At 42.6% G+C, this 144179-nt stretch overlaps 5 pseudogenes; 2 read left to right on the top strand and 3 right to left on the bottom strand.

Moving 5' to 3' along the window:
• The first annotated feature begins 1099 nt into the window (after positions 1-1099).
• On the top strand, positions 1100-8741 carry LOC124961217 (cancer-related nucleoside-triphosphatase homolog; annotated as a pseudogene).
• A 30835-nt stretch (positions 8742-39576) lies between these two features.
• Positions 39577-74239, bottom strand: LOC124961218 (LIM homeobox transcription factor 1-alpha-like; annotated as a pseudogene).
• A 52052-nt stretch (positions 74240-126291) lies between these two features.
• Positions 126292-127724, bottom strand: LOC124962087 (casein kinase I-like; annotated as a pseudogene).
• A 9153-nt stretch (positions 127725-136877) lies between these two features.
• Positions 136878-138004, bottom strand: LOC124961993 (casein kinase I-like; annotated as a pseudogene).
• A 2174-nt stretch (positions 138005-140178) lies between these two features.
• On the top strand, positions 140179-141536 carry LOC124961219 (succinate dehydrogenase [ubiquinone] cytochrome b small subunit, mitochondrial-like; annotated as a pseudogene).
• The last annotated feature ends 2643 nt before the right edge of the window (positions 141537-144179 follow it).

Raw genomic sequence — 144179 nt, forward strand, 5'->3', positions numbered from 1 at the left:
TTCCTTTCCCTTTCTTTTTTTCTTCCTTTAGGAAGATCCTTCTATGGGCTTACTTTGCTACGACCTCTGTTCATTGACTTCCAATTTTCTTGCAGATGCAAGATGTAGAAGGCTCTACATTACATTACCCTTGGAATAATAAGTAATATATTGTTATAATAATATACTGTTATAAATGTTGCAAAATGGTGGTGACAGTTCTATCTTATATTCTGACTCATTTTAATTTTTGTTTTAAGCAAGAAACTGAGGTCACATGACTGTCAATATTGCCAGCTAACTGGAGTCTGGGAGGTCTGATGTGTGGGTGCAAACCAATTAAGCTGAGCACTCACTGAAATTGCTTTCTCAGCCAGGATGGAGAATGATTGCTCACAAGTCAAACCACATGTGAGACTGAAAGACTTTACAGGTAAATCTGGTCCAAGGCCACTTCACTTGAGGGGTTGAAACTTGAAATGGTTAAGTGAGAAAGGGAGCTACTTAATTCTCTGCCTGAAATTCTCCAGGTGGAGTATGGGGAAGCCTGACTTCCCAGAGTGGCCACAGGTATGGGATGTCCACCAGAACCAGTGGCTCTCACTCAGTGGATTTTGGGAACTTCCTGAAAAAAGGGCAAGATGCAGAGGACTGAAGAACAATTACTCCTGTTAGACTCTGTTCAGGAGAGGCAATTATTTACTGAGCTCCTGAGCTAGGCCCCTGCATACCAGAACAAACCAGAATGGAGTCACTTGTATAACTGCCTGGTTATCAAACTGAACTTCCAATGAGGCCAGTCTTCCTAAAGCAATAACAGGCTCCAGCTGGCCTGAATCAGCAAGCTAGGAAGTTCCTTCTGTTTTAGCCACATAAGGGAGTAGCCCTTTGTTTAGCCTCTTCTGCATGTAAAGCCAACCTCCTCTGCCCTGCTCTTGGCCAACTCGGATTCCATTTTCACACACAATAAAAGCCAGTGAGATCTTTGGATCTGCTGGATCTCCAAAGATCTTTGGATCTTTGTCTTCACACTCTGCATCCTGAAGCTGGAAGCCAAGTTTCCATAAAGCTGCCCGGGCACTCTGGGCTGCAGCGATGGTGGGTAATTAGGCCACCCGGGATGGTGAGCCAAGTGTTCCTGACTGGGCCACCAGGTGAGCGCGGGGTTGTGGTAGCCTCTGCGCCAGGGAGGAGGCCCACAACACTACCACAGGGCCTCCTCACTGGTGCCTCTCACTTAGCTCCAAGAAGCAAAGGTTACATCCATGCAGAAACCTCTCTTGCACCAAGGTTAAGGAAAAGAGATGGTTCTCCTGAGCCAGATGAGTGACCCAGGCCCGGACACGGATTCAGGTTACCCTGGATGACTGGCTCCAGTGTGAGGAGGTTGCAGGAACTCAAAGTCACAGTTCAGAAAAAAACTTGTAAATCAGTGCACGTACCAGTACACCTGTGGGAGCCGCAGGTTGGGCTGCTGCAGAGCAGAGAATCTTCCACAGGCTGCAGAGGGAGTATTCTTAGCTTCAGGGTGGTGGAAGCTGGAGCCAACTTAGCTCGTGACGCAGGAGTTTATGCTAGGTCAGATGCCAAGGTTGGTAGTCAATGGCTAGGGACTAAAAGTACCCAAGATAAGCCTGGATCTTACCTGCAGCATTCCATCTCCCCCTCAGCCTATTCCTGTCAACCAGGCCAAGCACTGCAGGGCCTTCCACCTGGATATGGCCTCTTCAGAGGTTCAATGTGGTTTCATTGAATCGTGCAGACTCTGGAATTTTATTTTACCAAGCAGTGTGTGTGAGAGGGGATTTAGGAGATTTGGGATTTAAGAGATGCATTTTCAATAGACAGTGTGGAATGAAGTGATTCTCCCCCCCCCCCTAGTAAGCATAGTCCTGCTCTCCAGTGTCCATCCTCTGACCAAGTATGACCCCTGTTGTTCCCAGGTGGGAAAGTGAGGAGGGTGAACCTGGGAGGAAAAGCAGCTCAGTTCTGGATGTAAACATGGCCTGATATCATCTGGAATGTGCATTGCATGCTGGGGGTGTGTCTGTAACAAAGCTGGGGATGTTTCGGAACTTGAGAATGGACTTCAGGATGTCATTCATTGTTTTCCTTGTTTGTTTCTACTAGAATTGAAACTTTTTCACACCTGGAGCAATCAAGATCAGAGTGAAATTAATATTCACAAATCTGCGTGTGGTTGCTCCTCTGCCTCCCTTGGCTGCTCTCCTGCAGGTGGCACGTGCTGTGTGCTCTACGGAGAGTGCTTCCTGATGAGTCTCCTTCTCTTTTTCAGGGGTTGGAAAAACAACCTTGATCCAGAAAGTCAGTGAGGTTTTAAAGTCCTCTGGGGTGCCTGTGGATGGATTTTATACAGACAAAGTCAGGCAGGGAGGAAGAAGGACAGGATTTGATGTCGTCACTTTGTCCAGAGCTCGGGGGCCTCTGTCCAGAGTCGGTACTGATGCTTCATTACTGTACGTTTTATCCCTAAGCGATCCTTCTCTCCAAGTTCAGAGCTTTTATAGTCTGATCCCACCAGCATTAAATTTTCCAAAAGTTCCCTGTGGGGTCCTTGGATGCCACTCTGCCTCCCTCTCCCAAGGGTTCAGAATCTGTGTCTCCCTGGGTTTGGGGCTGAGCCCAATGACCTCCTCTATTTTGATGTATCTAGGGCTTGAGAGATGTCCTAGAGAAAGAAACAGACCACCATATGAACAGCAAGCATGAAGTCATGTTTCATTTGGAATGTGGGCCCCAGAGTCCTGTGCTTTTCTCCCTTGTTAAATCTTGGCCTTGTGTCTGACCCCACTTTCCAGACAGCTTGGGCACTGGAGCTGCGGTCACACTGCAAGGCCTGGTGGTGTGCAGACACACAGTGAGCACCATTCCCAGTGGAGAACAGTGGGGCCAGTGCTCACAGAGCATCTTCACTGGGTGGTTGCTGAGGATGGGGGAATGGGCAGAAGGCCAGCTGTGCGGGGGGACTGCAGGAGCCCTCCTCAAAACAGTGTCTTTTCTCACAGGTCAGAGCCAATGCCAGGGAAGTGTGAGTGCCAGGTGGGGCAGTATGTGGTTGATGACTTCTTTCAAGCAGTTGGTACTTTCCATCGTGAGGAACGTGAGTGTTCCTGTCTCCTGAGCCTGCCTGTGCTTTGCATCACAGGAGTTGAGATGGGAACAGAATGGCATTTGCTCTTCCAGGGAGGTCAGATTTGCATTTTGTGGTTTAAACTCTTCAAGCAGTTGAGCTGAGGAAATGCAGCGTGATACCCTGGGCTGCACACTTGCCTCTTGGTCGGCACGTGTTGATACTCCACATTAGGGAGAGCAGGAAGGCTCCCAACTCCAGCTGCCTGTACCCCAAAGACAGTACTGCCCTACCTTCCCTGGGTCTGGAGCCCTTTATCTGTGGCTGTGTTCATTGCTGGCACCAAGGGTTTCTGCATCTGTGTTCTGAGAAATGTGCTCTCACTTTATTTCCTGGGAAGGTTTGTCTGGCTTTGGTCTTAGGGTAATACTTGTCTCCCTTCTCTAAGTTTTGGAAGAGTTTGGAAATGGTTGATATTCATTTTTTTTTTAATGTATGGAAGTCATACAGGTGTAAAAAGCTTTTTATTAGAAACTTTTTAATTACTAGTTTAGTCTCTTTATTTGTTATATATCTGCTGGTTTTTGATTTCTTACTGGATCAGTTGTGGTATTTGTACCTTTTGGCATTTTGTCTATTTCATCTAAGTTATGTACTAATTTTATTTTGTAAGCTTGATTGTGTTGACAGAAGTTTCTTTCATTTATTCTTTATTTAGCTCTTTTCCCATTTTTTTTTCCTTAATCAGTCTACTGAAAACTTTTTCAATTTAGAGGATCTTTTCAAAGAACTAGCTTTTGGCTTTATTGATTATCTATTGCCTCTTTGCATCTGTTTATCACATATCATCAAGTCCTGGATCAAGTTCAGGATCATGAATAAAACATACATAAGCTCATCTCCGGAGACTCTCAGTCTAGTGTGAACACAGATGGGAAATGAGGACAGGGACCTCTCCAGCAGTGCCGTGAGAGCAGTGTGGGGATGGCCAAGCCCAGGGGGCCAGGAAGGGGCTCTGAGGAGCTGAGGTCCACACTGAAAGGAGAAGAGAAGAGAGTGTGGGGATGACTGGGGAGGGGTGGTCCAGGGAGAATCTTCTAGATGGCAGGAGTGAAGAGGAGAGGAAGGTGCTGGGGACACAGGTGTAGGGCTCTGGGGCCCTGTTGAGGATCTTACAGAGTGACTTAGGGAAATGGAGTGGTGTGAACTCATCTCAAGGGTTTTCCACTGCTCCAGGACTGAGGTCCAGTGTGCTTCCAGTGGACTGGAAGGCCCTGTGCCAGCTGACCCTGCTGCCTTTGAGGTCATCCGGCTGTGCTCCAGCCCACAGGTGCCAGGGTCATCCCATCCCAGGCTCTCAGGACCTTCCATTTTGGTTGTTGGCACACCATCTTCCCAAGTCGTGCCTCTGCCCCTGAGCACCAGAGTGCAGTTGGACAGCACAGGGGATTGGTGGTTGCCAAGACCACTGGAGTTCAGAGTCAGCTGTTTGAGGATGCCTCAAGTTGGTGGGGTCTTCTCCCCTGTTGGTGGGGCTGCAGCTCCCCAGCCCACGAGTTAGTTCTCTGCCTCTGCTGCACCCACCACCCCTCTCCTCACTCTCTTTCCCCTGGAAACCTCCCCCTGCTGAGTTTCATGGGAACAGAGAATGTGGTGTTTTTCCACCAGATATCTCCATCTCAATGTCCAAACAGCAAGTGAGATGCTTTAATGAAATTCCAAGGGAAGAGTCTGACTTCCAGCATGGATCAATACACAGAATTGATTTTTATTTCCTGTCAGCAGAGTTCTGGGAGAAGAGGGCACATGCCTGATGTCTAGCTGCAGGGTTACATAAGCACTCCTGTACTGACCATATCAAGGGCTTGCATCTGTCTTCTTCATTAAGGAACAAAGACAGTTCTGATCAGCATTGAAGACCTTCAGGTTCCAGGCAGGCATGCCCCCCCCCCCCAGGGCATTCCTACCCAGTTAGGGCTTGGATTTCTTTTCTAGAACAAAAATGTCTCTCCCATCCCCCATATATTATTGTGATGAAGAAAGGAGAAGGAATTAGAGTTTAACTTTTATAAAAACACAAAAATTAGGTGACAAAAATAGGGGTGTGTGAAGAGACAGGTTTTGCTGTTGGCAGGTAGTGACAGGGTGGGTTGGAAGCTCTAGAACCTCCAGGGGAACAGGTGAGACCTTCCATCCAGGGCCAGTGTTGAACTTGCAGGACCTGGGAAAGCTGATCTGACAAAGTTAAGAAATGTCTGTCATGTGTAAAAGCCTCAATGTGGGTAGAGGGTTGTTTGAGTTCTTTTAAAAATACTCTGAAAAATGTATGGAAAATAATTCTCAGGTTAGACCAGTGTGGCCTGCCCATTGGTCCCCAGGGAAGCAGGACTGACCAGGAGCTGGCAGCACCTTGGGGTGGAGGAGGCCCAGGAGGCTCAGGTTCACAGGCTCACCTCAGCATGGGTATCTGCCACACTTTGCAGACCAGAGCAGAGATGGAGCAGAGCAGGGACATGGAAGGGGAAGGAGGGAGGCCAGTGCCCATGGGAAAGGTCTTGGGCTTCTAGGAAGCCCCCTGTAGGCCCAGTTGGGTTGATTGCTCATCCAGGGCTGACCCCACCTTACTTGAGAGCTATCACATTGTTTTCCTAAATATTGAAATTTTCTCTCTCCATGGTAAAAAACAAAACAAAACAAAAAAAGTTGTAAAAAAAGGAAGGACAATGTGAGTTACTCAGGTCTTATCCTTGCTGGCATGCTTTGCCTGCCTGGCTGCCTAGTCTGTTTCTTCAGTCATCCAGAACTGAAGAAACAGCCCCTCCCAGTTTATGGGTCTGGTTTGTTTTTCCTGCAGGCTGACTGAGTGATCTGACATGGTCTCATATCTTAATAATCTTCAGAACTGAGGTTCATGATCGGCTCTCTGAGTGGGCATTTCATCTTTGATCTACTGTGGTTCCCTCCGTGTCAGACACCTTGTTCCCAGTGGGAAGTGACCTTGCCACCAAGCAGGAGTTCTGCCTCCAGTGGAGGCTGGCCTCCCACAGGGCCTGAAGGGCAGTATGGTGTGAGGAACCTGTTCCCAGGGCCATTCTGGTCCTCTATGGTGTGAGGACAGACTGTCAGGCACGTTGCAGGTACCTGATTCACAGTTCCAAGACACTTCCTGGCCTTGATTTGCAGTTTTAAGGTTCTAATGATGTTAAAGGGTTTCCATTGTTTGGTTTCTTTAGTGTAAATTATTGTGGGATTCTTCTTCCCATTCCCCCTTTGTAAGGCAGATGACCTTTTTATATTTATTGATTCTGTTTTTCTGCTTGTCACTTAGTTCAGTCCTATTTAAATTTAACATAACATTTTACTTTATTTTTCTTCTCCCCTGTGCTTTTAAAAAAGCACTTATGCTGTCAGTCCACCTGAATTTATTTCAAATGTAACATGGGAGACAGTTGGTTTCCTTCCAGATACTTAGCTAGTTTGCTAAAACCGTTTATGAGACAACTCACATCCAATCAGTGTATTTTGCTTCATAAGTCATGCTTAAATGTGTGTGCGAAATGCTCAAGGGCCGTCCCTCATTGATGCTGGCCCTTCATTTTTGCATCAATACTGCACTGTTTAATTACCATTGCAACATTGCCCTCCACACGTTGGTCCTCCTGCATTGTCCTGTGCTGGTGGTAGCAGCATGGTGGCATTGACAGTTACCGAGTGCAGTCTGTCTGGCTGGAGGCTCCATCCTCAGAACACTGCCTCTGCATTCCTGTTTTACTGAGGTCTTCCTGGTGGCACAGTTTTACACAGCTCTTCAGGCAGAGCTGTTCTGAGCTGTGGAATTGAGGCCACGTTGGAGGTCATGTGGGGTGACAGGGACTGTGCAGAGTGAGGGTCCTGTTGATGTGGAGGACATGGTCATTTTCCAGTTAGCCTCCTTCCTGTGGCCTCAGTGGTGTTCCTCTCTCTCCCTTCTTTAGCATCTTTCCTGGGGAGGCTGTTTGCAGGACTCTGAGCAGCATGGTATCCTCTGCAGGCAAGCAGATTTAACTCCTCCTTGAAATGCGCATTGCACCAAGGTGTGGCACCTTGGGTAGCCGAACCCCCAGATGGGATTGTAGCTGAACTTCTCTTATCCCCAGTCACTTGCCCATTGTCACCACCTCCCTGTAGTGGGCAGTCTGTTCTCCCCACTCCAGGTGGTTTCTAATAAAGAGAAGGACAGTCGGTGGCAGAGATAAGAGCTTTTCTCCAAAGTTCAAATAGTGGTAAAATTTTTACTAGCATATGAAACTTTTTGAAAACAGTTTTAATGCTGCTGGTGCAAGGACAGAGATCCCTGCACCTGTGGTCAGGTCTGCTGCCCAGCAGGTCACTGGCTGAGCCTACTCCATAAGGTGGTGCTCACACCTGTGCCTTGGCTGCGGGGCACATATGTTCTGCCCCTGGAGAGCAGTTTCTTCGTGGTGAGAGGGGTTTCTTGTACACAGTTCCTGGTTCCTGGGAAGGTGTGCAGGTGTGTGTCACATGGAAGTGGCTGGGGCCTCGGAGTGGGGCTCCTCTTGTTGGACTCCAGGACTCCTCATGGTGCTCTCAGTGTGGGCAGGCACCTGGAGAAAGTGTGCACACCTGCCTTGCAGCAGCTGGGCAGCCTGAAGGCACTCTGCTCTGCGGGGCTTCCTTGGAGGGGTGGTTCTGGTCATCCTGGAGCATTTGGACGACAGCAGCGGTGCCTGGCAGGGCCCCTCCACAGCTGGGTCTGTATTTGCCAGGGAGAGGAGCCAGAGTGGCTGTTGATCTGTCCCAGGGTCTCACAGCCCAAGCCTCCTGGCTGGTTCTCAGGGCCTGTTTCACAGGAGGGGTTCTTTATGGTGCCCCTCTGCCTGTCAGCTGGTAGGATCTTCTCAGTCCCAGGACATCTCTCCCAGCAGAGAACCTGTGTGTTGTGTGTTTGGCAATGGTGTGCATGGGACCTTGAGGGGCATGTAGGACATCAAGGAGGGGCCTCGGCCTGGTTACAGGCCCTGACAGGGACACTGGGGAGCCATGGAGCACCCTCTGCTGCTGGGCCTGGATGAGAGCACCCAGTGCTATTCTAGACCTCTTGGAGCAAGACTCAGAATTGGAGTCAAGAGGCCAACATTGCCATGGCACTCAGCCTTGCTCTCTCCTTTCTTTAAACCTGAGGTATTGGGGTGCCTTTTATTTTCTTTGTACATGTAAGCATAAGGTGGGGTCACTGTTGGAACCATTGTGAGGAATAAAATATTGCAAGAAGCCAGGGCTTGGGAACCGAGTGCTTGGTGCTACAGGCTCCTAGGCTCACCCTTCTTGTGAGTCTGCACATGAGGACAGCCTGTGGCATGTGGGGCCCTGCAAATAGTGTGGCCCAGTGTACAGTGAGTGTCTCCATCCCCAGGTGGGTTCCTGCGGAGGCCTCGGACCCGGAGTGTGTGTCATCAATGAGATCGGGAAGATGGAGCTCTTCAGCCAGCCCTTTATCCAGACTGTGTGCCAGACTCTGTCCTCACCAGCAACCATCATCCTGGGCACCATCCCAACACCAAAGGGAAAGTCTCTGGCCCTGGTGGGGGAGATCCAGGGCAGGCCTGATGTGAAGGTGTTCAGCATGAGTGTACCCTGTCTGCAGGTGCCCTGCCCTCATCTGCTCCTCTGACCCCACGTGCCCCTGTGCTGCAACATCACCAAGTTGAATCTTAGGGGTTTAGAATGACACCATCCTCCATGCACTGATGAACCTTGGGAGCCCCCAAGTATCCCAGCCTGCTGCCCTCCTCGGTCCCTCTCATGCCTCTTTGTCCTCTCTGCTGCCCTCCTGTGTGCCTGCAAGTGCCCTTGGTGAGCTCCACTCATGCCACCCCCACCACAGGTTAAAAGCTTCCCAGAGGCAGGTGGTGAGTGGAGGGCATGAGGCCTCAGCAGGTTAGAGGAGAGCAAGCGCCTGCCTCACTGGTTGCAAGGTCTCCTGGCCCGCTGGTCCTGCTGGGATGTTGCCACCAGTGCATCCTGTGTGTGGCAGTGAAGGACCACGTTGGGGTTGAACCAGTCAGATCTGGGAGGTGTGTGCACCTCCTTCCCTTGGCCGGTGCAGACTGAGGACCTACTGTGTGCAGGGCACTGTTCACATCTTGGTGGGTCTCTTCCCCAGGAGCATGGGACCGAGTGCAGGAGCTGAGTGTCACATGTGCAGGCAGATGCAGGAGGTGGTTCCAGCTGCTGCTGAGGGCTGGGAAGAGCAGCACGGCCAGGTGGCCTGGTGGTGGGCAGTGCTCAAGGGAGGTCTGTCCCAGGAGGTGATGTCTGAGTGAGGCTGGAAAGGTGCGAAGGCCGAGTCCTTATGTCAGTGGCCTCAGAGACAAGTGACACCACCTTCCCCTCTGCACACCACCTCCGAGGTAGAGGTTTGTGGTGACAGTGTCTGTGGACATGGAGACAGTGGTGCTGGAGGAGCAGGAGATGGCACTTCCATGCTGGAAGAGTGGGCTTGGTCCCTTGTTAGCACCAGGAACCCGAAAGTCAAGGGAGGGTCAGGGGAGCTGAGGGCCACATCCAGAAGTGCGTGCTGTGTCTTAAGAGGAGGCCACATCCCCTCTCCAGAGGGGAGGCTGTCCTCCAGCAGGGCAGTCATTGTTCCTATTGTGGCACAGAAGGCATCATCTCTGAGAGAGCTTGGGGAGGGGGCTGCATGCCCCACTCTTCTCCAGCCGCCCTGGCGCCGTGGGTGTGACCCTTGTGGTTCTGGCTTAAAAATGAGGACCCTCATGTCATTACCAGCAGACTGAGCGGTTGGCTGATGTGTGTTTTGGGTCCTTTCTGATTCCCAGAGGCAGTGGATGTCTGGATCTGTCTGAGAGTGGCCTCTGCCCACAGTGTCCTGGAGCAGGCACCTGTGAGGAGACCTGACTGAGAGGCAGGCAGGGCCAGGGAGAGGGTGTCTGAGCAGAGGGGTGGGGAGGATCCACAACTCCTGAAGAAACAAGAGAAGGCAGCCAGTTCCAGGCCCCAGGTGGAGCTGTGCTGCCCTGCCTGACTGAGTGATCACCAGGGTGGGGGGCATGCCACCCAGCCAGTGCCATCCGCTCTTCAGGTTGTGCCAGGCATGCAGCTAATGGATAACAGACTAGGCCATAGGTCACTTGTCCTGAGAGCTGGGTGTGCTGTAGCTGGAATGAAGGGGTGGCCAGGAGATTTGGGCTTCCAGCCATGGTGCTAGAGTCAGGGTGGGACTGGGCCCAGCATCCTGTGTTGCCTCAGTGACCATCACAGGCCCTGGAAACAAATGAAGAACTGAAAGTCTCAGAGTGAAAGTTTCAGCAAAAATAGAGACAATAGAAGAATCACAGGAAGATTTTACAACTGTTAAGTATAGTAACCAAATTAAAACATTAATCTGTGGACCCACCTTCTGAGGATGACAGAAGAAAGAACTAGCAGACTCAAAGACAGAACAGCAGGCAGAAAAAAAATTTCAAGGATGAGCCTTAGGGACAGATGGGAAACAGTAGCCCAGATCTCCCCGTGTTTGCTAAAGACATAAACCTACAGATTCCAAAAGCCTGCTGTGAACCACAGCTGGGTAAACCAAAGAAATCCGTGCCAAGAATCTCAGGACCAGACCTGTGGGCACTGACTCGAGTCCCGAGAGCAGCGTGGGAGAAGTGGCACCTGACTCTTGACACACCCATATGCAGCCAGAGATGCCCATCAGTTCAGGGCCCCAGGGTTGGAGCAGCAGCCCGGCATCCAGAGGACTCCATCCAGGTAAAGATCCCTCAGGAGCACAGGGGAGAGAGCACCGTGTGGAGGTCTAGCTGTGCGCTAGTGGCAGCGTCTCAAGCTCCTGAGGTAGTGTTTGACTGGTGAGGCAGGAATGGCGACACTCAGACGTGTAGGTAGACAAAGAAAGACAGTCTCCAGAAGGAAGGTATCCTCAAGCCTCTGCTGCCCAGCAGGTGGGGTGGGGGAGCTGCTGTGGACTGGCCTCTCCCCCCCTTAGCCTGGCGCTGCTCCCTGCCCCATGAGGCGGGCGCCCCTGCAGCATGGAGGGGACCCACCAACCAAGCATTTGTGGGATGTGTCCAGCCATGGCTGGGTAGAAGGGAAGGTCAGGCAGGGTGGACAGGCCTCTGGAGTGGGTACAAGGCCTCTCAGCATGCCACTTGAGCACAGGCCTGAGGCAGGAGGAGGAGCAGGCTAGTGGATCTGGGATGAGAGTTTGTCACCTGTGGCTTGCTGTCGAGTTTGGAGGGGACTTTGCCATCGCATGCTGTTGGTTTCTGAGAGAGAAGTCACCTATTTGGTCTTCTGCCTTCTAGTCCACGTCACAGCATTGGTGAGGTTCTGAGCCACATCACATCCTCTGCAGTGGGAGCTCATGGTGGGATGAGCCTGGCACCCCCTGGTGCCTTGCGTCCCTGGCTGCAGCGGGGGTGCTGTCTGGCATCCAAGCTGCAATGCTGCCTACCTGCCCCAGAATGCTCCTGCCTCTGCCCCCTGCTGTCTCCCTTTGGCTCCAGCAGAAGCTGAACTGCCGATGTCAGCTGTCATCCTACCTTGGTCTGCCCAGGTGCTTCCCAGACCTGCTGGGCACTCCTGCAGCTCCTGGTCCTGCTCGTTCTGACTGAGGACCTTCCAGACCACAGGAGGGTCTTGGAGGTGTGGGAACTGCCATGGCTTGGGTACTGACCATGGTCTTCCCGAGGTCATATTGCTCTTTCAGAACATTGACCAAATTTTTTATGGCTTCTAAAGCCTATTGCTCTCTAAATATAACACCAAGAACTGTTTTTGTTTTGAACTTATTGCATTGTTTGGCTCACGGAAGCTAACTGTGAAAACAGGTAACGGCCATGTTAATGCCTTGGAGGCAAAAGGAGAAAGCTTTTGTGGGTCAATATTGGGGGGTATGTGTACTTTTCCCAGTTTTCTAATTAACTGGGTGGAGCAGACCAGCAGGCTGGGAGCATGTGTGGGGTGCTAGGTGTGCAGACTCTCCCCTCCACAGCGTGTGTGGTGGGGGCAGGATCCACCCATGCCTGCAGCCAGGGACACTGGCTTGTCAGTGGGGTGCAGACTCTTCTGTGACTTGAGTCTGAGATGTTATTTTATTTTTCTCTTTTATAAAAATATTAATATAACCAAAAGCTACTATAATATTAAGAATTCAGAGCCCTTTAAACTTGCTTTTTCCACAAAGCCATTTTTATTCTTTCAGTTCTCACTTTTGGGTTGTAGGATTGTAAGTGTACTAGATGCTATGTCCCAGCTTCTTTCTATTTGGAAACTTTTAGACCTCCTGCTCTTCTTGCTATGTGTATTTTAGACAAACAGGACATAAACTGTTTTCTTCTTAGTGGGAATTCGATACTGTCCCCAGTTCCCCACACCTCTGTTCTGTGGATGCAAAGCCAGGGTCAGGGCTCTTTCGCCAACTGCTGGATACTACAAGATCAGAAGTCAATGGTGGTGGGTTCTTTTTGCAGAAATTGAGAAGCAAATCCTGAAATTTACATAAAAATACAAGGGGCCCAGACAGAATAATCTGGAACATGAACAGTGTTGAAGTACTCATACTTTCTGATTTTAAAATTTACTCCACAGTAGTTGAGACTGTAGTACTGGCATCAGGGTGCACATGTAAACCATTATTGGAAGAGAGTGGAAATTCAAAAATAGACTCTTGTTTCTATGATCACTTGATTTTCCATGAGGGAGCCTGGGCAGCGTAATGGGAAAAGAGCAGTATTTTCCACAATTGCAGCTGGAAAACTGGATATCCACATGCAAAAGAATGAAGTTGGACTCTTACTTCACACTGTGAACAAAATTAACTCAGAATGGTTTATAGATTTAAATATAAGAGGTAAATCTATAGAACTCTTGGAAGAAAATATAGGAGTAAGTCTTTGTGAACAGCAAGTGGACAAAGCCTGCTATGAAAGAACATCCAGACCTCAGACAACAAAGGAAAAACTAGATAAGTCAGACCACACCAAAACCCTAAACCTTTATGCTTCAAAGGACCCAGCAAGAGTAGGAAGGAGCACACAGAGGGGAGAAGATGCTAGCAAATAATGTATCAGATGAACCTGAATCCTAGAACACAAAGATGACTTTAAGAACTCAACGATAAAGTAAAAATAAGCCCATAAAAATAGACATAGACTCTGAATGGGTATTTCTCCACAGAAGCTATACAGGTAACCAGTAAGCCCATGAAAAGCTGTGCAGTGTCAGGGATGGCTGGGAAGGCACACCCCTTGGGGTGCCTGCAATAAAACTGAAAGAAAGAAATGGAAGATGGCAGGTGTTGGTGCCCTCACACCTTCTGGTGAGACCTCAGTGGTGCCAAAACTGGAAAACAGGTGTAGTCCCTCAAAAATTAAATTTGAATCACTCTGAAAACCAGCAATTCCACTCTACGATATTTACCCAGAAGAATGGAAAGCATGTTCACAAAAACCTTTAATGAACAATCACAGCAACATTACAGCCAGAACTTGGGAATCACCCCAATTCTGTGAAGGGATAAAAGAAACATTATACCTTCATACAGTGGGTGTTATTGGCAACACAAAGGACTGAAGTACCAATGGTTTCACTGTACAACATGTGTAAACTAGTGTCACCTCATGCCGTGTGAAAGAAGCCAGGCACAGATCACATACCTGTGATTCCACTTGCAGAGAATGTCCAGGAGAGGCAACATTTCTGAGAGAGCAGATAGAAGTGGTTGCCAGAGGCTGGGGTGGGTAGAAGGAGGTAACCGGAAGAGGCTTCTGTTTTTGATAAAAATGTTCTGATATTAGATACGCAGTGCTGGGGATTGAACCCAGGGTCCTGTGCTTGTGACGCAAGCACCCTACCAACTGAGCTATATTCCCAGCCCTAGAATTCTACTCTTAAGGTGAATTCTAAGATATATGAATTATGTCTCCATAAAACCACCCCCCCTCAGGTAGAAGAGCCAAGTGGAGAAGAAGTGGCACCACTCCCCTCTCTAGAAGACCTGGTCACCATTTAGACATTGACCCACATCCCTCTCCAACATGGCAGAGAGTCCCACATGGAGAGAAACTTGGTGCCAGCTGGGGTGGCTTCCCCTTCTCACAAAGCCACTCATCTAATCCTGGTTGCCTCCTGAAGACTACACCCCCACATGCCATGCACTGAGGGATCAGGCTTCCAACACATGAACCTCTGGGGGACACAGTCAACCCAGAGCAGGCTTGCTTGGGGCCAGATGCTCCTCCACTCAGGCTGCTGGTGCTGACCTCTTCAGGTCTCCAGTGTACCCTCCCTCATACCAGGAGGCTTTGCTCATGTCCACCTCTGTCCAGGTGCCCTTCCCCATTGACCATCTGTCAGGGTTGCATCCAGGTGCACCCATCTGTGGAAGCCTTTCTGAGCCCTGTTTCCTCCCACCCAGGCACTGCCAACTCTCTGGACCCTTCCTGGGGAGTCTTGGACCTCCCCCATCCTTGTTCGTGCTATGTTTCCCCTATTCTGCCACCTCCATGAGGTCAGCGTCCTTTCTGTGGTGTCCCACCCTCGGCCCTGTGCCCATGAGCATGGGGATCAGGGGTGGCATAGTGACAGGAAGCATTAACCCTGCCCTCTTCCTGGTTCCTCTGCCCCTTTTGTTCTACCAGACTGGTGGTGAGGGAAGAACTGATCACAGGGGCAGGGACGCCGGGTTTGCTTCCTGTGCTTGCTTGTTGGACGTCCTTGTGTTGTAAGGGTACTGCCTATGGAGAACATGCTGGGGTCAGGAGGCTGAGTTATGGTCTGAACTTTGTCACCCTTGCTTCTCTGGCTCAGCCCCCTCCTCCTCCAGGTGAGCCAAGGCCCCTTGAAGCACTTGGGTCCTCCAAGCCACTGGCAAACCAAGTAGATGTACTAACCTTGGGAGCATGCTCGGATTCTGGGTGTCCCTGGATCTCAGTCATTTGCTGCTCTGGAGGCTTCTTCTGCTCCAGGGTGACTGTACATCTGCCCTACCCCCTCCCTGCCTTCCTTACAGCTCTTGGTTCACACTCTTCCCAAGTCAGGATCCATCAGCACTCAAAGCTGCTGTCCCTTCTTATTTATTTATTTATTTTGTTTGTTTGTTTGTTTGTTTAGGCACCAGGGATTGAACCAGGGTTGCTTAACCACTGAGCCACATCCCCAGCCCTTCTTATTTTTTATTTTGAGACAAGATCTTACTAAGTTACTGAGGCAGGCTTTTAACTTGGATCCTCCTGCCTCAGCCTCCCGAGCTGGTGGGATTGCAGGTGTGTGCCACCTCACCTGGCTTGCTGTCCCTTGGGCTGTCTCTGTGGAGCTGATGATGGGACTGGAGACACCTGTCCTGTCTCAGAGATCCTGCTGGCCTCCCAGTCTTCCCGGCTCTCAGGGTGAAGGAAAGGAGGGAATTCTGAGGCCTGCTTCCTACTTCCTCCCACAGGTCACCAAGGAGAAGAGAAGAGCCTTCTACTGGATATCATGGCCTGGGTGCAGAGCTGTGGGAAGTAAGGCTGGCTGGTGCCTGCGTTGCTGCCCTGCAGAGGTGCCCAGTGGAGCACAGCCTCCAGCCCTGCCTCTAGCTGCGTGCCTCCATGCATCTGGACCCTGTGACCCGGGAGGCTGACAACTGTTTCCATAAATATTTGGCACGTCCAGGCAGCCTTGGGCTGACCAGCAGTCCCTCATGGCCTGCTCATGCTCAGGGCTTTCTGTTCATTTCCTCTTCAGTCATGTGCATGGCCAGGGTAAAGCAGGAACTGAGCAGAGGCACTCAGTCCCTGGAACTTGTCCCCTTTGAAGTTTGTCCTTGTGTTGCCATTGTTCAGCGAGTTCACTGCCCATCGATTTTGTATGTCATGGAAATTAAACCCCTCTCTGGGCTTCTGCACTCCAGCACTGAATTGTTATTCTTCAGAAAGCCTTTGGGGTTCTCTCCCCACCTCTTGTGTATTCTTTGTTAGTTGCTTAATAAAATTAAAGCAAACGTGGTGTTTCAAACACACAAGTGCTTGTGTGGGTGGCCTTTGGAGTGTCCTGCCATTTGCCACTCAGACTGAAGGGTGACAAGGCCTGGGCCCAGGTTCCATCAGAGATTTGCTTGGATGGTGGGTTTGGGAGCATTTTTAACTTTTTGAGCCTTGTTTCCCTTCCAGGAAAAGGCAATGGCTGTCCTCAAAGCAGGTGGTGAGACTGCAAAGAAAACTGAACTCTGCTTTTGTCTTAAATTAGGAAACTGATGAAACCTACTTCAAAACAGATGGAATGGCTAGTTTGGGGTTCATGCTTGTGGGGGCAGGGGTGTTGCTCTGCCTGAGTGTGGAGCTGGCTCCATGGCCTGGCCATGGGCACTGGGACCAGATGTGAGGGGATCTGGGCCTGAGTGGCTCTGGAGCATGTGCCCTTTCCAGTACGCCCTGCATGCCTCTTTCAGGCCTTCTGCAGGTTTAGTGTGCACATGCCCCAAACCTCACAGGCGACATGTAGCTGTGATGCTGTGGCAAGTCCTGCCATGATTCCTGTATTACCATGTCAGAGAATCCTCAGGGTCACATGGCAGATGTTGTACAATCCCTGTCACCAGGCAGGGGCCTGAGGAGGGGCACCAGCAGTCCAGCAGCTGGACTGGGTCTTAAGGAGAAATGCCCTCAGGGGCATACAGAGCAGATGCAGTGCTGCTCCTGCAAAGAATTTTGGCTGGATGAGAGGCCAGTGGGATGCAGAGCAGGTTGGGGAAGGCTTGCTGCCCTGTGCCCTCCTCTCCTGGCAGCCCTGGCCAGCCACTCCATGCCAGGCTTACAGATGGACTCTTCTTAGCTCTGAATGGGTGGCTTGGAGAGGAGAGGATGAACCTTTAAAACTGGCCAACATGGAGATGCTCCCTGTAAGGTCACAAGTTCAGTAGTTCACCCCAACCCCACACCAAGTCCCAGGGAGCTGGCAATGGCAGGATGCCTTGCCCCTCCTTCCCTGCTGCCTTGGCAGGGGCCACATCCAGGAGGACTGGCCCTGTGTGCTGATGAGTGGACAGGAAGGGAGTTGGGGACCAAGGCACAAGCAGGTCTGTGGGCAGTGAGGCACTGGTGTCAGGGGTCCGAGAAGCGTTCACCAGAGAGAAGCCTCAATAAAGTGCAGAAGGGAGCCATCCTTAGCGTGAGGGACATGTTTTAGAAATGGCAGCAGACTTAGCAAAACTCAAGCACCAGACCAGGCAATAACTGTAAGTACTTTAATTCCCAAAACAAAGGCTGTGTGAGTGTGCTTGTGGTGGGGTGGGTGGCCCAGCATGAGTGTGGAAGACAAGTACGAAGGCTGGGGAAGCACGTGGGAGTGCGGGCAGGTGGAGGAGCCCCCTGGACCCTGACCTCCAGACCTGGTCCACTTACCAATGGAAAGGCATTTGAATTGTTCCAAATGTTGGTGAAGATGTGTGAAAACACTATAACTTTCACATATGTGTTTTTGTCTGAACATACTCATTTGACTTGAGCACTCTATCCGATACCCATGTATAATTTTTCACTCCAGTTGGTATGAGAATTATATTTCTGGCCCATGGTGATATTTTGTAACATCTGCTCCTTTCATATGTATTTTCCCCTCAGCCTCAGGTAGTTTTCTCTCATTCAAGCGCTGGTCAATATTCAGGTGCTGATTTGGGGAGATATCAGTGGATCTCTGGAGCTCCCTCTGTTTGCAGCTTGGAAAGGAGAGAACTCCAGAACCTGAATAGGGGAACTGCACTCTGTTAGTAACTCCAGCTCCTAGGGTCTCCCCACTGCACCAACACCATCTTTTCATCTCAGAGAGACCACACACTTCTCCTGTGTCTGTCTCCCTTCATAGCAGCCTGGACGCTCCCTCTAGGCAGGGAGCTGGAAAGACTACAACCATATGCCTTGGCATGTTTGCGTCTCCCTGCTGTGAGATCACTGTTCCATGATTTCTATTATCCTACATTTGAAATTCATTATTTTATGTTTCTGAATTTTTTTTCTAATTGAAATCAGAAGTTCAAATCTGGTCCATGATAGTCTTCTCTGGAAGTAGAAGCAACCTAATTCATGTTGTTTACTTAATTTCTTTAACCTGGATGTGCATAATGACTGTAGCCATTCTCCAATCCAGTGACAAATACCATGACAGTGGTGCAAAATTTGTTCTCATACCCATTGCCTTACTTAGAATGATTTGAATTTTATGCTGTAGGTAGCTAGGAATGAGACTTGTGTATTTTTAAAGCAAGATGTATGTATCCTTTGAATAAATATTAATAGATTTTTCTATCAGTAAGAAATATTGTAATTCTCTTAAAACTTTTCCAGTTTATGCTTATGAAATAATTTCTCCTATGTAACCATTATTTATATTTGATAAAGAATCTTAAGGTTTCTATTTTTTTCAATTACTTGAGATCTTTAGTAATTTTATAACTTTTAGTGTAGAAGTTTTGAAAATCTTTTCCTAGGTTCTTCTAGGTTTATACAGCCATTATAAATGTCCCTTTTTAAAAAAATGTGTTTGTTTGTTGTTGGCATATAGAAAATTCAATTATTTAAAAAAATACTGATCTGGTATCCAATGGTCTTGACAATTTTATTTGTTACAGCTAAGAGTGTATTTTTTTATTTTCTAGGTTCACTATTATTTTATCTACTAATAAAGACAATTTGCTTTCTACATCTTAAACCATGTATGTGTGTGTGTTTTATATATCTATTTTTTCTCTTTTCTGTTTTCTGTCATTCTTTGAATAAGGCCTCTGGGAAATTGCTGAATAGAACTGCTGATGGCTGCTAGACTTGTTCCTGTCTCAGGGGAAAATCTGTCAATAGTTCAACCTTAAGTGCCATGTTTGCTGAAAAATTGTTGTTTCTATCAGATAAGAATGTTTCCTTCACTCATTTAAAAAATATAATGATTGTATGTTAAAATTTTCAAGTGCTTTTAAAATTATTTTTATTTTTACAGACTCCATTTTTGATTCACTGTACACAAATTGGGTACATGTTTTCGTTTCTATGGTTGTGCACAATGTAGATTCATACCATTTGTGTAATCATACAGATACATAGGCTAATGATGTCTGTCTCATTCCACCATTTTTTATACACCTGCCCTCTCTTCCCTCTCATTTTCCTCTATTTAATCTAAAGTTCCCCCATTCTTCTCTCATTTACCTTCTCCCATCCCCCATTATATATCATCATTCACTTATCAGAGAAAATAGTTAACATTTACTATTTGGAATTGGATTATTTCACTTAGCATGATATTCTACAATTCCATCCTTTTATCTGCAAATGTCATAATATTATTATTCTTTATGGCTGAATAATATTCCATTGTGTACATATACCACAGTTTCTGCATCCATTCATCTGTTGAAGGGCATCTAGGTTGGTTCCACAATCTAGCTATTGTGAATTGAGCTGCTATAAATGTTGTTGTGGCTGTGTTTCTGTAGTATGTTAATTGTAAGTCCTTGGGGTATAAATTGAGGGGTGGAATAACTGGGTCAAAATGTGGATCCATTCCAAGTTTTTTGAGGAACCTCCACACTGCTTTCCAGAGTGGCTGTACCAATTTGCAACTCCACCAGCAAAATAAAAGTGTGCCCTTTTCCCCACATCCATCCCAACATCTATTATTGTTTGTGTTCTTGATAATAGCCATTCTAATTGGAGTAAGATCAAATCTTAGAATTGTTTTAATTTGCATTTCTCCAATTACTAGAGATGTTGAACACTTTTTCATATGTTTATTAATCACCTGTATATCTTCTTCTGTAAAGTGTCTGTCCAGTTCCTTGGCCCATTTATTGATTGGTTTCTTTGTATTTTTGGTGTAAATTTTGGTAAGTTCTTTATAAATATGGGAGATTAGTGCTCTATCTGAAGTGCTTGTGGAAAATGTTTTCTCCCACTCTGTAGGCACTCTTTTCACATTATTGATTATATCCTTTGCAGAGAAAAAACATTTCAGTTTGAATCCATCCCATTTATTGATTCTTGATTGATTTCTTTTGCTTTGGGAGTTTTATTTAAGGAAGTCTGATACTAAGGCAACATGATGAAGATTCAGGCCCATTTGTCTTCTATTTGGTGCAGGGTCTCTGGTTTAATTCTTAAGTCCTTGATCCATATTGAGTTGAGTTTTGTGCAGGGTAAGAGATAGAAGTTTAATTTCATTTTACTGCATATGCATTTCCAGTTTTCCCAGCACCATTTGTTGAAGAGGCTATCTTTTCTCCATTGTCTACTATGAGGCAACTGTATTTTTGTGGGTTTGTCTCTATGTCTTCTATTCTGTACTACTGTTGTACCTGTCTATTTTGGTGCCAGTACCATGCTGTTTTTCTTACTATTGCTCTGTAAGTTCTGGTATTGTGATACCGCCTGCTTCACTTTCACTTTTTCTGCTCAGGAATGTTATGTCTGTTCCAGGTCTCTTATTCTTCCAGATAAAATTAATAATTGATTTCTCTATTTCTATGAGGAAGCTCATTGGGATTTGAATTAGAATTGCTTTGAATCTCTATAGCATCTTTGGTAGAATGGTCATTTAACAATATTGATTTTCCTATCCAAGAACATGGAAGATCTTTCCATCTTCTAAGGTTTTCTTCAATTTCTTTCTTTAGTGCTCTGTAGTTTTCATTGTAGAGGTCTTTCACCTCTTTTGTTAGATTCATTCCTACATATTTTTTTGAGGCTATTGTGAATTGAGTGGTTTTCCTAATTTCTCTTGCAGAGGATTCATCACTTATGAATAGAAATGCATTAGATTTATGCATAGTGATTTTATATTCTGCTACTTTACCGAATTCATTTATTTTAGAAGTTTTCTGGTGGAGTGATTTGGATCCTCTAAATATAGAATCATGTCATTGGCAAATAGTGACACTTGAGTTCTTCTTTTCCTATTTGAATCTCATTAATTTCTTTTGGTTTGCCTAATTGCTCTGACTAGTGTTTTAAGGATGATGTTGAATAGAAGTGGTGAAAGAGTGTGTCCCTCTCTTGTTCCAGTATTTAGAGGGAATGCTTTCAGTTTTTCTCCATTTAGAATGATGTTGGCCATGGGCCTAGCATAGATTGTAAAGTGCTTTTTAACCTCTATTGTGAAGATCACATGATCATCAGATGGAGATTTTTGCAATGTAAATTGATTTTCTCAATGAAATGCAATAATTTTTATCAAACTCCAGGTTTCAAGGGAGGCAAGGGACTTATCTCCACCAATTCCAGCACTGGAAGTGGTGCTGGACAAGCAGATAAAAATGCACTCCACAGATAACCATCTCCAGCTCAGCCATCCAATGTTCAAAGGTAGAGCACCAGAGGAGAGAAAGAACTTTGGTGAGGAATGATCATGTTAGCATGGAATTGTGCACCATGAGGACAGCCCCACAGAGTGCCAGGTGGCAGGCAGAGGTAAAGACACAAGTCAAATTATCCCATGAGAACATGAAGCAAGAGGGAATGGGCTTCATCAGAAATTGGAAAGTCTGAGGATAAGTGACTGGATCATAGCTACCTGTAACCCCTAGCAATAACAGCCTCAACTAGATTGTAGATTGAAGTGTGAAAGGAAAACCTCTCCTAACCATCCTCTCCATGCCAGTCAGCAAGGGGGCAAGTCTCCAACCACTGTGGGTGCTGTTCTGCAGGTGCCCCAGGAGACATGCACAACTTTTGCCCCAACATGGACCAAAGAATTAACTGCAAAACGTCCATCAATATGAGGAGTTAAAACAACAGGCTCTATTTTTCTAGGGCAACATTCAGCAGTAGAGTAAACCACAGCTACATGTGACTCTAGTGACTAATCTCAGGAATATCAGTGTTGCATGAAAAAGCCTTAGCAGAAAGCATGCAGATGCAGTGTGAAATCACACACCCAGGAGGTACTTTAGACTAAATTGAGAATGTCCTAATGTGGTATGTACCTAATTTAGTGCCTATTGACCTCAGCTCATTGAGGTTTCTGAAGGTGACCAAAGGGAGACAACTCTACAGTCACAGAGTGACTGCAGTGTGAGTGAGCTCCTCAAAGAAACTCTCCAGTGGTTCCTCCAAGGAGAGGAACTCCACAGGGCAACCTTTCCCCTGGGTGTGTCCTCAGCACCCCAAGGCACAAACATGTTTCTCAACAGCAGTGGGGATGTGTCCCAATAAATCTACCATAAGTCAAAAATACATCAAGTCCATCTAATCCACCGTACCTCTCAGCTGAATCACACAGGGCCCTGAGGAGGTCCCCATCTCAGAGCAGAAGGTGACTGGGAGTGGCACCCCACCTCTGCCTGCACATTGCACATCTCCAACATGGAAAATGAGCAGAATTCAAAGTATTTTCTACTGAAAGTGCCTCAGTTTTGCACCATTGTAAAGTTAAAAAATTATAAGCCAAAGCACTATAGGCTGGGGACTTCCTGAAGACACCGAGCCTGGGGAGGAGGAACAGACAGAGAGCCCAGAGAGCATCCCTGGCTCATGTAGCTGGTCCCTTGCTTCCTTTTCTGGAGTCTGGATAGGGAGTTTTGCTGAGCCAGGGGGCCCTGAGCTGTGGTACCTTAGGCAAGTCTGCTGTGTGGGGACATCTCCTTTGACTGAGAGAGGAACAGAACCTAGAGAATTATGTGGGTGTGGGAAGACTCTGAGCAGTCATGCTTGAAGAGTGGCAGTTGTCTCTCAAACTTTGTGCAAATGTCAGTTTTCCAGGGAATCTTTGGCCCATGTCTTAGACCTCCCTATAAACAAGTTTCTGGGTCATTGGCCCCCAGCACTATAAGCCCCTTCCTCTCCTGGTCCCTAAAACCCCTTGATCCATGAAGTCTTTCTCCTGTGATCAGAGACAAAGATACAGAAAGGGTGTTGACAATAAGCTCCACCTGCCTGGTGGGAGCAGACAGCTGTGCTGCTGAAAGACTGAATAAAGACTGAAGGGGCAAGAATTACCTGCTCCCTTGGGGCATAGCCAGGTCAGCAATGCTCAAGTAAAGAACCTAAGAGGGCCCTGGGGACTGGACAGTCACTGGAATGCAAACCACTTTTCACAGGAGGAGTAAATCTCTACTTGTGCCACTCACTGGCTCATGTCTCCTCCATGGTCTCCCCAAGCCCAAAAAGCCTGAGTTCCAGAGTGTCATGCAGCCTCAGCTAAATTGCAGTCCCAGGGAGAGGGGCCCCTAGGACAGTGGCAGAAGAGTCCCTCTGTGGCTAACCTGAGAGACCCAGGAAGCCTGCAAAGCCTCCTCCCATGACTGACTGCCACAGACACATGCCTGCCCAGGCAAGATGGACCAAGTGTCTCTGCAAGATATCCTGGCCAAGAACCCTCCATCTGCCCTGCACTGACACATGTGCCCCTTATCAGAGGTGTGCACCGGGCATACGGGCAGGTCCAACCTGGCCAAGAGCAAGCCCAGGTGGCAGCAGAGTGACTCCCAGTGGTTGCTGCTTAGTAACCTTCTGGTGACCACCTCCACAATGGGCTGCCTATTCCTGACCTGTCCACCCCCACTGCTGTTAGAGGGATCTGGTGTAAAACACACCTATCTTGTCCCTGTTCTGTTTAACTGTCTCCAGAGCAATAGTTGGGAGGCTCTGGAGCCCTGAGCATGACCAAAGCAGCAGCAGCAAACCCCCAGGTCCCAGGCTCAGCATTCCACATGCTTCCCTGCAAAAGGGCTGCTTGCACATGGCAACAGAATGGATGGCAGAATGCCTGCTCATGTTAGGCCTCAACCCTGAATGCACATCTCTTAATATTCAGACACAAAGCCAGAAATGGAATGGCTGTCTTCAACCCACATGTGTAACTGGTCACTGTGAGCTCACCTAGGTGCTGTTTGGGCATCACCCTTGTTACCTGAAGGATGGTTGGCTCGCTATGCAGCTGCAGGCCTACAGCTCTGGTAGACATTGTTACAGAAAGGAGTAGAGAGAGCTTGCCTCTCTGATGGCAGCAACCCACAGTTTTTGCTGCCAGTGAGAAAAGTCAACTGTTCAAAAAAAAATTAGAACTTTGGAAAACTTTCACAAACTTTGTATTTGTTTGTGTGCTTGCTGCTCTTCACTATTCAAAGACTGTTCTAATGAGACCAATGGTGGTAATAGCTGATACAGTTTTAATGTGCTGAAATGTAATGTGTTAACTTTGGTTATATCAGCCCAAGGAAACAATACTTTCCAGAAGACCAATGATGATTTCACCAAGTCAAACATGACTAAAAAACCTCCTCAAAATACAAGGTTGACCAGCGGACTTTTTAACAAAAACTTTAGTTTTTTTCATTTGTTCACAGTACTGGGGATTGGATCCAGTACCTCAGGCATGCTAGGCAAGCAGTAAAATAAACCTTTTTTTTTTGTTCTAATTATTATACATGACGGTAAATTACATTTTTACACATCATACTTAAATGGAGCATAATTTCTCATTCTTCTGGTTGTACGTGATGTAGAACCACACCATCACAGATGTACATAGGGCAATAATGTCAAATTCAGTTTTATATTAAGAGAAAAAAATCAGAAGATAGTAAGGATAAGTCCCATGTAGCCCACAAAAGTCTCCCCTATTATTAACATATTGGCATGGCAACCTGGTTACTGTTAATGAACCAGTTCTGATATATTGTTATTAACTGCCTTAGGCTGCCAGTGTTGACCCCAGTTGTTGCTGCCTGCAGCAATGAGACCACAGGAAGGAATCAGAGGTGGACTGGGAATGAACAACTTCTTTATTTTTCTCTGAAAGTGCTTTCTTGCTTCTTAGAGGAAGGTTCTTCTTCTCAGAGGTACTTCTTATCAGAAGTGCTTTCTATCAGAGGTGCATTCTATCAGAGGTGCTTTCTGTCAGAGGTGCTTGCTTCTGGAGGTGCTTTTTTTTTTCTCAGAGGTGCTTCCTTTCCCAGAGGAAGAGAATGTCTTATATACACTAAGGCAGTCAATCAGTTTAGGATTAAGTAGCATGATAGGAGCACACGCCACAGTATCAAGTAAGAAAGAATGAGGAACATGTGTTGACCACGAGCGCAGAAGAGACATCAACCAATCAGGCAAAAGTCGAGAGATCATGCCATGTTAACACTAATTATGCGCCACCTCTTGGCCCAACACCAGCCGCCATCTTAGAGCTACTTCCGCAAACAGCTGTATACTTGTCTCTACACCCAGTCACCTGTGGGGTGTCATTTGTTACATCTCTGCCAGGTTACCTTTTCCTCAGTTCTCTAGCCAAACTCTGTAGAAGGAAACCCAGATGCACAGCTCACCTGCCAGGAGGGGGCATAATCCCCACCTGCTTGAGGGCAGGGTGTGCATGTTCACCTGGATTCATCTCTTTTTCCGAGTTTACTTATCAGTCATTAGTGCACAATAATACAGATGCACAGATCTTTATTTCCTACTCCAGGTTATGACCTGATACTTTGTTTACTATGGTACTCCAATTGCTCCACCTTTGACCATGTCGCCGTTTGATGGTTCCCATCATTGTGTGTGTGTGTGTGGGTGGTGTGGTGTGCCAGTGTGATGTGCTCCAGGCTCATCTTGCTTACAGAGACTACAGTGACTCAAGTTATGATTTTTTGATAATAATGTTGCAGAAGAGATCCACATCCTGTAGAACCAATAATGTTGTTCCAGGAGACCACTCTGCTTTTCACTTTCCCAAGACTTCAATCCATTATGTGAGGTTCTCCAACGCCTCAGAGCACAGCATGCTTGCATTAGATGCTGTTGCCTGCTGTGGGCAGATAGTAGAGTGCTATGCCATTCAAGATGAGCCAGGCTGTGCTAGAATGCCACATGTTAAGTGTATTAAACCCATTTTGACCCCTGATATTTTCACCTTGCTGTGGGTTTAATTGAGATCTGACCCTTCATAAGCAGAGAGGCAGCTATGCCTCCTGCCCAGCCATGCAATAATGAGCCAGTTCTCCCAGGAGCTCACTCCTTTCATTAGGGAATGATCATAGGAACCAAGACCCAGGTGCTAGAATTTTATTATAACAGAGAACATGGTTTCAAACTGAAATGAGTTTTAAAAAGAGACAACATGTTGGTGTTTTGTGTGATGTGGATGAATACCCATGTGATGCATGAAATGTTGTTAAAGTTCTTCTCCCTCCACACCTATGGGTGAAAGTATGCAAAGCCAGATCTCACACTCAGCAAGTCTTATGTTCAGAGAGGAGACTGTCTTCTCTCAAGTTGAACATTAAACAGATGTGCAAAAATGGGGAACAATATAATACTAAGTGATTTCTGCTTTATGTCTTTAAAAAGACATAAATATTTATGTCTTTAAAAAGACATAAATATTATGTCTTTAAAAAGTGTTATTAATGCTCACGTGAGTTTATGGCTTCTATTTTAAATAAATATTTCTAAAAATTTCAGTTGAAATTTTTTCATACGGTAAATTCCAATAGATAAAACTCACATAGAAAGCTCATTGGGATCCTTAATCCTTTTAAAATTTTAATTCTTAATGAGTTATAGTTAGATAAAATAGTGGGATTCATTTTGACATATTCATAAATGCACACAATGTAATTTTCTCCATATCAATTCCCAATTTTCTCCCCCACTCCTTTCCCTGACCCAGTTCCTCTACTTTATTGGTTTTCTTTCTCCTTTCCCTGACCTGCTTCCTCTACTTTATTGGTCTTCTTTCTACTTATTTACTACATTTACAGTTATATATATAACTGTGCATTAGTCACATATAAAATCATAATTCTTTGTAATACATTCATATATGCTCATGGCATAATAAGGTCAACTTGATCCCCTGTGCAATGACATGGATGTAAGGTGTCCCCCAAAAGCTCATGTGTGAGACAATGCAAGAAGGTTCAGAGGAGAAATTATTGGATTGTGAGAGTTTTGACCTATTTAGTGAATTAATCCCCATGATGGAATTAGCTGAGTGGAAACTGGAGGCAGATGGGGTGTAGCTAGAGGGAGTGGTTCATTAGGGCTGTGACTGTAGGATATATAATTTGTATCTGGAGAGTGGAGTCTCTCTCTCTCTCTCTCTCTCTCTCTCTCTCTCTCTCTCTCTCTCTCTCTCTTTCTCTCTCTCTGCTTCCTGATGATGCCAGCTGCTTCCCTCTGCCATGGTCTTCCACCATGATGTTCAGCCTTATCTCAAGTCCTGAGGAATGGAGCCAGCTCTCTATGAATTGAGACCTTTGAAAACATGAGTCCTCAAACAAACTCTTCTTCCTCTACAGTTGTACTGGTCAGATCCTTTAAGTCACAGCAGTGAAAAAGCTGACTAAAGCACCCAGTTCCTCCCCTTTTCCTCCCCACCTCCCTCAACCTAGGTTCCTGCTTCAACTTTACTGATCTTCCTTCTGTTTTCACAAGATCCCTCCTTTTTAATTCCTTTTTTCTCTCTAGCTTCCACATATGAGAGAAAACTTTTGACCCATATCTTGCTGAGTTTTACTTATTTCACTCAGCATGATGTTCTCTGGTTCCACCTATTTACTAGTAAATAACATAATACCATTCTTCTTTATGACTGAGAAGAACTCCCTTGCATATATAGACCACATTTTCTCTATCTATTTGTCTATTGATGGCACCTGTTCTGTTTCCTAATTTGGTTATTGTGAATTGTGCTGCTACAAATATTGATGTTGCTGCATTCCTAAAACATGCTGATTTTAGATCTTTTGGATAAATACCTAGGGGTGGAACACATGGGTCATATGGTGGTTCCATTCCTAGTCTTTTGAGGAACCTCCATGCTGCTTTCCAAACTGGTTGTGGTGATTTTCAGTCCCACAAAAATGTATGAGTGTACTTTCCCCCACATCTTGGCCAGCAATTATAATTAAAATGAAATTATAATTGTAATAAAATCTCAGTGTAGTTTAATTTGCATCTCACTGATTACTAAGGGTGTTGAATATTTTTTCAGATATTTGTTTGCCAAATATTTGTATTTCTTCTTTTGGGAAATGTCTCTTGAGATCTTTCACCCTTTTGTTGAGTGGGTTATTAGTTCTTTTGATGTTAAATTTCTTGTTTTTTGAAACATATTCTGGTTATTAATCCCCTGTGGGATGAATAACTAGAAAAGATTTTGTCCCATTCTGTAGGCTCTCTCTTCTAAATCTTATTTCCTTCACTTTGCAGAAGCTTTTTAATTTAATACTACCTCATTTATTGATACTGGATTTTATTTCCTGAGCTTTAGGAGCCTAAGGAAGCCAGTGCCTGTACCTGTGCATTGGAGCATTGTCCCTGCTTCCTTCTAGCAGTTTCACTGTTTCCAGTCCAATTCCAAAGTCTCTGGATCTACTTTGAGTTGATTTTTCTGCAGGGTGAGACCTAGGGGTCTAGTTTCATTCTTCTACATATGGATTTCCAGTTTTCCCAGAACCATGTGTTTCAAAGACTGTCTTTTCTTCAACTTAGCACATGTGTGAAGGATCAGAAGACTGTGAATATGTGGAGTTTGCTCTGTGTCTTTCAGCCTATGGTGTTGATCTTCAGGTTTTGAGGTCAATAACATGCTGTTTTGTGACTGTAGCTCTGTGGTATATTTTGAGATCAGGTAGTATTGTTGCCTCTGGCCTCATCCTTGTTGCTCAGAATTGATTTTGCTATTCTGGGTTTCTCATTCTTCCTTATAAATTTTATGATTATTTTTCTGTGAAGAATGTCATTGGGTTCTGATGGGGATTGCATTGAACTCTAGATTGCTTTGATAATCTAGTCATTTTGATGACATGAATTCTGCCTATCCATGAACATGGCAGGTCTTTCCATCTTCTAAGATCTTTAATTTTTTTCTTCATTGTTTATAATGTTAAATTATAGAAGTCTTTCACCTCCTTACTTAGATTTATTATTCTTTGAGGTAATTGTGATGGGATGATATTCTTGATTCCTTTATCAGTGTATTCATTATTGGAATATAGAAGAGCAATTAATTTTCACATATTGATCTTCTATCCTGCAAACTTCACTGAATTTGTGCATCAGCTATATAAGTCTTAAGTGTGTAAAAAAGGTTTAAGAGCCACTGGCCTCACCACCTCACTCCCTGGTCTGTCACATGGTGCCTATGTCACTTCTAGCATGCCCTTCTCCTCATCTCCAGGCCAGCTCCCTTGTTCCTCTCAAAACACAGCAATGTGTTCTGCAAAGCATGCCCTGACTTCCCCAAAAGATTTGAGTTTGCCCTCCCTTGTATTATCATGCTGCTTGCTGCAAATTTCTCTTTTGACATGTGTAATGCAGCACTTGTAATTTTCTGTATCTACTTCTGTCATGATGAGGGCAGGGACTCATCTCACTCACAACCACCTATCACAGAGGGCAATGCTGGGCATATGTTTGGTGCTCATGGAACGTGTGTTGAAGGAATAAATGGACAGCTGATCCCATGACAGTCATCTTTTCCAGGGATGGACCAGATTACCCTGCTGGCTCTTCATCTGAGTGGATGTGTCTGTTTCTTCCTCTACATGGGAAAAAAGGTGCTGAGAACATTTAGTTTAACTAAGCAACTATTTTCCAAAGATTGGCTACATAGCAGGCACTGTACTAGGTACTGGAGGGAGAAGCCTTGTAGGAAATAACTAGTCATCTTCCTGCTTTCCCCTAGTCTCCCCTCCACAGTCAAGGGTGCTCAGGGCCAGTTCATATAGAATATTCAGCTGCGTTCCAAATTTAACCCTGATCCTGGGGCATAAGTAAGACAAAGAGCAATTGTCTAGTTAATAAAAAAAAAGGGTGACAGCTACCCAGGAAATAAAATGCAGACATTAAATCTACACAGGCTGGTGGCCAGATGTGTCCAGACCCAACACTTATACCAGAAGTCCTCTGTAATAATTATGCACACACAAGACCTAGTTTTTTTCTCTTTCTTTTAGCACTTTCTTGCTGTCACTAGAGTAAAAGGAAGTAGAGAGAAGATGAGACAGGAGGACTGCTAGAATGTTAGAGAATTAAACTTGTGAGGTGCTTAGTCAGCAAAAGACAGGCAGGTGCTAGTGAGCTTAAATGGCAATTGAGCCTCTTGTCTATATATTTCAAACTAAAACTACCAACTTAATTTTTCCATTGACCCAGTGTTCAAAATTCTTTTTTGACCCAAGTTGTCAGAATGTACACTGTCCAAAATGGTAGCCACTCCCTGCAAGTGGCTCTTGGGTGCTTGAAATGTGGCTAAAGAAACATGTTAAAAAGAGTATTTTGGGGGCTGGGGATATAGCTCAGTTGGTAGAGTGCCTGCCTCACAAGCACAAGGCCCTGGGTTCAATCCCCAGCACCACAAAAAAGGAAAAAAAAAAAGAGTATTTTGGATAATAGTATTGAGTTTGATGAAATATATTATTGAAATAAATATAAAACCATTTCCTTTTTTAACTCTTTTTAACTTGGCTACTAGAAAATTATAAATTGCATTAGTGACTGAGGCTGTCTTTCTTGGAAAGCACAGATCTAGACCCACTCAGTTCGCCCTCTGAAGCTCAGTTAGCAGCAACCCGCTTGAGTCATCCCTCTGCCCTGCCCAGTCTCTCCCTTAACCAGAGCCTCTTGTGTGCTCCAAGCCAGTGGTGTCTGCTGGCCTTTGCAGAGTGTGGTAATCCCCATAAGGTCCCTCTGAGCCAGACTGTCCCTCTCCTGATAACCCTGGCCAGAGCTCCCCACATGAAAGTCAATTGCCCAGCAATCTCAGGCTGGCCATCAGGCAAGAGCTGAGGACAAAGGGCTTGTTGATGGAATGTTTCACCCTTTAGGAAAGTCAATCCCAATCCAGTCTTTCTCCTCTCCTCTATGCCCTGCCCCTAGCAGACCTCCACTCCCTGCCAGTGCCTCCCCAGGAGGACCCCTCCTCTCTAAACCTGCCAACTTCCTGCAGGCCAGAGCTCTCATGGCAGACATGGGGCAATGGCTGGCACAGAGCAGCCCTCTGCCCCAAGAGAACACCCTCTGGGGAGCTGCTGACACTGGCATTCACCCACAGTGGCTGGCCCAGTGTGGCTGGCTTGGGGTAAAGTCCAGTGGGGTGAAGACACGTCCTGTGCCTTATTTGTCAAAGGTCATCTTTCTGGAAAAAAGGAGGACAGGATGTGGCAGAACTTCCTCCTTGTTCCCTGTCTCTCCATCTTGAGGATAGCTTGTGCTCCCCTCTGTTTTCTCAGTCCATCAACCCAGGGGTCCTGTGCAGTGGTGGCCCTGGGACTCCTAGCACTGGTGCTCTTCACCCAGCTCCAGTGCCAGCACCAGGTCACGACCTCACAGGTGCAGGTCTGGCCATCACCACCACATTCCAGGCAGCTGTCCAGTCTGCATTTCTGCTTCTTGTACCCTCTATCAAAAGTCGTGGTTACCCATGTGCTATAGGCAATGACCCCAGGAAGAAGGTGTGGTCTAAAGTGCGGAGTCCTAACCAGGGGTGTCTGAGTCCACTCTCGTGCTCTTCTGTCTGGTGTCCTAGCTTGAGATCCTGAGAGGAAAAGGGCCAAAGCCATGTGAGTTTGTTCAATGTCTAACTCTGGGTCTCGTGGGACAGGTGTGACAGTTGGCTAACTCCAGAGGCCTGGCTTAGGGATGTGTTAGTTCTCTGTGACTCACCAGATCGACTTTGTTTTGCATTTCCTTGTCTTGTTTAGTGGGGAGTTTCTCATACACTTATTCCATGAACTCACTGTAAACATTGCTAGCAGGCCTCATCTGCCCACAGTCACCCAGCAGAGGACAGAAGCCCATCTGTCCTGCACCCCAGGGTGGAGCCTGCCTGGGAAGATGGTTGGGAAGGTATGTGGCTTAAGTGACAACTGGGCCCCCTAGGCAAAGAGCCCCATTTGTTAGGGAGCAAGTGGCCCTGCCCAGCAAGCCAGTCCTAGTCACATGACTTCAGCCTGGCCTCTTCCAGTCCTTCCTCATGCTCCAGGGTTCTGGCCTCAGTGGCTGTGTACAGCTTATTTAGCTCAAACCCTTGTCATCTCCCCTTTCTGAGTAGTCCCCTGCCCTGAATTCTTGGCATTCCCATCTTTCAGAGCCCAGGTTGTGTATCGCCTCCACAAGTCACTGCTGGCCCTTCACCCTGAGCCTCTTTGGAACATGCACATGCCTCTGTGAAAAGCCAGTTATGTCCTGAAGTTCTGTTGTAAATAAATAGAATGACACTCTGTGAGGTTGATGACTTCCAGAACCTGGGGTGGCAGGAAACAATGCTTCTAAGACATCATTTTACCCAACTGCAGAACTGAACAAGGTCAGAAGCAAGAACTCAGGGTACAGACACAACGTGGTCAGTCATAGGATGAAGGAGAGCTTTCTCCCAGATTGGAAAGGAACTGTGGCCCCACAAGGAGGAGAGAGAGTGAGAAGCCTGGCAAGCCTTCCAGAAAACCCTGGAGAAGCCATGTAAAGGTGTGCCCATGTGGGTGGCGAAGGCGGTCACTGCATGTGAAGACCTTGGTGGTGACTGTGACCGACTCCACACTGCACCCTCTGACCCCTCCCCCACCCCCAGCCACCCCACCACCACCCAACCTGGCCTGGAGGGAAAGGGACACAGCCACTCCAAAGCTGAGTTTCCACACTCACTACCCCTCACCCCCGGTGATGGCAAAGACAGCCCCCAAGAGTCTGTTCTGAACGTTGGATGGATAAATGAGTAAGTGTGAATTCACTGCAGGACTGCTCAGTGTTTTATGTTATGCCTAATAGCTATTCAATTACTGGCATTTTAGGGGAACTAAACAGTGTCATTTGCCCAAGATTAGAGTTAACTGTCAAATATTACAAGGGAATTGGCTAAACTGAGATTGTTTCTTTAAAAATCAGATTCATTGGTGAATGTACAAAATGCAGCTTGGCTCTGTAGGCTGGTTGGGATCACTAATGCAGTCTCTCAAAGGGAACATTCCCATAAGCTGCACTTCTGCCTCAGGGGCCTTCCATGCATGAACCACAGGTGCCCAGGAGCTGCAGTCCAGGCTGAGTGACCTGAAGACCCCACAGGCCCAGCCAGCACACACGTTCCTCTTCCCACAGGGAGAGTGAATGGAACTGCCTGCTCCTTCTCCTTCAGGAGGAATCTGGTGAACTTCCAGGTGGGCTGCTGTTGACAGATACACAGAGAAGTTCACTGAGATGGGGCAAGAAAACCAACTGCCTGGTTGGCCTTTCTTTTAGGGACAGGGGACCCAGCATGAAGTGAAAGCCTTTCCTATCATCTGTACACTCTAAAGCCCCCTCCAGCCTCCTGGTCTGGTTGACTCCACTTGCCTGGAACACATCACCTGGCCTTTTGCTCTTTACAGAGGAGCATGAGGGCCCATGTGAGGACAGAGAGCTCCCTACAGGCTCTGCTGTGTGAATTAAAACTAGGCTGTGAGTCAAAGAAACACAGAACCAGAGGCTAAAGAGAGAAGTTTATTTCTCATATTTATAAACCAAGACAGCTTGGGGCTGCAATGGTGCCTTGGTCCTGGATCCCTCAGCAAGCTAGGCCCCTTCCACCTTGCCATTCCCTGTGTGTGACTCCAAGCATCTGTTCACCTCCTGTCCTCATGTAGTTGTGCCAACTCTGGGCATCACATCTGCATTCCATCCAGGAAGGACACGACAGAAGAAAAGGACACAAGCCAGCTGTCCCTGAAGGGAGGTGGCTGTGTGAGGCCTCATGGCACCTCTGCCTATCCACAGAGTTGCACAGGGCCCTGGGAAGTGCAAGCTTTGTCCCTCTCATCCTTGTGCCAGATAGAAAGGCAGGCTGTTGTTGAGCAAGCACAGTGTGGAGTGCCAACAGTCAAGTCACACCTGGACACAGGTGTCTTCCATCTGGATCAGGGTATTTTTGGTCAGAGGCTTCTACTACCAACACCTTCAGCTTTCATCTCTGCCTGAGCCTCACATTCCACCAAGAGTCAAACCACCACTCCAAACAAAGAGACCCCTCTGCTCCCACAGGAACAGGCTTGGTGTCCAGTCCTTGCCCATGTGAGCTCCTCAGTCTAGATGGTCCTCCATCCTCTCCACCCCCTGACCCCTACCCAGGTGTGGAGGTGAGGTCAAGTCCATGTTCCTTTTTCCCTGCTCCCAGCAGCCTCTTCTAGACTTAGCAGAATACACTGACAGGTAGCAGACATGAACAGGTGTGTTCAGGCTATGCACCTGTCTTTTACCTGCAACCAGGACATGGGCTCCTTGGGTGCAAGACAGAAAACACGACTCCTCTGTCTTGTCATAGTACCTGAGCATGCATGTGGCTTCCATGTGCCTTGCCACTTAGGAGTCAGGGTTGGAGAAGTGGAGAGACCAATAGCCAGGAGAGAAAGTTCTGAAACTCTGCTCTTACCCTCACTCACTCCACAGCCTTGGGCAAGGAGCTTAACTTCCCTGAGCTTCAAGCTTCTCATCTCTAAGAAGAAGGAGAATCTGTCTAACCTAATCCAGGGGACTGTTATGAGAACTGCACGTACTCACATGCACACACACACACACACCACATGCATGCGTACATACATGTACACACACACATGCACACACACATGGACACGCCTTTTGTTCAATGCTCAACATCACAAAAGCTGTAGGTGTGTGATTTCTCTCAGGGTTTCATGACTCAAGGGAAAGAAACCCACAGGTCAAAGAGTACCTGGAGGCTCAACTTGGAATCAGGGGTGCAGGGAAGCCCCAGGATCCGGCAGTGAACTGCCTGGCCCTCCCACCCTGTGCATCCCTGGGAATGACCCTTCACAACCATGTCTCCAGCTGCACTCCTCCCTCTCCTTCTGGGAGAGAGGTGTCAAGAGCTGGTTATGTGCCCTGGGCCCTTGGAGGCAGCAGCCCAAGTCACGCTGATGAACAGTCCTATGAAGACACATGTGGAGGAAAGTCAGGATAAAGCCTGTGGGCCCTGTCAGATGCAGCTGTGCCCCACAGGGTTAGCAGGCAGGCACTGCCTGGTTGGCAGGCCCACTCCTGATTCTGAGGACAATCCACACCACTAGGTACTACAGGCTGCTTCCTAGACTGCTGTGCAGTGAACCCCTCAGAAGCCTCAGCCAGTCAGACTCTCCACCCTCATGGAGGGCTAGGACTCTGCCTCTGTGGCTCTAGTGCTGGCAGATTAAATCTCTGCAGAGTATTTTTGGCTATCTCTTCCACAAGTTGTAATCACTCCCTGGGCAGGTCAATGCCCTTCTGCTCACCTGTGTTTCTACTACCTGTCCCCAAATCTCACATATTCCAGGTGCTTAATAAGTACTTACTGAAAGGAGTGGATGAGGGGCTAGGGATCTAGGAGGGCCAAATAAATTGGTCAGCTGCTTAGTTACCTACTAGGTCCTCCCCACCCCAGAGGGGTAGGCTCCACCTATCCTTTTGAGGACAGGGTGTGGCAGGAAGGAGGACAAAAGCACCATCTACCAGGACTTCTTTTCCAGAATCCCCCCTGAAGAGCAGGGGTTCTCCAGGCAGTGACAGTACAATCACAGCAAGAGAGAGAAGTGACAGTCCCCTGTGCTCTGACTGGGGACTCTTCCTTGCTGTGGCATCCAGAGGAGGCACTATTTAGTGAGGTCCTGCTCCCCAGGGCCACTCTGCTGTGCCCTAGAGCAGCTCTGAAAAGGCCTCCAGTTTTCATCTGGTCACAAGTGCCAACAGGTAAGATAGACAAAAGTTGATGACCCCATTTTAGAGGTGAAGAGGTGCAGGCCAAAACCTGGTTTCATGGTGCACATCAAGGGATGTCACAGGTGACACACTCCTGGAGGCCAGGTGATCTCCCACCCCCCTGTCACTCCTGTGCAAGCAGAGGCTGCACTTTCAGGTGGGTGTTCTCAGGGCCTTCCTGAAATGAACTTGGTGCACTACAGGAACAAAGGGATTCAGGGAAACGATGTGGTAATTTGGTTCCGATTGGGTTGTTCTTGCTGATAGTCTTCCATAGTTAACTCCTAATAGTTTTCACCTCAGGTTGAATTGGTAGAGAAAGAGAGGGTGAGGGAAAGGGAGGGAAGGACACGGGGAGAGATCAGAGATGCAGGGAGACACTGATGCCCCTGATGGTCAGTCACATTTTCTGCCTTTGGGTTTGGAGCTAACCTACTCACTCCTTTCTCCTCCCCTTTGGCTGTCACAGGGACTCACACCTCTCCAGGACAGCTCAGCCCCACCTTGGTTCCAGGCTCTCTGCTCTCAGACCAGCCCTCACACCTTCTCCAACAGGCCCCAGGAGGAAGGAGAGAGTCAGTAGCTGGAGAGATGCCAGAACTGAGCTCTTCTCCCAGGGCTCTGAGTCCTTGATGTGATTCATAACTGGGATTGACCTGCATGGTATTCAGTGGCCAAGGTGTAAGATCTGCATACCTTAAAACAAGCACCCCACACTGGCTCAGGCTGGGTGAGAACCACAGAGATTCTAGGCACTGGTGATAGAGACTAACAGCCTTCTCAGCTCAGGGGAGCCAGGGTCTCCTTGCCTTTACCCATGATCTGAGACTGCCATTCATGTGGTCAGTGACCACCCCTGAGAATGACCTGCCCCACAGCACACCCCCAGGGCAGGACTGGTGCTCCCTAGGACTCATCCCCTGTCTTCTGAAGGAGGAGCAGGACCATCCCTGCTCCCACACAGAAATCAGTTCAGGGAATAAAGTAGTTGTCCCAGAGTCACACAGCATGCAGGTGGAGGAGCTGGGGCTTAGATCTAGACACATTCACTCAGAGTTCAAAGGGAAAGGAGAGAAGAAGGAGGCATCCAGTTCACAGGGAGAGCTTGGGAGCTCTGTACAATGCTTACTATGCCCTGAGGAGAGATGCCCCCTATCAGACTCCCTCTGGACCTTCACTGAGAACAGGCCTACATCTCTACTGTGTTTGAGCATTGCAAAATCTGGGATCTAGGTGCAGCAGTAGGCAGCACCAACCTGCTCCCCATGGATACCTGACACAGCTGTGCAGGCTTCTCAGAAGGCCAGGCCAGTGGTCCTGAAGGATGCACAGGTGTCTGTGAGCAAAATGTTCATCACTAGGTCCTGGCAGTTGGAGCTGGGAGCTGAGGCCAGCCCTGTTGGGGGTGAGATACAGGCTTCCCTGTGGGCACTCCTTCCAGGCTGGTCTGTGACTCATTGCTCTCCTCTCAAGTCTCCAGCACAGGCTGGTTGAGCTCACAGGAGTGACAGGTTGCACAATTGAAGGTGGTGGGAAAACAGAAACCAGCACCCCTTTGGAGCAGAGCGAGACTCCTGGTCTCCCATACAGGGCCCTTGCCCATTATCTGCACTGAAGGTGACTGGGAACTCTGCCCTCCTGTACCAGGGAGGCATATGCCTCCAGCCCTGGGTGAGAAGGCTGCCCCAAGATGCCACCCTGATTGCCAAGCAAACATTTTCAAGGCAGGAATGCAAATGTCTCTGTGCCAGTGAGCTTAATGTGGAGATGGAAGACCACCACACCTCCAGGTTCTGCAAGGGCTGTGCCCTCACTGCAGGGAGCTGAGACCTTCCCCAGGCTTTGCACTGGTCACTCCCTGTGTTCACTTAAAGCTTCACCTGCACCTCATCCCCTGTGGCCCCATGGACAGCACTCTGGGCTCCCCCAGCCACCACCGTGCAATGAACACAGCTCATTTGTAAGAGGTCTTTAATTTTACTGTGGCCAGTAAAGAGAGGAAGTGGACCTCTGTCCATGTTCATGCACATTGTGTGTGCCACATCCTCCAACTGAGTTTCATTCAGAAACCTTGGGCCACCCAGCATCTGCATGATCCTGCTGGTCATATTGGTGTGGCTTTCTTGGTGGTTTGCATAAATTATACACAAGGGCACAAAAACTGCAGGACACAGACTCTACCTTAAGGGATGTGTTCCCTCCAGCTCAGAGTAGAGGGGACCTGTGGCTGTGTGCAAGGCTCCAGCAATGCCCCCACAGGGGGAGCACATTCGGTACAACCCCTCAGAGGAGTGCAGGCTGTCCCTCTGTCCTGCCCACCCACTCTGGTTCTCAGAAACCCTCACAGCACAGAAGCCCCATCCTAGCACCAGCAGGAGACCAAGAAGCCAATGTCCCTGTGTACATGGCTCCTGGGTCTTAAGTGCTCAGGGCCAGACTCGTGGGCTGGGGCAGATCCCCGGGTTCCACTGATCCTCCCACCTCGGAGAGCTCCACAGGTCATGCAGAAACAGGACCTCGACAACAGGGAACCCTCGAAATGCTTCTGCCAAGAGCCAGAAAACACAGGCAGCAAGTATGTCAGGCTTCCTGGGCCTCACAGTCTGTCACATATTCTTCTCTCTCTTTCATAAATGACACATTAAAAACTAGGAAGCAGGCCTACAGGTCATGGATGGTCAGCCCCTGCTCTGGAACACCACCAGAGCATGCCTGCTCTGACCCCTGGGCTGAGCCTCTCCCACTGAAGAACTCCAGCCTCCTCCTGAGCTGCCAGCTCTGCCAGCACAGGCCTCGCAGAGGATGGGTAGGCCCAGCAGCCCTCAGCTGCATTAGAGACCTTCCTGCCTGCAGCCCCCAGCAGTCTGCCCACCAAGTAGGTGATCTGCTTCTATTTTAAACAAACACCAGATCTTGGTTGCAGCCCTACTATGTGGAACTTCAGTGTCCTCAAGGAGGTAGGTCCATACTGTCAGCCTCACCCGACACTTGTGAAAGCTGAGGCCCCCAACAACCTGGTGCCATGTCAGAATTTGAGGGAAAGCTCAAGAGTCTAGCCACATGTTTTCTAAAAACATGATCAGAGATTGTTCTGTTCTACCCAAGCCCAGTGATTGAACCCCAAAGAGCAGGACTCCTCTGGAGAGGGCTGCCAGCACAAAGATCTGCTTTCCAGGCCTCAGATGCTCTGGAAGACACGGGCTCTGGCACTATGGGCAGGAAGCAGCCTCTCTGCCCTGCTGACAAGTCTCTTCAAACTAAAATAAAGCTTATAAAAAGCAGATTATCTCATTTTATAACTTAAGTACATCAAGCATTTCCTTAAATACAGTTCACACTGAAAATAAAGTTACTTTTGCTGTACAGTTGGAGTCTGTTATAATTAGGGATAAACTTTGATGACAAGGTATGAAAGGTCACACAGTCATGCACACAACTGTCTGTCTGTCTGTGGGTGTACAGATAGACAGATAAGTACACCTCTCCATGAGAGCATCCCAAAACAGCCAGAAGTTTTTAGGAGCCCCTAGGTATCTAATTTGCAAGAGTGTCTATATTAAAGTCCCTGTCCTTAATCATGAGCACATCTTCCTATATAATCCTAAGACTCTTATTAGAAACATTGAACTAGGCAATCCATAACACACTGTCTTTGGAAATGCCGAGCTACGCCAAATCATTATACAATAGCAGCATCCCCCACACCTCCCTGCCCAGCCCACCTCTCCCCTGGCCTCCCTGTCCTAAAGTCAGTCACCCCTCACAGAATATGGTAATTCCATCTGGGAGCCTAGTCACAGTTGCTGGGAAGACTCAACAGGTGAAGTACAAATTCTGCATGGAATACAGGGGGTCAATGTGGTTGCCCACTTTAACTGCAGAGGCCCAGATTCTGAGGTTGCTAGGAAAGAGTCACCCAGGTTACTGAGGGAAGTGTCCTCACTATCCAGGTCATAGAACAGGGGCTCAGCACCTGAAATGGAGAAGAAACACTGACATGGGTATCTGGGAGAAGAGACTTGCTTCAGTGCTAGGAAATCCAGTCAAATGCACATCCCCCATGACTCTTCACTGGTGAAGGGAAGGCAGGTACTGGGGACAGTGGCAGAGAGAAGGGAGAGAGGCCTAATCCAGGGGTCAATAGCCTCACTAGGGGGCTCCTGTCCAAAGTGCAAAAGGTGAAAACATAAACTAGAACATGATGGTGCTAAAATGGAGTGCAGCACAGCAAAGGACAGCATGTGTGGACAGCAGGTATGCAGGGGGAGGGTCCTCTCAGAGTCTAGGCCATGAACCCTGCAGAGGCTAGGTCAGGGACCCCTGCTGAAGTTGGACCATGGACCCTGAAGAGGCTGGGCCAGGGACCCTGCAGAGGTTGGGCCAGGGGCCCTGAAGAGGCTGGGCTGGGGGCCTGTGGACTTGGCCTCAGAAGTGTCTCTTGAGAGAGTCTGATGGGAGTCCAGGATAACCTCTGCCCTTTCAAACAGCACGCACAGGCTGCGTGCCTTCTGTCTCCCAATCTGCACTGTGTGGGATAGGGAGAGTGGTGTGCACCCTTGACCAGAGGCCAAGGGGCCACTTCATAGGGCCACTGAGAGATGACAGCAACCTGAGGGGGAGGCAAAGGAGGCTTCATTTGCATCTGAAGTAAACAGGTGAAAACAGCTCCACCTTGTGAGGGTCACCAAGGGGCCTTCTATAACGCAGACCCTGAGATTCTGTGGTAGAAGACCCTGACACCAAAACCTCTGCCTGCTTTCCCATGACCTGGAGTGAGGAAGGCCACTATGTCTGTGCCCTCAGAAGGATGTACATCAGAAACGTACACGTGCGTGTCCACAGAGCTGTGCATGAGTGAGGTCAGCCTGGAGAGGCCTGCAGGTCCAGACATGGTCAGTACTTGCTGTTGTGTGATGGGTGGAGTAGGGTGGCTTTAATAAGACAAGTTCTGTGAGGGTAAGGAGCACTGGGGACTGGCCCAGGGTGCTTGGCCAGGGAGCCATATCCCCAGCTCTTGTATTTTTCATTTAGAGACAGGGCCTCATTGAGATGCTTAGATACTCACTAAGTTGCTGAAACTGGCCTCAAACTTGCAATCCTTCTGCCTCAGCCTCCTGAGCAACTGGATTTCAGGCATGTGCCCACACCTGGCCACTTATTTTTCAAGTAAGGAGGAAATGTGGACAAAATCTTTGTGAGGGTTTTGTCTTTGATACTTGTTTTTGGAAGGCTTATTGACTAAAACTCTCTTTTAGCTATCAGAGTAACTTATCACCCATGATTCCATCTATAGATCCACGAATTGTGCTCCTCACAGACTCTGTGAGTGTCCTGTGGTCAACCCTGAGGTTGAGCTTTAGCCTTGCACCTCTGTGCTCCCCCACCTCAGGGCTCCTCAGGTCTCACCTGCTGAGCACTGGTTTATAGAGAAGTGGGGTGGGACTTGAGGGAAGCTCAGTTAGGAAGCTCTGGAACTCTGAGGTGCACCTCACTGGTGAGCACCCACAGCAGCCTTCCCTTGCAGCCCCCAGTAGCTGATTCTTGGGGGACTCTAGCCCTGCTTTGTGGTTCACTTGTCCTGCTAGGGAGCCACAGTGATTGTCTGGGTGCATCTGGGGGAAGGAGAGGCAACAGCAGGGTGGAGGCCCATGCACCTTAAGGGTGCATGTGATCTCCTGGCATCTGGGGTGGAGTGAGACCCTGGCAGAAGGGTTTGGAGCTGTAGATGCTCTGATTGATGGCCAGGAGCTGCTGGGGGTGGGAAGAGCCCTGTAGGGGTTCATGATCCCTTCCATGTTGGCACTCCCACAATCATTCATCTGAGCTGCTAGACAAAGATGGTGACAGGTCATCCTCAATTTGCAGCCCAGAGCCCCACATCCCTCACTACCACCTGTTCGTGCTGTGATCCAGGTTGCCTCTGGGAAGACACCACCATGACTCTCAGGACCTTTGGAAGTCAGACCTACCCAGTGTGGGAATGACTACAGGAGGTGCAAACACCAGGTCTGAGAATCACGGAAGCCACCTTGAGCTGTGACCTGGGAACCTGTGTGATGGTGGTGGAGCTTCATGCCTGGGCCTAGTCCCTCATTCACAAGATGGAAGGAGGTGAGAAGACATTAGTGACTGTAGCCTGTGCCCTACCAAAGGCCACCACCTTGGAAGACAGGGAAGGGGTGGCAGCTGCAAAATTGAAATTTGAGAGCACCCTATAAACATGTCACTTAAACAAAGAGTTGGATCCTGCACTCAGGTGTGGCCACCCCAGGAGTGATGACTCTAAAGATCCACCAAAAACCCGTTATGAACCCATTCATCCATGGGAGTCATGATACTGGACCAGTGAACCTCATGGGGTTGATGGGAAGATTCCATGAGACTGTATGTGCCTTGGAACTACAACCTGCTGCACTGGGGCACAGAAACCTCACCCCCTCAGCCATGTGGTGAAAGGGACCCTCCTCCCTCATCTGCTCCCTGAGTCTCCCCAGGAGCTGCCCCAGAGTTAAACACCATGCAAGGATTTGAGTCTGTGTTCTCCTAATGCCACAGCCAGTGCATTCTCCCTTTCAGCTTATTACCTAGATGGGCTCAACTTACAGCACTCAAGGGTCTCAGAAAACTGCAGGGTCCTGAGAGATAGAGCAGGCAGGTACCATTTCCCCACCTGGGGATGCATAGTCCCAGGCATGAGGAGACAGAACAGCTGGTCCCAGGTCCATTGGCATTGAGGGAAGTTCTGAAGCAGAACACTAGCTCCTGGCTGACTCACTAACCACCCTACCCAATAGCCCTGCCCCAGGTCAGCTCTTTTCTCTATTAGCATCTCTCACTGTTAAGTGAGCCCTAAGGGAACTCTTGACTGTAAGAGCCAAATTATGGATCAAACCTAGCCTAGATGTCAAGCATAGTTTAGGGTCTAAGCAAGGATGAGAACTTATGCCTGTTGTAAGGCCTTCAAGATGTGGTCCATAGGCCAGCAGCAGTGGCCCCACCTGAGAGCTGTAAAAATGCAGACTCTCAGGTTCACCCAGACCTTCCCTGCAAATCGGAACCTGCACTTCACCAAGATTGCAGGTGGCCTGTGCACACACTAAAGTGTGAAAAGCCTAGTTCAAGGCACAGGGGTTCAAGGAACACTGATGAGTGCAGAGTTGAGCAGCATGTCCCTTTAAGAATGACATAGTTCTAACCTGTAATTCTCCATGCTTTTTCCTTAGTACTTCCTTGGACACTCCTTCAGTCACTCCATCCACTCCCCTCCCAACTCCTTGCACCTTCCCTAGATTAAAAAAAAAAAAAAAAAAGCAAGGGTACATCCAGGAAGGGCACATCGAGCGAGGGGTGAGTTGGAACACCCAGTCCAATGGAGCACAGTCAGAGCTGCTCCTGACCTGGCTCCATCTCTCACCTATGCCAGGACCCTGCTCAGACTTGCAGAGCCTTCATCTGCCCATTTGAGAGGGGGACAGTAACTGCTGCTTACCTCAGGGGTTTTTTGTATTGCCATCATTTTACATTATTTTGAAGGGGTTGCTATGGTTGGGAAATTAAATCCACTCCAGAGGTTAGAGGCTTGGTCCCCAGCCTGTGGCATGGTGGGAGATGGTGGAGCCTTTGGGAGGGGGAACCAGTGGAGGAAGTAGGTCACTGGCACATGCCCGGAACCTTCCTCTTTCTCCTTTCAGATCCTACTGTGGTCTCTGTTCTCTGGTTTTCATGGGGCAGGCAGCTTTCCTCTGCCACACACTCTGCCATGGTGTGCCACACATGGACCCCAAAGACAACAGCCCCAACAGGGACTGAAACCCTGTCCCAAATAAATCTTTCCTCCTTCAAATGGATCATCTCAGGTCACCTGTCACAGGCTGAGCCAGGGGAGTCTTCTATTAAACTGGCCAGCATAGGAGGAGGAGGAATGGAGATGAGCAATGGGACAGGCCTCTGACTCCGACGTGCCCTGATACCTGCCCCAGCTTGGCTCTGCGCTGGGCCAGAGCCTCCCTAATCTGCAGTTCTGGATGTGGGGCTCTGGCCCACATGCTCTCACTGGCTCCTCCTGGCTCATCCCCCTGTGGTGGGCTTCTCTCCCAAGTGGGGCAAGCTGGGTTCTGCCAAGTGACTGTCCCTCTTGCAACCCAGCAGAGACTAGTCTTCAGGGGCCAGCACTTACCAGAGCTTGGCCTCTGTGTGTTCTGCTGGTCCTGTTACTGCTGCTGCCACCTGGACAGCTTCTTCATCTGGCAGGAGAGAGGGCCACTTCAGATGCCAGCCACAATAGGTTGCACACAAGGGCCAGGGAAAGGGTTCAGCTCTGCTGAGAGGCTAGTATGTGGAGCCAGGCTGAGGAAGAGCACACAAGACCCCTCACAGTGGAGGGGGAGGATGCTTACCCCACAGGAACAGGTACTCCCTCTCAGCAAGTGCCACAAGGTGACTTGAATGAGCCAAGAGACTGTTCGCCTCCTACCTGCCACGTTGTGTTTGAGACCTACCCGGCACTTCGGACTAAGGAACTTGAACCCCATGTTTCTCAAACTGTGTTCTGTGGAACAGTGGAATATTGGAGCTCCATAAGATGTCAACACATGTTTAGTACATGCACGTGTGTATGTGTGTGTGTGTGTGTGTGTTTGTGTGTGTGTACGCGTGTACGTGTGTGTGTAGGAAACACTGGGTCTTAAAATGTCTTTACTGCAAGGTTCCTCAGAGGTTTAAAGTGCCCCCATGGGCACAGGGGCCTCTTCAACTGCCTGCTCCATGGAGTCCATTCGGATGACTGAACCCATTCCAACCTCTCTGAGGAATTCAGCTGCAGGAAATCTCCCCTAGTTCATCTCCAGCAAATGAGAAGGCAGCATGCATCACCCTCTGCAGACCAGGGAAGCAGGTAGGAGGCAGGTACTTGCAGGGGTAGGAAGAGGCACAGGAAGAAGTTCCAGAACAGCCCATGATGGGGCAGCAGGCACTGGCAGGCCAGGAGGACAGGGAGGCAGTATGGACTGAGCTGAGGAGGAGAGAGGGCCACCAAGGCTCTCATGCCACTATGCCAACATGCCATCTGAATGCTTTTTGGGTTTCTATTTGAATTATTAAAAACAAAATTTGGTATCTGGAGTACACAGATATAAATTTAAAAATAAATGTAAATTAGAGAATATGGCTTAACCCAAAGACCTGGATTGGTACCAATGGCTGGCAGATTCAGAGGCATGGTCACTAGGAAAATAAAGACATTGCACTAAAACAGATGCTTTGGTCTTCCCTTCAGCTGTGACTGAAACCCCGTGACAGCAGGGTTGTTACTGGAGAGAGTTGCTCTCCAAGGAGCTCAGGACAGACAGCCTGGCAGCCAGTGCAGCACCCTCTACTCCTGCCTCAGGAAAGAGCAACCCAGAAGCAAGAAGCCCTTACCTTAGGTCTCTGGTTCTGGAACCACACCTGCACCACACAGATGCTCAGCCCTGTCTCTGCGGTCAGTGTCTCCCTCACCTGGAAAAAGCGACTGTTATTCTTTAGAAGCATTGGCAGTTCAGGTAGGAGGCAGAACACTTCCTGTGCAGTCATGGGGAGGCCAATGGGCTTCGTCTGTGCAGAGACTACAGGCGAAGCCCAGAGGCAAGAACAGGTTTTCTTCCAGGTAGAAAGGAAGTTCAGGCAAAGCCCCCCACAGGCCAGGCACTGAAGGTCTGTCCCCAGTGTAGCAGTGTCCAGAGCTGGAGCTTTGGGGCCTGACAGAACCACCAGGGCTCTGACCTCATCAGTAGATCAGTCCCCTGGTGACTGAATGAACCACTGAGTGGGACCTGTTGGGAGGCAGTGGGTCCTTGCGGTGTGCCCCTGGCAACTCCATCTTGCCACCACCTCCTGTTCTCACTCTCTCTGCTTCTCAGGTCAGTGGCCTTTGCTGCACTCTCCCACCATGATGCTCTGACTCACCTCAGGCCCACAGCAATGGTGCCAGGGAACCCTGTGTGAGCCAAAATAAACTGTTCCTTCTTTAAGTCATTATGTCAGGGATTTGGGTTATAGTGGCAAAAAACTGGCCAACACCGCTGACTCCTGAATATCTACACACTCCCAGGAGCTGCCTCCAGGCTTCTACTCCCCTGGCATCAGCCCTCAGGTGTCCCTTAGACATGGGAATTTCCCCCATGTTGCAGTTGCAGGCCGTGTGTGGATGTCAGCCCACTGGAGGAGGAACGGGGTGAAGCCTGCTTTCCCAGAACAGTCAGTCCTCCCTTCTACCCAAATCCAAGGCCCTAAGTGTTCCATTTTGCCCCTCTAGCTCAAGAGACTTTGGGATTCCACACTGTTATCCTGAGTTAGCCCTTCCTAGAGAGAAAGAGGCAGAAGAGAGGAGTCATCTGGAATCTGGTAGGGTCAGTGGGCAGCCCTGGTGTGGGCACATGCACTGGGGCCAGGTGGGGACAAGGACGATGGGGTTCTGATAATAAAGAGATATATTTAAAAATCTGCCAGCCAGCCAGCCAGGCTCATGGGAAGGGGCTGGCAAGATGGCAGAATGGGGGTCCAATAGAGCAGATGTGCAGAGAGGCCCAAGAGACATGGCCTCTTCTCAGGAGACTCCAGAGAAGATGGGATTGAAGAGCCCTGACAGTCAGGGCAGTGAGCCCCAGGCGTGGAAGTGCCTCACCCTACTCATGCCACTGGGCTGAGCTTAGGGAGGATCAGGCCAGACTTTCAAGACACACCCTCCTGCTAAGCTGGGGTCCCTCTACCTGCTGAAACTCTCTCCATTGCTCAGAGGCCCAGCTCAGCAGTCACCTGTTCCACAGAGCCTCACCTGATTCCAGAGTGGACACCCCTCCCATCCCCCATGGCCCCTTTGCCGAAGTCCTCAGGACTCACGCCAGGAGTTACAGTCCTGGTGCCATCACCTTCTTGCTGTTGGTCTGAAAACTGTCTAGGAACAAGCCCCCAGCATGTGGCCACCAGGAGGCTGGGAAGCACACCAAGGAAGATGACAGTTGTCCTGTGCAAGCCGACCTGGGAAGTCCCACTTTGTATCAAGGGCAGGGGAAGGAAGGGCACCTGTGTGACAGAGTGCACTACTGTGCCACCAGTTCTGACCGCTGACACCCCTGCTCTGCACCACGAGGTCAAGCCACAACCTTGCTTGGGCCCATGAAACAGAGGACATAATGAGTGCCACATCCAGTGAGAGCATGCGGTTCCTTCTCCACCCTGGCCTCTCACCTTCTGCCACTTTCATGAGACAGTGTCCCAGGGGCCACTGCTCCTTCAGGCTGGACGCTCAAACAGCAGCAGTAGAGCAGGCCTACACTGAACACCACTGGGCCACAGCCCGGAACAGGAAATACATGTTTTGCTGGGGGTTACGAAGACCTCGGGTTATCTCATCCCTACAGAGAAGGGTGAGGAATTCCATCAGGAAGGCAGAAAAAGTCATATTAACCCTTAAAAAAGGTATTTCCTTTATAAATTTCAAAAAGAATGATTTCTTTCTTTTTGCTGTGTAAAAGATAGTGCCCATACAAGGCAGCCTGGGTGGTACCGGCCTCCCTTTCCTGATAACCTGTGGATGACCTCACCATTCTGCCTGGTCTGCAGCCCACATCTCATCAATCACATAATCCATTCTTAAACTTAAGTGATGGTCACCCCCCACTGATTTAAGCACTTGGGATTGCCAAGGAATTCTGCAGGTGTGGCTACTGCCCCTTTATTGGACAGGTATCTTCCAACACTCCATTCCACGAGCCTCAGTGATCTCTAAGCCAGAGCAAACCATCTTTTACTCCATGGGTTATCCTCCTCAGAGCCAGTTCTGCATGGCTTGTGAAGAAGGGGACACAACTAGATAATGGGACATGCAGACATCTACCCCAGGACTCCCATCCAGAATTCACTGGAAAGGAGTACTACAGTGGGCAGTCATCACCATGGCCAGATCCAGGAGCAAGCTGGAGACCAGAAAGACCTTCAAAGAGGGCTTATTGGAGAGTGTGGATACAGCTTATCATTTTGCCTGTAAGTTCCTCTTCACTCTGTCTCCAATATCGGCACCTCTCTGCCACATACAGACCAAATAGCTAAGAGGGCAGGTTTGCTATATTCTCCTCACCTCTAGGGATAATTAAGATTAAAATGACATCTGCAGCCTGAGCTGAAAATGACCTGTATTTCAGCATTTTAAAACATGACCCTATCTAATGGATCAGCACGAAAAGAAAAAATGTGGCCAATTAGACTTTGGTATATGCTTTCTTGTCACTCCAAATGGGCCACCACCCAATTGTACCAACACTATAAAGTGACTCAAAAGTGTCTTGGCAGATGAAATGTGGCATGAGCTCTGCTTGAGACACCTAAGTCCTCTTGAGTCAGGTAAGCTGTTGAAATCACCAGGCACTCTAGAAACCCCCAGCTCAGGGTCTTGGGTAGCACATGCACCCTGGGAGTCACAGGTGGCCCTATGTTACCAGTTGTGGCTACTTCACCTCTCTGTGATTGTGCTCAGTTGGAGCCAAGGGAGGCAGCACAGTGGGTGGGAGAAGACAACACCCTTGACACCAAGCAAAGATGAGGTGACTCCAGAAGCGTGCTCAGCTTTGGTTTCCACACTGTGAAATGGGGGCAATGCAATAGGTGTCCTGCAGAATTTTCAACTTGACCAGCCCTGTTCGTAACTGGAGAGGGAAGACATGTCTAAATCTGTTGGCACAACCTCTCAATTGACCCTCATTCTTCCAGGAATGCCCTGACCCCAGAGCACCTGCCAAACTAGGAGTGATCTTTCCCTAGTTTTTCGTGGGCAGGCACAGATGTAAAGAGAAAAGGGTCTCACCCAGAATGCCAGTAGTCCTCCTATTGAGAAGTGCCAGCTAAGACTGTTATGGAGCTCTTACGTCCCCCTAGAGTTGATGTGCTGCACCCTAAAGCCCAATGTGGCAGTTCCAGGAACTGGGGTCTTTTAGAGAAGATGGACCTTGTGGTGGACTCCTCATAAAGGGTTAGTGCCTGTGACAGGACCCAGAGAGCTCAGTCTCCCTGGCCCTCAAGGCACAAGTGGTCTGCCACTGAAAAGGAACCCTCACCAGATTTTGACATTGCTGGCACTCCACAATGGCCTTTCAGGCACAGGATCACTGGAAGCAAGCTTCTGCTGTTTGCTGGTCAGCTGGTGGCATGGTGCAATGGCTGCAACCATGGACAAAGTCAATAGTCTTCTAAGAAGACTCTGATTTTCTTGGTCCAGGTCCAGTGCCCGTCCCCTCACCCAGGCCTGTTACAGCCCTGGGTGACTGGGATCCAGGCTCCTGCCCAGGAGGAACTGTTTTCAATGCTCTATGCACCCAACCCAAAGGGCTGAACAAAGTGCCCTTAGCATTTGTTGATAAAAAGCTTTCTAAAGTGACTCCTTTCATCTCCCTCATTCACTAACTTGAGTCTGCTGACATTGTTAGCACAAGTTGGTTTTGTATTTGTGTTTTGGATAGCTCTTGATTTCTGGTGGTCCTGAGGGCCACTGTCTTAAACACAAGTGATCTCTCTATACACCTGCACATGCAGAAAGAGGAAGTCAGGCCACATGGGGACTGGCCATGGAGAGCACTTCCTCCAAGGTGGGGGTCTGAAAAATCCCTTTGATGACACTGATTATTTTACTTATTCTCCCTTTAATTAATAGAGGATTCCAAATGATGGATTCTGCTTGACTGAGATTAACTGGACCCAGTTAACTGGGTCCCCAAGAACCTGGTCTGCCTGTTTGCTGCAACATTACAGTTATTGTTATTGCATCTGCATAATCCTTTCTTCCCTACTGAAAGTGGCACAAAGGTGCTTTTACCTGTTCTGAAATTTCTGAACTCTAAAGCTTACAGTTTGAGGTTACAGTCTTTGAGACAATCTTCCACAAGTTACTTGTGACTTTCTGAATCCTAATGACCACAGACCTGTCTTACTGGAAGTCTTCCCACACAGATGACATACATGTATTGAGAGCCACACAGTCTGAAGCTGGTGTGTCTCAAAGCACCCCAAGTGTCCTCACTGGGGTTCTCTCAGATAGGAGAAGGGAAGCCTCCTGTGGCTCACGGGTCCTGGGTACACCCAAGGTTCCTGGAAATCAATGGACATAAGGGAGTGGGATTATGAGGCCAGCCTCCAAGATCCAGGGAGTGGGGAAGATGTGGAGACAGCCCTGGGCAGAGGGCCCCAGATGGGATATGGAGAGGCCCAGGAGGTCTGGCCACTTTGGGGAGAACTGTGGCCCTGCCATGGGTCCTTCCTACTGAGGGTTCCTGCACCCTGGTTTGACAAGCTGGGGTTTATCAAGGAGGGAGGTATTTCCCACTGTTTTCCTCAGCCCATTGGAGGGCATCAGACAATGCCAGTGCTTGGTTCCACCAGGCTCTCCTGGGAGCCAGATCCCAGTGGCTCTCCCTCCCATGCAATCTGGAGTAGGTGCCCAGCTCCCGAGAGTCATGAATAGCTGTAGTGGGAGTGACACAGAGGAAACACCCCATGCTTGCTTCAGCAGGGGAGGCTGCGGGCATCACTGCCAGGTCTGCCTTTATGAGGTACATACTTCTGAAAAGGGTAGGTGTCTCCAAGTTGTAGTCCATTATTTAAGAAGAAAGCAAAACACAGTTAAAACTAAACTGATGCTCTAACTGCACAGATCCAAAGCAATTCTTGGGGAGAGTGCTAGAATCAATGTCACATTCTCTCTCCATGTTCCATTTTGCAGAGACTGCATCTGGTGTCCTTTGTCCCTCCTTCAAGAAACTGAAGTCCCTCTGGTCACAACCCAAGTATTAGATTAGGTAATGCCAGCTGTGGTTGTGTCAGTCATGCATCCTGACATGTGACTTCCTAGCTATATGAGAAGGGCACTTTGGTGAGTCAGGAAGCTGTCCTTGGAGGGTGGCTGCCTCTCAGGTCCCTTACCTTCTTTGCCAGTGCCTGAGGAGATGCTGAAGGGTCCAAGGAGATCCTAATGTTCACATTTAAGGAGGAGCTCCCTTTTGTGAGCACTGCTTGGAGCCAGGCACCACCAGAAATGCCCCTGTGCTCAGTTCCATCCACCCATCTCATCCACCATGAGGGGAAGCAAGCTCAAATTCTCACCCCACGTCACCAGCCCTGGTGGGAGAAGTGGAAATTGAATCCAGGCACCACGGTCCTGAGTCTTTGCATTAAAACAGTATGTTAACCAAGCCACTGACTGCTCCTGTCCTCATCAATTTCTCCCTTCTCTTAATCATTTACACACAGACACACCGGACTATTGCCAATTTTTTCACAGACAATAAATTCTCATACTCTGATTGCATTAAGTGTGTTAAGGTTCATATGGACCTTAAAAGAAAAAAAGTGGAAGTATCTTTTGTTGATTTTATCTTCCTTGGGTGACCAAGGAGCTGGTCACAGAGGAGAGACTCAAGAGTTGACTGAATGAATGATACTGCAGAAGACAGTAATCAGGAGGGGTGTATGGAAAGCCTGTGCATGTGCATGCCTATATGCAACATTTACACTACACACTCAGAGGCAGGAGGGAGTTCAGAAACAGTTGTGTGCAAGTCTTAGCTGGTGCCTAAATGCCTTCCCCTCCATCCACTCACCATGTGCTTGGGATAGAGCCCTGGTGTCAGTCTAGGTGTGCATGGCAGCAGGAGCCCCAGGACAGCCAGGATTATTGTAGAACAGCAGCTGGAGAGAGGGTGCTGGGATTCACCTGTGCATTATATGGTGGACCTTTCTCAGTAATGGTTCCACATTCTCCAGTGGAATCAGAATAGCCCACACTGCCCAGGTGGGAGAGGCCTACAGGCCTTCATGGACAGTAGTCACTAATAGGTGCAGGTGTCCCTGCTCAGACCTGGGCTCCTGTTCTTATGACTGGTATCTGGTAGGCTGGGGGGACTGCTCTGGTTCAGCACTTCTCAAATGTTACAAGGCAAAGGAGCACAGACTTCTGGCCACAGAGTACCTGACAGTCCATCCAGCTTGAGAGTAAGAATCTGATTTCCAACTTGCTCAGGGAGATGCTGGTCTATTTGCCCTGGGACAGATGTTGAGAACCATTGCTCTCCTGATATTTGCTGTTGAATTGTGTGTGTGTGTGTGTGTGTGTGTGTGTGTGTGTGTATGTGTGTGTGTAAGACAGAGAGAGAGAGAGAGAGAGAGAGAGAGAGAGAGAGAGAGAGAGAGAGAGCCATGCAGGTCTAGACAACAACAGCAGTGGAGACTCTGCTACAAAATTATCTGGTTTTAACCCTCAGCTTTTCTGTGATCACCAGTCCATGTCTGACCTAGATCCATGTGCTCAGTTGCCCAACAGAGGTCAGATATACCACATTCACAAAACCAAAACACTCAGCCTGCCTCTCCTGAGTTCAGTACCTAGGTCTCTCTTTTCTACACTTGCTTTCTCTGCTCATGACATAACTGTTCCTATGAAATCCCAATGTCATCATCAATGTCAACCTCTCTTCCTAGATATTAATTCTAGAATGTAAGCTCCTGGCAGGAGGTGCTTGGCCTGTTTGTTCATGATTATATGCCCACCCCTTAGTACAGTGCCCGGCATAGTGTGGGGAGCCACCAAGTGCTGATGCCCAAGCAAGTGGACAATTCTCCTGAAGCCACTAACATGCTCTGGCCCAAACCTTTGTCTCTCACTGGAATGAGAGACTGCAGTGGTCTCCTCTGGCCTCCCCATCTGCAGTGTCACCCCCAACTCCAATCTACTCTCCCTCCCTCTCTTTCAAAAGAACAGATTGGTAACTCTGTGGTCCTATTTATAAACTTCTGTTCATAATTCTCAATCCCAGAATGTATTCAAGTAAGATACAGAAAAGTCATTCCCCTCTGGCCCCTGTATTCCCATGCACACGAGGACCTCAGTCCCTAAGGCCTTCAGCCTAGTCCTTCCAACTCAGGACAGGCTGAACTACATCCTTCTTCCTCTCAGCACACCTGCCTTTTGGCACCCATAACCCTCCAGTGTCAAATCTCAGCCACCGTGTCATGGTCACTGTGACACACGTTCCACACAGTTCTAGCACACACTCCAAGGACAAGTACCACTCCAGTTCCTAGCACACACTCCAAGGACAAGTACCACTCCCACTGCAAAACTGCACCCATTATGTGGCTCTAGTGACATTCTTGCCTGTTTTATTGTAATTATTTTCTTACAGGAGTTCCTTATTCACTGGGGAACCTAGAGCCTGGGACACAGAGGTGGCTTCCCTGGCTCTGGTAATTGCTAGTATCTGACCCAGTCAGTGTATGACAGAGAGAGGGGCCCTTGAAATGTTTGCTGAAACTGTCCTCAGTTTAGTTTAGTGAGCATTAGTCAGAGAGTGAGGAATAAAAAAAAATTCTCAGACTTCGTGGGACTCATTCTCTGAAGTTCTCAACTCCAAGGCTAAACTAAAAACTAAAGTAGTTACTTGGTAGATAATTCAGGAAAGAAGGAGAACCATTTGATTTGAATGATCTAGTGAGGATTTTCTGCTTATTGATGTTTCTGGAGTTTTTCCAATAATGGCTTCAATTCTTTGATTCTTTCATTGTATAGAGAGTAGGCCAGAAAGTTAATCTATCCATCCCTCTCCCATCTGAAATCAGGCAACTTTCAACCAGTTCTGCTGAACAGAAAACATCAATAGAAACCAAGTTTTAGAATGTCATAATGCCCAGGTTGAAGGGCCTGTGATGCTCAGATTCAGCTCTCTCAAGAGCTCCTGAAGACCAGGGAGGCCTGTTGATTTCTTGGTATCTAAATAACCTCACATCTGGCCTCCATTTATTTATGCCCTTAGATTCTCAAGGTTGGGGCACCAGGAGAAGGAGGGGCCCTGTGCAGAAAATGGTATTTGTGGCACAGCATGCAGGAGACCTGGGAGATGAGGCCCAAGCTGGACTCAGTTCAACACAGGCCCAGGTCAGGGGGGTCTGTGTGCCTCTGAGTGCATGTCCTTCTGTGGGAGGCCAGAGCGAGGGTGACAATCTCAGCTCCCAAACAGGATAACCTGACTTTTATTGCACATGCACACACATGCATACTCACTGAGATGCACACATGGGAGACACACACACCACACATGGACAGACATGATGACACATATACCACGTGGATACATGGGGACACACACACACACACAGAGCCCCAGCTCCTGCCTTGCCCAGTGTATTTGGGGGCACTGCTTTAATTAACTCCACTCTGTGCAAGCTGTGGCCTAATCCCAGGCCTAATCCTGGGACCTAGCTGCACCTCCACCTGACCTGTGCAGGCTGCGCTCGACTGGAATTAGGGAAAAAGAAATGTTAGTACACTTTTAATTGGAAACTGAGTTCTCTCAGGGCGCTGTTTACTCAGGAATGGGCACTGCAGCTCAGAGAGGCTGTAATTGAAGTGATGGCTTTGGAGACAACAGAGAACATATGATCCAACTGTCTGGCCCTTTATCTGCATTTTCTCATAAAATTGCTATCTGTGTGTGTCTGTGTCGGCCCCTTACTTTGGAGGCATTTGAACATGAGTAGGATGTGGGGTGCTGAGACTTGCTGCAGGGTTCTCTGCACCCTGTACACCTGAGCACTGGGCACTTGAGCACCTGCGTACCTACGTACCAGAACATGGCTCCTCCCCACCGGCCTGGAGGCTTTGCCTACCAGAAAGAAAGCAGGAGGTTGGGGGAAATTTCAATTCAAGGAGCCCACCGCGGGAGGGCGTTGCCAAGGTAATGGGAGGAACTGTTAGCTATCATGGAGGTGGAAGCCTCTGCAAGCCAGTGGACAGGGCAAGTGAGCTCGTGGGTGTCCTGGGGCAGAATTGCATTTCTATCTCCCTTGCCACCAGTCTGTCAATCAAGTATTTAACCATACACCTTTGCAGGCTCCAGCATCAATTCCACCCTGTGGGTCCTCCCAGGCCCACAGATTCTCACCATAACTGCTCACAGCACACAGGACACATAGTTAAATTTGAATTTTTGATGACCAGTAATTTTTATATCATGTTGAGCATACTTTTGAAAAATATTATTCATGCTTATCCAACATTCAAATTATCCACTCATGTGGGTTTTTATTTGCTACTCTCACAACACACACTACTCTGGTTCACTCTAAGGTAGTCCTCCCTTCTGTCCTAACTTCAGACTCACTCTGCCTCAGCACCAAAACTCTGCAAGGGAGGATCCTCTGACAGAGGCACCCCAAATCCATGTTCCTGAGCTGCACCACCTCTGGCAGTGGTTCAGGGAGATTTACAAAATCCCAAATTCCAGTCTGTATCCTAGTTAAATTTCTAATATCCATTTTTAGTAATCCAACATATTTTTGAATATGTAACAGTAAGTCTTACAAGGAACAGCTTGAATGGTAACCCACAATCTTTTGCCTGTATGGTTTTTTGGTTGTTGGTGGTCTCCCTCTACTAGAATAATACATTTTTAGGAACAGAGGTGTCTCACTCCAGCATCTACAACAGAACTGCTACATAGCCTGTGCTTAGAAATAGTTGCTCACTAGTTGAGCACTGTGGAGGCAAATGTCCAGCAAGTTCCTGAGTGGAACAGGTATGAGCTGGTGCAGCCAATGTTTTCCCACTCTCGCTAATCCTGACAAGGAATGTTACTTGGACACTGTACCTTGAACACCATCAGGGTCAACTGAACCCACCTATCTTATATACACATGCACATAGGACTCAAATCCCAGGTCTGAATCTGCAAAGAAACCCAACAAGCATGTCTCTGGCTTTCTGCATGTAAACATGGACTTGGGCCACTAAGATTCCAAGAGAGTCTTAACTAACCTGTCATTCATATCCATTTAAAACACCAAATACCACATACTCAGAGGAAGCCGTAACCTGTTTTGCTACCAATTCCGAGTGCACTAGACTTTGAGGGCTTCCATGGTCATGGACACCAGGCATAGGGGGAATATTGGAATTGATTCTTCCACTCACTCAGTAAACTGTCTAAAGAGTCTCCAGATCCATCTTGAAATCCCCTGGTTGGAAATCTAAATGAGGATGGGCTTGGCTGGAATGTCAGGGCAAGAAAACTAGCATCTTCCCTGGACCCATTCCCAACCCTTATACATGAGAGTGAGAGAGAGTCCCTGGCCACTTAAAAGGTCAGGTAAGGAGAGGTCTAAGCCATGATCTGGCTCTGCCTGTCCAGTGACTATAGTCCTAACACTCACCAGGAAAACTGCAGAGTCCTGTCAGCATGCCCACAGAGGACCCAACATGAAGGCACAGTGCCCTGATGCCAGGGAAGGCACGCCTATGTTCCTATCTCCTGAGAGTGGTCTAGGCAGATGCAGCTTGTACAGGATAGCACGTAGATTTTCATGGGTACCTACTTGCTCCACATCAGGACCTTTGTTCATTTGATTAATGAGTCTGTGGTTTGCATAGCTGATACTGCTCATCTGGAAAAAAAATAAAAAAAGGTCAGTTGGTTTTTCCTGCTACTATCAAATAAGCAATAGGAGAAGAACCACAAGTTGGCTGAACTGGAAAAGCAAAACAAAAGCCAACAGTGGTCCTTACATATGCTTTAAAGTGTTCTCCATCTCATACCATTGGGGGCATCAGGGTGCTCCCAACCCTCCACCACCTACAGGAGGTGCCCAAGGAGCACAGTGGTGGTGGTGAACTTGAAGCAGGCCTGGAGAGTGGAGCAGGGCAGGCTTGTGACTGACAAGATGGATGGGGAACCTGGTTGGGATCACCTTGCCCTTCACTTGGGGCCTCTCAGGTAGAAGTCCTACTGAGTCCCTGGAGCAGAGCTGTAGCCAGCCAGGGAGAGGTGTGGGTGCAAGGTGAGAACAACAGTGAGGTCCCCTTCTACACCAGAACCTCCTGACCACTGGGCACCTCGGGATGGCCCTTGATGGTGCAGGCTGGTGACCTGGGGCATGGGTTGGCTCTGGCACAGGGTAACTCCCTGCTGTTCATCTTCCTTGTCTGAGGAAGAGAACAGTCATAACCCTGCTTCCTCATCTGCCTACATGAACACTGTGTGGGCTTACTCATAAAAAGTGCCTAAGGTGAGGCTGGAGATGTGAGGCTCCATGGACTGGACCTCACCAAGTTGGCCTCAGTGTGAGCATCCACAACCACACACTGCCTGTCCGGCCAGCTTGCTCTGGGGAGTTAGTGCAGGAGAAATGAGTGCTGGCAGACAGCACACTATCACACATAAACATGCCCCCAGGCAACTGCTTTTAAACAGTGGTTCCTACCATTCATTTTAATCAAAATTATTAAGTGCAAATGCATTTCCAAAATTAAGTTACAGTCAATGGAGAAGAGGTCATTTATCATAAACTACCAGCTCACAGTCACAGCTGGGTTGAGCCCTCTGTCCCAGTATCATGCGTCCTGTCTTGGTTATTGGTAGAATTAAGTTCTTGCTCTGGCTTATCACTGACTCAAGTACCCTGTGTCTTTTTCTCCTTCTATATTATGAAGACAAAACAAATACCCTGGAAGACAAAGACTTGGTACAGAGAAGTGCTAAGCCTCAGAGAGGGGGCAACAAATAATCCTGGTGTCAATTTTATAGCTGTGACACTAACAAGAGACAAAACTGTTAATTCTGAAAACAACCACAAAGGGCCAGCCATGTGACTGCCTCTTACCTGCTCCCCAGAGGTGCACACTCAGAAGTCAGAGATGTCCAGAGCACCTTCCTGCTGGCCACGACATGCAAGTGTGCTCCTGACATCTCTTGGATAATAAAACAGCAATGAAAAGAGATAACAGCTGTTACACACTGTGTGCACAGCTTCAGGGCCAGAGGTGACATCTTTCATCTCATTCTTCACACCTGACCTAGTATATGTATGTGATTACAATATATGTATCAGTCTGACATATCAGGAATTTCTATCAGTTCCAGAAACTGGGGATAGGTATGTAAGTAATTGCCAGCTGAAGTCATATCTTGAACTTCAGTCCACAAACCATCAGGAGCTTTTGAAAGTAATACAGTGACTAAGATGAGCATGAAAACATAAATAATGGAAGATGTGAGAGTGGGAGGCAGTCAGTCAGAAAGTGCTGGAGCTTATGTCACAGGCATGGATGAAAGTGTACAGCAGATACAATGTGCTTTTTGTTCAGCTGCAGATGACATTTTCTGACAAGTGTTGCTATAGAGTCTTCTGAATGTGCTGCTTTAGAAGAAAATATAAAATATGATTTAAATACATTTCTTCATCAATATAAGGTTTATCAGAGTACCTTTTTAAATTAATTTTTTATTTGTTCAAATTAGTTGTACATGGTAGTACAATCCATTTATGCATTTTGATAAATCACACATAAATGGAGTTTAACCTCTCATTTTTCTGATCGTACATGTTGCAGGATCACATTGGTCATGCAGTCATACATGCACATGTGGTAATAATGTCTGTTTCACTCTACTATCATTCCTTCCCCCATGCCCCTTCCCTCCCTCCACTCCCCTCTACATAATATAAAGTAAACTCTATTCTTTTCTAGCCCCCCTCCTTACTGGAGTACTTTTGACACCTACTCAAACTTTAAAAAGAAAGAGCTCACCCCTTTGCTTCCTAAAGGGAAAAACAGCAAGTCTGATTTCCCACATCAGTCCCTTTATAGCACAGAGCTGCACACTGTTCTGATGTTAGGATCTGGACCTTAGGCACATCCTCAGTTGTGCTGATCAGGATTCACTGTCTGCCTCACTTTCTCTGCAACTAAGAGACAGCATTTAGCACAGAGCCTGACACAGTGTAGATGTCTGTAAGAAATCTGTGCTGAACTGAAAGCTGGTATGGCAGCTGCCTGGAAGGACAGTCAGTGGCATGCAGGACTGTAGAGCTGGCAGGTCTATTCAGAAATAGAGGGACTGTGGCCCAGCTGAGCACTGCATTCACAAGGGTTGTCCTTGACAGACTCAAAGACCATGCTGCAGGAGAGGAGTCTCAATCACTTCAAATGGGATTCTCAGAGACTCTGAACACACAGCCAAACAGACCAGGGGCAAGAGAGGTTCACCCCAGGACAGTCTGTGCCAGGAAAATTTTTTCAGAAGTAAGACAGCACCTGAGTACTCAGAGGCACTCACATCATGACCTCAGTAATTCTCTTTCCCATTCCATCAAAGAACCACAGTTAAGCTTCCTAAATCCTTCCCATTCTCACCTGGAATCCCAATTAAATCTACAGGACTACTCCTCCTGATCATCTGCATTGACTGTCCCAGATGCCACAGAAGCTAGAATGCTCAGAATCTGGAGCATACCTCTGAAAGGCAGAGCTCCAAGCTGTGAATCCACCCATTTCCCTGTTCATACATCCTAGTCACCCAAAATGACAGGTCTGCCTCCGGGGGGGGGTGGCCCACCCTGAGATGCCTCAGGTCAGCCACTGTAGGGGCATCTGAGAGAGAAGAGCACAGAGAGGAGAGATGTTTGTGGAATGATGGGTCTTTGAGTCTCCAGCTACCTAGAGGTGTAGGAGGCCCCACAGCAGGAAATGACAATGGAGACTGCCTTTGGTTGGCAACACCCAAGCTTTAGCCTCTTCTCCTTCTTACAGCTACCCACAGAGGAGGCATTTCCAACCTGTTCCCACTGACTAGGAGAGAGAGTGCTGGAGAGGGGACATTCTTGCCCAAGGAATTCATGGCTTGTACCTGGGGATTAGGCTCACCCTCAGACCTCTCCCATGACCACATACCATGGCCTCTGGGTCACTGCAGTGTAGAGAAGGCCTGCCCATGCCACCTGTTGTGCAGTTCATGACCATGAGGGTAAGTCCCAGGGGCTGTCAGGTATTTCCAGGTCTCCTGATGTACCCACTGCCTCTCAAGTCATGTTTTTGGGAAACAAGAAGAGCTTCAACACAGGTTGAAAGAAATTCACCTGTAAGGAATAGCTGAGGCTGCAGAAGGAATTCAGATGAGAGCCTAGAAGCCAGTGCTAGTGGAATATGACCAAGGAAGACCAGGTAGCTAGGGCAGCAGGAGAGGCCTCAGGGCCTACAGAAGAAGCAGCACCCCACTTCCCTGGGAAATCCTCAGGGATTAGAGACCTCAACATGTGTAAGCAGTCTCCTTTTGGCTCCAGTGAGCAAAGTCTCAAAGTCAAAGCTTGCAAGGACTTTACGAGCTTGCACGAACAGGACACAGTTCATTGGTTCACACAAGAACCAGGCTGAGCCCAGGGAGAGCTGCATCCCAAGCCTGCAGCACCAACCACTGCAACCCAGAGCAGAGCCAGCCACCTCTGGGAAAACCCTCCATGAAAGACTGGGCACTGGGAAGAGCCTACACACTTAAGAAGTCCCAGGCACACCCTAAAAGGCACAGTGATCTTCAGCAAGGAAGATTCCCAAGCAGACAAACCCCAAACAAACAACAGGACCACAGGGACCCAGTGAAGAGAAGTGTGAAAAGGGAAAAGAGGCAAAACTCTGCTGGAGTGGGGAACAGGATGGGATTCTACCAAGTGGTTCCCAGAGCAGGAAAGGATCTCAAAAGTAACCACTAACCAAATGCAAAGAGGTGTGGGTCCTGGATGGATGACAACACCAGTGTAAGATCTCACAGAAGTGAATAGTGCCATTGCTATCATTATTAGCATCATGCTGTGTCTGTGTGCCATAGGATCACTTGGCACTTGGGATCCACACATCTGGATCAGCATGTGTGTCAACTGGAGAGGTGGGACTCAGGCAAAGCACCTCAGTTTGTTCCTGTTTTTAGCTACCCACAAATGAGATACCCACAAAGAGATGGAGCCTCTGGCACAGTGTGAATTAGATCACCTCCCAGGCACCCACCCACCCACCCACTGTAAGACCCTGCAGTTCTCCTGGACACCTGGTGTCCACACTGCCCAGTGAGCCAAAAAAAATGGTCCACTGCTGGCCACTTATTCCATCTATCTACTGGGCTGCTATTCCCAGGCCACTGGCAAAGCAGGACAGGACAGGAGAGACCAGACCTTGTCAGAAAAGTGTGGCCAGCAGCTGTAACCTTCCACACAGAGCTCCATGTGGCTGTGAAACCATGAATCTAGAGCCCTGGAGTAAAGCTGCCCAGGGTGTCACAGATGCAGTCTTTCACCAACTACAGTTGAAACGTGTGGGACCAGCAAATTCACTTCACATGCCGCAGGCCAATCTGCACCCTCTGACATGCCTCTGCTGACCATCATATGCCACTTCACCCTCAGCACTGCTCTACAGCCTTGGACACAACTCTTGGGCCTCCCTTTTATGAACCTAATTATATTGCTTTTATGAACCTAATTATACCGAGTTTGCTAGTGGTCATTTAACAAGCCAATTACTCTCCCTGGAACTCTCTCTAGGTGATCATAGACCTTCTAAAATGCATCATTGAAAACCAACCCAAGTATTCTAAATGTGCTCTGACCAACACACAGCAAACCCACAACTACAATCATGTTAGGGACACTGATTCTGTGAGTGCTCTATATGTCTCTTTTGAATCCTATTGACTCTTATCAACTAGAGCCTGACAGGGAATTCCCTTAGAACAATCCCCAGTTTATACAATTACAATTGAATTTGGGATCTGATGATGAGATTCCATCTTGCCAGTGTGTTCTGTGAGCTTGTTGGAGTCCTTCTGAAAGTTAAGTGTCAGCTGTCACACCAGCACTTCCTACCAGGATAGTGTCATCTGCAAATCCAATAAACCTACCTTCTGTGTCTTCAACCAAGTCATGATATGCCAGCGGTCCAACCCTAGCAGGGGTCGTAGTGGTCACAGGTGATGGAGTAGGCATCGGTGAGGTGGAGAACAAAGCAACACAAATTCAAGGAATGGATGCTAAGTTCTAAATTTTATTTTTCCCAGCCAGCTTTTTATACACTAAAAGGTTGACAGTTACACATGTTTTTCCAGAACAGAAAAAAGATCACAAGGAAAAATAACAAAAATATCTTGTATCATCATTACTAGACCAGGCAATGAAGTATTCTAATTATTTTTAGTAATTGCTTACTCGTGATAACCTGTAACTAGCCAATAGGAAATATTAATATTGCTTAACTAATCTTAAAGGTTAAAGCAAGTTCAGCAGGGTTGAGTAAATGTCATTTGTGTGGCTACTGCTGTGGTTAATAAGTGCTAGACAGTTTAAGCTAACAATAATATGACATCATCTTCTACTGTGTGAACTTAACATTGAGGAACTTTTTCTCTGGGAGATAGGTGGCCAATAATATTACAGCATTTAGTAAACCCTAATCTTTAAGAAATGGAATATCTTGCACTCTTGTATGTATACTTTCAAACCAGATTATAACATGTCCTGATTTTATATCTAAATATCCTGTGGGAGATAAAGGAGGGTCTATATCCAGGGGCTTAAGAGGCATCCCTCTGTAAGGATGTCATGGCTTTCCATTAATTAAATAAGCATTGTCATAAGGTATTTTAACTGTAGGAACTCTATTTTCTTTATTTCTTCTGTTCCTGTTAATCACTCATGATGGGGTTGGAGGTATTTGCCTACATACTTCAGGTCATCGAGAGTAGTCAACAGGGGATCAGCAGCTAGAATCTATTTTTGTATTTTCTCATAACATTCTTGGTTACTCAAAGTTTCATTACAAATGACTAAATCTGAAATCACTGTTAGAAGTCTGGTGTTTATGTTTTAACCCTGGTTCTGTTAAGACCCCTTTTTTCAGGGAAAACACATAAAATATTAATAGTAAACCTACACATATTAAGCGACCAAGGAAGGAAAGTCCGCAACCAAATTCCCAGTATGATGAGACTTTGCAAACACCTTTATTGCTCAGCGGAATCCTTGTCAAACACTGAGGGGAATTGCAGGTGGCGTGACAATGATAAGAACTTTAAAGATGACAAGACACTCCACAAACATTTATCAGCACTGTCATCTGTCAGGCACTCAGGACAGAGACCAGTGGGGAACTGAATTTGTCCTGGACAAATCCTAAAACTGTTTGCTTTCTATTCAGCCCTCACATGAGGCACTGTCTGTCCTGGACTTTTAGTGCTGAAAGAAAAAACAGGGCTCTTCCAGAGTCACCTCCCTCCCACCTGCCAGTGCCCATGCCCAGTCACTTAAGCTGAGTGACATTCCCAGTTTCCCTGTGTGGAGCAGGATTGGCCTCCTCAAACCTGTCCATCCATAGTGCAAGGACCAGGAAGGTCTAGTCCAATGGCTGAATGCATGACTTCCCTAAAGTCAGGAAATGTGTTGGCATGATCTGACTTCACTTCATCTTTACTTTTTGCCTGAGCCTCAACACTTCCTTCCTCAGACATGACTTGAGACTGCCCCACCCTAACCCATCCTTGTCATGCTGAGGTTCCATGTGCATACAGCAAGCACTCAAGATGCATCTCCTGGAGGAGTGCGTGAATAAATGAAGTGGAAGGCTCCAGGGAGTCAGTGTGGGAGGAACTGCTGTAATATGGTTGGGAAAGTGCTGCAGCAGCCCCGGCTCCAGACCCCATGATTCTATCTGTTTCTGTGCCTCAGCTCTGTCTTTGTCATTTTTGAGGGGAGGCAGCAGTACAAGCACCCTTACTGCAATTCAGTGAAAATCTGCAAAGCTTTGAAATGAGTCCACTGAAGAGCTCAGCAGTCAAGTCTCACAGCCCTGTGTCCAGAGGATGGCCTGGCCAGGGCTAATGTCCCTAGAAGGTTTGCTGTGGCCTTCTGGTGTGCACGTTCCTATAAGTCCACATTGGCATCTGGCCACCATGGCCCCAAGCCCTTTGGGATGATTTTGCATCACTCTGGGGAGACGGCACAGCAAGCAAGACACCTGGCGAGTAAGATAGTTGAGCTGACCTGGTTCAAGTAGACTCCAAACAGCTCAATTTAGAATGGCTCTGTCTCCCCAGGAGACTATGACTATGCTTGTGCCCATGTTCCCAGTTAGGAGATATTTCCCTCAAATTGAGACAAACCTAGAACACTTGGGACCACCAGGTCCAGCAGGAGCTCTCCAGGCACCAGCAAGGCAGCAAGCAATGAGCAGCACCTTGAAGTGAAGTCCAGGCCCCACCAGCTAGTGCTGGGTACCAGCACTGGAGAACGCCAGGTTATCCCCAGCAGCTTCCTTCATTCCCCGAAATGAAGCCTGATGTGGGGGAGGGGGCAGGGTGCACATGGCCACCCTCACAGCCCTGGAATGGAACTGCACATTCAGGAAGCCTCCCAGGGTCAGATGAAAGTGTGGCCAGATGAGGTGCCCACATGCCAGTCTCCAGGGCTCTGGTTGTGGACCCAAGCACCATGCTCCTACTGCCTGGGCTTTTTCCTTCTTTAGGAAAGAGCATATCTGGCACCTTAGGGTCCAGACTTGGACTGATCCCTGAGCATACAGTGGCAAATAAGGCACAGGCTGGCCCTCTTGAGGCTTCACACACTAGCGAGAATGATGAGCTGCCACAGCAGCTGCAATGTGAAAGAACTGTTGGGCAGAAGTGGAGGCTGCTGGCCCATGTGGGAACAGAGGCTTTCCTGGTGGGGACAGAGGTTTTCCTGGTGGGGTGGGCTCTAGGGGCAAGAATACAGGGAGAGACCTGAAGATCTGGCAGGAGTGGGGGTTTACTGATAAGAGCTGGAGTCCCACGTGGTACAGGGCAGGTGAAAATGAACAGGTTTCAGAGAGGCCAGAGATGGGTGGTGGGGACACAGGTGCAAGCACACATGCTAGGGTTGGGATTATGGAATCACGAAGCTAGATGTAGCCAATGCACAGGAATACCAGCTCATGGGAGCTCCTGGACTCTGGAGGGTGGTCACTGTCCTGAGGGGCGGCACACTGAGCACATGCCCTGCTTGTCCAGTTTCCACTCCAGATCTTTCTCTGGCTGCTGCTCTGTAGTCCCTAGTTCCCGTGTCCTCATTTCCCTGCCCTGGAGGCAGTGGGATGAGGGCTTGTTGGTCAGTGAAGGAGAAATGCGCTCTGACCCGATTCACAGTTGCCAGCCCTCCCACTGACAGACAGGAGAGGCTCAGAGCAGGTCACAGTGCCCCTCTACACAGGCCTCACTGTCCCTTTCCACAGGCCCCACTGTCCCTCTGCACTACCAGTTCCAGCACATCATGCAGAGTCATGCTTCAGACCAGCAAGGGTCCCTTACTGCCACTTCAGTTTTTGTCTCTAGTCTGCTTTGGCCACAGGAGCTTTTTAGAGGTGACATGGGGCTGGACATGCTGCCCACACTTCTGCCATTTTCAGGTCATACCTGTTATGGGGTGCAACTTAAGAACAGACTAATCACCAATGAGAAGTCCAAATTTGAGAGTCTTTATTAAGCTGGCCAGCTGACTGTCTCACACAATGCCCCCAAAAAATGGCTATTGGGAGAATAGCCCCGACCACAGGTTGTAGAGGTTATTATACCAAAAATCACATCAATCATAAGTGTTTGTTGCTATGATTCAAAATTACAAACTAACATCATAAGATCATTTACAGAGGGGGAAATGAGTCAAACTGACCCTTACCTAGGTACAAACTAAAGAATGGTTGCTAACATCCACACAATTACCATTTAAATGGTACATTGGTTAAGAGCAATAGAGGTCAAAGGAGAGTAATTTTTACTACATAGGAGTCGCCATTGTATATTATTAAACATGTCACACCAAGTAACTGATTATGGGTACAGAGGTGGGTTGTTCCCATGGGAGAAGCTTATTTCCTACATAACATGGAGTCTCAGAGCAAAATGGAGTCTGTTTAGTCATGTCCCTTAGAGTCTGGCCTATAACATTCTCATGGAGCCAGATCTGTCAGTCCATCACAATACCCTGTACCTGCCAGTCCTCTACCTGGTCCCCAGAAGAAAACCACACAGAGCAGGACCTAAACCTCATCTGCACCTTGCTCTAAGCTCAGCTGAGACCAGCAGACTCCAGCCGACCTGAAGATCTTCAATTCAAAGCAGTTGCTCCTGTTAACTCTGGAACTTCAGAACTTAGGATTGAGCACTGTGACCACATGCCATGGGATCTAGGAGTTACTTGTTACACAGCATGTTCCAGGCATGAGCTGACTGATGAGAGGTGACTCCAAGCTTACAAGGGAAGTTTCTGGAACACACAGAAGCACTGGCCAGGGAGCATGGCTGTCCAGGGTCCTCCAGAAGGGAGTGCTGAGATGCCACCTGGCTGCACTGCACCTTCCTGCAGCCCTGTGCACTACACAGCACTCACCTGAGTCTGAGGCTGCAGGGCTCACCAGGCTGAGCAGCTCCCACTCCTTCTCTTAGTTCCCTTTGCAGAGCAGTTGCCCCTCCTTCATGACTAACTCATCATCCTTCTGATGCTACCACTTGCAGGCACAGCAGCAGAAGCATCTCAGGTGATACAGGTTCTTCTGGGTTTGCATAACAAACTTGTTGGGAGCAACAGCCTCAAAGCAGTCCCTACTTTTGACAGCAAACAGTCTGACAGCAGGGAGAGAGGAAGGACAGCACTGTGAGTGAGGTCTGAGTGGCCCATGCCACCCTCAGGTCAGCAGCACAAGGCCTTCCAGACCTGGATCAGGATGCCTGCCCTGCGGCCGACTTTAAATCTGAGTTATTCAGTCTCTTCCTGGTCACTCTGATCAATAGCCATCCCTGGTGACCTATGAAAGACCTAATATTTAAAGCAGGTCTGTGGGAGTTTTATTCTTTTTTAAAGGCCTGATGAACACCATGGTTCCATCTGTCGAACCTCTGGGATAAGCACTAACATGTCCTGATGCCACCTCTGGGTTCATTTGTTGCAGTGTCTGTTTTACTATTTCCAAACTAAAGAGTTTTCTAAAGTTGTAGCACAACGGTGGTGGGGATTCAGAGAAAATCAATCCCTGTCTGTCCCCACATGAAAGAGGAGTGGATGGACATGTACAGGTCAGGTGATGTGAGGACAGAATGGCCCAGGTGAGTGCATGAACCTGCACATCTCTCTGTGCCACCAACACAGAATGAGGTGGCTCCCTGTGCAGTGGCTTGCTCCAACAGTAAGTCCCCTCAGAAGGGGCTCAGTATGCATCTTCCCACAACCTGCCAACACACAGTGAGCTGAGTGGGCCAGCCCCTTCCCAGGTTCTGCAGGTTCACTCAACTGTCGCTCTTCCCACCATCCCTTCCTCCACTCAGACACTTCTGCTGTGTGTCCTGCCACAAGCCACACCTCTGTCCACAGGAGGGGAGGGAAAGAACCACAGCCCACAGCATTCACACAGAGACCAGTAAGTGTCCATTGTCTGCAACATGCCAGGCACAGGAGGACACAGACAAACCCATGGCACAGACCCCTGCCCTGCCTGCAGAAGAAACAGTGAACAAAGGGCAATGAACAGATACAGAGCATGGTCCCGCGGGGATGTCTTCAGGAAATGCCACAATAACAAGACAAGGCAAGGTCCCATGAACACAAAAGAGGTGAAGCCGTGTACATCTGAAGAATCACGAGGCATAGTCCCTTCCCAGCCACAAAATTGTGCCAGCTTGTGAGGCAGGTCCACACTTGTGCCTGTATCTTTATCTGGGAAGCTTCCTGGAACTGTGAAAGAGCTGGGGTCCAGTGAAGAGGAAGTAGGAGGCAGGACACAGAATGGCAGGAGCCCTGGAGTGAAGGAAGCAGGGATTGGGGAGGGCGCAAAATTGCTGCATTGGCCACAATGGGGAACAGCTCCCAGGACAGGCCAACAGGCTTCTACCTTGTCAGGACCTTGAGTCACTACCTGTCCTGTCTGCCCTGGCCACAGGAGCACCTCAGGAGTACCTATCTCACTATGCCTCCCCTCTGCCTCTCAGAGGGAAAGCTGGGAGGGCCACACATGGGAACTGCTCTTTCAGCAGGTGGGCTAGAGTCCCCAAACCAGAGATCCAGGCCACCAGAGACCTTTCTGGCCCTCGCCTTCCCCCAACTGCCCAGGACTTTCTCTGAGTCTGAGCCCCTGAACCTACCAGTCTTTCCATCCCTCATCCCTTGCAGGGAGCTGTGCTGTGCTCAGTCTGCTCAATTCATCCTTGGGCCCAAGTCCTCAGTTACTGCTTGCTAACCTGAGCAAAACAATCAGTGCTTTTCCAAGAACTGGTCAAAGTCACTTTGTTCCAAGCCCTGCTTCTCCTCTCTCCCCTGACATGGGCTGCTAATCAGACAGGAGGCCAACATGCCCAGGGAACTGCCTGGCACCCCAGGACCCACAGTGCAGATGGTAGCAACTGGGCTTGTTTTTACTCCCAGTCTGTTAAGCTCCTCCTCTTCTTCCCTTTTAATTTCATCCCCACTCCAAAAAGGTCTCCCAAGTTGAAGGAGGGTTGGAGTGAGATCAACAAAGGAAGTCCACCATGTTGACTCAGGAGTGCTAGAGGAAGGGGTGGGGCCTGCCTGCTAGGGTCTTGCAGTGGTTGCAGGTCCTGGGGAGCACAGAATGGAAGGGACCAGACCTGGGTTTTCAGAATGGAGGACTGCCTGTGTTCCCTTTGCTGGTTCTGCTCCTGAGCCAGATCACACTCACCTCACTGCCTAGGTACAGAGTTCAAGGTGCACCCGACACCCTCACCCAGTCACAGTGTTAGAGGCACACTCAACCCACACCTGTGTGCCAGATGTGTGCACAGCTGTACATGACCCTGTGGACCCAATTGCTGGCTGCAGAGCTAACACAAACTGTTTTCTCTCAGACTCAGACTAGCCAAGAAAAGAATTTGTTTAAAAGTCCAGGTCACAATTAAAGCACAGTCTGTCTCCTCTCATGTTCTGGATGTGTCCCCTGTGGTCACTTCCCCTCTGAATGCTAATGAGAGCTCACTCTGGGTTCAGAGCCTGGCAGGCTGCTGGTCCTGGGCCGCAACTACTCCAGGTGAGCATGACAATGCCCAACTTTCCTCACAAACTCTCCTCCCTGCATCTCATTTACTCACCTTCCTCTTCCCAAAGAAAACAGGGCTGTGCCTACTTCAGAGACCCAGGCCTCTGTGCAACTCATTCTGGACTGGTCATTCCTGGGTGGTGGAAGACACAGGACAAACAAGGCCACCCTGTCCTCAGAGTGCTCACACTTTGCAGGCAGCAGGCACAATGTGGAAGCCTCAGTGGGTGTTTGGGGAGCATGGAGAGAAGCACCTGGAAGGGCACAGAGGACAGACCATGCCTGGCTCAGGCGAGTGCTGGCACCTTCTCTCTCTGCCTCCTTTCCCTCTCCCCCACCCCTCCTCCTGCTCTTTCCCACATGTCCCTGCAGGCAGGAGGCAGAGACTGACTGGAACTGTCCTGCTCAGGCCTCTTCCTGTAGGACCACAGCTGGAAGCACTCCCATCAGTCCTGGTCACAGGCTCTCCAGCGGCCACACCAAGTGGCAGAGAGCATGCCATTCCTCCCTGGCAGTGTTCACGAGTCCTTCAAGGCAATGGCAGTGCCCACATCTCAGGACTAGTGAGGACTAAGTGAGAAGGGAAGCCGGGTGAACCATTTTCCCTGGCTCTGCCTCTGTCTTTTGATCCCTCTGGCTCTTGTTTTAACTCAAGGTAGTTCTCAGCTCTTCAAGTTGTCCAGAGTCCCATATGAAGAGATCTTTCCTCCTCAGTGGCAGGAGGCTTTTGCCCATGATGCCCAGCTCTGGCAGGACCTGAGAGCACAGCAAACTACTCCTGGACAAACCATGGACTCCCTCCTCCCCACCATGGGTCAAGGTCACCCAAGGAAGCAATATTTCTTGTAACAGCCTCACCACACTGCCCTAGGCTAGGTGCTGCAAGGATAAGCAAAGAGGACCCACCTGACCCACAGGAGGTGGACTGGGATGTTGTTCAGGGATCTGCCTCTCCCAAGGACCTCAAAGAGTCTCTCCTGCGGCCTCAGTTTTCTTATCATACATTCTTAATGAAAAGTGCTGCCCTAGGCAAGACTGGCAGGGAGTTTAGGGGATGAGCAGAAGTTTCCTGTTCCCCAGCCCTGGGCAGACTGTCCAAGATCCAGAGGATGAGCAGTAGTATCCCTGTTCCTCAGCCCTGGGCAGGACTGTCCAGGAGTCCAGGGGATGAGCAGAAGTGTCCCTGTTTTTCATCTCCCTATTCCCACCACCTGAGAACTGCACACTGCAGCAACAGGTCTCTGGGAGTCTTCCAGCACAGCTCCACAGCTGCAGTAATTCTTCAGAAACCTTCTCCAGCAGCATCGCTCACAGGTACATAGAACAGTCCAGGCCAAGAGGATTGACACATGTAGATGCACACACACACACACACACACACACACACACACACACCAGTTAAGACTGTATGTAGATAATCTGGAAATTGAATGATAGTCTCTAGAAAAGACATCTTTTGGAAGATGGTAGTTTGCTCCTAGGACAAGTTTACAACCCCCAAACTGGAAAATCTCCTCATTCATGCCTCTAATGCAAACCAAAGACCTGAAACCTAAGAACTACTGGGAACAGGTCTGCCATTGCCCAGGAAGACCTTGGGAGCTGTGGATACCCTGGTAAGTGAGGGTCACAGCAGTGAGATGAGGTCTGCCAGGATACCAGAGGGCACAGGCACAGGTGCCTGTTGTGTGAGCTTGGGAGTCACTCTGCCATTACAAAACTGAGGTGCTCGAGGTCACAGCATGTTTTATCCCCAGAATGTATCACTGCAAAGGAGAGAAGCTGGAGCTGGATGGACAAAGGAGAATGTGGAACTCCCAGTCAATGCCAGGTACCAGCATGTCTCTTAGTCATTATGTCCCTAAATTTGTGGAGCAGGAGTAAAAACAGCTATTTCATGAAAACAAAGACAGCTACCTGCTCTGGCTCATGACAGTTGCCTCTGAAGGACAGACATGGGATGGCTGGCTCATGGTTGTGTTCCCCACTTACCCTTGGGTCCTCCTTAGTACCACATGTCTGTGGTAGAAACCAAAGTACCAAGCAGTGGAGACAGAGGATCTGGACAGTCATGTTTTACAAGAGGGAACAAGGCTGCGGCTCACATGTGTGAGAGGCAGGGGTTAAAAAGAAAGTTGATCCCTGTAACATGTTCAGTGCAGGAACCCCAGGTAGCTGGAGGGACCTCTGAAAGAAGCCCATCTTCTGTGGGTTTTGGTTTGGATCAAATGGTGTGTGAAGATACTCCTTGACCAGATCACCATGCAAGAGTCTACTCTGTAGACTCTGGAGACTCTGTCTCCACAAAAACCGGGAAAATGCTTTCAAGGTGTGATGGTTTGGATGGATGAATCCCCTCAAAGCCCCTGCCAATGCAGGAGTGTTCAGAGGTAAAGTGATTGGCCTGCAAAAACTGTGGCCTAATCAGTCCCTCGTATTTTTACTTGGTGGAAACCATAGGCAGATGGAGTGTGGCTGAGGTGGGTCACTGGGTGTGTCCTGGAAGGGTAGTTCTTCTGGTCCCTTCTTCTCCAACTTGCTTCCTGACCACACAAGAGCTGAGCAGCCTTCCTGCACTGGCCCTTCCCCAATGATGTGCTGCCTCACCTGGGGCCCAGAGCAGTGGACTCAGCTGGCCATGGAATGAACCTCTGGAACCCTGAGCCAAAACAGACTTGCCCTCTTCTTTGTTGGTCCTGTCAGGTATTTTGGTCACAACAACACAAAGTTAACTAAAATACAATGTAGAGGGAGAAATGCAGGCCAGCAGGGCAGGGGCCAGATCCAGGAAGATTGTCACCACCCTGAGAATGACTGAGTCATGGGAATAGCATCACAAGGAAGCAACTGGTGGAGTCCAAGAAATGTAGGTTCAAGTCCCCCATCACCTCTCATTTGCTATGTTACCTTGACTTTGCTCAGCAGCATTAGTGATTCATCAATAAAATGGGAATAAATGAAGGACAAACCTCACAGAATCTCAACGAGAATGAACTGAAGTAATGGGTTAAGACTTCTTGAAAGTCCCTGGCATGTGACAGAGTCTCCACAAAAGGCAATGTGGTGATGACGATGGAGAGGAAGAGTTGAATGAGAAGTCAGAGGAGGAACTGGCTTAAAAACAGGACTGATCATGAAAGGAGAGGCTGGGAATGTGAAGGCCAGCAAAGACAACTTGGGAAGGGAAGGTCTGGGGCCCAAGCTGTGGACTGTGCCTGATAGTCAACAGTCATCTTGATGGTGGTCCCACTGTGAGCTGACTGCAGACCTGACAGAGCCAGGCCTGAGCTCTGGGCTCAGAGTAGGGTGTGCATGCAGCCTATCACACAGCATCTATTGGGACTTAGCTAACTGCAATAGCTGACTCCAGGTGTCTAATGGACTCAGGGGTACCTGGAGAGCTGGAGATGCACTACTTCTGGGAATTCTGAGAAGGCAGTTTGAGGCAAGGACTAAGGAGGGTCTGCCCCTGTCCATCATGGGGCATCATCTTCCTGTGGTCAGTTTTCCAACTCCAGCTTCCCAGGGCTTCAGCCTCAAGTCTGCATGTGACACCATCAGCTTTCCCCATTCTCTAGCTCAGGGATGGCATATCATGGGAGCCAATTCCCCTATTAAGTCCCCTCTCAATTGTCTGCATGTGCCCTACTTGTTCTGTTTCTCTGAAGAACCCTGTCTGACACACTCAGTTAAGAATTCTGGCATGGTCCACTGAAATGCCTTCCTGTTTGACATATCAAAGTGAAAACCAGGAAGTAAACTGAGGTTTAATGTTCTTCTTAGTGACCGTACTCCTGACATCTCACTCATGAGTTAACATGGCTTCCTCCAGTCTCCCCATCCCCTGCCCCATCTTCCACAAGACCCACTGTCTTCCCTGGGCCTACCCTCCTGGCTGCTGCCACCACTTCCTGTGTGCAGGAACAGCACACATCACCTCCTGCACCTCAGAGCTATCCCGGGGCAAACTTCAGGCCCAGGAGGATGACAAGAATTGGAACTCCAGAACTCCTGACCCTGGGTGTCTGAAAAGACTGAGATGGTCATAAACCTTAACCAGAGTCCTGCAGACTTCGAGGGAGATTCCTGACACCTTCACACCACAGTCATCGAGTGGAAAGAGGGAGGCTGGGGTAAACACATACTACACTGTTACCCTCCCCCAAACTATACATCAGAGCCCTCTTCAGCCCAGGCAGTAGTTACTACATACATAGCATGTCACCTTTCCACACGGGAGCTCAGTCTATCAGGTATGCAAACCCTGGGTGAGGAAGCAGAGGGTCTCCATCGCTAACCTAGAGGCTGGGGGCTGCGCTCAGCTTCCACTTTCTCCACCAGGAGGCAGCATGGCAGCACTCACTAAGTGCCATGTTAACTTGGTAACAGGCCATCCTCACAAAGACAGGGATTGCCAGGAGCCAGAACTATCTGCAGACAAGTCTACTGCTGGAAGTCTGGAAGACCATGTGGCTGAACAGAAGGGGAGATGGTGAGAGAAGAGCTTTCAAAGGCATTGGGAACAACAAACATGGCTTGTGGTCTGAGAAGCATTGACATGAGCAAACTTCTCAGCTGGTTGCAGGCTGAGCTTGAGGATGAGCCAACAGCACCACAAATAACACTGAGCACATGGTGCTGGGGTGGTGGAAAAGTCTGCAGGCACAATGGCAGTGGCAGGGTCTTCTGCAGGAGATAGTCTCAGGCCTGCAGTGGCGAGAAGGGAAGAACAATACTGGGCCTGCAGGCCCAATCAGAGCCCTTGCCTCCCGTGGCTCCGGGAGCATTGGTAGGACCACACGATGAGACAGAGAAGTGTGAAATAGCTACTGAGGTTGATGTATGCATGCCCCAGAGGCACTGGGAGGCCTCATCAAGACCACAGGGCTCCTTGCCTGTCACAATGCCCCTGCTGATGGGCGGTCACCCTGCAATGGAGGACTGAGTTCTTGTTCTCATAGGGCTTCTGTCCTGGCAACAAGACACAGTGGAAAACCTCTGCCTCTGAAGTGCTTTGGACTCAACTCTCAGTTCTGCCCATAAGCTATTAGGGAGTGGCAAACCTGGGAGTCTCATGACATTCCCCCCATCTTGGGAGACACTTTGGAGATTGAAAACGATGATGTGTTTGAAGAATCTGATACCCGAGCTGCTTTCCATAGGCAGTAACTACCAACTCTCTTCACTTAACTCAATATAACATATTTGCCCATGTAAATACTGTATAATTTATTTCAAGACAGTCAACTGAGATTAAAATAGAGTTGTCTGTGTATCTGAAAGCTTGTTCTTCAGTACCATATTACATTAAGTCAAACATCAACAGGTGACAAAGTGAAGATGGTGGACTAGAGGTTGACTGCATCTCCCGTCACTCCAGAACTCAGGATTCAGGAAGAGGAGGAATTGAGAGACTCTGACCAACACAGAACTGCTGGGTGAGTCTCACCCACTGGGTGCAGCTCCAACTGGGTGGCAGACCGGGATAGTGGGCAGCTTCTCGGACAAGGGCAGGATGGTGAGAGGCTTTCCCGAGCAGCCCTGCTCCCTCAGGGAGCAGGCCAGGTCCACAGCCATCTTCACAGAGCAGGCCCACCCAGTGAGAGCTTTCCCGCACAGAGCCAACCCCCAGCTCTGAACCAAGAAGTGGGCTAGGGGCAGCTTTCTTTGGAAGCACTGCATTATCAAGTTCCTCCAAGACTTCAGGCTACTGAAGTCTGGGAGGTGATATACTGGAAATCTACAGGGACACTATAAGCCAATAGAGGAAATCTGCAATATCTCAGAGTCCCACTGATACCTGGCCAATATGAGAAAACAAGGGAAGAAAATGTCCCAAACAAACCTAGATGCTATATCAATAAAACCCAATGACAGCATGGCAGAAGAAATGTCAGAAAGGGAGTTCAGAATGTACATATTTAAAAGAATCAGGGAAGCAAATGAGGAGCAGATGCAGGCATAGAATGATGAGATGAAAGAGCAAATGTAGATATTAAATGATCGCACCAATTGACAGTTAAAAGACCAAATACGGGGAGCAAAAGATTATTTCAATAAAGAGTTAGAGATACTGGAAAAAAAAAAAACAAACAAACAGAAATCCTTGAAGTGAAGGAAACAATAAACCAAATTAAAAACTCCATAGAAAGCATAACCAATAGGATAGAACATCTGAAAGACAGAACCTCAGATATTGAAGAAAAAATATTTAATCTTGAAAACAAATTTGAACAAACAGAGAAAATGGTAAGAAATCATAAACAGAATCTACAAGAATTATGGGATATCATGAAAAGGACAAATTTAAGAATTATTGGGATCAAGGAAGGCTTAGAGAAACAAACCAAAGGAATGAATAATCTATTCAATGAAATACTATCAGAAAATATCCCAAATCTGAAGAATAAAATGAAAAATCAAGTACAAGAGGCTTATAGGCCTCCAAATACACAAAATTAAAACAGACTCACACCAAGGCACATTATTATGAAAATACCTAACATACAAAATAAAGGCAGAATTTTAAAGGCTGCAAGAGAAAAGAATCAAATTACATTCAGGGGGAAACCAATAACAATATCATAAGATTTTTCAATACAGGCCCTAAAAGCTAGAAGGGCCTGGAACAAGATTTACCAAGCCCTGAAAGAAAATGGATGCCAACCAAGAATCTTATACCCAGCAAAACTTACTTTTAGATTTGACGATGAAATAAAATCCTTCCATGATAAACAAAAGCTAAAAGAATTTACAAAAAGAAAGACAGCATTACAGAACCTACCAACAAAGAAAAGTCCAGGACTTGATGGTTTCTCAGCTGAGTTCTACAAAACCTTTAAAGAAGAGCTCATTCCAATACTTTTCAAAGTATTCCATGAAATAGAAGAGGAGGGAACCCTCCCAAACTCATTCTATGTAGCCAGTATCACCCTGATACCATACAGAGAAATATCCAGGAAAGAAAATTTCAGACCAATATACTTAATGAACATCAATGCAAAAATTCTCAACAAAATTTTAGCAAATTACATACAAAAATATATTAAAAAGATAGTGCACCACAATCAAGTGGGTTTTATCCCAGGGATCCAAGGTTGGTTCAACATCCAGAAATCAATAAATGTCATTCACCATATCAACAGACTTAAAGTGAAGAATCACATGGTTATTTCGATAGATGCAGAAAAACCATTCGATAAAATACAGTATCCCATCATGCTCAAACAGTAGAAAAAATAGGGATAGTGGGAACATTCCTTAACATTGTAAAGGCCATCTATGCTAAGCCCATGGCCAATATCATTCTAAATGGTGAAAAATTGAAAGCATTCCCCCTAAAAACTGGAACAAGGCAAGGATGCCCTCTTTCACCACTTCTATTCAACATTGTCCTTGAAACTCTAGTCAGAGAAATTAGACAGACAAAAGAAATTTAACAGATATGAATAGGAAAAGAAGAACTCAAACTATCCCTATTTGTTGATGACATGATTATATATTTAGAGAAACTAGGAAATTTCACCAGAAAACTTTTAGAACTCATAAATGAATTCAGTAAAGTAGCAGGTTAAAAGATTGATGCTCATAAATCTAATGAATTTTTATACATAAGTGATGAATCTTCAGAAAGAGAAATTAAGAAAACTACCCCATTCACAATAGCATTGACAAAAATAAGATACTTGGGAATCAATCTAACAAAAGAGATGAATGACCTCTACAATGAGAAGTACAGAACAGTAAAGAAAGAAATTAAAGAAAACCTTAGAAGATGGAAAGATCTCCCATGTTCCTGGATAGGCAGAATTAATATTGTCAAAATGGCCATACTACCAAAAGTGCTATACAGATTCAATGCAATTCCAATTAAAATCCCAATGATGTACCTTACAGATATAGAACAAGCAATCCTGAAATTCACCTGGAAGAATAAGAAACCCAGAATAGCTAAAGCAATCCTTAGCAGGAAGAGTGAAGCAGGAGGTATCACAATACCAGAACTTCAACTATACTACAAAGTAATAGTAACAAAAACAGCATGGTATTGGGACCAAAATAGAAAGGTAGATCAATGGTACAGAATAGAGGACAAGGACACAAACCAAAATAAATACAATTTTCTCAGACTAGACAAAGAGGCCAAAATATGCAATGGAGAAAAGATAGCCTCTTCAACAAATGGTGCTGGGAAAATTGGAAATCCATATGCAACAGAATGAAACTAAACCCATATCTCTCACCCTGCATGAAACTAAACTCAAAATGGATTAAGGACCTCGGAATCAGACCAGGCACACTTCATCTTATAGAAGAAAAAGTAGGTCCTAATCTTCAACATGTCAGCCTAGGATCACACTTCCTTTATAGGACTCCCATAGCACAAGGAATAAAAACAAGAATCAACAACTGGGATACATTCAAACTAAAAAGCTTTCTCTCAGCAAAGGAAACTATCAGTAATGTGAAGAGAGGGCCTACAGAGTGGGAGAAAATCTTTTCCACTCATACTTCAGATAGAGCACTGATTTCTAGAATCTATAAAGAACTCAAAAAACTCTACACCAAGAATACAAATAATGCAATCAACAAATGGGCTAAGGAAAAGAACAGACACTTCACAGAAGAAGATCTACAAGCAGTCAACAGATATATGAAAAAATGTTCAACATCTCTAGTAATAAGAGAAATGCAAATCCAAATTACCCTAAGATTCCATCTCACTCCAATTAGAATGGTGATTATCAAGAACACAAACAACAATAGGTGTTGGCATGGATGTGGGGAAAAAGGTACACTCATACATTGCTGGTTGGCCTGCAAATTAGTGCAGCCACTCTGGAAAGCAGTATGGAGATTCCTCAGAAAGCTTGGAATGCAACCACCATTTGACCCAGCTATCCCACTCCTTGGCCTATACCCAATGGACTTAAAATCAGCATACTACAGAGATGCCGCCACATCAATGTTCATAGCTGCTCAACTCACAATAGCCATATTTTGGAACCAACCTAGATGCCCTTCAATTGATGAATGGATAAAGAAATTGTTATATATATATATATATATATATATATATATATATATATACACACACACACACACACACAATGGAATATTACTCAGTCATAAAGAATAATAAAATGAAGACATTTGCAGGCAAATGGATGAAATTGGAGAATATCATGCTAAGTGAGATAAGCCAATCTCAAAAAACCAAAAGATGAATGATCTTGCTGATAAGCGGATTATGATACATAGTGGGAGTGGAAAGGAGGCAAGAATGGAAGAAGGATGGACTGTATAGAGGGAAAAGAGGGGTGGGAGGGGTAGGGGGAAGGGAAAAATAACAGAATGAATCAAACAACATTACCCTATGTAAATTTATGATTACACAAATGGTATGGCTTTACTCCATGTACAAACAGAAACAAAATGTATCCCATTTGTTTACAATAAAAAAAGAAAAAAACATCAACAGGCCTTTCGTATGTCACAGGAGAAGAGATCAGCAAAAATGAAGGCTAAACACTTGAGAGGTAGCTATGATACTGGCATACCCTAGGCCATGGAAAATATTGACCCATTGCCCACTGCAGAGCGACCCCATGGCCACTGCCTGATATGCTGCATATGCTCAGGAAGTCAGGAGTTCAAGGCTGGTCTCACAGGCCAACAACTGCTGTTTGATTAGTACAGATGTCATTGGGCAAATATGTGGTACAGAACCTTCCCTATGTCATTCAGTGCACAGGTGTCACCTTCATGCCAAGTCTGCTGACCATGTGACCTGCATTGGGACCCCAGCTGTTCAGCCCTGAAACATCTTGTCCCTCATCTTGGAAGTCAAATCCTAGGCCCCAGAAAGAGCTGTGGTCTGGACCAAAAAGGTCAAGACTGTTGTGAGGACCAGACAAGGCCTGAGTCTCTACCAGGGGTGGAGAAATAAGGAAGGGTTGGTTGAGTTCCCCTCATCTTCACCAACCCCAGGAGGTGTCTCCAATCAAGCTGTGCCACAAGAGTCAGTGCAAGCACAACCTACATGGAAGGGTCCAGACTCTCACAGATCTGCAGAGCCAGCAGGAGACAGGGAGCACAGAACCACAGACCTGAACAGCTTGTAGGTGACAGGGAGTGGATGCAGGAAGCTCCTGCCTCCCACCCAGGTAGAAAAGCTCTGGTTTCCACTAGGAATGCTGCTTTCCCTTCCCCACCTGCACCTGCCTCCCAGGACTCTCTCAACCATTCCTGTGAAGGATGCACAGGAGTGAGGTATTTTTAGCTGATATTCTGGAAACTGATTCCCATTGCCCCTCCACTTATGGTTGAGTCACATGGCCTGTGGCGAACTCAGTGCACACCCTTACAAAGAATGCAGGTTTCCTGGGGACAGACAAGGGTGGGAGACCAAAGAGCACATTCCCAACACAGTGGCCTGGCATCTCTACCTGACAGCTTCCTGCCATGGGAAACTATTCTCCAGGACCACTGGACTTCCAGGGAAGACAGAAAAGAAAATGTCCATTGACAGTCCAGGAAGGAGGCCCACCGGGCTCCAAAGGGTTCAGCCTTCCCACCTGTGGAGAGGAACACCTCAGGAAACTGGGTTTTCAGAAGGCACTGCACCCCATGCTCCTACAAGACGGTATTGCTGGACATCTAGGGGATGAGAGCACAGGCAGTATTTTTCATCTAGTCACTACCACCCTCCTCATGCAAGAACTGCACCGAGGAGGCTGGAAAGAGGCCAGCTAACCCTCCACACAGCCCCTGCCTGAGCATCTCATGCCCCTCCAACTCTCCTGAGGGTAACAGAGCTCCCAGGGCTTGGCCTGGAGACTGGCACCAGTGGTCCCACCCTGTGGTCTAGACATGTGAGTTGACCCTTCCTGCTCTGCACTCTCCTACCATCCACTTCAACTCCCTGCTTCCCATCAACAGCTGGAAGGCACCACATATGCTGAGGGGCTGTTGAAAAAGACAGAGGGCAGAGGGCCAGCCAGGACATGATAAGGCAGACCTTGTGCTGCAGTAGGAGCAGCTCCTGGGGAGGCCACACAGAGGCACCCAGATCACAGCATTGACCCCACGATCCATCAGTGTGCTTCCACACACACAGAACTGAGGCAGGGGTCAGAGGTGTTCATCCACCCCTGTCTACAGCAACATGGCTCATCGTGGCCAAAAGGTGAAAGCTGCTGGGTGCCCATCAGCAGGGCCACAATGTTCAGACATGGCACAGCACAGACACACCACTCATCCACCCAAGGCAGGGGATTCTCACTTCTGCCCCATGAGGAGCTCACAGGGCTGAGTGCACAGGTCAGCCATAGCATAACACTGTGTGATCCACTCGGGAAGAGAGGTCAGACTCAGAGGATAAGGGAGCAGGAAGAAGGGGCCCTGAATGTCACTGGGTAGTAGGCAAGGTCACTTGTGCAACAGAAGAGCCTGGGCAGGGACAGGGGCCCAGCACTGTATGTTCTCCATGTCTCCAAACTGAATGTTCAACATTGGAAGGGTACGAAGATCTATGTGCATACTCTACCTTCTGTACCCCAAATCTAGGTGACCGGTTCCCAGTTGAAACCGCTACTGGCCCAACTCCCCTGCAGCTAGGAGCAGCACCATCAGGTGGCCTATGGGGCTGAGGGACTGCGAGCCCTGGGAAAGCTGCTGCTTCCTGAGGAAGGAGGCAGATTTGGCCAGTACACTTGCTTTGCTCCTCGCCTTTTCTCTTCTCCTCACAGAGTTAAAGTTCAGACTCCTGAGGTGATGACCACCTTGGCTCTCAGAGAGTGTAAGCTGCCCACCACTGACTCAAAGCAAGAAGAGAGAAGCCAGGATTCCTGAAAGCTTCCTTGAGAAGAGGCACCAACCCCGACTCTGTATGTCTTTAGTGAGAAAAATTGAAAGCTCTCTCAGTGAGCCCACTAGGGTGAGAACACAGTCAGAGGAATCCAGCAGTAACCCTGCTCAGCCCCGAGATGCTGTCTGGCTACAGGGACAACCCCTCCATCTGCAGTCTGCACATCCTGCACTTCTGGTTGAGCCAACTTATCCACTGGCCTGTTCCTATGTTCTCATAGTGCACTACAGTATTGCATAATGTTGGGACTCATTCTGACATCATCACACAGACATGAAACTTAATTTCCTCCACTTCAGTCCTCAGTCCACAGCAGCACAATTCATAAGCCAAGTTATGAGCCAGTCTGTCAACAGATCAATGGATCAAGAAAACGTGGCCTATATATGCAGATACGCCTCTCTTGGCCATAGTAGAATGGAACTAGGGTATCTGCAGGTAAATGGAAGAATGTGGAGAATGCCAGGCTGAGTGGGCAATCCAGTCCCAGAGGTTCAGTCTCTTATCACCTCTCACTATATAGGAGCTTCCCCCATTGTCTTGCTCCAAGTACATTCCACATGCAGTGTTCCCACTTCCCCAGCTGGACAATATCCCTCTCCTGACTCATTTCCTCCACCACCTACTTCCTCCCTTATCTGACAGATGTTGCAGAAAGCTTCTGTGAGGAGTTACTGCTGTTTGTGATCCCCAGCTCCCCTCTTTTGAGGCAAACCTGATCAAGACATGTGTCCTGAGATTTCCAACATGATTGCATCCTGCAGACCATGGGCTGCCTCCACATTGCTCAGGAGCCAAGCTGATCCAGGATCTGGCATTGCCATTGCTGGGCCTTGAGACCCCTCGCTCTTGGTTTCCTCCTACCTCTGGTCTCTCACTGTGTCCCCTTTGTAGTTCCTCCTTGTCTTTGTCTTCTTTCTCAGGTAAGCATCACCCTTGGTGATCATCATCTCCCCTGGTGGCACCATGTTAACTCCCGCCTACAAGCCAACCCTAACTTTCCTACCACTTGTGCTCATTCTCCTGCATGTACCTTGTAATCCACTTGTACACCAGTACCTTCTTTCAGATTTATTTTCTAGAAATGAATTACTGTTATTTTACTTGTACATATTAACAAAGTTCAGTGCAATAACATGACATCTATATAATGTGCAGTGGTCAAACCAGGGTGGTCGGCATTCTGATTCCTTTAAAAACACTTTTAAAATTTTTTGATCACCACATAATAATACCACACATTTATAGGGCACAGTGTGGTATTTTATAATCTAACTAAACAAAACCCAAAGTATAAGGTAGAATTCTTGGTTTTTCCAACCCACCTCACCCTACCTAGATCTGCTTCAAACACAGCCCCCCTCTCTGGTGGAAGACACCTGCATCTCTCATGATACTCAAGACCCCAAGCCCACAGTCACCCCAACCCATGCCACAACCCAAAACTAGTCAGTTGGCAAGTCCCCACTCCACCTTCTCAGCACACCTAGAGCTCCCACTACACCCTCCCTGGGCCCCAGGAGCCCCAGGAGAGGAGCAACCTTACACATAGCAGCCAGGGTGACCCAACCAGAAGTAAATCAGACCATGCCACTCTTCTTGACATTTGTTCCCATCTTACAGGTGTGAAACAGAGACCTGCATAGGGCCAGGTTCAGTAACCCACTCCACCGTACCCAGCTAGTAATCAGAAATACCAGGATTGGGTGGGACAAACCAAACCTGCCCCATGTAACTGTGCAACCTAGCTCTGAAAGTCATCCCAGTCTAGTGGTAGGATAAGTCTTTGCAAGTGGAAGGCCCTATGTGACTACAATGTCACTCCACCACCTTTGCCAGCCAAGCTCTGGAATGTAGAGCTGAACGGATGAGGTCATCCATTACATGAATATGCTTTACCAGGGGAGAGAGGCTGGGGCAGTCCTCCTCTCCTTGGAAGAGGGCCCCTTTCTCAAGCTCCAAGACCTGGATCCCACCCAGGAGAGAAGCAATCTTGTAAGTCTACAGAGATGAGCAAGTGGGAGCTAGACATGGGGGATCAGGGGACAGTGGTGAGTGCATACAGCGAGCCAGCACCCACTCGCCAACCGCAGAACACACATGCAAGCCTGTGATGTAATTTTCTTCATCTGGGATGCCTTTCATATGCTCCACTCTCTGCCACAGCTCCATTCAGGGGATTAGAGAACAGGGGCAGACAAGAAGCTGCAGACCACAAGAATTCCTGTGAAACAGACCCCATATGCATGAAGGAGCGAGAGTTGGGCAGGCTGGGACGCTCCAGCACATGCCACTCACTCTCTGGATTGGGGACAGTGTGGGTTCAAAGTCCACTACACCCAGAAGCTTCCAGAGGATGGGTAATGAACTTCCCACCATGGAATTAAATAATGGCAGGCTGGGACATCTCAAGCCAGAGGAAGTCTGAAGAGAGCAGAGCTTTTAGGGAAACTTGCTTAGGCAATGAGCTCTCAGAATTCCAAGGGGCCTGAGGGAGCATACTTTGGAGGAACAGGAAACCCAAGTCAGCTGCACCCCAGCTTCTCCAGATTCAGATTCCAAGTCACAACTTTAAGAACAACTAGGAAGTCAAAGACCAGTTCTTTCACATCAAAACTTGGAGAGATGCTCCAGGAGAATTGCCTACTGAATTCACTAGACATCTGTGACTGCCCAGCACCAGGCATGAGTCAGAGGAGGCAGAGCAGGTAGAAGTTCCTGGGGGCTGCCACTCCAAGTAGTTTCACCGACTGTGAGGCTAAGCAGGTTATCTAAGTCTTCCTAAGTCTCTATTTCTCATGTGTAAAATGGGAACAAGGTCCAATAGATAAGTGGCACTGTGTGTTTTAGTCCTTATAGGGTCATCCTGGCTGCTGTGTGGAAGACATTGACCCCAACAGCCAGAAAGAAGGGACCTCTCCAGTCTATACACTTCCACCTTAAGGAGCTCTATGCACCACACTGACCTCCATCCCAATTCTGCCAGTAAGAACCCTGGGAGAAACTGGGCCATTGTTATCACTGAATTGCAATGCGCCAAATTTCTCTAAGTAGCCAGTACCTTACCTCCATTTAAAAAATCCTCTCCTCATACTGTAGCCATGAAAGAGGCAGAGAGGACAAGGGTAGACACATGCCAGTACAGCCTCATCACTCAGGTACTTGACCCTCATCTGACTGTGTGGACAGGCTCAGGGACATGGTGCACTTTGCAGAATCCCCATGAAGAGACGCATCTCACAACTAGAGAATGTTGAATGGAAGTCAGGCGACCCAAATTACGAATCATTTATACAAAGCAGTTGTAGTCAACTTCTACACTGCTGAGACAAAAACACTGACAAGAACAGCTTTAGAGGAGAAAAGGTTTATTTGGGGGCTCATGGTTTCAGAGGTCTCAGTCCATAGACAGTGGTCTCCTTTCCTTGGGGCTCAAGGTGAGGCAGAACATCATGGCAGCAGAGTGTGGCAGAGGGAAGTGACTGACGTGATGATCAGGAAGCAGAGAGAAAGAGACTCTACTCACCAAATACAAATATATACCCAAAGTCATGCCCCCAATGCCACCTCCCCCAGTCACACCCCACCTACCTCAGGTCATCACTCTGTTAATCCCATCAGGGGATAATGTGCTGATTGGGTCAAGGCTTTCCTAATCAATCATTTCTCCTCCAGACATTCCTGCACTGTCTCACTCATGAACTCATGAGGGACACCTCACATCCAGGCCGTAACAGGGACTTTCCATGCCTAAAACAAATACTGCTCATGCTGCTGACATCAAGGGCCCATGCCAGGTCCTGGGAATGTGAGTGTGAACAGACCAGGCAAACTCCCTGCCCTCAAGTTCATATAAATGACTCTTGCCATTCCTGAGCAAAACTTCATTGGGTTGCCTTTATTTTATTTCCTTATGTTATAGGGTAATGTTTGTTCTTATTTTTGCATTATATTCACTAAAAAGACTGTTTTCTAAATTTCTTAAAGTTGCGTGGTATAACTTGCAGGCCATTGCATTAAAAGGGGTGTATGCAGTGCAAAAGGTGAAGTTAAGGCAGATGTGGATATTTTTACCCTTGGTTGTTTGGTAGAATGTGTGAAGGGACTTTAAAATAATGCATTTTAATTTTGAAAACCTTCCTCTTTGTTTAGTCAGCACTGACCCACATTCACAAAAATCACTAGCTGAATGTGGTATTTTTTTTTTTTCTCAGAAAAAATACTTGGCTTTCTTTTCCAAGTTGCCCATGACTTTGTGATTATCAAAGGGTAGAATCAGACCTTTACATTGTTTGGCATAGCCTTTCTTGTAAGATTTCAATAGTCAGTGAAACTACTCCTGACAACAGCTCAGGATGTGTGATCTTTTGAGCTACTAAGACATGTTATCCTCCTGTACATTTGCCATGAGCACATCCTCTGTAGTTAAAATCTAAAAGCAGTTATTTTGTTAACATTCATCTTAGATCTTTAATTAAACTTTCATCCCCTCTAGCACAGACAACCACGTCAAATATGAAAGCCCTAGGAGAAACCAATCTCATTTCATAGGTTAAGAGCCTTCAATATTCTGTGAAGAAACTTAAAAACAAAACTCTTTTGAGAATTTTATAAGAGCATGTTGAATATCTAATTGTAAGTTTAGAAGCTTCACTTAATTTGATTTCAAACTCTATGATGTGAGTTAAAGCAAGAAAAATGTTTACTTCAGTGATTTGAATCAAGAACTTCTTTTTAACCAATTGAATTTTATTTTAGATTTTTTAGTGTTGTACATATGAAAATGCTTTCAGTTATCCACAGAGCTAAATGGTAAACAAGTAAAAGTGTAAGTTTCTTCATCGGATTGACAGTTGAATATGTACAAGGATAAGAATATTGAGCAAAGGGGTTTTGCTTATAAAACAGAACATATGACTATATTTGTTTTTACAGAATCATGTATTTATTTGGGGCACATCAATCCCTTGGTGTGGCCAAGCTTGGAAGTTCCATTCTCAAAAAATTGCTCACTGCCTCTACTCCATGTCAGGTAATCAATTCCATTCTCGAAAAATTGCTCACTGTCTCTACTCCATGTCAGATAATCAATTCTTCTGAGCTTCCATTGGTTATTCTGTGGTTGTGAACCAATGAGTTTGGGTTACTCTGCTAGCAAATATCTGCCATGCTTTAATACCATTTTCCTGATGAATTGAGAAAAAACTATATAAGTTATTTCAGCGCAATAGACCATTTGCAACATATAACCTTGCCACATTTGGTGAGGGGTGGTGTGTGATTAAAGAAGATTTTGGCCATTTATACATTCTTTTCACATGGTTCTTTCTGTGATCTAGAAATGGATACATGTTGCCAAGTTTACTTGCTATCTTGCCCAACAATATGAATTGAGTACATAAAATCAGTTAAATAAGTGCTTTTGGAAAGTAAGGTGAAAGAATGCAAAAACATAAATGTGCTCAGAAAAAATAATTGCATTTACTGGAATTTCATTTTTCACTTAGTCCTCTGATGCCAGATAAACACACACCAAGCTTTAAAGTATTTCACTTCAATAGCACAATACAGAATAAAGCAGGGCTTTGGAATCAGCAAGGATTCATGTTTCAGTTTTTCTTCTTACTAATTTTGATACATAAATTGTGTACATCCTTTGAGGCCCAGTTTCTATACTGGGAGCAAAAACATGGGTCTGTCTCCTTCATGTGGTGTGATAATTAAAACATGATCAAAGTTCTTAGTTCATAGTAGAGTTTCACTGAATGTGACTTTTTTTACTTTCCACAAACCTTGCAACTAAATCATATATTCCTGTTCAGCCTGCTTTCTTTTCAGCCCTTTTAAGAGTTCCAACATGCCTTTTAGTTTTAGGATTTCAGTTTATCTGTTTGTCCTTATTTATTAGAATATAATGAAGAGATCAATACTTCAGCACAAGGAACTCATTGTGCATAAATGTAGTGTTACAAAAGTTGATGCAGGCATTCCTGATGATAAATTATAAATCATTTAGAGTTATAAACCTAATTATATGTTCAGCTTAGTGTAAGTCTGAATGGGACTGTCCAGAGCTCTTAATAGATTGTCCTTTTCTTTGTATTTTCTTTGTATTTTCCTCCATCCTTTGTGGGGATAAGAAATAAAACAACTGTTTGTCTTGATTTCCACCTCATCTGAATGCCCTCTACTTGTTCCCAAATTTATTTTAATTAAATTGTGTGTAGTAGAAGGATATAGTTTTTTTTAAAAAACCCCAGAAGCACTTAGTGCTATAAAAAGTACTTTACAAGCTAACTTAACTTCAAAGTCATCCACTGAGTTACATACACAAAAAACATTGAATGCAAAGGAATAAAATGTGTTAGTTTGGTCTTCTATAAATATATTGGAAAACAAACATTAAGAGCATATTAGAAATTCCTTTAACTTACTTTGCATTGCTGAAAAAATATATATATTTCTTTTTGAAGATGATTCCTGTGTGCTTGCATGATAGCTATTAATTTATGATCATTGGAATGGATGTTCCTTTTGTTATCATTTCCACTTGAAGACACTTTGCTTTATTTTTGCTCAAATGTGTAGATTTGTTGTGGAATCTATTTATGTGGGGGCTCAGTGAAAATATTTGGACAGCTTACCTTAGTGCCAAAGCTTTAATCTCCACAGGCTTTGGATTCTGACTCAATGGTTTAACTCATTTTTAAAAACTGAGAATATATCAAGGAGCTAACACAGACTTCCAGAGAAATATTTGTTTACCCCTTTTGTCAGTATCTGCTTGAATTTTAATAATCTTTGAGTTGAAGGCATACTGGGATGACATCATACTCTCCAGCTTAGGAAGCAATGGTACACTTGTTACGGGAAGCTACTTGCAGTCAGATACACATAGCTAATTTTCCCTTCAAAGGACTTCTATGTAGCATACCATGATCTTTTTTTAAGTTCATGGTAATATGTGGCAATTTATTTCATTAAATTACAGAATAAGAAAATCAAAGTCTTGCCATCTTTGGGTAATTGGCAAATGCAGCTGAGCCTCCAATTTGGAATATATTGATAATGGTTGTTTTCATTGAACAAATGTTCTTCATTATAAAATGATAAAGGAAAGCAGTGAGGTACTTGGAATTAGGGGGCCTAGTTCTCAGACCAAAGATCAGTAGTCTGAGAATATCACACTCTAAGGCAATTAAGATGTTCAGTGACTGGTAAAGTCACCTACGAAGATGGCCCCTCCTTCCAGAGTAAAATGAATTTTTTCTTTATGTCTTTATTTTTGACTTTGTTTCTTTCTCTTTGTACAAATAAAATCAGAATACAATTAGACAGAATAAAATAATTTGAGCTTCTGGTTTGTAATTTAAGGATCCTCTTTGTTGGGAGCCTATTGATCACATGACAGTCTCTTGAGTGCAGAAATTCAGGGTCTTGATTAGGCATAATGCGTATAAAATGTGTAAACTTCAGTGAAAATCTAAGATAAAAGTGTGTATTTTTATTAACATTTTAAAACTGCTTTTTAAAAATTTGTTCTAATTAGTTATACATGACAGTAGAATACATTTTGACATATCATACATAAATGTAGTATGACTTCTCTTTCTTCTGGTTGTACATGATGCAGAATCACACTGGTCATTTAAACATATGTACACAGGATAATGTTTAATTCATTCTACTACTCTTCCTATTCTTGTGTCCCCTTCCCTCCATTCACTCATCTCTACCTAATCCAAAGTACCTCTATTCTTCCCTAGTCTCTCAACCTGTATTGTGAATTAGCATTCACATATCTGAGAAAACATTTGTCCTTTAATTTTTTGAAATTGGCTTATTCTACTTAGCATGATATTCTTTAGCTCCATTCATTTACCTGCAAATGCCATAATTTTGTTCTTCTTTAAGGCTGAGTAATATTCCATTATGTACACATGCTACATGTTTTTCTTATCCATTCAACTCTTGAGGGGCATGTAGTTTGGTTCCATAGTTTTGCTATTGTGAATTGAGCTGCTATAACCATTGACGTGGTTGCTTTTTGATGAATCTAGAAAAATATTTTCTAAATGGTAAGTAGTAAACACATTTTGAATGGTTGACTTGATTTTAATTTACATGCTATGTAGTTCTGTTTAATACCATGTTCTGTGATGATGGAAAATTCCTCTGTTATGTTCCATATGGCAGTCACTAGATACTCACTATACTTACTGAGCACTTAAGATGTGATTAATATAATTGAGAAACTGAATTTTTTATCTTGTATAATTTAGATCAATTTACATTTAAATAGCCCTACTCTTTTCATACCTTTTTCATTATACTCATTATATTTAAGTGCACCTGTTTGAATTGCTTATGCTTTTTATGTATTTTTTATTTTCTCATTTTGGTTATACATGACAGTAGAATCAATTTTGATATATTTGTACAAGCATGGAATATATCTTATTCTAATTAGTAGCCAGTCTTTTGTTGAGATTCGCTGTGGTGTGTTCATATATGTACATAGAAAAGTTATGTCAGATTCATTCCAAAGTGTTCCCTATTCATATCCCTTCACCCTTCCCTTCATTCTTTTTCGTCTAATCCACTGAAGTCCTTTGCTTTTGTTTCTTTTTTCCTTCAAAGGTTTCTAAGGATACCTGATACGTTATGCATTCTCTGACATTGAGCAGATTTGTTCTCCATTTATATATATATATATATATATATATATATATATATATATATATATATACTTCAGAAGCAAAACTGAGTCCACTTATTCCTTTATTCTTCCTTCTTGAATACGTATTGATGGAATACCTAGCAAATAGGTATTTCCTTTAATAGGTTTTATAAGGAATTTAAAAGATGATGATGCTTTTACGTATATGGTTTAGAGTCATAATTATGTAGAACAGAAGAGGCTGAACACATGAGGAATTTTCAGGAAACCCTGTTTTTTTTGGCTGCAGGGTCCACAGGGGTTATTGCATATAAATGCTCTGGAACTTCAGTCTGAAAATTCTCTGAAATTTATATCCAGTGGGAAGAGGAATTTGAAGGTGTACATGGTGAGTACTTTTTTTCCATTTTTTTTCAAATCTGGGACTTACAAAAGAGAGGAAACTACAAGCCACAATGCCCTCTGCAGAAGTTTCTGCTGACATCCTGTGTAAAAAGCTTTTTGACAAGAAGAGGAACTTATACATTACAAATATAGTGCTCAAACTATTGTAAGCATCTTCTGGGTGGGAATATCTGCTTTGCTTCCTTAGTATTAGTGTGAATTAGACTGAGATTTACAGAGTTTGCATGGTTCAAAAATATGTAGGTGAAATTATAGCTATAATAACTTTTGTTCAATGATTTTATCCTTGACACTATTAAATTTGAAAAGATTATGGGAGATTTCTTGGTGTATAATAGGCTAAAAATTTAACTCTCTACAATGCAGATCTGTTAGAAGAGTAGTTAAATATATGTTCTGTACACTTCTCCTGTTGACTGTGGATCCCATTGGCATTTCCACTTAGTATACTATTAAAATAACTTCACACTGGTGAGGTACTGAATGACAGTTTGACAGCTCAAAATTCTGATGGGGCATGCGCATCTCTTGGACAACTAGGTTAAAAGTTCTGTTTTGCATATCTATAATTTGGGAACATGGAAAACATAGCAGGGATCTAAAATTTAATTGCAGTTGGGGAACATGCATCCTCTTTTTACATGGTATTTGATTAAAAATTTCCATTTGACTTTACATTTATAATTTACCTGTCAAGATCTGAATTTAGGTAAGCATGGTATTAAAATCTAAAATTACATAGACAATCATAAGGAAATTTGACCAGGTGCTGGCAATTAAGTAGACATTGCAAAAATCCTTGGAGCATAGAATGCTTATTTTGAACTGAAAAAGAAGAACATTTGAAAGATTTTGTCAAATTTCATCACTAAAACTGATCCTAACAGGGAAATAAATTGGGTTGTCTAATACACTGATATCTGTCCATATAACAAGATAAAAGCATACAAGAAAGGAAAAAAAAGAATTTAAAATATAATGAAACTAAAAAAATCATTTTGAAGCCAATGATAAGGATTCTGTTTCTAAGGAGGTTTTTCTTTGAATATTGATTTACATTTGAAATAGCAGCCTTTGGACTCTGACAATGTGAAGAAGAAGAAGTTGATGCAGTATATCATAACTTGATTTAAAGGAGGTCTTGGTGACATATTTTAGAGTGGATCATTCAACATCCAGTTGAATTTGAGGCAATACATTGTTCCCTGACACATTATCAGAAACTAAGCAAATGCTTAGTAAATATTGATAGAATAAGTGAGTGCTGAATTCTACATTAGAGCTATTGTTGTCAGCACCAGGCATAATCCTCTCCACTTTCTTTATTATGAAGCTCAGCTGTCAAAACTTTAGATAATGTCATCATTGATGGTGAGGAGGAAGTGAAATGATCAGACTTGCTGGTCTCACAAAGAATGCATTCTTACTTTGCTTGAAGGATTGACCAGCAGAATCCTGTGAACTCCCAAGTTCCTGGATAATGTCACAACAGAGAATAAATTAATGAAAAGAGTTCAGTACAATTGATTCCTGAAGAAGCAATTCTCCAAGGTAACTTTTTCTTGGTTTGGTATTTCAAATGGCAAAGAGAAAGTATAGTAACATCTGATTTTGTAACTTTGAATTATGATGCATTCCTACCAAATTTATAAGAGGCAAGAGAGAAGGGTCCTGGGAAACTTCATTGGAAGCAGCATGGTGCTACCCATGACTATGTTGACATGTATTTACATCTCTGCAGAACTGCTAGTGCTATGTTAGTGTCCCAGGTATATAAATCTCTCTGTAATGTGTTAAAAATAATAGTGTAGATGGCCTGAGTCTTCTCTTAAATGAGGAATGCAAAGAATAATATTTTCTGGGATTTAACACTTGGAGGAAGGGAGAACTGAAAAACTGATATTTACCATGAAAATGGTTTGGGCTGTTTTAAATTATAGAAAAACTACAAGAAGTAGATAAATGAAATATTTATATCATCCAGAACATTTTCAACAGGTATGGTTTTGGTACCATTTATGTGAGCATTCGCATCTCTCAGGTTTTATAAGAACATCACTGGATGGAAGTTTGTAAAAGCAAGGTGAAGTAGTCGGAATTTCTGAAACTCAGTGGAGCCAAGTAAATCTCGATCTCTATGCAAAAACTGGACACTGTAGTCTGGCTTTTCAGATAAGCACTTAAGAAATTAATACAACTTAGCTAAAGATACTTAATATTAATCTGCCAGAAAACAGCATAACATACTTTTCCCATGAATTTATTGAATATTCATAAAGCAAACTAACTCATGATTAGGGATGAATACAGAGACCTTTTTTATTTAAGTGTTCAAGACATATGCATGTAAAAGTAACAAAAATGGAGATAGGCATTAAATAGGATGCCAGTGAGAAGAGTAAATTAAAAGGATTTTTTTCTAAGTGGAAGTGGTGGATTATAGAAAGCAGTGGGGAGAAAATCTGACTTGAACTGTTCTCACATTTTAATCCCATTACCTCATTTTCTACTGCCCATTAGCACTGAGGATTTTGAACAGCCTTTGATGAGATTGTGTTGTTGATAATAAAAGAAGGCAACTGTAGCTTATTAAAGGGCTGCTACAGTTTCTGTCCTCCTGGATATGACCATTTCTAGATGATATTTGAAAAGAGCAGTTTTAGCAAGTAAATCAGATAATGGAACATACTGGAAAACACACTACCTTTGGAGTGAGGGGATACATGTTCCAGTCTCTGCTCCAGCTTTTTAGTCTATGTTCAAATGTTATCTTTGGGCCTCTACTTCCTAATCTCTGAGAACTGCCATGATGATAAAAGCAACACTCAGGGGAGTCTGAGTATTAAAGAGAGTATAGTTAAAATATTGACTTGGTACATGTGCTCTGGAGACTGGGGTTCAGGCCCTGGTGTATGATCACTGGAAAGTTTCTTAAACCATCTGTCTTTTTATCACTGGGAGCATGACTATTGGGATTTTAAGTAACCTATCTCATCTGGTCCTTATTTCTGCATCAAATAAGATAAATGTAAAAGTCAGGCTGAGAACAAAATATTTTGGAGCAGAATCTCAAAATATTTTTAAATCTTTATAATCTGCAGCCATGTATATAAAATAATCTTTAATATTACAATAGAGAGATTAACCCAGAAAGCAATAGACTCTGGTAGAGAAATATAGAACTCTCCCTCTAGGGAAAGTCTTTTATCATTAGCAGGGAGGAATAGAGGCTGCCTCCCAAAGGGGGGCATTGAATGGAAGAGGAGGGTGAGTGGACCATGCCTAGTGTGTTCCTCGAACATTGCCAGTCACATAGGTCTTTCCCGTCTCCTGGGAAAGAGTAAGGAGTAACAGTGATGTCATTGTAGGGAACTTTCTTCCCATGGAATCAGAAGGAATATGACATCAGCTCATGAGTCATCTTTACTTCATAAAATTGCTATAAGGATTGAATGGTTTCTGCGTGAGATGCATATAGAAGAGACTGGCATGGAGTGAACTCGCACAAGTCAGTTTCTTAGTGTTGCTATAGTAATTATTTGTATGTTGTCTGGGATAAGTAGGTACTTAAAAAATGCTAGTATTCTTTCTTCATTTTGAGGGAAAAATTTCTTGGACAGAACTCTTGTAAGCTTAGTCATTAGAGGCTTTTGCACTCCAAGGAGTTATACAAATTCCCCTGATCTTCAAACATCAATTTATGATTGGGTTCCCACATTCAATTTACAGACCACCCTTGTTAGTTATTAATTGGGAAGCATTGTATACAAAGGCTGGTCATGAATTCATCTCCATATCAGTCTCCAAAGTGTGTGACAGGATGGGAAAAATCAGAATAATTGGGCCACTGGCTTTCTGTAATATTCTGTATAAAATTGTTTTCTTTAGGTTTATATTTAGTTAGAATAAAACCTAGAAGATCTGTCAAAGTTTATTCTTAACACATTGAGAAGAAAACAGAATTTCATCGGCTAGGACTAGTCATTTGAAAAGCATTATGAGTTGAAATGCTTGCTCTTCCTTTCCACCACTGGAAGCTCCCATTGGACCCATTATGATTATTGAAGTTTCTCATAGTGTAGTTTTTTCTCTTTAATATTTTCTTTGTTTGGAGGGCTTTGAGTTTTGGTTTTGCTTTATGTTGCAAATTGAGATGATTCCTTATCATGGGAGGGTGTGTTAACTAGAAGATGGAATTGCCCGTGGTTTGGTGGTGGCTGTTACCAGACTGTCATGGTTTCTGTCTCAGCACTGTTTTCTGCTCCTCCTCTCTGAGTTCCCTCCTGATAACAGCACCACATGTAGGTTTTGCTCTCTAATCTGTTTTGATGCTGATTTCATGCTGGGCCTCACACATGTTTAAATAACTCCAGGGAAGGAAGAGTTTTCCTCTATGACCACCCTCCTTCTTCCCTAATCTTGTTATGTGGCGACTCTCTCCAGCGCATATTTGTTTTAGAAACTACAAACAAATAAATATATATATTTATATATATATAATCAGAAAAATTTATATATATATAATTAAATATATAATTATATAATATAAAAATTATATAAATTATATATATATATATAAATTATATATATATATAATCAGAAAAATTTCTCTCAAAATTCATCATCAAATTTTACCATTGTAGGTCTATAATCTCTAGTCAGTAATTTAGAAATTTTGGAAAGTAATACATTTTGGAAAACAAATCAAGAGACAAAACCTAACCTGACCTAAATCAATGTGAGGTCTTTTGGCAGTTCATTTAATCATGGGTTTGATTAAAATGTTGTTCCTTGTCTTCCTGAGGGTATCATGTAATAAGCACTGCCAGTGTTATGTCAACATCTCACTCTGAACTATACAAATCTCAAGACCTACTTGGCCACAATCTCTTTAGGTAAAGAATTTTAAAAATGCATTGGCATTTTTTTAATGAAACAGTCCAGATTTTACACATACATATATGCTCATGCACATTACATGAATATACACATTCCAAAATACATACATGGTATTTAATACATTAACATGATGTATATATGTTAGATATTTGAAACTGGCACTAAATACAGAGAGGAATGCACATGTACTCACATCTCAGGATTAACTAATGGCAACATGTTTGTTTGCCTAAAGAAGCTTTTGTCTTCTTTGTATCAATTTCCAGCCCACTTCTTGTCCTCTGCAGGAAAAGGAAAAGCTCATAATATGTTGATTTTAACCTAATTTCTTCAAAATGTATTTTTAAAGCATGAAAATGTGCATGAGGATTCCAGCTAGTTTCAGTTCTACATCATTCTTTTGTTGAAAACAAATGAAAATTCTATTATACCTACAAATATTCCATCTAGGACTTAAATATTCAAATATTTAAATTTAGTCTTCTTGGAGCAAGGTGAGGATTTGGGTGTTAAGTTAGTGGGCTGTGTTATTTAACAGTGACCTTGGTCATTGTATAGCCATCAATTCAATGTAACTAAGACCTGAATATATTTATACAGTGTAATCCAATCCAATCCAAATATTGGAAAGAAGAAAGAAAGGCATTGTACTCTCTGACTTCTATGATCCCTATAGCCATGAAATTCTGATTCAGTGTGGTTCTTTTGATGTCAATTGTAGACAATAACAAAATACAAATTGCTTCGAGTTTCTTAGGAAATAAGCACCCCCAGTTGGTAGGACATATATTCTTCTTTCTGACAAAGAATTAGTCTGTTTTTTTTGTAAGAACATTACATTAACATTTTGATATTCCCTCAATTATCTGGATGGGTTTTATAGGAATAATTTGGGTCAAATAGTTAATAATATTCTTTCTATTCTGTTTTAACTTGTTCTGCTCAATTGCTATATTCAACATTTCACATGAATATATTAATTTAGTTCTCATTTTTTTTCCCCTAACTACGGTTCCCAATTTTTTTTTTTTTTTTTTTTTTTTTTTTTTGCAGGACTGGCAATTGAACCCAGAGTCTTACACATTCTAGTCAGGTATTTTTCTGTAGAGTTACATCCCAAGCCATTTGATTTTTTTTTTTTTTTTAATTTTGGGACAGTCTCTGTAAATTTTTCAGGTTGACCTCAAACTTGTGATCCTCCTGCCTCAGCCTCTAGAGTAATAGGAATTCTAGGCACAAGCCACCACAACTACTTTCTCCCCTTTGTTATCTAAAGGGGCACTTTTTCTGAGTATTGCCTATTGTTTTCAAGTTGTCCTGCATTCTGCTACTTCCTATTTAACATAATTATATCATATTTTAGATATCATCTTAAGATGACTCTGTGAATTTTTCCACAATCATTATATCATATTCACCTTTATTTGAGTCAACAATATAAATCAGTAACAATTTCCTGACATTATTTGAAGACACAGTGAAGGGTAAGATTTATAATGCTAAAGTAGAAGCTGGTCTAGTTTCTATAAAGTTGATAGATCCTCAGCGTTCTTAGTCTAAGATTTTCTTCAATCTTGTTTTGCCAGGGAGCTCTGTTTCACAGCATCTCTTGAGATTCAGTTAGCTCTTTATTTTATTGTAGAAATGCAGTACAGACTCATGAGCATAATCATGATTGGCTCTGGTTACATATTTTTCTGAATAGATATGTAACTTTCAGTTAGTTACTTCTATTCTCTAGACTTCTCTTTCTTTTACTTTAACATGAGGACAAGCTGGATGCAGTTGCACACGTCTATAATCCCAATGACTCAAGGCTGAGGCAGAAGGACCACAGGGTTAAGGCCAGACTCAGCAATTTAGTAAGACCCTAAGCAACTTGGCAAGACCCCATCTGCTGGGGTCCAGCCCTAGCAGGAGTCCATGGATTCCACACCGGTAAACGGGGCGTGGGGAGACAGTGTCGGTGATGGATGGAGAATGAAAGACACAGACTCTAGTTCTGGTGCAATCAATCCCACTTTATTCTGGGGAAGGCTGGATTTATATACATTTTTCTTCAGGCTATAATGGCAGTCTTGTGGTTAATATTAAAGAAGTTTTCAAAGCATAGGCAGAAATTGTTTTTAACAAGGAACAGAAAATTATGGGAAAACAGTAACCTTACAGATTATCCTTACCTAATCACAATTGTTTTTAGAATTTCTAACTACATCGGTGAACTAATACAATATTTACTTCCTTAATATCTAAACTCTATGTGACCTAAGACTATTATTATTCTCACGGTTAAAACAATAGACAAGTAATCTCATGTGACTATCTCTACTAGGTCCATCTGGTTAATATCTAAATTGCTGAGTTAAGGGGTACAGTAGGGCAGCGGTCCCAATTGTAATTGTGTACCAACATTTATTATAGGGGTGACATATTCTTTGTAGGAAGGAAGGAATGTTATGAAACCTTATTCTCTTACCTCACCACCACACATGAACAAAACCATCTTTAAAATTTAACCAGCCTGTTGGAGACAAAGGCAGATCTATAACTATTTTCTCCAGAGACTTTCAGGGACTCATTGCACGGTTGCAAAATTATTTTTAATTTTGTTAGTGGTAAAGACCCATTGTTTTTCAGATTGTAGGTAATATTTTCTGGAAATTTTGTTGTATTCCCCTCATCCCCTTAAGCAATCCGTTCAGACTGAAATGAGTAATATGTTATCAGAAAAACACAGCAGAAAAAACACCATGCTCCGGAGCAAAACATCTGACAATTCCTTTTAGGATAAGCCTTTGCAATCATCCTCCAGAGGATCTTTGTCAAGCACTGGATGGAATTCCAGACGCCCCCGCACCCATCTAAAAATTAAAAGAAAAAAAAAAAGACTGAGGATGTAATTCAGTGGTAACACCTGGGTTAAATGCCCAGTACCAAGGAACCAAACAAACAAAAACAAACAAACAAATAAATAAATAAATAAATGACAGTATTGCAAAGATAGTACCATTTTCACAAGATTAAAAGAAGTGCATTTGCCTTGTATTTATATAGCTGAATAAAAGTTGGCTATTGTTTGTGTTGAAAACATCATCATTGTTCAGAAATTACTGTATTCTAATTTCTGTCTACTTCTCTCTATATTACTCTCTCAGATTCATAATCATTTTCATGTTCTTTAATAAGAGAAGATATAGAAATTTATTAGATGAATATTCTTCTAGGACAGCTTCTACCAGTTTATACAAATGTAATCACTTGATGATGAAATATTTATGTGTTGTGGTTTGTGAAAGAAAAAAATCATTTTGCTCTTTTAGGGAGTAAGATAACTGGATAAAACAAAAGTCACAAAAGATAGATTTAGAAGGGAAACACAGCTCCATTTAATTTGAAACTTAAATTCTCAAATTATCTTGAAAATCTTATAAAATAAAGTGTTTACATTTTCTTCATCCATGGTTGAAACATCTCTTCCAAATAACCTCTTTCTCACTTATTATTTACTGATATAGTTTCCAAAGGAAATTGCCTTTGGTCACAATTCAAATTGATCAGATTGGTTAAAATAAGCAAGAAAAAGTAGTAATAGCAAGGATGATTTTGAAATCACAAGGTGATAATTATTTACAGTTACATATTTATGAGTTAATAGCCATTTGTCTTTTAAAAATTTAGTGATTTTAATTAATGATGAAATTATAACCTTTTAGTGTTTTATATTTAGTTGGTATAGTATCCATTATATATGTCACCACTCATTTATGGATTTGATTTCATTTTCAGTCATTTGCTGTCAAACCCATCACTGAAGCAAACATCCCTGCACAGATTGTCCTGTGTATACCTCTGAGTATGTGGGGCAAATGCTGAGAAATGGGCTGAAATGTTTGTTGCCTATACTATTTCTCTTTTGAATAGATGCTATTATGTTGGTCTCTGTTTGGGCTGTGCCAATTCATGAAATTGATTTTTTAAATTTATTGTCCAATTAAGTGGTTGTTCTCTTAAAATCCTACACCCCTGATAATATCCCATTAGTTTTTTAAATATATCCAGCACTTTCACATCTCCTTGCCTTTGCTTGGGTTGGGGAAAATATTCAGCAACTCTTGTAACTGAGACTTAGTATTACCTCCCTACCAATTTTTTTCCATACTCTCAGTCCCACATTCTTGGTAGAAAAGTTGGAGGGTTTTTCTTTGATTCCCTTAGTGTCTTATATTTAACTCCTGTATAGCACTTACAATGTAGGTTAGTCGTTAATGTATTATGCCAACTATAGGGAAAAAAAAAGGACCTTTCCTTATTCATCACAAGGATCGTAGCTGACACCCCTATAACAGGAGACAGATTAACAAGAGAAAACCAAATATTAATTACTTGGCATACACCTATAGAAATAAAGTCCCACATAAAATTTATTCTCTTTTTATGTTTAGGTTCAATGAATAATAGAAAATTCCAAAAAAGTATGCTTGGAAAAAAACAATGTATGATCTAATGATAATAAATTGGAGGGAATATAGCAAGGCCTATTTGTTCAATTCTCTTCTCTCTGTGTGGGACTCCACTCCTCCAGGTATGGGAGAGTACTATTTTCATGTGGTGGGTTTTATAACAAGCATTCAGTGGAAGTGGATTGTGGATTCCCTTTATGATCTGCTCTTCCACAGAAAGGCAAGGGAAGGGCAGAGTGACCTCCATGGTGCTGCATTTTGGGGTAGTATCTCTCGAGTCCCAACACAAGCAAATTGATAATATGGAGGTGTACAAACCAGCTGTGATTTGCCACACAGGTCCTTAGTCTCCAGAAATAATTTGTTTTGGTTTTCTACCTTGCTCTCTTATTCCTCATTCCCTTTTTTCTTCTTCCTTTTGGTAGAATAAGATAATAATGTGAGTGATTAATAGGAAGGAAACAAATTATATCAGTAATTACTCAGAATGTTAGAATAAACTGCACTTAAATAGATGCTTCTGAGTGCTTTAGCAAATGAATATGATTAACCACTGTATGTGGTGATTGTGCGCTTTATCATACTAAGTATGTTTCTGCATATGTATATATAGTATATACTCATAATTACATATTTGGATATGGAAATGAGTCACTGACTCCAGCAGAACCATTACAAATGAATTTCTATCTAAATTAAATTGAGTTGTAACCCTCATAGTTGATTACCCAAAGAGATCATTTTAAATGCGTATGACTCTCAATGGCTCCAATGGAAGAGAGTCCTTCACTAGTGATGAATGTTACAACTTTTAATTGAAGTGAGGTTACCTAGGATATTAAGATTATATAAGATGTTGTCAAAAGAGTTATGACTTAATAAAATTATAATTTAAGTATTCTGGTCAAAACAATTTTCTAAAATTAGATTGGAAAATGGGATAAGGGCAAAAGAATTACATTCTACAAAGAAATATGATTGTAAGTCTTTACCTTCATGGTGTATTTTTACTAATTTTATTTTTCTGTACTTACAGTTAATTTTAGAAGCCAGTGTTTTGTCATAAATGCTTCCATTGAAATAGATGACATCAGTATAACCAAGGAATATAAAGTTTCATATGAGTCTCTCCCAGGAGGCGACATACAAAACAAAGGTAAGTTTTATATTAACATCAATAATACTATAGGATGTACAATATATTGAATGTCCTTGACACTTAAAACATACAATTTTTAAAAGAATGTAAAAATATGGTATATCACTGTGTAGTCCTTAAACCTCTCTTTCAATAGTATAGAAGAATACAGATTCTAATCTTATTGCTAAAATTGTCACATATAGATTTTTAATTATAAAAATTATAAAGAATTATAATTATTTTGCCTGTTTTAAAGACACTCCTATAAGTTTTCACTTCCCCATTAATCATATTTTGTACTTCAATGAGCATGTAATCAAATTCATATTTCAACATCCCCCAGGTGTTTAGAAAATGGCTTAGAGGCAGCCAAAGTCTTAAGATTTGATCTTAAAATTGCGTGCTTACATTCAAAACTTAATATTTTCAAATGGAAGATGAAATTTGACTTATTTTTTGACTTAATTTTTTGGAGAGAATTTCAATTAAAGGAAAGAAAGACTGTCATTAAAGAAAATGAGTCCAAAATTACCACATAATTATTTTGCAAATGCACTCTCTTTATTTAGATTCTGGGAGTACACCATGTCTCCAGTGACTTTGTAGTTCTAACACTAATTGATGTTTCTCTCTGACATCTCTGGCCCTGTGTTTCAATAAAAATGTGTCCTGGATGCTGTCCCACTTCATTTTTCTAAATCCCTACAAGCAGAAATATTTGCATATGAAAATCAGGCAGGTCGTGTACTCTGCCTTTATGTTTTCTTAAACAACTTGCTTATTGAGTGAAGCTGAGGACACAGATAGGGCACACAGTTCTGGATTGAGAACTGGATTAGAGAACTTTAAAAAATTTACTTCTAAAAATTTTATTTTACAAATTTATAGAGGAAAATGGTAAAATTGACAGATGTATACAGTGTGTAGTGATCCAATTAACATAGTTAACATTTCCCACTCTTTTAAAAGAATTTTTGCTTAAAATTTTTAATTGTATTTACTTGGGATATTGCAGCATTTCAATCCACATGTATACTATGTGCTGATCAAATCAGGGTAATTAATGTTTCTATCTCCTAATCATTAATTTGTGTTTAAAGACTTAAAGTTAGTCTCTTTTAGTAATTCATAAAATTTATAAGTTTATTGTGAGTGATAGTCACTCCACTGTGCTGTATAACATCAGAATTTACAAATTTGAATTTTGGTACCAATTATCTAACCCTCCTCTAGCCTCTTCATCCTCACCCTTCTTTAGTCCCTAGTAATCCTTATTATATATTTTGATCAACTATTTGTAACATCCACATATAAGGATAACCATATGGTATTTGTCTTTCTGTATCTGAATTAGTTAATTTAACATAATGACTTCCAGTTCAATTCATTTTTCTGCAAATAGCATATCATTCCTTTTTTATGAATGAATGGTATTCCATTGTGTATATATACTACATTTTCTTTATTAATGCATACATTGATGGGCAGGTTGATTTCAAATTTTAGCTATAGTGAATAATATTTATAATTAAAGGTCCTTTATTAAAGAGAGCTTTTAATTTATGGATTATATAATTCTGTGATAATTTGTGTTAATGTGCATTTACTTTATTTAGAATGTAAATCCTATATGCATAATAAACCTTTCTAAGTTCTGTGCATGTATATGGCTTTGATAGATACCAGGGGATGCAAAGGAGCAGATTTCATGGTTTGCTTAAGGACCTATGAGCGTTTAAGTGTCAACCAGAATTACATTACCTTGCTTCTACATTCACCTAAAATTTTTCTTTTTTTCTGATCAAAAACTACATCATCAGAATTGGAATAATTGAAAGGCATTAAAATTGCTATTTAAGAGTGTAACTGAAACTATGGGGAGCAGAAAAGTGTGATAGATACATTTCCTCACCCAGCATAAAGATCACAGCCTACACTCCTGAAACAAAAGAAAGCTAATGAGAGAAGAATAAATGTTTTATGTGATACAGTAGCCTTCAGAAAGAAAAACCCAAAGACCTACAGAAAATTTGTAATTTTATGCTTAGGTTTGATGTAGAATGGACAATCTTATAACAGTGTGATTGGACATAAGGGTATAATGCCATGGTAATGAACTACACTGTATTGGTAACTCAGAAAGACCCATCTGTTTAGGTTCTTTTGGTCACTCTGTGTAGCATTTTTCCTTCATGGTTATGAGATAGGTTCTCTCTGGAGTGAGAGACTTACTTCTACATTCAGAAAAGGTGGTTAGATAAATTTCCTATGGCTAGTTCTTTGGTGAAAAGGAGGGAAGAAAGTGACCTTGCTTCTGAGGTCATCACAGTACACTTGAATTCAAAGTAGTTAGATATATCATTTTTTGAGTTCTGACAAGCCACGGTGTGGGTAAAATTTTTAAATGGTAACTAAAGCTCACTTTGACCAATTGTTAAGAAGACTTGATCTTGCTTATGAACACCTTTTCCTAAATTAGCTCAGAATGCATTTATGTGTATGTCACTCCAAACGCCAAATCAGTTGGTTAGAGTGTAAATATAATCAGACCAAAATTGCATGAATTATTCCTGAAAGATCAATGAGTTTACACAAATAAAAAGTATCTTACCCTTTTTGCAAATATGTCCAATAGGCAATATTAGTATCTCCATTTTGGAATTTAGAATCCAGGAAGGGGAAGTCAAAATGTCCCTTACCTGGCATACAGATGGCTTCACTGTTTCTGACCTGTTTTGGAACAACTGCCTCATATTTATACTGGAAGCAAGAAATACATGATAAAACCAGCAAGTGGTCCTCTGATTTGGCCTCTTATCAAGCTTCTTCACCTTCAGCCTATTTAAAAACTAGCGCTGATGAAACATTTATGCCTTCTACTTATTTGTTGAAAGAGGGGGAATGATTTTTACCTCTTGATCTCAGTTAGAAGCTCGGTTTGTATCAAAAGAGGACATGAACTGTATTTCATCTATCCAGGTCTGTTATTTTTACACCTCAGTGCCCTAATAGGGTTGGTGAAGCCAATTATGAACAAAAGCACTGACTCATCCAACTGATATTTATGTGTACATATTTACTTTTTGAATGTAAATGCATACTACTCAAATGAGTGTTGTTTAATGAAGATAGTCAGAACTGAGAAAACTACAGGTTGCAAATGCAAGCTAAAGAATGCCAGGGAGCAAGCCAGATGAGCCTTAAACCAGGACCAATGAACAAAGTCTTCTTTAATGTTCAGTTTTACTCTTAGAGTCTAAAATTTAAAATAAATGCAAAAATAAGTATATAGTATATCCAAGCACAGAAAGACAAGTGCTGCATAATATCACTTAGATGAAAGATTTAAATAGTTAAAATTCATTGAATCAAAGAATAGAATGGAGGTAATTAGGGACTAGTGGAAAGAGGGAATGAAGTTAATAATCAATAGGCATAAAGCTCCAGATATTCAATATTAGTAAGCTCTAGAAATCCACTGTAGAATATTGTACTTATATTCAAAAACAATTTATTATACACTTAAAAATTTTAAGAGGGTAAATCTTATATTTTTCTTAAAATAAGAAAAATTTAAAGGAGAATGTATTATAAATACTCCTTTGCTAGAGTTTTGATAACATACTGTTTACTCTTATTCTAAACAATTGCCATTCCAGTGTAACTCATAGCAGAGAACCACATAATTCTCAAGGAAGTTCTTTTGATAATAGTTCCCCAATAAAGTAATAGTTTTATGGCCATAAGCTATAGATCATGACCAGTTTTGTATATTGTTGAATCTTTGAAAGACTTTTTTTTGTTTTTCCTTTTCAAGAGTGGAATATTAATTCTTTATGTATTCTACTTAAATAATTTTAAAGTTACTTTAGAATCCTGAAAATTTAATAAAGAAGAAAAAAAGAGTTGTCTGTGGTGGATTAGTTTTTGCAAAAACATGTAAATAACTATTCCATTGAATGCAATAAAGAAAGGAAAGATGAAAGGTCACAGGAATCTTATGTTTTTTTGATTATGCCTACTCAAGATGAAAGCCAGAATGATGTACAGTTAAAACAGTGCAGAAGCATAGACATATTTCTGAGGTGTGCTGGAACACAGGGTTGGAGAGACTCTGTTATTGTTTAGATATAAGGTGTCTCCCATAACTCACATGTGAGATAGTGCAAGAATTTGCAAAGGTGAAACGATTATAAGAGGTGAAACCCGGTTAGTGGATTAATCCAATAATATGGACTAACAAGGCAGTAAATGTAGGCAAGTAAGGTATAACTGGTGATTTTAGATCACTTGGGGCATGCCTTTGGGGTTTACATTTTGTCCCAGGTGAGTAAAACTCACTGTTTGCTTCCTAGTTGCCATATCCTGAGCCACTTTCTTCCACTATATCTTCTACCATCATGTTTAACTTCACCTTGGACCTATAGTTATGTAGTTGGCTGAACATGGACTGAAACTCTGAACTTGTCATGCTCCAAATTGTTCTTATTAAGTGTTTTGGTCACAGTGACACAAAATCTGACTAAAACAGACTATTTCTGTATTCCCTGCAGAACATAGATCAGAATGCTAAGAAAAAACTTACCCATTATAGGGTTTTGACACACTGGCAGGGAGCTGTTCTGTGACCCACTGAAAACCTTTGTGAGCATTTACAAAGAGATTTTATAAAGTGTGGCATTTTTCCTCAAGAAATTGTAAGTTAGAGAGCTCAGAAATAAACCCAAACATACATATTTAGTTAACTTTTGACAAGGTCACTATTTCAGCTTTTTCACTGCCATGACCAAAAGAATTGACAAGACCAATTTTAGAGGAGGAAAGGTTTATTTGGGGCTCACAGTTTGAAGATTTCAGTCCATAGATGATAGACTCCATAGCCTCATGTCTGAGAGGCAGCAGAATATCATGGCAGAAAAGTTCACTGGAGGAAAGTATCTCAGAACGTGGCCACCAAGAAGCAGAGAGAGTTCCCCCTACTACCATGGACAAACTGTGTTCCTCAAGGGCATGCCTCTAGTACCCTCCTTCTCTAGTCATGGCTTATTTGACTACAGTTACAAGCAATTAATCCCTATCAGGGGATTGGTGCACAATTAGATCAAGACTCTGATAACCCATTCTTTTCACCTCAATACTCTCTTGTATTGTCTCACACATGAGCTTTTGGGGGATACCTCACATCTAAATCATAACAGAAACCAAAAGAACACCATGGAGAAAAACAGTCTCTAGTTTTACTAGGAAAATTGGACTTTTACATGTGGAAGAGTGAAAATAGAACCTGATCTTATACCATCCCCAAAAATCAACTCAAATGAATAAAAGGCCTAATCATAAGGCCTGAAATCCTTAAACTCCTGGAAAAAATATAGGTAGAGAGCTGCCTGGTACTGACATTGGTAATGATTTTTGGATATCTTGCCAAACATTCAGACTGCAAAAGTGAAAATAAACAAGGGGACTAAATAAAAGGAAAAAGCAACTGCAGAGAAAATAACTAACATAATAAAACAGTCATGAGCAGATTTGGAAATAAAAAATTTGTAAACTTTATACCTAAGAAAGTGGTGGATATTCAAAATTTATAAAGAACTCATTGAACCCAATAGCAGAGACACAACTCAATTAAAAAAAGGGCAAGGGACCCAAATAGACATTTCTCCAAAGAAGACAAAATGCCCAACACATGTATGAAAGAGTACTCAATATTTAGTAATCATCATAGAAATGCAAATAAAATCACAATACCACTCTATAAATGTTATGACAATTTCCATCTAAAGATCAAGAGATAACAAATGCTGACAAGGGTGTGAGAAAAGAAACCCCTATCCCAGTGTTGATGAGAATATAGATTGGTGGTCTTGTTAGGTAAAATCATATAGAGGTTCTTAAAGAAATTAAGACCTAGAAATGAAATCTCACTTCTGAGTATATACCCAAAGAAAATGGACTAAATAACTAAGATATGGAAACAACCTAAGTGTGATCAACTGATGAGTTGATAAATTGTGGTGGGTGTTAGTACAAAATAGAATATTATCTTTCCCACAATGCAAATGGAACTGGCAGACATTGTACCAAGTGAAATAAGTCAGAAAAATCAAATAAAAGTATTGCATGATCTTCCTTATATGTCATTCTATAAAAGTCATATATATATATATATATATATATACATATCTTTATATTTATATATAAAGTGAGAAAATAGAACAGCAATTATGAGGTTAAGGAAGAAAAAATGTGGAGATATAGGAAAGCGGATACAAAGTAGCATATATGTGTGAAGAAAAAGTCTATTGTGATAACATATCATGTGGGACTTAGTTAATACAATTGAAGTATTTTTGAGATTCTTTGTAAATGAGTAGATTTCATTGCTTTTGCCATTAACAAGTTTTGTCTATAGCCCAGATGTGGAATGCCCAGAAAAACTTAAATTTAGTATATAATACATAATTATATAATATATATTGTAATTATGTGATATAACAATAATAATATTAATATTATATATGTTTGATTTCTAGCCTATTTTAATTTTTGTGAGATGTTCACAGAATTGAAAACTTGGGAATAGTATTTTAATATACACACACACACACAAAAGGGTAACAATGTGAGATGATAGATGTGTTAATTTGATTTTCCATACTATTCATTTTACACACACACACACACACACACACACACATACTTAAGTTACAATTCAGTCAATTAATTGTACTTTTATATTATAATATAAATGAATATAGAAATGTCCAATATAATCAACCAAGGCTGTCAAAATTCAGTAAAGTGCATAGTCTTTATACATCTCAATCACTTTTCAATAAATCTGTTCTTTTTATCTCATTTATAAAAATTGGATCAAATTTATATTTAGTATTCTTATCTTAAAAATTCTGAAGATATTTCAGAGACAGTGGAAACCTAAATTACTGGTAAGCTGAATAATCCTTTTGAGGTAGGCCATAATCAGACTCATTGAAAAGGAGGGAAAAATGTAAATGGGGTAAAAGATGGTTGTAAAGCTGATAAAAATTAGAATAAAATGCATTAAAATATTAAATTTTAGAAATTCTAGAATAACAATGTTATTTTTAAAGGGAATTTATGTTCATGAATAGAATTCTAAGGGTGGCATTTTTTCTCATTACAGGAAACCCTATTTTTTTCAAGCACTTAAGTTCTCTATGGGAAAATCATGCTAGTTTATTCACTGCTAGGAACTCAACCCGAATTACATGTGCTTTCTTTTAACCATTTTAATGTAATTTCAAGAGGAAAATATCATTCCTCTAAATTCTTCCCTCTCATTTACCTCACCTCACCTCACTGCCAGCATCTTAGTTAGTAGTAAAGAAAGGAGTTCCTTCTTCAGGTTCTATGTAGCATACTTGGGATTCTGCACCTTAACTGCTATCAACATAAAAGAAACACAGTCATAGGAATCCTTCTGTGAGTTTTGCAAGAATCTTGGTGGATAACCTCTTTCTTGGCCCACTGGTTTTGACCATACCTGGCCCATGGCATCCCAGTACATTTCCCCACCATCCACTGGGCCCTAGCCACTGAATAAGGTCTGTCTTGGTGTTGGGAGTGCATGCTTACTCATTTATTCCTTCCTTGGGTTCTGTCTCAGTCCTGGATGCTAGTCTTTTTTTTTTTTTTTTTTTGAGGTGGGGTACAGGGGATTGAACTCGACCACTGAGTCACATTCCCTGCCCTATTTTGTATTTTATTTAGAGAAAGGATCTCGCTGAGTTGTTTAGCACCTTGCTTTTGCTGAGGCTGGTTTTGAACACATGATCCTTCTGCCTCAGCCCTCTGAGTTGCTGGGATTATGGGCATGCACCATTACACCTGGCTGCTAGTCCTTTTTTTAGATTATTCTTTTCTACTTCTTTCTGTAGTTATCTGCTTTTACTACACAATGATTCTTTATGATGATTCTTTATTCTTTTATTATTTCCCTGTTTAAATTACCAAGGTGGTTTTCTGTCTCCTGAATGAACATTGACCAATAAGAATGCCTATAAAATGTAGATAACAGTGCCTACCTCTTAGATTTTTTGGGGAGATTAAAATAATTTATATAGATAAAGTTTTTAACTCATGTACATTCAGCAAGTCATAATGCATGTATATCACAGAAAAGAACCATTAATCCCTGACAGAACATTCCATAAACATTTAGCTTCATAGGTAGCAATAAAAAACATTTTCAAAACTCATGTTGAGAAACTATCTTCTATTGACTTCATTATACAAATCTCTAGTTATAATAACTATTTGTTCACACCTCTGTTCTAACTTTATTTATAATAGTACACTAATAAATCAAAGTATTTCTTTTCTGATAAACAATTTTCTTTAATTTTAAAATAAATTTTATTATGTATAGTTAAGTATACAATAAAATGATATGCGATACACGTTGATAGTAAAATGGTTAGTATGGCAAATCAAATTAACAGATCTATCATCTCAGATTTTTACCCTTGTGTATGTGTGTGTGTGTGTGTGTGTGTGTGTGTTTGTATTAAAATACTCATTGTTCTGACATAAAACTAAGAAATGGAAAAAAGGTCCATCAATTCACATTTATGAGAGTCTCATCACTAAAGAAAAAAATTAAAAATACTTTTGTACATAAGTAAAATCTGCTAAATAACCTATGATATTTTCATCAGTCTTTGCTTCAGATAACAAGCTCGTGAAATAGGGAAATTCAGGATGGTAGAGAAAAATAATTGATTCTTCTTTCTCATTTGAAAATTCTATTAACATTAAAATTTGGTTATTTATTAAGGAATTCTTTTTCCATGATCATTTAAGATTAAATTTTAATATATTACTAATGATATCTATGGTGACAGTCATTTCTTTTTCTGCATCATTACTTAAAGATCGTTTGAGATATTTTTTTCAGAAAGACCATTATTGTTCTTCAGTATTAAAATTAAAAATTAGAATTATAACCATCACTTTTTTTCATAAACCTAAACTACTTCAGTCTTTCTCTTTTCCTACCTATCTACAACTCTTGTCCAGTTTGATTTCAGTTTAGTGATGGGTGGGAAGCACAGAGAAAATGTGAGAATCCTTCCCTACCTAATGCCAGACATTCCAGACCACCTTAGAGACCTTCACCACTTTAGCTGGGGAAACAGACTTCTTCCTTATATGAATGTGCACCTGTTCTTGGGTATCTATTCACTTAAAGATTTGTGAAGACCATATGATAGCCATTTTCACTCACATGTTTCTACAGCAACTTACTTTGTATCTGACAGTGTTTATATGTATTAACTTATTTATGGCTAAGTCAGCTAGGTACCAAGAGGGTATCAGGGCCCTTTCTGTGGTCACACATTTCAGTGTAAAGTGGCACTGCAAAGCAGATCCCAGAGATCTTACTAAGCCTTCAAAACCATTTAAATTTATAGGATTCTGAAATAATGTCATTTCCTTACTTCCATGGGTATTTAAAAGAAAAGAATTAAAATAAACTACTTCTTAAATGTCAATGTTTCTGTATTTTCAGACTATCTTTGTTTGGTTCATATGGTAGATACAAAAAAGGGTTGTTCCTCTACTAAGAAACCTAGTGAGTGAACCTATAATATGAATACAAAAGAGGTTATCAAATAATTAATGATAGTGACAATGATATTGAATACCTGATAGAAGAAATGGTGTGGAGGATTCAAAGAGAATATTGGATTATTCAATCATAAACATCAGCCATCCTAAATATTTTGGGAATTAGGCTAATAATGGAGAAGGAATTACATAGTATCAAGTTCAAACACTTATATTCTTTCAATTTTTAAAATCTGGCTGCAGTTTGTGGAATAAATTGAAGGGATGAGTATAGAGGAAATAGTTTAGGTTGGGAGAATTTAAGAGTAAATTTGAGAGATTATCATGGTCTAAATTAAATCATGAATCATAATTTTAAAAATCAGTTACAACAATGAATACTCAATAATTTAATTTTAGGAAAAAAGAAAAAAGAGGGATAGTTGAACATACTCCTTTCCTTTTTATCTTGAGTCACCTGATAAGTGAATGAATTGTAGGAGGAGCAGAGTTGAGGGAGGAGGTCATTATTATCTGCAGCTTGACAGTTCTGTCACTATCAAGGAAGCAAAGTGTTAGAGAAATAATGATTGAAATCATTGTCAGGAATAAATAAACTAGCGAAGACTTTGACTTCAAATGGGGTTTAGCAGGGAGGCAATATAGAGTGAGAATCATTGGCACAGTGGCATCACTTAGTTTTCCATTCCAGATGCATCATGACCTTTCAGAAAGGTAGTTATAAATTAAATATAAATAAGGAAATATAAAGTCAATGACAAAAAAGGAACTAGGAATTGATTGACTGTTCAATAGGATTGTAGGATACCTACAAAGTAAGTCTAACTCTGTAAGGAACCAAGAATTTTCATGGAAATGAAAATGAGAAAAATTTATATTGAAAAAAGAAAGGTCACATTGGCTTAATACAAGTGTTTATTGAATTCGGGTTATATTTCAAGCACTGTCTAATCACTCTAACACCTCACAGTAAGCAAAACACATACACATATATCATATCTCTACATGATAACATCTCAACTTCATGTTTAAATCATTCCATATAAATTTATTTTCAAGGAAATACAAAAAGAAGCTCCTCTCCTGTTAGAGCATTCTGCCAATGGGGAAGAAACTACAACTTATAATTAATGAATAAATGATGTACAATTTTAAGAGTTATGCACAATGGAAAACAATATGAGCAGAATGTGTTGAATTGAGGAATGGGAGGGACTTTGCAATTTCAATAGTGTAATCATAGTAGTCTCAGTGACAAAGTGACCTTAATGCACACTTGTGAAGCTGAGGAAACAGGCCCTGTTGGTGTCATAGGAAGAAAAACAAAATTAAGGGAGTGAGACAGGAACAAACCTGGAAAGCCTGAACTTTCAAGGGCATATTGTGGCAGTAAGAGAGAATCATGGTGAAAAGAAATAGGAAATGAGTCAGAGAAATAAGACAAGTTCACCTAGAGTTGTGGTTTTCAGACTTGGCTGTTTTGAAAAACACCCAGAGTGCTTTTAAAAATCTCTGTTCTGGGACCAATTAAATTATAGTTGTGGGATTTAAACACAAGGCATTCATAAAGTTTAAAGCTCCCCAGTAGAAGGCAATGTACAACCAATATTGAGGACCATTCTTTTCAGGACTTATGGGTCATTGTAAGGACGCTGACTTTTAAATGACTAAGACCAGGAGCCATCAGAGCATTTCAAATAGAGAACTTATAGGATGTGACTTACTATGCTTACTATATTGAGAATAGATAGAAGGGGAAATTGATGCTCCTCAAAGACCACCAATAGCATCAAAGACCAATACCAATAACTATAACAAATTTGTGGTTTATACCTGCTCAGCAAGAAAAAATGACTTAATGTGGGGAAGAGTGTAAAGTCCAAGTCAAGAGGGTATTAGGAGCAATATGCTATAGGCTTGGGGCGTATGTTGAATGATTTGCTGAAGCTTTCAAGAAATAGGAATTTGCTCTGGATTGAATGATTTCAAAATCCAGGATCATTTTATAACTGTGCTCCTAAACAAATATAAGGTGATGGAAATGAAATTAATGTTGTAACTGGTTAATATGTACCAGTCAGGACAATGGAATATTTGAGCACTTTTGAGTTTGCACCATAATCTTTTTGTCTGTGTTCGGAAATGAATAGATGGATTCTCTTTTTGTCTTTTCTCTCTACAGAGTGACCTTTTTAGTGGTTGATGATATGTGAATGTCTTTATATTTAACAGTTCAGCTGCTATGGTCAATTCAGCTTCTAACAGCATCAAAGTCTAGCTGACAGTGCCAGTCAAGTGCCAAGCAATGACTTTTGGGGTTAGAAAGGAAGCTGTGAGATCAGTTTGGTGGATACTCCAAAACTTCAGAGAGGAAATGTTGGTGACCTGTACCTGAGTGATAGTGGACATGGGAAGAAGTGGCAGATTCTGAATATGCTTTGAAGGTAAAAGCAGAAGGATTATTGATTGGACATACCGCATGTGTAAAAGAGGAGAAATAAAGAAGATTCCACTTCCATGTGTAACAACTTATAGTACCATGTTGCCATTTCTGACCTTGGGCAAAATATAAAATGTTTAGAGGAAAATCTTTGGAGATCACATTTGGGATGTATTAAATTTGGGACCACAATTAGATATCCAGGGAAAGAGGTGTAGTACATAATTAGATCTATGAGTCTGGAGACCCAGGGGGAGGTTTAGGCTAGATGTATTAATTAGGTAGACATCAGTTTGTAGGTGGCATTTAAAGTCTGAGTCTAGAAGAATTCCCAAAAGTAAGAAAGATAAAACTTTTAAGAATCCAGAGATCAGAGTGAAAGGAAGAACCTGCAAAGAATATGAGAAAGAGCAACTCCAAAAGAATGAAGGATGCACACAGAATATTCTGTTTTGGAAGTCAAGTGAGTACAATGATTTGAGGAGGTACGAAGCATGGTTAACTGTCAAATATTGTTGGTAAGATGAGGGCTGAGAATTGACTTTTGGATAAAACAGTATGGGGTAATTGTAGACCTTGATAAGAGTGATAAAGTTCTGAATAAATGGAAGAGAAAAATGGAGGAGAAAATAACTTTAAACAACCTCTTTCTTTGACTTTATAGGAGAAAATTGGAATTTTTTTTTTCTGTTGTTAGGGGTCAGGAGATTTTATCTAGGCTTATGGGCAGTGGACTTATTGGAGAGATGCCATTAAGTGGCCACTAGAGAAGGGGATCTTGTGCCCAAGTAGAAAATACCTAAACTCCCAGGCAGTTCATCTGGGGTACCAGAGGGAAGGTGGAGTGTATGGGGATAGATGCTAGAGGTAGAGAGAAAAGGTGGTGATAATTGTTAAAACTTTAGAGATGAGCAATTATGTAAAATACTTGAAGCCACCTGGTAAATACTAAAGACTCTCACAGTGAAAAGGAAGAGAACGTTCTGTAGTTGAGAATTAAATATTCTCCACTTGGAGTCTTATTTCTCTAGTGTCTTTAATGGGGAGACAACAGTGTGCTACAAATGTTTCAAAAGGAAATTTGAAATATATACCTACTCATACTAATTTTTTTACAGACTCACCAAGAACTACTTTTATTTTCTTAAGTTCTATTTGTATTTAAAAGTATATATGTTATCTTCAACTCATCAGGGTTTTTAAGAAACATCCCCCATTGTGTTTGAATTGTGAAATTGTTTTAATGAATTCATGTTAACAATAGAAACCAATATTCTGATCATATTTATAAAAGTATTAGTGCTCTAGTGACAGAATAGATTGCTATTAGACAAAGAATAATTTTTGAGATAAAAATTCCATTAAAATTATATTGTAGTAATATAAATGAACAGGAACTATTTGTTAAATAACTTACTACCCTTTGCCTCAAAATAGGTAGAAATTAGTGATACAGTTTTAAAAGGTTTATCTTTTTTTCTGTCCTACTAAATTTTGTTTCATATCGTTTTTGTGAAGATAGAATATATCTTTTTTCAGGCTAAGCTAATAATCTCAGGTATTTGGTACTTCTTGGTAAGAGCCCAATTATCCAAGGAGCTAAAATGGGAATATTTTAAACTGATATCCAAGTTACTTGGTTATGATTCACAGGGACCTTTCATTTCCCAGCATATCCTCCTCCTCAGTCCCCTGTGAATCCCTTTACCTTACTCATGTTCAAAACCTACCTGCACTCAAATTTCATTAATACTTTCCTATCTGTAGCACTATTTAATGGTTCTCTTTTATTTTATGGTTATGTATGCCTGATATTATGTTATTTTATGACTTTATCCCATTTCCCCCACAATTACACATTGATTATTTGTTCAAATAATGCTGGTCTTCTTTCAGAACTCATTAAGGAAATTACAGTATTTCTAGGGGTTAAAGAAATGTTTGAAAAATATTTCTAAGAATTTTCAAAACTGAAAAGGTTATAATGCTATATTTCAAGAAGCCCCAAGAAGACAAAAAAGAAAATCCATGTCAGCACACTATAGTGAAACTACTGTAATCTGTTAACAAAGGGAAAAATCTTTTAAGCAGCTAGAAAAAAGTGTAAATCACATTCAAAGAATAATTATCAAATTTTCTAATAGGAAGAATGGAAACCAGAAACATGGGATGTTATCTTAAGAGTTTTACAAAGACTTACTTGTCTACATTTTTTTCCTTGGTTGTCTCTGTCTTTAGTGTCATAAATGAAATAATTGTCAAGTCCAACTTCATAACACTTTGACTCTATGATTTTTTCTAAGAACTTCATGGTTTCATATCATCCTTTTTGGTTATGGATGCATTTTGAGTTAATTTTTGAGGAATGATATTGGGTAAGAACCAAACTTTTTGTGTTTATTTGTGAATATCTCATTTTTCTAGTAACATTTATTAAATAGATGTCCTTTCTCCACTGGATGGTGATGACACCTTTATCAAAACTCAGTTGTCCATTTGTACAAAGGTTTATTTTTAAAGTCTCTATTCAATTCCATTGGTGTATATTACTCCATGCCAGTTCCACACTGCTTCAGTTATGGTAACTTGGTAGTAGCTTTTTAAATCAGGGTGTGTGTGCCCTTCAGGTTTAATCCTATTTTTCAAGATTATTTTGACCATGAGATTCAATATGAATATCAGGATGGATTTTTCCAATTCTGCCAAAAATGTTATTAAAATTTGATAGAAATTTTGCATGATGTTGGGTACCATTAACATCTTAATATTTCTTACACTCTATACCCATATTGTTTTAGTCAGCTTTCTGTCATTGTGACCAAAAAACTCAACAAGAACAATTTAAAATTGGAAAAGTTTATTTAGGGTTTCACTGTTTCAGAGGTCTCAGTCTGTAGATGACTGATTCCATTGCTCTGGGTTGAATGTGAGGTAGAACATGATAGCTGAGGGTATAGAGGAGGAAAACAACTTAGGATATGAAAATCAGGAGGCAGAGAGAACTCTACTCTCCAGGGACCAAATATAAACCCCAAAGGCATGCTCCCAGTGACCTACCTCCTTTCACAAACATCTACCAGCCTACAGTTACACACAGTTAATCCCTTCAAGTGGATTAATGTATTGATTAGGTTAAGACTTCCATAACCCAATCATTTCATCTCTGAACATTCTAGCATCATCTCACACATTAGCTTTGGGGGGAACACCTCATAGCTAAACTATAATACATGAGATTATTTTTTATTATTTATATCTTCTTTAATTTCTTTCAAAAATGTTTTATATTTTTCAGTGTATAAGACTTTCACTGCATTGGCTAATTTATATATATATATATGTATAATTTTTGATACTGTTATAAGCAATTGACTTATTAACTTCCTTTGTGGGTGTTCATGGTTAGTGTATGAAAATGGAAACAATTTTTCCATGTTAATTTTTTATTCTGCTCCTTTGCTGAGTTCATTTATTCTAACAGTATTTTGTAAGCTTTAGGCTTTTCTACTTCATAAATCATACTATATATGAACAGAGATTATTTTGCTTCCTTCTAATTTAGATACCCTTTATTTTTTCTTTCCTAATTGCTCTGGTTAGGGCTTCCAGTTTTTTGTTAAAGAGAAGTGATGAAAGTGGGCAGGCAACCTTGCCTTATTTCTGACCTAAGAGAAACAACTTGTAGTCTTTTATCATTGAGTGTATCTACTGTGGTTTTTTATATATAGCTTTTATTATGTTGAAGTAGTTTTATTCTATTGCTAGTTTGTTGAATATTTTTTGTGAATTTAACTTTGTCAATTGCTTTTATTGCATCAGTTGAGATAATCATGTGTTTTTCTCCATTCTGTTAATCTATTATATTGATATTCATATTTTTATCATCCTTCCATCTCAGAAAAAAAATCCTGTTTGGTCATGATATATATTTATTTTGATACCTGGCTAAATTAAATTCCCCACTATTTTGTCAAGGATTTTTGCATCAGTGTTCCTAAAGCTCATGGGTTTGTGGTTTTCTTTATCTTGGTGTGCATTTGTCTGGCTTGGGCATTAGACCACTGCTAGCCTCACAGAACAGTCATGGGTATCATTTCTCTTTAACTTTTGTCAGTTTGAGAAGTATTGGATAGTTATTTCTTAAATGTTTGATAGGCTTTACATTGAAGCTATCAAATCAATTCCAGGGTTTTCTTTGTTGGGAGATGGTTGATTCCTGACTCAATTTCTATACTAGTTAAGGGGGTAGGCAGGTTTTCTATCTTTGCAATTTAGTCTTGGTAGGTTTTGACTCTTTCATCTAGGTAATTCAATTTTGTGGGCATGTAATTGCTCATGGGATTCTCTTAAAATCCCTTTGTTTCTTCAGAATTGGTGACACTACACCCATTTTCATTTCTGATCATAGTAATTTGTCATTTTTTTACTTAGCTAAAGATTTGTCAATGTTGTTGAACTTTGATTTTTTTCTTTCATTTTCTTTATTATTTTTCTATTCTCCATTTTGTTTATTTCTGCTTTAATCTCTATTGTATCCTTTCTGATGGTGACTTTGTGTTTAGGTTTTCTTCACTTGTCTAGATGATCCCTTCCCAGTTTAAACTACTAATGGCATCTCAAGATCCTACACTTCCAATCTCTCTGAATCTGCAATGATTTGTAGAAAAAATTATTTCTAACAGGTTTATTAATTACAATAGCCTCCTCCAGATAATCTATAATCTTCAAATCAATCATTAACATCCTTAATTATCCCTACAAAATCTCTTTTGCTATGTACAGTATAATCACAGGAATGATACCAGAAGATGGAGTTCATGGGGGTTCTCCTAGAATTCTGCCTACTGTGATAGTTCAGTCTCCAGCCACTGTCATTCCTCCATGAGCAAAATATATTCACCATCTCAAAAATAAAATAAATGGAAATAAATAAAAAGGGCTGGGGATGCAGTTCACTGGTAAAGAACCCCATGCTTCAATCCCCAGAATCAAAAAGAAAAACAAAAAAATTAAATATTTCTTTTGAACTTTGTTTTACAGGGAGATATTATCACTCCTATATGGAATGATAACTTGCTCCTCTTACAGAGGAAGTAACTATCTCTTTTTCATGACTGTTTGCTATTTACCTGTCTTTGAAGGGGTAGTAAATGATGTGCAGAAACATAAAAGACCTGTGGACAATTCTCGCAATAGTGTCTGTTTGTCTGTAAATATATATATACCAGTGATGACCTCTTTGGCAGCTTTCCGGCTATCACCTTATACCCTTGTCTCAGGGCCAGTTATTGTAATTATATTTGCACAATAAATACATGATACTCAGGTATTTTCTCACAATAATTAAAAGCTGCTGTAGAGTCATTAGCTTTTCAACTGAGAGCCATAGAACAAATAAACACACACTTCAGAAACTCTGTCAACAGACATCCTATTATCAATGTAACAGCCCCCAGCCCAAAGCTTACTATGTACTAAAATCTGAGTAAACAGTAACTGCAATTGTTATTGTGAACAATGATGCTCGTGATGATGATAATTGAGGAGATCAATAATTATTCATAAACAGTGAAATATCCTTGAATCTCAATTATGAGAACATATCCATATTACTGCATTTCTCAGTCAGAAATGGATACATAGCTATAATTTCTGTGTCCTTTTAGTGAGGTATATACTCAATTATGGCTAACCAGGAGACTAATTTTATTGAATATTACATTTATGATTGGGATTTTTAAATGTGTATAGAAATCTATATAGGAGCAAAGTGTACTCAAAAAGCACATTTGAATTTTAATAACATTTTTTATAAAAATCACTATATTTTAAAAAATCATTTTTATTGGCATAAAAACTGTACACATTTGTGGGGTACTATGAGATATTTCAATGCACTCATATAATATATTATATATAATTATATCATAATACAATAATGTATAATATTCAACTCAAGGTAAGCATCTGTTTCTTCAAACATTTATCATTTCTTTGTTGTATAATCATTAAAATACCTTTCCTAGCTTTGAAATATACAGTGCATTACCATTATCTGTGGTAAATAACACACCACAACTTCTGAGTCCTTACTTATGTAATGTAACTTATGTAATGTAATGCAATGTAAGTCCTTACTTAGTAATGTAACTTACTACCTCTTGGTTAAACTTTCTCCATACCGCCTGCCTCCCCACTCCCTCCAGTTTCTGGTAACCATTATTTTATTCTCATCTTCTCTGAGATAGACTGTTTTTGATTCCACATACAAGTGAGATCATGTGGTATTTGTCTTTCTGTATCTGTCTTTCAGTTCTTGGCTATTGTGAAGTGTGCTTCAATAAACAAGGGGAGGAACATATTCTTTGATATACCAAATATAAACCTATCAACTTTAAACAGTCTTTTGTAAGAGAACTACAACTTAACTGCAGGGATTTTTAAAAATCTTATTACCATTTGAATATTGATTACATCTACTGCAGTATCTTCCTTGATAACAGATAGCTGGGTTCTCTTTAATGGAAGCTGAGCTGGATAGATGCTTTACAGTAGCAACAACTTGTTTCTTTTTGTCTCTGTGTAACAAGAACTCCTAGATATCTTCTGCTGATGCATGAAATAAGAATCAAAGCTTCAGTTTCCTGGGGACTGAAATGATATCTACATGCTTTGAAACCAACCCCCAAATCTGTATCTCTGTCTTTATCTATCTATCTATCTATCTTTTTATGTGTATTACATACTTAGATATAATCTTTAAAAATACAAAGACTTAAACTTTCTTCATGCTTATCCCTCACTTGCAATATTTATCATTATTGTTTTTCATTGTTGAGTAGCATTTAATTTTGCTTTGCTACAGATTTCTAAACTTGAGAAATCTTTATTCTAAATATAGAAGAAACTATGTTCATTTTGTTTATTTCTAATTGTATCTACATAATGAAATACAGCTACCTCTAAATATAATCAAAGTTTTAGAAGTATTTATTTTTAGTGTATTATTCATATATTCGTACTGACTTTTGATTGCATTTGGAAGTACTGGACTGATCAAAGCAGGAAATTTCTTAGAGGGCAACTATATTTTTGAAATTTTATAGAAACTATAAAAAATCAGATGCTTCTAATATTACTGCTCATTCCCCTCCATGTAAAAGTAGCATTTTTAAAATTGAAAATGATTTATCATTTAGTAAAATGCCTTACTAAATTTCATAACCTCATTTAGTGATTTGATTTCTATTTTCATCCCTGAAACTTAGTTCTTCCATCCTAATTCCTCTTACAAGGTAATACCAAACAGTTTTTGACTACATGCTTGGATAAAAACAGATAATAGCCAAGGATCCCAGTGTAATAATCATCAATGGAAATCAATGTCATTTTGCATTGGTATGTGTAGCAACAGTTGAACATCATCACTTAGTACATTTCTATGAAGTCTTTTTGGTTTATTCTTCACAAAATATAATGACAAGAAGTGGTTATAGTCAAGAGTTGCAGAAAGAATATTAGATAAAGGTTCATAATATTTAAATTCAAATTCTACAACTTCCTAAGTATATAACCTTCTCTAGATTAATAACTATTTTTTGGAGGGGGTGCTGGGGATGGAACCCAGGGCCTTGTGCTTACAAGGCAAGCACTCTACCAACTGAGCTATCTCTCCAATCCCTAGATTAATAACTTTTCATAACCTCACATTTTACCTTTGTGAAATAGCAACAGCAGTAGTCATTCCTATCTCCTAGGGTTGTTCTGAAAGTTGGATCTATATAACAATTTGGTACAGATCCCATTATGTAAGATATTTAGTAGCTATTAACCATAATTCTACACTAACATTTATAGCTTCCCTTTTCATTCTTCCCCTTCCTTTTCTTTTCTAGAATGTCTTTGTGGAAATTAACTCATTTCTCTGCACGTTTACCTGAAAAAAAAAAAGTTCTTTGTTGTACAATTAGTTGATGCAATGATTTGTGAAATACTAAACTCCATACAAATCAGGACTACACATTTTATTGTATAGTGGACTTGGGGTTTTCCAAATATTGATTTTTTTATAAGTAGTTACTTTTAAATCTAGCAAGAGGAGGAAAACTGAAATGACTATGATTACAAATTAGTGAAACCTTAATTTTATAAGCACTAAGGCTGAATGATACTTTTTATTAGAATATTTAGAAAAAACCTGAATTTCTTAAATTGAGAATTGAAATTGTACCTTCTCAATAATATCCAGTATGAAAAATAGAAGTCCACTTTTCAAATCAAAGTATATATATTTTTTCCTTCAAGGATGTCCTTTCATTTAGTTTTCTTAGTGTAGTGACTCATAGTAAGGCTATTTCCATTTGAAATCTACCTGTTCAATGTGTGAGAACACTGTGGAGAGTCAGCCTAAGAGCTGCATTTTTTTTTTTTTGTCAAGAAACGTAAGACATTTTATTTTACATACAAAAAGGGTGCAAAGTGAGTCCTTACCTCCCCAAACCGGGAAAGAGGTATACTTAAAGATCACATTTGTGTTTTCCATGGTGCTCTAGGAAATGGGCCACTCTGAGATAATTATCAGGTCCCATTTTCTCCAAAGAAGGCTACTTCCTCTGCAGAAGAGTTTTCCCAATGGTATACAAATCTCTCCCGAAGGAACCATTTCACACACACTTGAAGTTGACATTCATGTTTTAAAATACTACAAGTTTCATTTTCACAGTTCAGCTTTGTGACCAGTGCCAGGGTTTATGAAATATTTCATATTTTTAAAAAAGTAAAAAAACAAGGCATTTAATAATCATACACTTCCACACATCAGTTAAAACTGATTTCCGCAGCTTTTTTACACATTATCTAGTTTAAAAAAAATCACAATCAACATCCCAACATCCTTAAGAGTAGAGTGGGCAAAGATTGAACAAATAATAATATAATAAATTACAGCATGTATTATCTTCAATAGGAATTGCTGAATCAACATTATTTTCCATGAGGGGGAAGCTTATATTTTTGGTTTTGTCTCTTATCTTCTCTGCCGTTACTCTTCTTTCTTCTTGCTAACTGGGGCTCATTCCCAGAGCCAGCTTGCTGAGACACTGATTTTAGAAGCTCACTATAGCTTTACCTCTGAGAATACTCAGGAACACAAGGTTCCCAGCAGCCTGTGTTGTGAGACTTTATGAAAGTGAAAAGCATACAGATGAGCACACACACACATGCACCCACATTCAATCACACCCCCATCATTAAGCATATTTTTCCCCAAAGAAATGGCTCATCTTTCCTGAGTCATTTCTAACAGATTGATAAGCCTTCTAAAAAGCCTTTTGGTGCAAGGGCTGGCCTGGGATTTGGTCTGAAGGTCATGAAGAGAACACTGAAAATGTCTCACCTATCCTGAAAGAGGGGTTTGGGGGCAGTCGGGACCATGGTCCTCTTGTTCAGGTACCCCATTCATTACTGTGACTAATCCTCTGCTCTGAGACCTGGAAGGTGGTAATGGCACCAGTAAGTGACTGTGAGTAAAAGAGAAAAAAATGAAAGAAATTCTGTCCACACAACTGAGGTTTCTTTGTAACATCAAATTTGGTAATCAAAAATCATGGAGTACATGTTCACTTTTTCCTTTTTACACTGATCTACAAATACTGGAGTGGATTTTCTGGTTGGTTTTTAAGATAATATGTCAACTATATTACCTATGTTCAGGGACCTACTTACTATTCTGAATACAATAAGAAACCTATTCTTACACTTTTACACTTACGGGCAAAAGGAGTTAGGAAAAATATTTTTAAGATCACTTACTGGGACTCTCACAATTAGTGGCTAAAACACTGCTCAAAAACTCTACACACCCACAGAAGGGCCATGGTTACTTCTTTTTCTTACTCAGAAACACAAACCAACCTCCTCCCCTCAAAAAACAAAACACTCTAACCCAAAGGAATCCCGATTTCTACTAGCACATCACAGGGAAGATTGGGAGTCACTGCTATCAGCCTCTACATGGGACTTCCCTAGAGTCTGCAAAGCCAAGAACCCCAGAGATAAGTGTCTGTCACCCATATGGCCAATCCAGAGAGGGTACTTAGTTATCCTGGCTCCCTAAGGGTCTCTGTAATTCATCAGCCCACTTTGGGGCAATGGTGGCAGTGGCCTAGCAAAGGCAATATTGATTGTATGGCCTTGCAAACTCCCAATCTGAGAACCTTTAGACTTAGTATGACTCTGACACTGGAGACAACATTGTCAGGGTAACTTAATGGGAATCGAAAACTGGCTTAAATATGAAATGGAAGAGGTGGCTAGGACACAGTAGGTGTGTGGGTTTGGGAAAGATGCTTAAGAAAGATCAAGTTCCTTTGAGGAGCTGCTTTCTGGACTGCCATTTCTTATTTTTGAGAAATGCAGGCCATGCTTGCTCATGGGAAGGTGGAATGGATTATATCTTTTACATTGACAAAAAGTTAAGGTGAAGTTCGTTAGTAACCACTTTTATCATACTGTATATTTCTGGCATTTTCAGTGAAAATCAACACTGAAAATCAACACTGAAAAAGCACTACCAGCATACATTTCACTGAACTAAGTTGGGAGTTCCTTTAGAAGTGATGGAAACCCCATTTGGCTCTGGGGCAAGGACTATTTCTATGGAGTTCACTGAAAGTAAACAGGAAACTAACCCTTCTATTAGAAACCTCAGGAACACTGCTGTCTCCGGCAGCTCACACATTCCCAACTAAAATGCAATTTTAACTGCTAACCTAGGCACCTGACTTGTACCTTCCTAGACCCTGTTTACACCTTTCAGACTCCATGAAGAATGTTAATTAAGGTAGTCATGAATGCATGCTGGCTGCTGGGACTCTCAATCCCCCTTACATGATTAGACTGTACAGGAATAAGTGCTGGTCCAGTTACAAGTAGAGGATACTTGGTGGAATCCTGCCTGCTTGGTTTGGTCCACTCAGGCTGCAATGCCTAGGATCCCTTGAGAGCTCCTGGGGACTAAACTTAGGGATGCTTAACTACTGAACTAAACCCCAAGTCTTCTTGAGACAGGGTCTAAGTTGCCCAGGTTGACTGGGAACTTGTGATCCTCCTGGTTCAGCCTCCCAAGTAGCTGTGGTTACAGACATGCACCACAGCACCTGGCTGATAACTCCTAATGTGTTTTTATGAACAGATGTTCAGTTAGCTTTAAGGGGAAATAGCTGCATCAATCCCAAAGAAAATGATCCTCTGGCATCATAGCTGTGAGTAAAATGGAAAAAGTTTAAAAACTATAGATCAAGTGGACTTGGATAGTGTGAGAGATGGGGAAGAAGTGACTGTTATTTAAGGATCTGACTGAGGCATAAAGCCAAACTATAGAACAGGTAGGACTGGAACTGATGATCAAATTGTTTCTTGGTTATGCAGTTTTTGTTTTGGCTTGTTTTTCTTAGGGAATAATAGAATCTCTCAGGTGTGGGACCACCTTGGAGTGTCATAGCCTTGGAAGTATCACCATTACCCTGCAAGCTAAAGGGATCTGGGGTTCTTTAGAAACCAAATATCTAAGAGATTTGTGGGGGTCATAGGGTGAGAACAGTGCACTAGGAAGGACCCCCCACCCCCACCCCCCACCACCAACTGCTCAGGTTCAACCCTTCAAGAGCTAGCCTATAAAAAATCTTAAGACATAAAAAAGCTACAGACCCAGTTGTAAGGCAGCCTGCCCTACAGTCAAGCTGTTTTGTGGAAGCGGAGTCTGGGAGGCACTTTGTGGGATACAGTGTGCCCAGATCTCCAGGCTTTGCCACTATTTCCCCTGCCCTCCCTTGAGAGGTAAGGCATTCCTATACAGGGGTGAAGAAGTTAAATTTTCTGTACAGGAAGTTAGAGTTACTCAAATGCCAAATGAGAAACTAAATTTTAGTGATGGGCTTTAACCACTAGGTAATGGCAAGGAAGTACACCCCAATATTCAAAATCTTTGTGGGGAAATGGTATGACTGCCTCACCCTGACACTCTGTATTGAATATAATATCATTTCTTTTAGAGAAATGGGAGATTACAATCTTTACATAAGTCAAGCACATTTGAAGCCAGTGAAATGTTACTAGCCAAGATCCAATGAAAGAGGTGAAGCCCAATAACCGATTCATGTGAATGCTACTATCTCTACTCCACATGAGGTACATAAAGGGACTTGTCAGGAAATCCCAACTACCAGAAAGTATCCCTAAAACTTCCAGTCCAAAAGACAGCCCCTACACCTCAAGCCAGAGGTGAAGATTTCTGTGGTTTGCACCACAAACCACCAGACTAAGTCATCAGCCATTGTTCTGCATGGTTAGCTCTTTACTCCTAGATACAAGACCACTTTCCCTGATGTAAATTATACTTTCTCTTCTGTCACATCTGGAATGAGAAATCATTATTTGGAAAAGTCACTAAAAGTGAATGAACTCTAACATGAGAAGATTAACTCCACACATTAATTTTTCAACCAGAGGATGAGGAACCTAGATGCTTGTTGGTTATATGTCATGTGACTGGACCATGGTGGGAAGTGGAGGGTGTACTGGGGAATACCAGCTTAGATGCATGGTCATCTTATCTGGAAGGAGTCTACAACCCATTGAGAATATAATTTCAGACATTTCATTTCAGGCCCCCTTTCCCTGGAATTTACCAGCACCAAACAATCTTACCCTCTTATTCACTGTAGCCCCATGTGCTGAGTTCTAAGCCTGTTGTTGTGGACCTGCTCAAAGAAGAACTTCATGGGCTTGGTTTCTGATAAGGCAGTCCAGACCAAATACTACAACGCAGTCATTGGGGCACACATGGCACACTGCCATTTGCTTTTCCTGGCCTATGATGACACATCCTGAGGCTTCTCTGGCATTCGTAAGACAGGTTCATTGTCCTCTTTTTGTCCACTAGTGGCAATATGGTGGTGATTGTTTAATCACTAATCCTGTCCCCAAGTCACCAAAAAGTCACATGGCTATAGTAGGAAGTCCCTGGCAGTGGAGGAAACAGACATTTTAGATATTTTTTTTTTTTTTGTTAAGCATCTCCTTCTCTGGGATGAGCTGTCTCCTGGTCACAGTCTGACTCAGCTGCTCATTCCATGAGGAGAGCTAGGATTTCAAACTGCAGTCTGATTCAGTAAAGAAGCTTTGGTAGTGACATTCTTCAGCAGTTGAGAAGATGAATAAAATTCAAGTATGTTTTCTTGCCAACCTGAGTATTCACTCAGAATGTCATAGAATTTGGCTTCTCTTCTGGGTGCTGCAGATCAAACTCTTTCCATTGAGAATGTCCTCTGGACCCACATTCTCTCTGAATGGCTTGGCTGGGTTCATCCCCCTAAAAACAGAAAAATGTTAAAACCCCCAATATAACCAGACACAATATGCATCTGCCACATTTTTTTGTTCAAAAAAAAATTAAAAGTGCAATAATGTCAGTTTTCTTTCCTTTGCTCAGAACAATTTGCATGTCCTTCTGCTGCCTGGAGAAAGGAATTTGCTTGTCAAAAAAGCTAAGAACACCAACATAGAGGGACAGTAGATTGCAGATTTCTTACAGCTTGTGTCCTACAGTGTAACTTCATAGGAGGGAGAGAGGAAGAAACCTGAACCCTAGGGCCAGCTGGGTTGTAGGTTGCCCAGAAGGAAAGGAAGCCATACTACCAAACGCACCTGGGATGTGGAGAAGATTCTTCTCAGCCCAAGTTGCCATCTTCCTGCTACCATCTTGACCACACTCCCAGTCTCCTGAGCTCTTATTACAGACAAAGCATTTACCTCACTAGCTTTTATGCTGGAGAGAGTTGAGGGTGGGACAAGAACCTGAGTAAAGTAGAAGGGGAGGGAAGAGAATAGTAGTTCTTGAGTTTTTGTGAATGATACCTTCACTGTAAACAATGGGAAGGAGAGTCAACCAGGTAGCCCCAAGGGCAAGCAGTGGAGGAGAAGCAGCTCTGGGACCTGCTCACAGCCTCAGGCAGGAGGGGACAGCAACTGACCCACTGGTCCCTGGCTGCCCACACTGGCTTCTTCCAGGGGCATCTGCTTTCTTATTTTTGGTATGGATCTCCACCCTCTCCTACAGGGGAGTCCCTTTCAATGAGAAATGGCAGGAGCTGCAGGTGCAATCGAGTCAGAGTCCCCAAGGCCTGAGGACTCCTAGGAGGCACTGGTCACTTATGGCACTGAGCAGTCTTTTTCCTTTTCCTCTTAAAGAAACAGAAGCACTTAGCTTCCTCCACTACCTCCACCTTGGTATGAGCTGTAATTGGTGCATTGGAGTGTGCTCCATTCAGCTCTCCATTGGTTGAGCTAACCACCTGCACTGATCCCCCATGGTGGTCTGCAGCCAAGTGAGACGTCAGGTATGAGGTATTGGTCTGCTGACTGGGTTGGATTTCCCATTCTCCTCGGTGCTCTGACGATGCAGTCTGATTCCGAAGAGGCTGCTGTTGTGATGGCCAATCCCTGTGTGTGTGGCTCTCTCGAGTTATTGCAGATGCACCAGTATCTACATGAACAGACCCTACTGGAGTAGAAATAGGCCTCCTGACACAATCATAGGCATAGTAAAAGATGTAGCCTTTCCTTTCAAAGAGGTCTGTGAAAAGGGTCCATAAATACTCATAATCAGGTTTTTCAAAGAAATCTAATCGCCTGACATATTGAAGGTAGGTTGCCATCTCCTCTGGAGTTTCAATGGGAGTATTCCTTTTGGTGTCACAGATTTTTTGATCTCTCTCTTAATGTATCAGCCTTGAGTCCTTGCCAGGGTAGGCTGCCTTGAAGGAAATACATGAACATATGGCCTAGGGCTTTCAAATCATCTTGACAGATTTGCTCTTTTCCAAGATACGTGTTGATAGACATATATCTTGCAGTTCCAGTTAAACTTTTGTGCTCCCTATAAGGTATGTGTTTTTTGGTTTCAGGGTCAATGTATTCCCTGGCCAGTCCAAATTCTATAATGTATATAACATGCTCTTTTTTTTTTGCCTTGTCAGCCAATCAGAAAGTTCTCTGGCTTGACATCTCAGTAAATGAGATTCTTTGAGTGCACATATTCCATTTGAGACAGCAACTGGATGGCTATCATTAACACTGTCTTCAAAGTAAATGTCTGGTCACAGAGGTCAAACAAATCCTCCAAGCTAGATTCAAGAAGCTCCAGAACCAAGGCATTGTATTTCCCACATGGTCCAAAGTAGTACACTTGTGGGAGATCTTCACCTGCACTGCCGAGCTGTTTGTAAAACCTGTACTCTAAATGAAGTTGTGGAGCATGTGATTTTATTGGTTCCAGCTTGATTGCTACATTTTCATTGGTGTAGAGATTTTTACCTAATCTGAGCTCTCCAAAGTTCCCACACTCTATCTTCTTGCCAACACTGATGTTGGGTCCTACCATAAGAACCCCAGAGGATGTTGAGGAGTCAGATGGTCAAGAGCAGTGTGCACTCCTTTGTGCCATGGGTTTAGTTTTCTGTTGTCTTTCATCTTTTTCCCTACTAGGATGGTCCATAATCCTACATGACAAAGTCTCTGTATAACGAGTAGCCTCAGTGTGTATACCTCTCTTCAATATAAAAGTATGTCCAAATAAACCATAGTCAGAGAAATATAAGAAGTTCTTTTGGCACCATATTTATGTTTCTAATGTATCTCCAGTAGATAAAAAACCATTGATTAGTTCCTATAGGACATGTAGTCTGTAGGTCTCAAGCATAGGAGGACATTTTGTAACCCATTCAGCCCCATTGAGTCAAAAATGTACTGGCCTCAACTGTCCTCCTGGAATGGGCATGCTCTGGGGCTCAAATCGGGCGGGCGCAGTTCCCTCCCAGAGGCACTGAGGGCTTCACTACCCACCCGCAGCAGTAGTTTCTCTTTCCCAAGAGCAGAACTGCAGTTTTGTTGTTCAGTTTCCAGTTGTGTTTTTGAAGCAAACAGCTACAGTTGGTTTGAAGCAATTGCTAGTGACAATTTTTACTGGATGTGAAGCTCACAAAGTGATCTTTCTGCTGATTTTATGTAATTGGCTCCAGGTCAACATCACACTCACAACACTTCTCAAGGTAGGAAGCAAGCAAAACTCTGCTAACTATACATATGTACTGGTCAGATGGCCCCAGATAGGAAAGAGACACAGATGTGTTCAATGCTATAACAAGCATCAATAGGGCAGTTGAATATTGTTCATAGTGGCATTTGGTCTACATGAAATGATTACTTTATGGGTGGTATGGATGTGGTATAGATATATTTTAGGATGGATTAACCAAAATTATTAATTATTTTTATATCATTCAGTATTTTTGTAAAAGCAAATTTGACTAACAATCACTGCTGAATTTGTATTATTATAAAATCATAATTTTAGTTGTATACCAAATTTACTCAGTGTTGGGTTAAGAGATGAAAGTCTTAGTGTAAATTCCAGTAGACTAAATAATGATTTGTTTTGTATTCCAACAGGCCATTTTATCTTCATTCTGAAGAGTAGCACAGCTTATCCCAAGTTGCTAAACCCCAGAGCTCAACTTTCAGCCAGACAGTATTTGGATGCACATTTATTTCTGGTAAATATCAAAACCAATGTTCAATTACCTTCACAATAGTAATCTGGCCTAGTGTTTGTAGAAATATTCCTGAACATATTAGGTGTTCTGGTTTTACTTTTAAGAATTGCTATTGCACTAAGTTCACATGATTTTAATTTAACTTAGGAGCATGTCATGAGTTTTCTATTTTTTCATATGACAAGAACATTTTTCCTCCATGAGTGGATTATAATTTAAATAAGACTTTTCCTCTCTTCTCTTGAAAAGGGCTCCCAGGGTTTTGAGAGCCATGAAGCATGCACCTCAACACAGAAGCAAACAGGCAGCAAGAATAACTGCAGGAAACAAAGGTGTCCTTTATGACAACCAATTATTAATTGACTGTTGACCAAGTGGGAGGGTTCAAAGGTTAAATATTTAGGGGATCTCATAAATTATGCCTGCTTCTTGTGTTTTCTCTTTTTCAGGTTTTATAACTATGGCATGTCAGTGGGAGCAACAGAGCTGCAGTTGTATACAGAAAGCCCTGGTGACTTAACAGTACTCTGGAAAGTTTTATACAACCAGAGCAACTAGTGGTCAGAGATGAACATCCAGCTGGGGTGCCTGACCCAGCCCTTCTACTTGACACTGAATAAAGTCAATCTTGGCATTTACGATGAAATCTCAGCTATTGATGACATTGGATTTGAAAACCGTACCCTTCCTCTGCCTGCTGAGAGCTGCAAGGAACCAGATCACTTCTGATGTCCCCACACCAAGGCTTGCATAAAAAAAGCTTCAGTTATGTGATCTGGTGGATGACTGTGGTGACTATGCTGTGAAGTTGAATGTGGTAAGATTTTGGCATTACTCTGTTTTATTGTTTTTGACCCTCTGACTTTGATCAAGAATGGTGATCTTGACTACCTCATTATTTTCTTTTCTAACAAATCAATTCATTGCCATAGGCATACTTGTTAATGAATATCTGATATTATATTATTCTTAATTAATCAGGGATAGTATCATTTATTAAGGAGACTTATTAACTAGATCCTAGGGAGACAATGGAAGAACTCAATTTTGCAGAATCTGCCTTTATGGGGACTACAATCTAACTGAAGAGTTGAATATTCTAAAACTTAATAAATATAAAACATCAATTCTTCCAGGAGCTGTGAAGAGGAGTGCTGGGACTTTATATAATAATGGCATTTGCTTTATCTGAGATTCCAAAAATAAAAAGTCAAAGTATATATCAAAAAGCCCTGATGTGTGACTGCAAGACAAATGAAAGACAGCTGGTGTAGCTCCAGTGAGGGAAGTGGGCAAGAGGGAGCAATAGAGGGATAGAGGTATGTGGGCAGCTAGATTGGCAGATAATTGCAGTCCATGATCAGGAAATCTGCTTTATTTGAAAGTTTTTTTTAAGGGGGATTTTAAAAATTCCAAATTTGGCGTGTTTTAAAATGTTCCTGTGAGTATGATTAATAATTAGAGCAGAGTGAATTCTGGTGATCTAGCAAGGAACACTTGCAGTAGCTTTTAGGAGAGGGGATGGCAGTGAATTGTGTTGACAGTGAGGAAATGAGATATGAGACTTAGGACAAATATTTAGGAGGGATACTTCAATATTTTGGACACTTATTCTTTTGGCTCTAGGTATCAGAAAGTGAGGTGTCAAAAATCAGTTGTGGGTCTCTGGTTTAAATTGTAAAGTTTTTATTATCTGATGATTATGCAGGACTTGCCATTTAATGTACCTTGCTTCAGTAATGCCCTTCTGAAAATGATCAGAAGCTAATAATATTTTATTTGTTTTTCAAAAATAGGTCAGAAAAGTATACATCTTTTCTTGGACTCAGATTCCTTGTCAAGAAATAGCAACAATTTTTCATTTGAAACTAAGTGTTCATTAAATTTGGAAGGTGATTATAAACCAAGGTAGAATCATAGGATGCTTGGTACCCTTATAGGAAACATTACATTAAGAAATTTCCTTGTAAACTATTGTAGAGAGCTTTCCATATATGCAAACTTTGAGATACATAATATCAAAGGCATATTGAAGTCAGGCATATTAAAGTCAGAATTTCTATGCATCTCATGAAATATAAACAACTGATATTTGAGTGAATGGCATTAACATTGATGATTTTGACAATGGCCACTATAAGAAGTATAACTTCCCCTAGGTCTAATTTATTTTTGCATATTTGGAAAGCCTTTTTTCATCTTTTTTTCCCATTCTCTATGTCCTAAATGTTGATCTGCTGCTAAAAATAAGTATTTTATCTTCAAACCTCCCAATATATTACTATGGAAGTACAAACATAACATCAAATTGCTTCTTGTGATGATGTATTGGGGAAAGGAAATAATGCCATCAAGAGAATGGCGGCTTCTCACAGCTTTGCAAGGTGGCATGTGATTTTTTACATATTGTGCACTGGATGTCCTGAAACCCAGGCTGTATCTCCTGAAATATGTTTAGAGATGTGGTTTCACATTGAAGGGTAGAGCTACACATATTCCCTCTGAAATGAAGATTGAGTGTGTAGTCAGTTTGAAGACAGATAATGTAAAATGTCTGTTGGCTTTAGTGACAGTTTTATGTCAAGAACTAAGCAACTTGACATTCTCCTTCTGCTCCACAGAAAAAGACAGGCAAGTGGAGAGCACATTGCATGTCCCCAGTTCACATCACAGCTGGGCTTGATTAGTCACAAGTGAGGAAATATCAAATGAAAGCTCATCTCCCATTTGACATTTACCTACTTGGTTCCCTTCATTAGGTCTAAGCACCTGCTCTGCAGTTTATGACAGATGATTTGTTCTCACCTGGCTGCTATTATTCACACACACTTTTATTTATTGTTCCAGGGTGTTTGTTAACCTTTGGCACTAAGTACCATTATGAAGATGAAGTGTTAAAGGACAGTGGACATTTATTTTTTTAAAAATATTAACTTATGTAAATGAAGTTAAAATGTGGAACTACCTGTGAATTTTAAATCAATTCCGAATAACCCAAATACTATCAAATGTACATTTTATCCCATTTATTCTAAAGCAAATACTTGATGTCAACAAAATCCTCATGCCTTGAAAAATGAGCATGTTCCTGTATTGCTGTAGAAATTGAGGTAAGCACATTTAATTGGACTAGTCAATTCCTTTAATATCAAAATTGTTCTAGTGACTGAAGGAAGTTAGAAATTTAAATAGCACAGGCCAGTGGAGCTACAGGTCAGCGAGAGGAAGGGCAACCACTAATGAGATACAGCAGAGAGTAACAAGGCAGAGGTTGGAACATCAGGTGCAAAGGGAGACAGGGTCAGAGTTCAGGATGCATAGAAAGATACTTCCTGCAAAGAGGAGAGATGCATTTTAATTTGGGGAGCATATTAAAGTTTAGTTTGAAGGAAGAGTTATTAAAGGAATTTTGAATAAAGAAAAAAGTGATACTACTGCTACTGAAGGATTGTTATTCTGGCACTGACATTTAGGGATACTTGGAGAGTGGGCAGGATATAGGTTTAGGCTGAGGTTTGGAAAACACCTACATAATAATTATCTTGAGTATTTGTTAAAAGTTTGAATTTGTAAGTTTCACTCCATAAACTAGTATTTGTACGGGGGCTTTATCATGAAGTAAGGAATTTTACCAAGAGCTCTTGGTGATTCTTAAATCTTGAGACTCATTGACGTATAATTGTTCTTAGCTTTATTAGGATCCCAAAGGGAGCATATAAAAAAATTCCTGATGCATGGCTTCACTACTCACAGCAACTAAATCAATATCTCTGGGCTTTGGTATTTGTTTGTTTCTAATGCTCCCTTCTGATTAGAATGTTCAGTTGATTTTGAAATGCACTGAACCAGAAATTTCTTACTGAAATTTCATCATTTCCATGATGGCATGATAATTTGCTTGGAGGGATGATAACAGAACTGGAAGAGGAAGGGGCACAAACAAATATTTTGAAAATATTGACCAAAGCAATGTCATCTTCAGTTCATGGAACATTGTGATTTGATATATCATCTGGCATTTTTTAACTTTCTCAAAACTAATGTTGCATTTTGAAATTAAAATGGCTTGCCTTTGCATGACAAAAATATCCATCAGTGTTCTTAATCATATTTAGTTTTGTTCTTAATTTACTCTTGCTGTTATTTAATGCCAATTTCAGCCCCCGAACTACAGTGTGACCTTGAGAATGAAATTTGTACCTGGGAAAAAGAGACAGAGGATGACTTTGAGTGGACCAGGAACCAGGGTCCAACTTCAACACTTAATACAGGGCCCATGAATGATAATACTTTGGGCACAGTGAAAGGACACTATCTTTTCATAGAATCTTCAGAGCCACGGGTTTTCCAAAACTAGGCTGTTTTACTGAGCCCCATCTTTAATGCCACTGACACAGAGGTCTGTACCTTACCCTTATACTACCACATGTTTGGAAAGCACATTCATAGGCTGGCAGTCTACCAGTGAATCTGGAGTAATTCAAGGGGACAGATACTGTGGCAGATTTTTGAGAATCAATACAACAGATGGATAAGAAACACCTCAACATTTCCAGCCAGCAGCCTTTTCAGGTATGGATAGTAGGTTTCATAAAGCATATTTGAATGTGTATTTGAGTCAGAATGTCTAAGCAATGTGGAACATCACTGTAGTCCTGAGATGAAAGCTAGTGGAATTTGGTCAGTTATTTTGACATGCACTTATCATTTAAATAAGGGTGTACCAAAACTGTTTAAGTTGCCTCTTCCTTAAGTACCCAAATAATGCATGATTAGAGCCTCTAAAGATGAGCACAAGGCATGAAATAGCTGCAGTTGCCTTCAATTTTTAAGTACTTGATCTACTGAAATGAAAAATCCATGGGAAAGAAATGAGTTTGACACAATCTCTGAGATTCTGCTAAAAGCACATACTTGTAAATCTATTATTTTGAATACTTTGACATTTTAACTATTTATAGGTAAGCAACTGAAATCCAGGCAGAGTGCATATGTGATTTTCAGAGTTTTGTAAAGGATGTGTGTATGTGTGTGTGTGTGTGTGTGTGTGTGTGTGTGTGTGTGTGAGAGAGACACATGTGAGATATATTTGAATATTTTAGCAATTCCCAAAAGTGGAAAAATTAGAGATCTTTTTTGCCATTTTTGGAGAAAGAAGCCCAGAAGGTTGTTTATGCTTGACCAAACAGCTTGGGAAGAGGAGAACTGGAACTAACACTGGAACTGACTGTTTCTAAATAATTATCTTTTCTTGCATTCCCAATATATCATATGACTTTAGCATGCAGGTGTTGAATAGATGCTATTTATCCCTTTAACAGGTACATCTATGCATATCATACAGGGAAAAATCTTCTTACTTATCCCTGGATACAATGCTTTTTTGTTTGCACATATTAAAATTCTTTCAGTTACCCAAATTTAAAGCACTGACTCTATCTAAAGGACTTAGTCTAATTAACAGTTTTGTAACCAAAAACTTAGATCCAGATTTCCTTTTAAGAATTTATAATATGCATAAGTATACTTTTTACATGATTTAATCATGAATTAGGAATGGTGATCTGTCTAGGGAGATATAAATGAGAATTAATCTGCATATGTAGAGTGGTATCTTTCTGCTTAGCCCCAGTACATGTAAGATGCATGTCATTGTGTGAAATAAAATGGAAGAGGTTTTTTTTTTCAACTTTGATTTAATACTGGCTCATCCACTTCAAATTAATTCTTACTCTCTAATCAGGTCACTTGTAATTTGGGCCATACTAGTATTTAGAGGATCAACTCTTCTTATGATATTTACTCAAGAATTGGTTTCCAGAAGAAAAGCAAATTTACAGTGAAGTAGTTTCATAGCCAGATAAACAAGCAACTAACAAAGGAATCCTGTGGTCATGAATAGAAACATAAAAATTGAATATGAAACCCACCAGGGATTGCACAAAGAGTGCACTGTTGACACTCTCCAAGAGTTCCTCTAGCCTTTTATTTTAAATAAAATTCAGGCCTGAAATGATGAAATTAGAGACTCTGCATGCTGTGTGACTGAATCATTCAAAGTAGTAAAAAGGGGTCCAATTTATGCAACAAGAGGTTTTTCCTCCATTAAGAAATGGATATTCTTTGTTTCCATTCTACTGAGAAAGAGCAGTGGTAATAACCAATGCTAATTAACTGTAGTATTGTTAGAGAATTTACCTAGCATTATGCCCAGCATTCAATGTTTACTTTAAAGAAAATTTAAATTTAAAGAATTAAATTTAAAAATTAAATTTAAAAATTTAAATTTAAAGAAAAATCCAAAGACTTTTCAGGATCACTCATTTAAAATGAGATAAATATGATAGGACTAGATGGTAGATGCTGTGTATAAGAATTGTTTTACTTTCTAATATCAGTTGAAATAATTCATCAAAACTCTTGTATTTGGCATGGTTATTAAAGGTTCAGCAAATCAGAATATATGAAGCTTCATTACAAACTTCTAACTAATTTTTATTTTGAGATTTATTGACGTGCAGTTGATATATAATAATCTATACCTATTAAAGTTTTGAAACCATCAAGATGGTTATATATTTTCATTATTTTGATTGCATTAGTTCTAGGAAAATGCAAATCAAAGATAATGGAAATAAGTTTCATCTTCAAAAAGTTTCTAATGCCCCTTATAATCCTTCCCTCTGGCCCCTCAATAACCACTGACCAGCTTTCTGCCACTATACATTAATTTATACATTCTAAAAATTTTTTTCAGACAAATGTACTTTTAATTTATCCTGACATGCTATAAATGAATAAATTACACTAAAGAATTATCATCAGTAAGTCTCCTTTCTCTTGGGTCAGAGAAAAACAGCACACAAATAAGACTGAAAGTGCACACACACAAGTAACCTATAGAAGCAGGTGGAGGCTAGAGATGTCAACAAGCACTTGAACTTCACATAGTCTGACTCTGTTCCAAGGTTTAGAGTCAAACACTTATAGCTATTTCAAAGAATTTTAAATAAAAACATCTTGTAGTCAAACCCTTTTACACTTTGATTCCGACTCAAAGTCAGTCTAGCTGTTAGTGGCAGCAGGAGTTACAATGCCAAGTTCTGGCAGCTGCAGTACTAGTTATTGTGTCTGCAAGTCATTAAAAACACAAAAAGTGAAAGAATGCCTTTCCCTTCAAACCAAAAGGGAAGGAAATTAAATTTAAAAAATTGAGAATTTATAACACTAAATCTTAATAGATTTGCAAAGGAATATCATGAAACAAATGGCTTAAAGTAGTCTATAAAAAACTTGGGGAGATTTTTATTTCATAGTGAGTCAGCAAGGCATTTTGTTGTTTAAAAAAAAAACTTGTTTCCTTACAGAAACTATTTTTAGTTTTTAATGAACTTTTAAACATAAAACCTCCCATTTCAAAATAAAAACAAAATCCCAGGTCATATAGATGTTTACAGTGAGTACATTTATCTAAGCAACATACATACATGCTCAGTTGTAAGATGTTAACCAAATTTCTGTGACAAATATGCTTTTTTTTTTAATATCAAGAACATTATACTTAATGCAGAGTCCTAAGGATAATCTAGTAGTCACTAAGTTTTTTCTTAAGTTTACAATTTAGACACTGTTATTTCTAGCACAGTACACAGGCAGAGTCTTTCATATGCTCAAACACTGGAATCTTTGGTTGCTACCATATCAGCTGGCTTGCAGACAAGAAGCCAACCATTTAAAGAATGTTTTAAGTGAACAACTTGCAAACCCCAGGGGTGGAAAAACTCTAAGAATGCACAATTGTGAGTATTTACAACCATCGCAACTGTGGCTGAAGACTGTTCATGCTGTTCTTCTGAAATGAGATCTCAAAGCAGTATAGTTCAAAATGAAAGGTTTTAACAAAAAAATGGCATATGCACAATTTCTCCACCAATTTGAGTGTCAATCACTTAGTTAACTTTTCCACTTTAAAAAAATGCAATAGAAAACTGGACACCATGTTTCACTATCTCAGTTAATATTCACAATTACATTGGCTACAACTCATGATACAGCATCAACAATGCTGCCCAGAGCCAGTTTATACTGAAATTAAGTTCTTTACACCAAGTGAATGGTTGTCCATAACCACTGGCTAGTGCACACATGAACTAAAATTTCTAGATTTGGGGAGAAACAAATGCTGCTCCAATCATCTGCTCTGCTTCTTCTATTCTTCAATTCATGCTTAGAAACCTTTCATGTTACTCTTGGTTTTGTCAATTTGCTTTCATGTGGGGGTTTGGGCCTGCTGACCCTGCTTACTGGAAGAGGCTGCCTGCTGTGCTGCTCTTTGCTTTAACATTGTCCAATCAAATGTGTAGTCATATTGATGGTTCAAGGTCCTGAAAAGGATGAAGAATAGCTGCCTCAGATACATGTAATCCAGGGCTTCCTCAAAGTGCAGCCCAGGAGGATAGTTTAAGTACATAGCAAATTCTGCAGGAAACCCCTTACATAAAACTTCAATAGGAGTGGACGTCTTCTTTTCCCTAATCTTTTCATATTTTGTTTCTTTGTTGCAGCCTTCAGTCCTTGCCACGGCAGGCTGGTTCTATTAAAATACATCAAAACATATCCTGATTCCATGTCATCTCGGTGACTTTGCTTAATACCAAGATGTGCACTAATGCTAGCATACCAAGTAGTGCCAGTGAGGTTCTTATCTTCTCTGTATGGTATGTGTTGACTTGTCCTGTTGTCTCTGTACTTTTTGGCCAAACCAAAATCAATAAGGAATAACTTATTACAGTGCCGCCCAGTACCCATTAGGAAGTTATCTGGCTTCATGTCTCTGTGTATAAAATTATTCGTGTGCACATACTCAATTTTACTGATCATCTGGTCAGCTAACATAAGGACAGCTTTCACTGTGAACCTTCTTGAACAGAAGTTGAAGAGGTCTTCTAGGCTGGGTCCCAGAAGGTCCATGAGCACATTGTAGTCTTTTTCCTGACATACCAATGTTCGTGGGGGATGCCAACCCCACCTTGGAGAATCTTGTAGAGTTTGCTCTAGTACAGCAACTGGGGGTGACTGGCCTTCTGAGATTTGCGCTTCACCGACACTTCCTCGCCATTGGCAATGTTAATCGCCAGGTAAATGTCCCTGAAGGAGCAAGGCCCGATCTTCCCTATTTCCCTCCTACAATGAATTTGGCCTTGGAGCTGCTGCTGTTCGCCATCCTGAGGGATGAAGATGGAGGTTGCGGTCAGGCCCCGACGCCTCTCAGGGGAGGACGGAGGCCTCGGGGGCTCGTCCACCTGGCAAGGCTGCGGAGGAGGGCGGCAGGAAAGGGACAGCTGAGGCCTTTCCCGGCACAGAGGGCCCAGAACCCGCCAAGGGAAACCCGATCACCGCCTCTGGGTCAGGTTTCTTTTAGCCAGGCCACAATTCGTGAGTGGTTTTCACGGTTACTGAGGCCAGGCCACCTGTTTCTGGGAGGCCGGCACCGCCTGACTTTCATGGCACGTCGCGGGCTGGAAAAGGGGCACGGGGAGGTAGGAGGGCGACACCGCTGCCACCACTGCGGCCGGCTCAGGCCCTGGCACCCCTGTCACTTCGCTGCCGCCGCCATCTTGTTACTCCCTCTAAAATTTTATTTAAAGGAAATTGCACAGTATGTACTCTTTTATGGTGTGATTTATTTCATTTGGCTCAGGTGTTCTGAGATTTATTGGTGCGACTATAGGTAGGAGTCATTCATTTGGATAAAGCACAGTTTATCCATTCACATATTGATTGATATCTAGACTATTTCTAGTTATGGATTATTTTGACTAAATCCACTATGAATAATTGTATATTCATCTTTATATGAACATCGACTGTTTTTTCCCTTGTCTAACAGGAGTATAATGGCTGGGTCATATGGTAGAAGTGAATGGAACTTTCAAGGGACTCCTGACTTGATTCTCAGAGTTTCCCATTTTTCATTCCTGTCAACAGTGTCAGGGTTCCAGTTCTTCCACCACCAAGCCAATGCATATTACTATCAGTCTTCTTAATTTTAGCTATTCTGAAGTGGATAATTGCAGCTCAGTGTGGATTGCAATTCCCTAGCATGGATTATGTTGAACACATTTTCATGTGTTTATATGCCTAACAAATGTCTACTTTGAAATGTCTGTTCAAGCTTTTCACCCAATTTTACAAAAGATTTTTTTTTAATTATTGAGCATTGACATTAAAAAAATATATTCTCTGTGGAAATCCTTTATCCAATATGTGAGAGGCAAATATTTTCTCCCAGTCTTCAGCTTTGTTTCCCTAGTACTTCGTGTAATGTCTGGGATTTAGAAGTTGAGTGACTGTTTAAATGTTTGCATTCATATTTTGTAATTAGAAAGTCATGATTATTATACTTGATTTTGATTTTTTTAACTTATGTTAACAATAGTTTTTAGTGATTTGAAACCATTTGGTGGATTTTGTTAGATAATGTAAACAATGACTGTTTAAAGGCAGAGGCTTTAGTCACTATGAATTTTTATTTCCCTTTCAACAGCAGGACAATTTATGGACTTCCTCTGTTTGGATTATTAGTATTTACATTTTATGTGAAATAAAGCTGTGTTTCACCTAAAATTTACTTGTGTCTATTATAACATTGAAGTCAGTGTCATTTTAGATTTTTATTAAAGTAGTCAAATTTTGGTTAGACCTTGAATATTTAAGACTATACTTTCTTCTATTCTTGTGAATAAGCTACTGTGCTCATATATATTTTAAAAATCTTCTTTGGACATATGAAGATTGTTGCAGTTTTTGTTTTTAGTTCTAAAGAGCTTCAAAATTCCTGTTCCACCAGCATTTTAAATTGATCTGAGCAAATGACATTACTATTTATGTGGTTAATTTCACAAGACATAGGAGTCTTTATTACCATCATTAATTGATACAAAACTCAGACTGTTTTCCGAGTGGAAGCTCAGACTTAGAATTAGAAAATATATGGGCAGAAAGAGATCATTTGATCTAAATTGTTCACTGTATTGCTAAGAAGTGTATTAATGTCTTATCAAGTATTTAGGATGAAGACTAGACTTCAGATTTCCTGTATCTCCATTTCAGTGATCATGACACTAATATCTTTGGTCCATATTACTCACATAATTAAGCAGAATTACATATTGAAAAATGTTACAATATTATCTTGAATATTTTGATCTTCAAATGCAATATATAACCCTTCAAACATTAATAATTCCAGTGATTCATTGAATGAATCATTTATTTTTAGTAAGGTCACCAGTTAGTAATCTAATATTTTGACTATTCCAAATGCTTCCTTGACAATCTGAAAAAATATGTGCCACAGAGAATGACTGGCTTATCCCAAAAGATAATTTTAGAACCATGAATCCGGTGAAATTGTATATTTTTTTCATATTTTCTTCAAGTATATTTTTCAGGACTTTTTTTTTATTTTTCTGGTACAGAAAAATATTATGACATAACTTTATGACAGAGAATAATGGCCTTTAGACATCTAAAGATCCAAGTGCTTTTTGGAGTATGTTTGGTTGTTGCAGGATGGCTCATTTGACTAATTATAATGTGCAATACTGATACTAATGATACATATACCATGCTGAATGATTAAACTGAACATTTATCTTAATGATATTATGTAGAAAACTGCAGGGACACCTTTTATATGTGGATATTATCGGTTATGTCAACATTTATCCTTTTCCAAGAGATGTTCTCTTAGGTAATTCTCTTTTCAGATGCTTTAGTCTTGGAAGTGTGGATCTGAGGGTATGACTGTGGCTGTACATGTGTGATTCCACATGCTGACATTTCAGGATGTATTCAGATGCATCAAGCAGGTAATCTAATAATTTCCAAGCACTACCACCAGAAGCCTGTAACTACTAGCAGTAGTTCTATTAGTCATAGAACTCAGAGTTTGGTCTACATTCTTGTACCTATTGTATTTAATAGTTTTTAATATTATAAAATGTACTCCTTATTAAAAAATATTTTTTAGCTCTGGGCAGACACTTATATTTTTATTTATTTATTTTTGTGTGGTGCTGAGGATCAAACCCAGTGTCTCACACATACTAGGAAAGTGCTCTACTTCTGAGTCATAACTCCAGCCCCATAAAATGCACTCTTTAAAATTTACTTTTAACCCTTGGACAACTCATTACTCTATCTATGTTGGTGATAAATAATGTGTTCAGTAAGGCCTATTTTCATATTTAAAAGGTATTTAGTGGTCAAAAGTCAGATGGGATTCTCTTGATGCTGGGTGTCCTCTGTAGTGCTCACGGAGGGTGAGCTGTGTTTCTCTAAATCCCAGTGGTCAGAACTTTTCATGTCTCAGCAGTTCTCCAGGACCAACCCACCCCAGGATGGAGTGGAACACAACACATTCACCTGTCACCAAACCACCATTCTGTTTCCAAGGCTATATCTCTTCACTGGACGAGTGAGAGGGTTGTCAGTGTTTTGCTCCTGGGCCTGCTTCCAGCTGCATATTTTAATCCTTGCTCTACAAAGGACTACTCCTTGATTGAAGTGTTCACTTTCCATAGTCACTGGGGCGTTGGACAAGTTGTTACTATGTTCATGGGGATGAATTGCAGAAAGATGCCAAGGCAGGCCTTTTGGGACTCTCAGCTTTAGCCTTTGCTTGTCTTTGTTATTTCAACTATCATGTTGTGGGCATCTGCAAAGCTGCTGCCATGCTGTGGAAGCTTTGACCTTAGGACTATACTTAACATGACACCAAAGCACAAGAAATAAAAGCAGGAATCAATAATTGGGATAGATTCAAACTAAAAAGCTTTTTCTCAGCAAAGGAATCTATCAACAATGTGAAGAGAGTGCCTACAGAGTGGGAGAAAATCTTTACCACACATACTTCAGATAGAGTACTAATCTCCAGAATCTATAAAGAACTCAAAATCTTCACACCAAGAATATAAATAACCCAATCAATAAATGAGCTAAGGAAATGAGCAGACACTTCACAGAAGATCTACAGGCAATCAACAGATATATGAAAAAATGTTCAACATCTCTAGTAATAAGAGAAATGCAAATCAAAACTACCCTAATATTCCATCTCACACAATTAGAATGCTTATTATCAAGAATACAAGCAACAATAGATGTTGGCAAGGATGTGGGGAAAAAGGTACACTCATACATTGCTCGTGGGGTTGCAAATTAGTGTAGCCATCTGGAAAGCAGTATGAACATTCCTTAGAAAACGTGGAATGGAACCACCATTTGACCCAGTTATCCCACTCCTTGACCTATACCCAAAGGACTTAAAGTCAGCATATTACAGTGATCCTTCCTCATCAATGTTCATAGCTGCTCAATTCTCAATAGCTAGATTGCGGAACCAATTTAGATGCCCTTCAATTGATGAATGGATAAAGATACTGTGTTATATATACACAATGGAATACTACTCATCCATAAAGAATAAAATTATGGCATTTGCAGGTAAATTAATGTAGTTGGAGAATATTCTGCTAAGTGAGATAAGCCAATCCCCAAAACCCAAAGGATCAATGATCTCTCTGGTAGGATGAATTTTATAGATAAAAAAGAGAGGTGGGGAAGAGATGGGAGAAAGGGAAGATAACTGAATGAGACAAGCATCATTACCCCATGTACATGTATGATTACACAAATGGTGCAACTCTACCTCGTGTACAAGCAGAGAAACAACAGTTGTACCCATTTGTGCACAATGAATCAAACTACATTAATTAATTTAAAAAAAGAGAGGAGAGAAGAAAGTAATATTTAAATTATTGTTAATGAAATTTTTTAAATTGCCAATTGGTTGGTGAAAATTTAAGAAAAATGCTAAGTGCAAACATGAATGTTTTATTTCTAGTGTTTTTGGCACTTCTCGTCTGTGGCCTACTTTGAAATTTGATGTATTCATCTCCCCTCACTCTCTCCCTTGTCACTGGTGTCATATACACCTGTCATTTGGGTCACTTCTGCTGATGGATACTGCCAAATTCTTTTTCCCATCTCTCTGGCTACATTGGGAAAATGGAGTGAGAAATGCAGAAGTAACCTTTGTGATGGCCACGTCTGAGTTTTTTGATTTTGCCAGGAGGCAGGAGGCTATCCAGCTATGGGAAAACATTGAATCCCAACTGCAGGCTTATTTGCCATTTAGGAGTTGGCATGCATTTGCTGGATATGCAAAAGTTGCCCAACTAGACTCCCCTCTGCAGGGAAATATTTAAATATAGTTCTGTGAAACGTGATATTAAGACAGTTGCCTTAGATAATCAGGACTCAAATAATTTGTTAAAAACTGAATGTTTAGATTCTATACCAGATATGAATCTTCATATGCAGACACTGTAGTTAGGCAAATAAAAAAGCAGGAGTTTATTGCTCTCTGGTGCCCTCTTCACTATCTGGGGATAACCTCTGAAATACCTCCTCCTGTTTTAATTGTGTGAAACATTTTAGACTTGCCTTCTTTCTGCAGGTTTTTGCTCTAAAGTACTATAATATATTGAACCAAATAGTTTTGCTTGCTTATATTTATAACATATGATTTTGACTTTTATCTTCAATGGAAAATTGATGTGTCACATAGCATTCACTAAGAAAATGGTACTGGGCCTCTTTGTAATTCTTTGTCAGATGATTGCTGTGTCTTGATTTATGCCCTCAAGCTTTATCTCATTCAGCAGAAAATAGTGTGTCACTCTCTGAGAGAGCAAAGTGATCTATAGCCATTTATGCTCTGAGGACAGCCTCCTTCCAGAATTCTTTATGGAACATATCTATACACGATAGATTAGGAATAAAATGCATTCTTCTTTGTTAAAGTGTTGGATTGGTGATTTGGTTCATATTCAAAATTTTAAATTAACATTTTTAGCAAAAATATTTATTAAAAGATAAAAGTATTAGCAATTATTATTCTAGTACCTTCCAGGATTTCCAGATCTAAAAAGAAACTTAATAATCTGATTATAAAAATTGTCTGTCCTATATCAGGACCTTCACTTGGAACCAATATAGGGACAATTTTCTAAAACTGTTTTCATTGTCAACTTTTGCAAAACTGAAATAGGCTTGTAATCTTTTGAAAACTAGCTTATGTAGCTCAATGCTAAAAGCACTCCTATATTCAATTCTCAGTATAAAAAAAGGAAAAAGGAAAGAAAAAGAAAACTAGGTTTCATAGAATTGAATTCATGGTACTATCTTCTAAGCAATATTTAGAACCCTAAAATATATTCCAGCTTGCTTTATTATGTTCTCAGTAGTGTTAAAAAGACAATATTTCATTTTTATGAAATATCGAACTTGTAAATTTAAATTTAAATTTGCTCGGCCTACTTTGTACTTGC

The sequence above is a fragment of the Sciurus carolinensis genome, chromosome 12 (assembly GCF_902686445.1).
Source record: "Sciurus carolinensis chromosome 12, mSciCar1.2, whole genome shotgun sequence".
NCBI classification, from domain to species: Eukaryota; Metazoa; Chordata; class Mammalia; order Rodentia; family Sciuridae; genus Sciurus; species Sciurus carolinensis.